Below are 103,864 nucleotides of genomic sequence, written 5' to 3'. Positions count from 1 at the left end.
CATTTGCCATAGGAGCGTTTTAATGAAAATCAGGGGGAAAAAAAACTTCTATTTTTGTTTGTTTTAAATTACTTTTCAATGAAATTAATGAATAACTAGCATCACTTTCTCAGAGCAAGAAGTGTAATATTATGTGTGATTTGTACTGGACTGGATTATAATTCATTGCATTTATCAGAAGCAGCCCTTAACACTAACAGTTCAGAGATAATAGCGTGTCATGCCATGGGTGTGCCTTGAGCCCTGTAAGAATGAAGGGTCATAAAGATTAAAGCTCTGATGAAGTTTTAGTAACAACTGGCTGATACCACAGTTTAGACATCATACATGGATTCTGTTTAAATAAGTGGATAATAAAATAAGCTATCCTTAAAGAAATTACGTTTTAATTGCAAAGACTGAGGCCTGACACCCCAGAGATATTGGACTTCATCTATTCACTCAAGAAAAAAAAAGGTGAGTAAAAGACCTTCAGGCAGATTTTTCTTCTGAGTAGCACAGTGAGTGTGGTGGGTCTGGCTGAGCTGGAATTTATTTCCCCATAGTAGCTCTCACAGTGCTGTGCTCTGCACTGGTAGCTAGAGGAGTGTTGATAACACATCCATGTTTTGGCTACTGCTGAGCCCAGCACTGTAACATTCAATGGCAGGCGAGCTCCTGGGAGGGGACACAAGTAGGCCAGCTGACCCACACTGACCAAGGGGATGTTCCATACCATATGATGTCAACCCAGATATAAAAGCTGAGGCAAGGAGCAGGACCGGAGGCACTCATTGTCTCTGATGGCTGCCTGCTGACAACCCTTACACGTGCTGGAGCCCTGCGTCTCAGAGAAATGGCCAACCATCGCTGCTTATGGGACGTAGAGATTAACTGCTGGCTCCTGCTTTGTGTGCACGCAGCTGCTTTTGCTTTCTCCTTCTTGCATCAATATAAACTGCCTTATCACAACCCACAATTTGTGTTGTTTCCTTTTCCCACCTTACTCTCTCCCCTGTCCGACTGGGAAGGGGAGGGATAGAGCAGCTGAGTGGGCACCTGGCGTTCAGCCAAGGTGAACCCACCACAGTGGGGCATGGAGATACTTTACTGCCTTTCCTCTCTTTGTGCCCTTCTTCTTTTCTCAGTTTCTGAGTATTCTCAGAAAGGACAGACATTCCTCAAGGGCTCACTGAATGTTGCATCTCCTGGGGATTTTCAAAGAAATGGGGGAGGCAGCAGAAGTATTCAAAGTGAATTGCACTTTTTGATTAGCAGGTCAGTTGTCTTGGCACACTTTGTCCATCCCCTTCACACACTCATTGTTCACTTTCAGCTGGGGTGATATCACACTTCTCAGTTGTGGTTCAGCTTGATTTGGTACTGGAAGTTAATATTTATTACAAAGCTTCATATATCTGGTTCAGTATTACATATGGTCCTTAAGGTTTGTTCATATGATGGGTGTCATCGTTTTTCCTCACAGGGTAAAGGTCATTATTCTCCCTCCTAGGGAAACTTTCTGTAGTGAAAGCTTCTTCATATCATTTTCCATTACAACATCTTTACACCTTATCGTAAGATGAAAAACAGAGGATCTCCTCAGTTTTCCCTGAAAAGCATTTGTAGTTTTGCAGTTCTGTGACAGTAGACATACTCTGAGAAAATGAAATTATTTTCTTTCCTTCTAGGGAACACACACACACACACACAGAGAAACCTTCCTGAGTATTTTCGTCTCATGGCCCAAACTAATAGCCATTCACAGCACACTTTCTTGTTTTCCAGCTCTTAAAATCTCACTGACACGAGCCTATTACTCTGGCTTCAGCCATTTTACACTGTGCTAAAACAGATGCTATTGCATCTCAAAACTTCTAGGGTTCAGCTAAAATTTCCCATGACCCTCTTAGTTTGGAAAAAAAAAATGGTTCTGGTGGTATTGGTGTTGAAGGTTTTGAGACTCTCAGGAACTTCAGAAACAACTGAATTGCTTTTTGCTGTTTATATGAGGGATCTGCCAAAATCAACTCGGAGTCTCTGGCTCCTTTACGTCACGGATTTCCAGTATTTGGAAAATTGCTATAGCTCTCAGCAAGAATATTAGAGAGCAATATATGCCTTATAGGATACTGCTACAACATGTTTAATAGAATCATAAAATCATTAAGGTTGGAAAAGACCTCCACGATCATCGAGTCCCACCTTTGACAGAACGCCACTGTATCAACTAAACCATAGCCCTGAGAGCCACATCCAGCCATTTCTTGAACACCTCCAGGAATGGTGACTCCACCACTTCCCTGGGCTGCCAATTCCAATGCTTAAGCAACCTTTCTGCGAAAAAATACTTCCTAATGACTAACATGAATCTCCCCTGGTGAAGCTTGAGGCTATATCCTCTTGTCCTGTTGCTTGTTACTTGGGAAAAGACACTAACCCCCACCTTTCAGGTAGTTGTAGAGAGTAATAAGGTCTCTCCTGAGCCTCGTCTGCTCCAGCTCCGTTAGCTGCTTCACACATGACTTATCCTCCAGACCCTTCCCCAGCTTTGTTGCCCTTCTCTGGACTCACTCTAGGACCTCAATGTTTTTATTGTAGTGAAGGGCCCAAAACTGAACACAGGATTTGAGGCGAGGCCTCCCCAGTGCCCAGTACAGAGGGACAGTCACTGCCCTGGTCCTGCTGGCCACACTATGGCTGATACAGGCCAGGTTGCCATTGGCCTTCTTGGCCACCCAGACACCCTGCTGGCTCATGTTCAGCCCCTGTCTACCAGCACCCCCAGGTTCTCTTCCACTGCACAGCTTTCCAGCCTCTCTTTCCCTGGCCTGTAGCACTGCCTGGGGTTATTGTGACCCAGGGGAAGGACTCAGCACCATGCTGAGTTGGAAGGGACTCACAAAGATCATCAAGTCCAACCCTTAGCCCTGCACAGGACCATCCCCAAGAGTCACACCATGTGCCTGACAATATCATCCAAACACTTCTTGAACTCTGGTGGGCTTGGTGCTGTGAACGCTTTCCTGGGGAGCCTGTTTCAGTACCCAACCACCCTCTGGGTGAGGAGCCTTTTTCTAATATCCAGCCTAAACCTCCCCTGACACAACTTCAGACCATTCCCTCAGGTGCTGTCCCTGGTCATCACAGAGATCACTGCTGCCCTCCTCTTCCTCTCACAAAGAAGTTGTAGACTGAAATGAGGTCTCCTCTCAGTCTTCTCCAGGCTGAACAGACCAAGTGACCTCAGCCACACCTCATACAGCGTCCCCTCAAGGCCCTTCACCATCTTTGTTGCCCTCGTTTGGCTGCCCCAGCGCAGAGCAGAGCAGGACAATCCCCTCCCTCGAACAGCTGGCAATGCTGTGCCCGATGCCCCCCCGGACATGGTTGGCCCTCCTGGCTGCCAGGGCACTGCTGACTCATATTCAATTTCCATCGATCAGGACCCCCAGGTCCCTTTCCATGGCACTGCTTTCCAGCATTTCATTCCCCAGTCTGTAGGTACATCCAGCACTGCCTCATCCCAGCTGCAGAATCCAGCACTTCCTCTGTTGAACTTCATATAGTTGGTGATTGTCCAGCCCTCTAATTTGTCAAGGTCTCTCTTCAGGGCCTCCCTGCCTTTGAGAGAGTCAACAGCTCCTCCCACTTTTGTGTTGTCTGGAAACCTTAGTCCCATGTCCGAGTCATTTATGAAGATGCTGAAGAGCACTAGGTCTAACATGGAGGCCTGCAGAATCACCTTGTCTGATAAATATTTTCAAGATACCAAATATTTTTAGGAGTTCATGTGGTTACTGGAGCTGTATCAAGGTTAATACTTTGGTAATTAGGCTAAACTTCCTGGGTTAGCACATCAGCTGCTTTAGAGACCCTGAAATTACATAAGCTGAATTAGCAAGCTCCCCTATATGGCCTTATTTTTGAGGATCACAGGTGAACGGAACACTTCCTCACTGGCTTCATTACATCCCATTAATATAATTTTGCCATTATAGGCCTAAGTTTTCCTCACCTAAAAAAATTACTGGTAAAAATATGTGTATATATTCTGTGCTAGGTAGGACACAGTTCAGTCAAAACAGCAAGAAATAAGTAAATGTGTGCCAGTATATCCAGAGTAGGAAGTGGTGCTGTGCATCAAGAGCAAGACTTGAGAGTAAGCTGAGGATATGATGCCTGCACTATACAAGAATCCTGTCTTCAAAATCAATTTCATATTTATTTCTCAGACGACAGACTCACGTTAAAGAATATGAATATTATTTCTGCTGGACTGCTCTTCAGATCAGAACACTGGCGTACTTGTTTTTGCCTGTAGTGAAAAGGAGCATTGAGCTACTTATGGCTGCTGGGTTTTCTCCCTAAGATTTTGACTTCTTTAATCCTGTTTAGTCACTCCAAAGTTCATATTCCTTGGTTAAGAGACCAAATGCATGCTGACCCCGTAGGACTTTCAAACATTTTACCATGGTCTGTGTTGAGTCTTTGTCATCTCTATTAGCCCTATTCTGTCAATTTTAAAAATTTTTTGTGTAAAGCAGGTTACTTGGTTTAAATTTTGAACTCTGGGATGGCTTACTCTTTATCACCATGTAAGAAAATCAGCTTCCCAAAGTGGATTTGAATAATTCTTGGAGAGTTTGAGATGTGCAGGGAGGTAAGGAAGCAACACTGTATTTTAAACCAAACTGCCTTTTTTTTCTGTGTTTGCAACCCATTTGCAAATTCCTTTGTGTATGCTTCTGGGTGGGTGAATTTTCAGCCACACTGACCCTACTACTTTACTTAATTAGCCTTAGTATTGAAGCCTTTCCCCACCTTATTTTCATCTCAACTTCATCTCAACTGGTTTTTCTGTAGCATTTGGAGATGATTGAACCAAAGTCGCACAAAGTATTAAAAATTTTTGGTTTGGACAGTAGCATAGCAAAGTGCTGTTTTGTCCTCTACTCTTTGCTTATATGATTCTTAAAATGTCATTTACGTATTTTTGGTCTTTTCCATTATAATTTCAAAACTGACTTATTACTAATGTCTAATCTACATCTTTACAGATAATTTTAACATTTCCTTTTTAGATTTGATTTATTTTTAGCAGCTTACTCTTTTTCCTTTCAGTGCAGCCCTTAATGTAATATTTTTGTTACAGACATCATGTGTCTGCCAAAAATAATAACTGATACTCAGTAGTCCTTCCCCCTAACATCTTCAGAGAAATTACACCAAAGAGTGATCTGGACCCATGCACCTTGGCCTTTTTGTGTAAATGATGTCCCCATTTAAGACTCCCTCCCAGAAATACAGAGAACTCCTAAGTTTGGCATACCACAGTAACTCTGATTCTGTGGTCAGCCCTTGCAAATAACAGATGTGGAAATACCTGAATGTTTTTCTGAGAACGCTGGCATTAATTGTGCAATTTTTTGTCACCTTAGAAAGCTAGGATAGCACTCATAGATTGTAAAAGTTGAGAGTAAAGTTTATTATTAACTATGTGTTCACCAAAATATCTTTTAAGAAAAAGTACTTGTTCAGTATCTTCACTTTATAACTATTATTTTTTCTTGAAAATGTAAAAACTATGGTGATCTTTACATAGTGGAACTGATCAAGCAACTTGCTTCTCACAGTCCTTACTCCGAATAAGAAAGTTTGTTTGGCCCTTGCCAACAAAATGGTTTGTTCTAATGTGGAAGTAATCCGTATTTGCATAGAAGCAAGCCTGAAACTTTGCAAACCAGCTCAGGCAGATATGGTGGTTTTGGCAAGTGTCCCTGTGATCACTGACAAGCAAACACAATGAGGTGCTATAAAACATCATTAAACTACAAACATATGTAGAGAAAAGGGTGTATATCCGAACCCATTTTATAGTGCAGAGATAAAGAGCACTAACCAAACTATTCTCTGAGTAATTTCATTATCATTGTACATGAATAATAATAAAGAATGAGTTTTGTGCAATATATGTATATTTCTGAAGTGAGTCAAAAAGGTGAAATATTGCACAATACAGAAACTCTTGTTTTCTATAATACGCAAAGTACAGTTCAGGATTATATGAGAGGATTGTTATCAAATGCCTTATAATAATTTAAAACAAAAGTATTCACCTAAGATAATATTGTTAAAGAATACAATAACTGTCACAGTACTTATTCTCCCAAGATTTATTCTTTGTAAATACGAAAAATATTGGTCTGACAAACAACAGCCTAAGAGACAACCTTTGCGTGTGAGAAATTATTCTTCAATATTGTGTCTGGATGAGAAAGAAACTTTCATATCCTTAGGGTATATTTATAATTAGAATGATGTAACTGAATCAAAGATATTGTTTCTTATGAAACTGAGACCTATTAGTCTGTGGAGGTTATTTTAGGGTGGGGGAGAGGGGGATTCTAGCTTTATTTCATTATTAAGAAACAATTTTTCTCTATCCTGGGGATTTTTGTTTGTTTGTTTGCTTTTATTGTCCTTTCCTTAGCACCCATTAATTACTATTCTTCTTCTTCCTTGTGGAAGTATAGATTTTCCTTCTTGGCCCCCAGTGGCACACACAAGCATACACTCACTGCAGATGGGAAGAGGAGCACCTAGGGCTGCTCTTCCTATCACTATTTGCTTACTGGTCACTAGATCACACTTGGTACTAAAGCTGATGTTTCTGCCTTCAATAGCTGCACCTTGAAGTGCCTTCGGGACTTCTGTGACACCACACAAAGGAGGCACAGGGACTGTTCTGAGAACCTCATAAGTCATTCCTGGCAATGACTGACCAAAGGCTCCAGAGTTCAGAAGAGACAGTGTCTCGGGAATTGCTCACAGTGAGTCCTTGTACGGGGTTATGCATTAGGATGGGTAACACACCTGTGTGTCCTAAAAAGTAAATTCATGAAAAAAATCAATGTAAGTTATAAAAAGACAGGTCTCTGATGCAATACTATCAAGTGGATTATAATATCCTGGTGGAGTTTCCTTTAACCACATGATGTCCATATAAAATGTTGACAGGCTTCTTCATTTTAACTTAGAGCTCAGTTTCAGAATGTTAAAAAGAAATAAGAAGCTGAGAGAACACATGTGCTCCTGAAACAATAGCTACAGTGTGTGTCACACCTAAAGGACCATGACCTAGATCCTGAAAAGGGTAAAGAAAGGAAGCATTTCTATTTCGGTATTCCAGGCAAACTGTCTTTTTCATTACACAGTGTTAATGCCAAGAACTTCAAATTATTCAGCAGAATTCATCACACAATGGAATACATCCCATATGAAAAGGTAGTGCCATAGATTTTGATATTTACCAGAACTGTGGGATGGACAAAAAGAATGTTTCTGAAATACTCTGATATACAGTATTCAAACAGTGATGACAAGGTTAAGTAGGCTGAGAGCTGCACAGCACTTTGCATTTCTGTCTGATTCTTAGCAAGTCAAAATCCTCACCTCCCTATTTTTACTGGCTTTGATTCACATTGTCTCCCTGGATATTGGCCTGGCACCTAAGCCAACGCAGGCAGCTATTTTGCATCATCACCATCACTGCTAACTTCAGATGAGCTGTGTGGCAAGGCTCCTGGACCCTGTTGCACTCCTGGGGAAATATGCTGCAGGAATTTCATTTGAAGGAGAAGATACAGACTCAGTGTCATTAAATGTGGAATGTAATACTTGAGGAAGACAGTCACTCTACGCTGTTAAATAAATACAAGTTTTACGACTATTCTACACGTGTCTGACTCCAAAACTCATAACAGGGACCCCCACCGCTCCAAAGCGATGTTGTCTCAGAGTACCCAGGGTCGGGGGGGGGGGGGGGGTGTCCCGGTCCCGGAGCCCTCCTTCCAGCGCAGCGTCGAGGAAAGAGCAGGCAGCCTCGGGCAGCGCCAGGCGGGGCGACCGCGGGAGTCTCTTCTAGGGAATGAAACTGGGGGAGTACCAAGGGAAGCAACTCGTCTGCAGAACCCGCAAGGGACCTCCGGCCAGCGCAGCGGGTGCGGGGCGAGCGGGCAGGGGACGGGGGGAGCAGCCTCCGGCCCCTCCTCGCCTGCGAAGTGCAGGGCGCGTGGAGGAGGAGGAGGAGGAGGAGCAAAAGCAGCAGGAGGAGGAGGAGGAGTATTTCGGGGCGGCTTGGAGCAGGTGGCGCTCAGTGGCGTGCTTGGAAGGGGCCAGTCCGGGACTGGCACTGGCCCGGCCTCGCACCGCACCGCGACATGGGCTCTGCGAGGGCGGCGCTGCCGCTGCTGCTCCTCGCGCTGGGTAGGTCTGTGTGTGTGTCTCCCCGCTCTGGGAAGGAAGGACGGAAGGCAGGCAGGCAGGAGGGAAAGTCTTCCCGCGGGCGAGAGGCGCCAGCCGCGCCCGGCACGGAGCGGGGGGCGGCCTCCGGCTGCGGCCGCCGCCCCTCAGAGAATGGCGGGGCCGGGGAGGGACGGGCTGGGGGCGCCTGGTGCGAGCGCCCCTGCGGCCCTTGGGAGAAGGCCGTGTGGGGTTGTGGCTGTGGCTGGGTGTGAGTGCGATGCACTGGCGGCGTTTTTAAAGCAGGTTAAACTCCCGGAGTGGCGTGGAGTTCACCTTCCCGTAAATGGAGTGTGTGTGTGCTGGAGTGTGTGTGTGCCGGAGGGAACGGGAACAGTCTGATTTGTGAATTTACGGTATATGGTGATTATACCTTTTTAAACGCGAAGACGATGATCTCGTTGTGAATGCTATTCCTAATTCGCAAGAGTCCTCTAGGTCTGTTACCACCCCTGTCGGGTAGATGTCGCTCCTTGGAAAAGGGCAGGGAAACTTGAACCATCTCCTCCTGCTCTTGACTTAATTATCATTACATATATTTTCCTGGGAACTATAAGTCATCATAATCACTTGCCATTAGCAAATTCCCAGGCACTTTCAGAGTTTTAATATTGCTATATACTCTCACAAACCCTTAATTAGCAAGTCACCGAAGAGGCAGCATGAAAATGAGTTTTCACTGATGAGGTGTTCAAACTTGTTCTTTCAGTAACTATAGAAACCTCTGCAGTGGAATGTGTGGCTGCAGGGTGTGAAATAAAAACGAAAAATATTAACCTGTGATGAGATATACACTGCACAAACAATATGGTAATTTTTTTAAAAAAGAAAAATTCTGAAAAGTACCAATTGGCAAAATTCACTCTGCACTTTTACCTCATCTATTCTTTATTCTCCTGATTATGCCCACTGCACACCAGGACCATTAACATTCCCTGTAATGTAAAAATGGGGTCGGGTCATAGGACTTGCAAAGGTTTGTAGAGTGGTGCTGAAAGCAGAAGGTAAGGACTAATTGTAAGAGGAGGATTCTCCTGGCATTGAGACTGACAGAGGGGGCATAGGTATATTTTGTTCAGGCCCTATCCATGATTTATCTTAATTTATACATCTGAAAGCTGTCATAATTTTGATTTCAGGTGTGTCATGACGTTTGATGTCAGTGAATACAATTACTGAGTTAATACTTACTCGGCCCTTTTTGATCTTGTAGAAGTAAGTTTCAGGATGGGAGCATTTTCCCAGGGTGTTTTTGGAGTCCTACTTATGGTGGTACTGTTGCAGATACCCCATAATAATTTTCAAATTGATTGAATCAGTTATATTAATTGGATCACATGAGGTGCTTCGTTGTGTCTCCAAATTCAAGTAAAATTAAGGTGATGGTTAGTAAAGTAGTGGGTTACTCTTTGTTGATGTGTACTTTTGTGTCTGTAAAGTCATTAAGACTTTTTAGAAGCTAGAAGAAGAAGAGATATGCAATAGAAACCACTGTTTTGATGATATGACTTTGCTACTAACCATATTAATTGTTGACCAGAAGGTGTATACCATACAGAAGTAGATTATGTTGAGAGGAATAAGTGAAGTATTTAATAGGATGACCTATGCAACAAAGCCTGAAGCTTTCTGTTGTTACACACTGCTTGTAGGTTTGCCAGGTCTAGTTCTTTAAATTTACATTTTAAGCATCCAGCTTTTTTCCTTACCCTGTTCTTGAAAGTCAGAGCCAAAACAGCCCAGCTGTCTCCAAGAGTGAAGCCAGTGGAAAATACAGTAGCTTTCTTGGGCTCAATTCTGGTAACATTTTCTTTGGAAAGCTCTAGTGCCTTCATGCTTCAGAGGAGATACTTGAAATTTGGCAGGAAGGTGGTATTTGCATTGTCTACCTAAATTTGGCCAAGCAACAAGTCTTTGGAAAACTGCATTTTTCTCGAAAGAAATGTATGTTTATCGACTTGATTCTAACAAAAATTGTGTTAGAATGCTTGTTATGCACCTTGGTCAGATATTTGTGTGAGATCTTACACCTGCAAACACAATAATTTTCTCTCTTGTCTTTTCATATTATTTGTTATTTTTACAGCAGTCTCCATTGTTGTTTGAGTCACTTTGCTTTCCAGTTTGCTTATGGATCCGCTGATTGTCTGTACTGTATGATCTTAACTGTTTCCTGGGCTTTGGATGAAACAGCTTGTTTTGCTTTTTAAGAAAATAATGCACTTCAGTGTCAATTATCAAGTGATAGTGTTGGAGGACCATACCTAGTGGAGGAAGTAAAATTTAGGGTGGCCTCACCTGTACTATCTCAGCAGTCCTTCACATTGAAGCCTATCATGCACCTTTCTCCAGCAACCCAGGACATCAATGATACAACTGTAACACGTTCTTAACATCTCCACACTGTGAAGTACACATCCCTTGAACTCTAATGCTGAAGTGAAAAATTGCAGCTGAATAAGGGTTATGCCTTTTGGGCCACAGGTTGTACCACTTGAGGGCTATGAGTTCCCTCTGTAGGACACAGGCAGCCTGAAGGACAAAACAGACCTTTTTAGCAATGGGCTGTAAAGCTGCATAGAGGGATAGAAAACCCTACTATCAAACTCTTTTTCTTCAGTGCTGGGATGAAAGTTGTGATAATGATATTTAATATGCAAAAGTTAGGAAGTGCCTGAAGTAAGTTAGCCACCTGTATTTGTCTCCCATATATCTATGCATCATGCTGTCACTGCCTATGGACAGAGGAAGATAGTATGAGCAGAGAAGGAGCTGGAACTCCAGCCTGGCTTAGTTTTGAAATTAGACAGTTGTCTAATGAATGAGAATGAAAGGTAGGATGAAGAGAAATAAATATTTTTTTTCTTGCAAAAATGGATTCTTTCTCTTCTTTTTTTTTTTTTTTTTCCACAAAAGCTGAATACAATTTCAGACGAGTCATTTAAATCAAATCTTTGACATGTGGTTGGAGCTTTTGTGTTCCTCTCTTCTTTCTCTTTGCTCAGCCAGGGGTTCTCAAAACTGAAGCTGCGTTTTCACGATCTGGTTAAGCTGACCTGAATGTGGAGCTGACGCTGCAAGGTCATTTCATCCACTCCTGATTGCATGTTCCCACCAGTTTCTCTGTGCTATCACTGTGGCTTGGTCTGGGGAAGAGGTCAGGCACTCATTTGCCTGAATAATTTTTTTCCCCTCTTTGAGCTAGGTCAGTTTTGGAGATGAGCTAAACTGATCCTGCTCCCTTGAACAATTTCTTTGTTAGTGCTGGCATAGGGGACAGTCAGAACTCCTTGCCAGAGGAGGGAGGAAAGCTGGAAAAGTCCCTTTCACTGAATGCTGTCACATCCACTGGCTTGAGCTGGTTGTGGAAGTGCATCTTGATGTGCAAAACTGAAGTGTATTCACAGCTGTGACTGAAGTAAATAGAAATTGTATTTTGAATGTGCTAAATATTCTGAAAAAAAATAGGTTTTAGCTGTATCACTAGATATCCAAAAGTGCTTAGTACTTTTCTTTTTTTTCAAATGGGGCTAAAGATGATCTCTCATTTCACTTGAGTGTTGAAATATAAATTTTCTGTCACCTTTAAATACTTCAATGCTTATAGTCAAGATATGTAGAGATAATCCATAAGGAAGCTGCAAATTCAGTAGGTTAAATTGTATATATAAAAAGTCCATGGCAATGTACAGAGCAGCACGGACCAAACTGATAACTGAATAGCAAACAAAAATTGCACATTTGGTGCAATAAATGAAGATAGAATTTGGGGTGAAAATGCACGCACACCAACTTAAAGCTTTACAATCTATCTTGATTTCTGCCTTTTTACCTCTTTGTGATCATCTTTTGATACCTTGCTGTTTTATTATCAAATTTGTGAGTAATGTTAATGTTAAAAATCATTCTATAATGTGGAGATGGTTTGAAAGCAGTACCCAAATGTGAACTCTTCTTAAAATAAAACTACCTCTAGTTTGTCTTTCTTTGGGAGGTAGTAGGTAGCAGGTAGTAGGAGCATTACTACGTATTATTTTTGGAGTTTTACCTTTCACAGCATTGCACACTGGAGCAAGGCTTAATTTGTATTGCATTACAGGACTTGTATTTTGTACAAATTATTTTAGAGAGCATACAGGGTATTACCATCACACACCTAAACACATTAACAGTTAATATTTATTTGTCCATAATTTGGGCAAAGTCAACACGAGGCCCTACCAACAAGTTTAACTGTGTGCTGCCTCACTCTGGAACAATTTATGAATTGTTCTTTGCTTTTTTGGTTCAGTGACACAAAACTTTCATTTAAGAAGTTAAAGAAGTAAAAGTACTGCTACTCTTTGTTTTTATTGTGCTTCCTACCCACTATATAAATATTATTCGTTGTGGTCTTTCTTCACTATTGTTAATTTTGAATGAATGGAAGTGGGTTTTGCATGTAGTTCATGCAGTGTATTTTCATGAGGGATAATAACTGGAACTGACAGTGTAATGACTTAATGTCTAAACGCTAAGGGTGAAAAAAGTACTTTCCTTTAGGATTAATGCAGGTAAAAGGGAAGTTTCTATATCTTCTGACAAGTAAAGCAAGTCATTTTCCCCAGCAGAAATTTTGGGCAGTCTGTATCCAGTGTTGTTATTTTCATTTAAAGGTTTCCTTTGTTAGGCTCTGTGCAGGCCAGTTCCCATTTCCATGGTGACCACACTGAAATGCAGACAGGACACAGGCTGGATTCTCATAGGCGTAGCCATGCACTTGCATACCAACACGTTATCTGCTTGGCTTAGAACATTTCCATTAGCAGTTTTAATGTTTAGGGCTTCTTTTTCACATAGTGATCACTGGCCCTACACTCTGATTACTACACAGTGTTAGGATTTCAGACCCTGTGCAGTGAGAGAGTTGATAAGCTTAATTTTTGTGTAAATAATTTGGCTGTACTGTTCCAGTTGAAATTAGTCAAGCATATCAGAGGACTGTCTGAGCCTTAGTTTTACAAACCTTTATGTGAAAGACTGACACATATCTGTTCCAAATAGCTATAGAAACATATGCCTTGTCAAGACACTGATAAAAGGATAATAAAAGTAAGCGAATGTGAATTACACAGGATAAATGAGACCTTCTATCTGTATTAGCTGAGTGTGAGTATGTATCCTTGTGAAGCAATATGCAATAATGTTCTTCCTGCTCATGCTGCACTCATTTTCTGGAGGTGGAGAACACTGAAGGCATGTAGTGGAGTCAGCATAAGCATTTACATCACCTCCAAATCAGGCTGTAATTTCTGAATTATGAAATAAACTCAGTATTCTGAGTGCTAGTGATTGTTATTTGAACAATTTGAACTTTGAATTAGTCCCGTATTAGCATTTCAGGAGTTTCAAAGCACTAAATTTTATTTTCTCCTGGAGATTTGTATGCTCTAAAAATATAATAAGACTTCCATATTATTCAGGACTTAAAAGAGTAATTATACAGGCAAAGAAGTAAGATAACACAGACTCTTTGAATGCAGGATAAGCAAAGACATTTTGTGTGCAGCTGAATGGCATCTGCATGCTTGAATGTCACACATGATGAATGTCATGGATTCTTTTGTCCCTTTCAAATTGCTGTTAGACAGGGTGAAGGGCTTGGAAGTTATGCACAACCCTAATGGGACTCTTGGCTTATTCCTGATTTATTTTGCCCTTTGCAACCTGCTTCCAAGTTTATCATTCTTCCCTTGTTTCATACAGTTGTTTACCTTTTTCCTTTTTTTTTTTTTGGTCACATGAATCTCCTTGGATAATATGGTTGGTTATTAATAAAGAACAGACAGTAAATAAATCTTGAGGAAAATTACTGCGAACAGGACACTTCTGAGATGGAGTGTATCCGAAGTAGAAATATCTAAGGAAATAATGGAGTTTGAGGATGTGGGGGTGGGGGGGTGATGAAAGACTGAATTAGGTTTTTGCCTGCCAGTTAATCTATCTGCCTGGCTGGCTATCTGTCTCAAACATAAGTGACCCTTAAGCCAGAGAGCTGACTGTGGTTGATGCTGTGTTAAGACTACAGCACAAAGCTGTGTGTAATGATAAGGCTGTGGATGACCAGGCTGCTTGACCCACTGGATTACCCAATAAATAATGACCTCAGCTGACTGCCAGATCAGTCTTTTTACCTGATTGAGGGATAGCTGATCTGTGCTAGACTCACGAGTTTAATGCAGCTATGGATGCTATTATGAGAAGTTATCAGCCCAACCCTTTTGGGGATATGCCTGTATTGTACTCTATGCTGCCCACAGGTAAACTGGCTGGATTAGCTGTCAGTGTGTCTAACTTTTCCACATGCACAGAAATCACTTCTCATAACTTCTCAGTTTCTTTGACTGTTGCTTTTAAGTTTCCCTTCAGCTAGTGTGAAAGCACACTACATAAGAAATTCTACTTCATTACGAATTTGCTAAAAGAACAAAACAGTAAATTACTTAATTTCAGGCCTAAATTTATTCTTGGCTGGTCCTGTTCTCTTAGGTAAATGTCTACATAGGTGTTGAAGTCAAGGAACCTGTGTCAAGAGTTTGTGTCCTGGTTTCTTAACAGCAACATTACAATAAGGAGAGTAAAACATTGAAGAATCCCCTTGAGGCACCTGTCCAAAGCAGAAGGAAGTGCAGCATTTTGTCCTGGGGCAACGAGTGCATCCTAGATAGTCACGAAATATCACTGCAGAGGAGGGTGTGTGACTCAAATGTCCCTGTACCTGTATCCTTATTTGAATTTTCTGTTTGAGTCGAGTGTTAATTGCTAACTGAAAAAATGACACAGTATTTTATTAAATAGCTTTTCAGTAATTCTACTTTCTTAACTGTAAATTCCAGTAAGATGATGAGAGCAGTGCTCTAATAATGAAGGTGAGAACAATTTAATCTGGTATTGCTACTGTGTAGTATAAAATTCAGTTGTCTTTATTTGCAGTACTTTAGATGCACATAGAACCAAATGGGTTTATAGATATTAACTCAGATTTAGCTGAAATTCCTTAAATGAGAATTTAGCTAACCTTTCCAAAGTGGAAAAAATATAAGTGATCTGACTCTTCATCTAACTATGCTGACCAGATAGAGTTCTGTTTAAACATGCCTGGAATACATATAGGCCAAATATAGAATAGCAGAAATGACTGAGAATGAACTCTTTTATTAAGATTGGCAAAACAATAAACAGAGAAAAAATCCAGCAACCCTACTTGCTTAGGAGTCCTTCAGTAGCTCTGCTAATATTAGTTACCCATTTAACTCTAGCCAAATATCCTTTTGTTTCACTGTCTCTTTTTTTTGTTTGTTTTGTTTTTGTTTTCTTGTCCAAACTGCCCAAAGCGAGTTCATCATATTAAACAGTTAAAAAGTACTTGAGTCTCTGGAGTTGTCTTTCTGAGAAGCTGACAGCTACAATAGACTTTGGTTCTGTGAAGACAAAAAGCAACTGTTCTGCTTTTGTGGAAGAAAGTATTATCTCCAGAAAAGTCTTCTTGAATGTTCGTGGGTCTTTCTCTCTGGCCCCAAAATGTACAATGGCTACATTTTATTAAAAAAAAGAAGATAGCTTCTGTCTGAAGTTACTCTGGCTAGAGGTAGCCTGTTACCTCTAGCTAGAGGTAACCTGACCACTGGCATCTAGATAGGCCAGAGTGTGGTGTGCAGGCCAAGGGCAGGGAGTTGGATGCTGCAACCCCAGTTCACCTGAAACATGGTCCCAGAGTGCAGAGTTAGACGCCTTGGGCTCAGCAGGGACATTTAGGTGCCTTTAAAGTGCACAAAAAGTGTTTGTTTGCATATCAGGAAGGCTCCTGCAGTTAAGCAGTGAATCAAGGGTGTTTGAACTCCATCCTTCTCAAGGACCTGTGTGAGGTGCCTCCTTTCCCTGAGGTCAGGGATGGGGAAGAATTTTGGGAGAGAGATGTCCAGTTTAGCTTTTTTTCCAAGAAGTAGCTGCTTGAGAAGTAATGGTAATAGTCACCTGGGAAGTGTGGGCTTAGTTATGTCATGAGGCATCTCTGTTATTCACATCATGGTGATGTAGATTCACCTCTCAAAGTTTTCCAGAAGTGTCTTTGCTACCAGGCAATAAAGCAGTCTGACAAGCATCCTTCTGATATTGAAACTAGGTCTCAGCTCATCCCAGGAAGCATATCCATGTTTTCAGGCAGACAGGCAAAGACACATCTTGCCTGTGGCCTAATGTCTCGAGCACTTATCTGGGAGTAGAGGAGTACTGAGTTGGCTCTTTTGGACTGACTGCCCATTTAATTCACATTTGGTGAATTGGTAGTGCATAAAAAGAAATTACTTAGCTATTTAGTTAAATAATTTAGTTGTTTCAAGTAGAAATAATTGAATTGAGAAGCATTCATTGCCTTTTGCCATTATATCAGAATGGGTTAACAGTAGGGTAGGATATCTTGCTCTGGGAGAGGGCTGCTTCTATATCTGATTCATATTCTAAACCTTTGTGCAACTTTGTGCTATGAAACCTAGGTGACAGGTAATTTTAAGTTCATTCTGGCCTAGGCAGCTCCTGAAGTATGGGCTTCCTGGATTGTTTTCCTGACTTTAATGAACCCAAATTCTGTCAAGTCATATGGTGCTACAACTGATCATTTCAGTGTGCATTAAGGTAGAATTTCAGGTGAGCGATTGGCACCACCTACCTAACATTCAGGATGCCCAGCCATGAGCTCCCATTACAATCAGAGGAGAGAAGCTGTCATTAATGCTGATACAGAACAAAAGTTCTGATAATTATAGCTCTTCCAAGTATTGTATTATATATCCTGTGGTGCTTTGGAGGTTTTCTTGTTGCAGGAAGCTGATGTGGCAAACATTTTACAGCTGAGGCTGTTCTTATTTCTGCAGCTCTCTGTGTACAGTGCAGAAAACTGAGCTCCCAACTATTTTCAGAAGCTGTGAGGGAGAAATGGAGTCTTAAACATGGTATCCTAAAAATGGCGTAATGGCAGGGTCAGGGGTCACTCTGGAACTGCTGCAGTCCTCATGCTATAGGCTGCCACACTGGAGTGACAGAGGGATCAATGGTGATGATGAATCTCTCAGCTTTTTTCTAATTTAGCCTTTCAGATCATGTTTAACAGTGATATAACATGAAATAATACACAATATAATATATTACAGTACGCTGAAATTTTCATGCAGTGTGAGTGTGATACGGAGAGGGAAGTACATGATACCTGTGGTTGCTTTCCCATCTTCCTGATACTTGTGCGAAAACATGCCTTTTTATCTGTATGCAAACATGTTTTCATAGCAAATGTGGCAAATAGGGTATACAGATAGCAGACACATTGTTTTCTCTGTGATGACATGCATTTCCTCTCTTACATTTGTAATGTGGCTCATTCTTCTCTGACTATATTTGGAAATATTCCTGGTTTAAAAAAGAGACAGCAGAACCACTGTTAATGTAAATATGAGGGAAGAGAATTTTCTGGAATGAAATGCCACTTGAGAAGTAATTTTTTTATCATAGGGAAGCATGCAAAGTTTTTTGTGTTTATCATCATTACATGTGAAGCCATTGACTTAACTGCATATATAATATGCATGTGTGGACAGCTTGCTAGCCTCACATACTTTTAATCTCTTTGTGGTATTGTTGAGAAAAAATTGTGGTTCTCTTAAGGACAGAGCTGAACAATCCTGTTTATACTATGATAAAAGGAAAATTGCATGTCCTGTTTAAAAGGTGCAGGTGAATTTTCTCTGAAATAAAATTTTTCCCATTGATAACATGAGCGGAAACATGCCAGGATAATAAATTTGAGTAGGTTTGAATACTTGCTGGCTTTATTAAAAACTCATAGGAAGTTGTCAGTCCTGCAGGAACTGCCCCTAAACTTTTACTTGGAATCAGTCCTTGTGTAGTAGGTTGCCTAGATTTCTTAACTCTAGGCTAAGAGGAGTTTATACCTCTCCTCACAAAGCCAAGAAGGGCAATATCTGGGCCACAAATAGGGAGCTATCAGGAGAAAGATAAGTCTTGCAGAGTAAGTAACAAAGTTATAGGTAAATTTAATTAGATATCTTACTCCGCAGCAGTATCAGAAGAATAAAATGGGCAGCATCTAGTTGTGTTATCCCAATCTTTCCAACTTTTCAGTCACAATTTGTGTGTTGTATCGTGTTTGTGTTGCTTTTATAGCAGGTTATTGATAACTCCTCAGTGCAGCTTCTTGCATTATGAACTGTTGTAATTGAAAGGCAGTGACTCAGGCTTTTACACACTCGGAGCTTTCAGACTGGAAGCTGACCTGTTTCCAGGAAGAAGCAGTCAGCCAACTAAGCCAAGAACACTTGTTGGAAAGGAGGAGAGGAAGAGGAATAGGAGGGAGGATTTGTTCCTAAATGAGGCATTGTTTTTCCTGTCTTCTCGGTACTGGGTTTTGTTATTTTGTTTGTGGGTTTTGGGGTTTTTTTGGTCTATAATTTATTTCTACTCTAAATGCTATAATTTCTGTTAATTATTAAGTAATTTGAGATATTGAAGCTGTTGTGAAGAAAAAGTTGGTCTCAAGATAAAAGAAAATAAAACAAATAGATGAAGTAGTAAAATGAAGACTTAGTTTTTTCAGGCTTCTGTAATAGTTCATAATAATGAAATAACAACAATGAAATTGAAGTGAGGATTATAAAGTACTTGGACATTCAGTACAAAAAGTACAGTGTCTTACCAGTCATATTCTTTGCTCCTTTTGATTCCTGTCAGAGGTTTACATTGTCTGTATTTAGAAGGTTGTTCTCGATAAGAAATCTGTTCAGTTTTAAATAAAAACAGATTAACTGGGATTATAAAACTGCTGTTTTAATACACCAGCTGAAGGTATCTAGATGCCATTGTGAGTGTCTGCTGATGTGGTTGTGCATACCAAAGAAAAAAATTATTACAAAAAATAGAGAAGTAAATATAAAGGAGAAAACTAATGAGAAAATATTTTGTTACATTGTCTGTACTGGGTAAAGGTTAATACACCTTTCCAGATTGAATTATAAGTGGTCTTTTATTTTTCCTGTTGGGTTGGATTCCACCTAACCATGACTGAGTATACTAAACATAGATGAAAAAGATGTTTTATGTTTATGTGCATTTGCAGAAAAGTCCCAAAAAATGCAACCAATACAGAATTGCTTGTTTTACATGAGAACTTGATGTCCTTACCTGTACATGCACACAATTCACATCCCAATACAGTAAAGCAGATTACACTGAAGACTACTACAGTAACAAAGGAAAAAAAAGAGTTATTTCTTTTTTTTGTGCAGATTTTACTCATTGCAGTGAAAATTGTTCAGTGACTTCTGAAAGCCACAGTGAAGAACATCCTTATTGCAAAAATAGATTAAAGTAACTGCATGCTGCTTGTTTTGTTCTTTATGTATTCACAGTCTTGTCAATAAAGCATTCAAAACACAGTGTATTATGAATGCTGTTCAAATTATGGATAGGTCTTTCTGTAAGAATACTTGACTAATTCTGGTTGGATTATTGCTCTGATAACATAGGTTCTGAATAGTAAGGGAGTAACTTCACTCTTGCATCAAAATGTTGTTGCTGTTTAGTAAAAAACAGCAAAGTAAGACTAAATATCTTTAATATGAAGCAAATACTACTTGACTGCCCTCTTTCATAACTCCAGTACTTTTCCTTTCTGCCTTCATTCCACCTTCTGACTAATATTTCAAGGACAGTAGGTCATTATAGTGTGAAGGGTATCTGTAGGTGTCTGTACTGCCTTACTAACTTTGGAACCTGTGAGCCAATTTCAGCAAACTTTTGCAAAGGGATGAAAAAATTAACCAGCTGGGCATCGGAGTGAGACAAAAGTGCTTTTAAAAGTTCCCTGACAACTAAGGAGATTCAGTGTGACCTTGCACAATAGAAAATACCAGAAAATCTACCCCAAAGAGAGCCCTTAGAAATATTTCAGTCATGGAAAAATCTTGAACTAGAGTGTCCATCCATTGTGAGATGAAGTCAGTGGAAAATAAGAGCTACGAGTTCTATCATCCCTCCCACCCGTTTCTTTTCTCTGCCCTCAGCAGGGTCTGACAGGCTTCAGAGCCCTGATGATGTGTGTTCTTTGGAGGTAGAAATCTTTGAGACTAAGGGGAAACTTTTCTTAGTGGAATTTGTAGTGGCTCTCTTAGAGCAGTATAACATAAGGGGCATAGTAAAGCCATCTTGAATGAATAGATACTTTAAAAAATGCTAGACTGAGCAATTAAGTCACTATTGTCTGTACACATCTTACTGGCTGCCAGTCTAAGAAACTACTTCAGGAAACAGTGGGGTTTTCTTGACTTTTTATTTTTCATGGATTAAAAAACCCATGCAAAAATGCATGTACTACTGTCATGGTTTCAGCATAATGCTGGGTCATGTCCTTGCTTTTCTTTATTGACTATATGCTTATCCCCTTCCACCCCTAAATCCTTCAGCATGCCTATGACTTTCACTTTGGGTTTCTCAGGGTCTGCTGTCCTGTTGGAGGTGGCACAAGGGCCAGTGGTTGTAGCTGTGGCTGTGCTATGGAGCAGAGGGAGCTGCCAGCAGTGCTCTCATGGCATCATTACTGGCATGAATGGTCATGCAGAAAGACAAATTATCACTTTACTGGGTTATATAACAAACTTTTTTCTGTGTTATTGCTAATAGTTGTTTAAGGAAGTGAATACCATACTGTTTAACGAAAAAAAAGGTGATGAAGTTTCCAACTGACAAGGTTAATACTAGATAAATTTATAACTAATACTTAATGTGTGGTGAATCCTTGTAGACTCAGCAGTCAAAGTCCATTGTCTCTTCTTTTTTCTTGATACTTTGATTGCTAGACCTGTTTGATGCAAGCTGTAAATAGCAACAGCAGTGAAAGCCTCTGTTTGACTGGATGTTTTAATGAGAGGTGAGACTTGGCATAACTGAGTAACTGAGTCTGTATGATTATGGTGTTCTGTGATATATTGCTATCTTAAACTGGAATTGCAAACTACCTTTGCAATGTAGTAAAAAGTGATTTAGGCTAAAAACAAAATGGCACATTTATTATGACACTTACCAAATACAGGCTAATAATATGTTCAGTATATTTTACTAGAATTTTATAAACTTATTTCACTAACCAAACAATCAAACACCTAAAAATGTGATTTCATATTTTCTCACCCAGCTGAAAATCTTTTTTTTTTTTAATATACTGGTTAATCTGAATAAGGGATTTCAATCCTAGAGGTATTATAATGATGACATTAAGCAGTTGGTTACCAGACATACGTTTTCTGCTTGGTCACTTTAAGCCGTGACTTTTGCTTACAAAATCAAAACAATTATGAACTGGGTGTACTTAATATGAGCTTTTACTTCAATAAAACTTGCTTCAGCTTGTACTACAAACAGAATAAAGCAAACAGAAGGCATTAGAGTTATCATTAGACTTGTCATGTATAGTTACAGAAGAATTCCCACATACTGAGGTTTAAAGATACCCAGTCATAACGTGTATTACTTTTCATCCTGCTAGGAGCAAGAACATCCTGGTGCAGAAGTATAAAACCAGCAATACTCCTACACTGCAGCTGCTGTGGCTTACACTGCAATAATGCATTTGCTGAATACGGGAACTCCCAGGGAAAAAATGCTATGCCAAGAGATCCTGGAGTTTATTAGAAAGCTTACAGTTTCTTTTAGCCCATTAGGATTTTTTTCTTACGTTTCCTATCTGAAGCTTGATGTTGGGGGGCCCAAGGGGGCCCAAGCCCCCTTCCCAGTCATTGGAGAGGAACTGCTGCTTTTGAAGTCTTCGGGGGAGCTTTCATAAGCTTTAGGCTTATGTCTGGCTTCCTTTGTTCCACACAGTCTGTTTACTTGACTGTAAATAAAGTGCCATTTACAGACAGAAGTTAGGAAATGAATTTTTACTTACCCAACTAATCTCTCATCATCACCACTAGGTCACAAAGTAGTAGTCTGTCACGAAAAGCTATTAAAATCCAGATAGTGAATTAGTTTTCTTTATTTCAAGATTCTTAAATTATCAAAATTCATTGCCTGAAGGCAGCAACAGATACGGAATCATTCCAGCCTAGAATATACAGTACTTAGAACCTAGATGCTTCAATGATTGGCACCCTTTTATTGCATAAGAGACCCTCTTATTTTGCACAGGAAACAGCTTTTTCTTTTTTTTTTTTTTCCCTGCAAATGCTTGAATTTCTTTTTCTGGGTACTGTATTTAGATACTTGTACAAAATGGATAAAAGATGTTCTCACAGTGCAAGCACTATATCAGACAGAGGAAAATGGCAGGAAAATGCCTAGTATATTAGTGCCACTATATACTTGCTAGGCCCAAACCAAGTAAGGTTTGTGTGGAGTAGATCTATAAAAACTGCTGATGATTATAAAAATGTGGAATTTACAATGTGATTGAAATATGCTGAAACTATGGCTCACTCGATAAATGTTCACGCTGAGTCAGAGTGTATTTGCCAGCATTTCTACTATGATTTTTGCAAAGAAGTCATGAATGAGAGGCAAAGCTGATCCATAAGAATATCGCAGGCAACAATGTGTCTTCAGAGGCTAGGTTTTCTGATTTCTTTTTTTTCTCTTTTGTTTTCACTGCTCTTGACTGGCTGCCTGTCCAGAAAGTGAACATGATAGAGGCAGTTCTGAAGAGACCTGTGATCTGGCAGACACTTGTCCATTATTCCTGGTGGACATTCTTGCTCTCAAAGTGTTCTGATACTACAGTAGTACAAATGATTAAAAAGAATAAAATCAAGCCCCAGTAGTAAATAGGAAGGATGGGTAAAACGGCTCAGTAAGTAGTAGGAATGGGAGGATAGGAAGAGAAAAAGAGCATTGCTTCTGTGAGCTGTGATGAAGCCCAGAGGAACCACAAGGAGCTTGGGACAGGTGATGTCCTTGCTTCTTGGAATCAGCCCCAATCCTGGAGAAAGCGGGACCACCAGAGTGGCCCTGGGAGGTCCAGGGATGGATGCTGCAGTGCAAGTACAGGGTGGGAGATAAACAGGCAACACGTAACCCAGCACATGTCGTGCTAACTGCATCTGACTTGCCACAGCACCCTAGGGGAATTGGAACTAGCATGGGACTTTCCTCAGGCTGTTGACTGTGACAGTTGGTCCCTGTAATTTTATCCAGTTCTGGAGGAGACTTTTGCCCTGGCTGTAGCATTTAACAAAACTCTCACCTTGGACATAATCAGAAGCGTTTTCCATGTAGTCGCACCAAAATTGGGCAATGCTCTCGGACAGCAGACATTCAGCAGTGTTACCATTTGGCTACTGGTGTCATTTGCTAATAACTGTGTAACAGAGTCCAGACAGGCGAGAGTTTTTCTCTAGATGTCATTGGATTTCGGGTCAAACTGGAACTGTTTATCCTTCTAGGATACTTCTGGCTCATTCAAAAGCCAGAGTTTATTTCAATGTCCACCGTATGGACCATATGGACCATGTGGAGAGTTCTTCTTCTGTACTTATATGGCAGAATGGCACTGCAGTATAGTCTCCTGTGGCCTCTTGAGAATTGGGTACTGCTAAATTGTGCTTGATTTCTGACTGAGGATAATATAATTTAACAACAGACAAAAAAATAAACCTAGCATATAACATCAGAAAAATATTTTGATAATAGTATATTATTAGATCAAAAAAGAATAACTGTCAGTAGCCAATTTCTATCTCAGCTCATCCTTTCCCTCTCCCTGAAACCCAGAAATAAATTACGATTATGTGAGGTTGTGTTTAGCATTAAGAGGCTTGCAAAATGCAGAGTGATAAGTCTGTACACATTCTCTTCCGCAGTCTTAAATAGCATGACTCAGGAAATATATTTATCTCTAAGGATGCTTCTCAAGGAACTATACTTTTAGCAAAGGGTGATTTCTTGGTTTCCAGAGGCTGGCTGCAGACAGTGGTTGTTTCAGATAACTAATATATGATTTCCTGTTTTGAGTTTGTGGTAAAAAAGTAGTAACAATGTGAGTTGTATTTAGTCTTCTGCTAGTGACGTTTGTGTTTTCTATTCTATGGGCAACGGTACAAAATACATTGACATTTTTTACAGGTCATGAACTTTGCTTGCAAACCTGTGGTTGTGATTTTAGTGTTTTCACTATGGTGTTATTATCATTACTACTGTTACAGCTAAGCTACTGTGGTGAGCTGTTTTATGCTGATGTAATCCCTGTTAACCTCTCTTCCAAAGCTACATCTTGGACCTGGAAGAGAGTGATACCAACAGTGATCTCTATTCCCATCAAAACTAGAAAAACAGAATTTGATCTTATATTTTTAAGATACCATTTCTCCCTAAAGCGTCCCTTTTATAAGGGATTATCAAAAAGGCTGCCACTTTACTACACAATGGTGCAGAGCAGATAAAACTCATTCTGCTTGGGCACACAGGAAGGGAGTTGAAAAATGAGGATGTTGTTTAACCTGTGAGCAACTCTGTGAACCTGCCTTACATGGGAACTTTGGAGAGTAACTGCACAGTGCAACCACAGGTCATTATTTCTTCGTCATTGCCATGTTTGGAGGGTTGTCAGGAGCCTGAAGGTGTTCCTTGACTGGGCTGTAGCTTGTTCCTGAGATCCCACTGTTGTCTTAGTCCTTCTACCTGCAAACTGGGGAAGGAGTTATCTACTCACAGCAGCATCTCTCAGGGGACTCTGACCTTTCTCCTGCAGCTTCTGAAGTGGACATTCCCCTAGATATCAATCTACAGTTCTTTATCAGAAAGAAATCAAGTCCTTTATGAATGAGGAGTGGGCCCCCATGTCCTACAAAATTGTGACACTTAGGACTTAGTCCTGAGCCCACATTGCTGATTCCCTCCAAAATGGCATGGAATACCATACCCTTATTCCTAGATGCACAAGTGTCCAAGGAAAAGCAATAGATATCATGACTACAGTAAAGTAGAGTTGCAGCATTGTGTCATGATTAATTAATGCTGTTCTATGTTGTATGTTTGTATTTCTAAGTTTTCTTTGGACAACTGTTCAGACTGTTTGGACTGAAAACAAAGGCTTCTGGCATGATAATGAAATGACTCAAAAATGTAAGTTTTCTGATGCAGCAGATAATCTCGTTTTTGTTCCAGTGCTGCAAACTAGAATACAAATAGTATTAGGTGTTACAATCAGGGCATTTTTTCTGAGCCTGGAGAACTGAGGTGAATGGAGTTACATCCAGCTGGCGGAAGTCACAGGTTGTGTTCCCCAGGGCTCAGAACAGTTTGGGGACCAGTTCTGCTTAATATCTCCATCAACAATCTGGACAAGGGAATCAAGTGCATCCGCAGTCAGTTTGCAAATGATGCCAGTTTGGGCAGGAGTGTTGATCTGCTGGAGGGCAGGAAGCCTCTGCAGAGGGATCTGGACAGGCTGAATCAATGGAGTGGTGCCATGGGTATGAGGTTCAACAAGGCCAAGTGCTGGGTCCTGCACCTGGATTACAACAACCCCAGGCAGCGCTACAGGCTGGGGAAGAGCAGCTGGAAGGCCGCCCAGTGGAAAAGGACTTCGGGGTGCTGGTCAACAGCGGCTGAACATGAGCTGGCATGTGCCCTGATGGCCAGGAAGGCCAGTGGCATCAGCAATAATGTGTCCGCCTGTACTGGGCACTGGTGAGGCCACACCTCAAATCCTTTGTTCAGTTTTGGGCCCCTCACTATGAGGAGGACATTGAGACTCCTGGAGGAGTCTCAGGGGTGGCCTTATCACTCTCTACAACTACCTGAAAGGAGGGTGCAGCCCCTAGGGGGTCGGTCTCTTCTCCCAAGTAACAAGTAATAGGATGAGAGGAAATGGCCTCAAATTGTGCAAGGGAAGGTTTAGGTGGATATTAGGAAAATTCCTTCTGAAAAAGGTTGTCAAGCATTGGAATATGCTACCCAGGGAAGTGGTGGAATCAAGATCCCTGGAGGTATGTAAAAGATATGTAGATTTGGCACTTGGGGACATGGGTTAGTGGTGGACTTTGCACTTCTAGGTTAAGGGTTGGACTTGATGATCTTAAGGGTTTATCCAAACTACGAGACTCTATGATTCTAATGTACCTCAACAGGCAGTTGATGTGTTTGCTGTGCCACAAGCTTAACTTATGCCTTAAGGGAAACGAGGATAACAGACCTCTGAATCATACATCTTGGCCCCCTCAGCTAAAACATTCCCATTAGTAATGCTGCAACTTTTGTTAAGGCAAACAGGGAATGAGTCATTCCTTGCCCAGGGTATTATAACACATGTAAAGAGTGCTAGACAGGCATAATGCATGGGCAGGGTACTGTAATGAAAAGGCAATTTTTTTCAAGCATGTGTCAAAGGCTATATTTATTTTCTTCTGTTGGGGGAGCTGGCACAGATGAAGAGCCTTTTTCACTCGGATCAAAATTCTTCTTTAATTGCTTCTGTAATAATCTTAATCTTTCTATTAACAGGCATTCTTCATAACTGCTGTGAAGCCTACAATGTTGGGCTCCTGGAAGCAAAAATATTTTCTGGTCCACCAAGAGAGCAGTTTGGATATACAGTTCAACAGTTTATAAATGAACAAGGCAAATGGTAAGCAGTTTGAACAGCTTGTTTTACGTCCAGCTGAAAGGTTAAGGAAAAAACATTGCAACTCTTAACGTTTCTTCTACAACTCCCGCTAATTCCTTTTTATATGAATCTTTTTACAAAAAAATACTTAATGTTATTAAAACAAAAGTTTAGATATTCTAGAGACATATATGTGTGATGATTCAGGCTTTTTTCCTCAACACTATGCAATCTGAGGTGTTCTTTCTGTTAATCTTTTGTTTTTATCTCCAATATATCAGTTTTCTCAGGCTTACAATTTCTGTAGAATTTTAACTCTCATTTCATTCTTTCCTGTACCAGTAACATCTTTATTACATTTTATATATATGTGGGATATTTTTTCCACTTTAATATTGTTGAGGTTAAAACAAATTATTAGGGCTGGGGAGTTGTAATTATTAATATTAAATTAAGTTAAATCTATATAATTTTGTGTCTGATACAGTATTAACTGTTTGCTTGTCAAGGGATGGTATATTTGGACGTTTGTAATAACGCAATCCTAGCAAAGGCCTTGTGTCTGCTACATCTCTTCAGCCATAAAATTTGACCTGAAATCCACTTTTGCCACAACATTGGGCTTAATGAGCAATTAGTAAAATATTTTGCTAGCAATGTTGGTTTCAAAAAGAACTTTAACATATTAACAAGGAGTAAGCATATTTAGTGGAAGACACATTGTTTCGTCTTCTGCAGTCTCAGCAGCCGCAAAAGCTTAAGGTGTCTGTCATGGTAAGGACTATATCTATAAACGTAGTTGAGAACCACTGAACTCTTATGTGGTTAGTTGTGCATACGTGGTTTTAAGTCTACAGTAGAAAGCCACACAAGATAATGTATATTGTCATAAGCTGAGACACTTTAAACATGTCATCCTTCATAGACTGAAACTGTGTCAGAACCCAAGTAGCCACAAACTGGTACCTTTGCTTAAGTGACAGTAGATGGATACCCAGTAACTGAACTTTATTCAGTAAAAAGAAATTAAGATGTCAAAATCTGAAATCCATGGCAATGCACATGAAAATGTATTTTACAGTTGAAGTTTGGAAAAGCCCATACTGAGCCAGCTGAGACATTTGTGCATAGCACTGCTCAGGGGCACTGTGCAGTTCAATTGACTGCACATGCAAATGTGTCTGACATCTCACTGATGTTGCTGTGTTTACTGCCACTGACCAGGAGACAAAGTAAGAGGAGAGCAGAGCTGTATCCTCTGAATTAAAAGCTTGGCTTTTCCTCTCTCTCTGTCGAGTAGCCTTCCAGCCTATCCCCACCCCCCATCTGATGCTGTGGTGGCTTCTCACTGTGTTTCTGCCTGCTTTAATTATGTTTAGTCACCCATAGATCAGAGATCTCTTTTTTTGAAAAAAAACCTTCTGTATAAAGGCATTGGAGGAGAACAAAAATGCCTGCCTAAAGTGAATTGAATGCTTTTGCCTCATACATGGAGAAATTGTCTTGTGTTTTATACTTCTTGTGAGTTTTTCTACAAGCTTGTGGCAGAAGTAATAAGTGCCTGACTCACCTAAGCTATTTATGTTTTAGATTTCCCTCTTTTATTTTTACTTCAGATATAAAACCTACTGCACTACCACTTTCTTGGATAATGTGTGCTGAAGTTTGGGGAAATAAAGTAACTTCAGTTTAACTTTTCCTATCTTACAGAATCATAGAATCACTTAGGTTGGAAAAGACCTTTACGATCATTGAGTTCAACCAGTCTTCTCCTAAGTATATGAATATTTTGAATCTGGTAAACTTTTGTGTATATAGGCACATCATATTAGTTATTTTACTGCATGGTGTCTGACCCAGCTTCAAAAGTCAGGGAGATTTTATCAGCTCATGGTGAAGTAACTAGGACTTGTTAGAGACTCTTCAGTGAAGAAAAGCTCTTTTCAGTCTCTCTCTCAGTCACTAGAGAAGCTTAAAAAAAAAGTGAGTCATATTTTACTCTCTTGTTCTCTTAATTTCTAGGCTATTTTCTTTTGCTTGTGACACTACATTTTCTTTCCTGTGTGCATTGTTTAAAAAAACCCACAACACAAAGAACACCACCAACTAACCAAAAAAACCCCAAACCAAACAGAAAACTGTTTGTTTTCTCCTATAAGCAATGCAGAGGCTGCAGTCCATGCACAGAGTGCTTGTTGACATGGCTGAACTGTGAGCAAGATAAACACTCTAAGCTTGCATAAGATCCTGGTGATACTCTCTGTCAGAGGGGAACATTTATCATCATATGCTTTTTCTGAAGAGATCATGATTGTGCAGCAAGAATGTGAAATACTTGAAAACTCTGTCCAGGCACAGTAAGTAGGGCTGCTCATCATATCAAATGCTGCTGGGGTACCATGTCTGCACAAGGTGCTATGTAAAAATACAGCTTTAAAAATCCTCCTGTACTCTCTCAAAGAGTAGAAAAGAGAGATAAAGATATACAGCAGATGCTAGTTATATTATTCAGCTGTATTTTTGGGAGTTATATCTCCTGAGGCAGTAAAAGCTATAGAAAATGAAAAAGAGAAGAATTTTTGCAGAACTGCATACAGCAGTATGATTTCACTTTTGCTTGGAGGTAACTTCAGAGAGAAGAAGGCAGACAGTCCAAACAGAAGCACAGGACTATTGAAGGGGCTGGTACACGTTGGGACGCTGTGACACAAACCAACAAGGCAGCCTTTTTTTGTAGAGTCAGATGATCCAGGATGATTGGGCACCAATCTGCTGTGCACTGATGGGCATTGATGGCATGTGATGCTCATAAAATAAGGACAGACTTGCAAGTCAAGCACAGCTCAAGCTTTTCACAGTGTCTGGTGGGAATTTCAAAAGAGGAGCTCTATAATGAACTGAGGGAAAACTGTGAGTACCAAAGAAACTCATCAATTAGAAAAGTTGAAGCAGTCCACCACACAAGTAATTAGCCATCACAGAAATATCATTCAGTTTACGCTCTGGTTCTCCCTGTTGTGAGGTCATCTGTATTTGAATCTTAAATTAAGACCAAAATCTCTGTTATTTTGAAACATAATTTTTTTAGAAAACCAGACTGTACCCTGTCAGTTCCTCTTGAATGGGCATGCCCTGAGCAGAAGCTGACAGTACATTCTTAAAAGATAACAGTACTTACTCCACGCTGAGAGTTGGATTTATGTCTGTCTCAGGTGAGGAAGACTGAATAGCTGTATATAGCTGTTAAAATGCTTTTTCCTAGCCATATGTGTCTTCAGACATATGCTCAGCTGTGCCTGTGTGCTCAGAATTTGGAATTTATCTTTTTTAATTTTGTTTTTGAATTTATGTTATGGGATTTTTCTGTTTTAAAATATTTTGTTTCATCCCATACATCAGTAATGACACCTTAATGTGTAGAGCACTTACTGATGTATCACATAATTATTACACTACAACACAGTTTTAAAAATCATTGCATACTGCTCACTGGCTATCAAATACAGCAGCCAATTCCTGAGATGCTGTGTTGCGTCTTCAGACCAATAAGATGTTTTGCCAAGAAGACATGTTTCTGCAGCAACTTCTGTTGAAATCAGTACATTTTCAAAGCCTTCTGATTTTAATAAGGAGGGCCATGTCTTTTGAGAAGGGTAATTTTTTTAACAGAAAGCTGCCATTGTTACAGCTCCAATTTATCTGTGCCAGCACCACTTCTAAAGCTGAGTTCTTTACCTCGCTTCTGCTTTCCCCAACTGCATGCACTGCAGTTTGCCCTTTTCCTGCTTGGAGAAGTTCTGGTTGCTGTTTTCTAGACTTTCAAGTTTATTAGTCAGACTTTCTTGTCATAGCTCGCTGTTGGTTTTGAAGCTTTGAGTCTTGTTCAAAGGATCGAAAGTTTTAGACAGTGAGAAGTGTTTTAGGGAGAGAAGCATTTTTTGTTCTTCATATCTACTCGTTGCTTCCTGTAATTGTAGGAAAAAGGGCAAGATGATTTAAGAGATCCTTTCTACCTTTTTTTCCTATTGGCCATTTCTGTGTTCAGGGGAAAAAAAAATCCGCAATGAAGAGCAAATGCATGAAAAGTAAAAAAAAAAAAAAAACACAAAAACGGGAAAATATAAAACATGCTCTGACAACAGCTGAGAATTCAGCCCTTCACTATGAATTCTGATTTTGCTTTCTCCTACATCACACATTGCTGATTACTAGCTTTGTCATGGTGTAATTTCCCAGAAATAATTCCTGTTGCACTTTGATCTGCCACTCCTGCAGCTTGTGTGGTAGGGCATAGCTGCTGAACTTTATTTGACTTCCTGTAGTTCCATTGTTTTGTATACAGTGTTGGAGACTGATTAAGGAGATGAATAATAAAATCAGTGGCAATATTACATTATATTCACTATAGTATTGTGTAAAGACAGTCTGCAAGGACACATAAGGAAGTTTTGTAAAAATAAATATTTAACTCATAAAAAGACCCTTAATTGATACATTACACATGACACAGTTTATTTGGAAACAAGCATTTTTAAGTTTTTTAGTACTCATTTCTTGCATTCTTTCCTAATACATTCTGTTTCACTTTGTCTTATGTGCAACCTGTTTTATCACAGTAAAAAATATTTTGGTAGTTAGCAGGATGCTAGCCACATACTGTCTTCACTTCTGATGTTTCAGAAAGATACACATGCATTTTCCCAGAGCAGTATTGCATAATTCTCTGCTGTAATGATTTATGTTCATTTTCAAAGGCAAGTGGGACTTCCTGATTTCTAATGTAGATTAAGGTGTGTATTGGTGACAGGTTAGTCTAGTTAAGTCAAATAGCGGAAGGGGTTTAATAGCTCTGTTTGTTTCTGAAAATAGTAATAGTCAGTTCTAAGTGTTGCATTCTGTGTATGGAGTGGCATTTTTTGGCTTACAACATAGGTGGACATTGAGATTCATAGACCCTGCAAATCTACAAGAAATACAGCGAAATAAGTTAGTAAAATAACTTCCAATGAACGATGAGGAAAACAAGCTATAGTAAAGACAAAATTAGGTCTGCTTTGGGCACAGTTGGCATAGACTTAAATTTGGGTTTAAAATTAGAAAAGTTCATCTTGTTTGTCTTACATTTTCCTCTTTGTACCATGGAACAACTACAAGGTTAGTTTCAGGGCTAGTAAAAGTAAAATTCTCATATGAATATTAAGTTCTAGAAGGGGATTGGGTATAAAGAGGGATGGTTCCTTGGTGTAAACAGAAGTCTGAGTTGAAGTTAATGTTGAAGTTGGGGAAAATGGGAGCCAAATAAAGCTCATGGTATGAGCACAAGTGTGCATGTTGAAAGGGAGAGAACTACTTTTAGCAAACTGTGGATGATGATTGTCTCTAGTTTATGCCAATAGCAAGGGTGAGGGTTGGAGTAGGGCTTGGAGTTAGACCTGGAGTTAAGCTTGGATTTGGGACAAGCAGTGGTCTAGCATGCTTCTCTTCCTCTTCTCCTCTTGTACTCTCTCTGTTTATGAGTGAAACCACATGCTTTGGGCTCTCAGGATAACCTGTGGCTGCAGAGCAATGCCAGCGCAGTGCAGAGATTTACAGTGAGTTTCATGACCAGATGTGGTGGTTGCAGGGGCTATTTCCAAGACATAAAGTCATTCTTTGAACAGTAGCTGTCATCCTGCAAGGACTCTGAAATACGTTTGCCTTCTGGGAAACTTAGGAAAAACATGCAAGTATTTATAAATGTACACAGTGCAACGTCCAGCTGGACAGTTAATGCTGAAAAGCTCATCTAGTTTCAGATATTGCACATGCAGCATTGCTATCCATTTAAAACTGTTTCCTGTTTCCATGAAAACTCCTAGCCCTCCCTTTCTCCAATTCTATAACGATATCTAACTCTGTAGTACCTAACAAGGCAGGAGAGCACAACACCTGTCAATCACTATGGACATCTCCATAGTGTGACCCTCTGTGTCACTGCAGGTGTTTTCAGGTTATATTTTTGGTTGGCACATGACCAGTGGAGTAGTTTCTCATGAACTCTTGTTGGTTATTTGGTCCAGTGCTGTGATGCTTCTGGTTTCCAGTGTGCAGAAATGCTCAAACAGACTCAGAAAATAACAAGATCAGAGGCTTCTTGCAGCTAATGTAACGTAGCTTGTTTTTATATAGAAAGGTATTTATATGAACCTGAGTTGCATGTTTAGAGATGCTAAAAGTACACAAAATCTTGTTCCTGCAGCCTGCATAAATCACCATTTTTGAACAAGATAATTGAGAAGTTATGCATTTTTAAAATATTCAGACACACAAGACATAGAATCTGAAATTGAACCCCCATTGGTAAACAGAATAATGTTATGTGTGCTCTAAAGTTTGTGTTTAATTGAGGTGAAATAAAGTAAAAAAAAAAAAAAGGAAATGCAGTTAGCAGTATTTTCTTTGAGAAAGCTGAAAATGTCTCAAACTCTTTCTTGTGCATCTAAAATGATGTATTTTTGTCATAGCCATTGTATTCAAACTAGCTATAAAATTGCAGCAGTAAAATCAGATGATCCCTGGATAGGTAATATGATATATAGCAATAGCTTTGAAATATAATAGTTTCAGAAAATTTGGAGGTTTTTTATAGTGCAAGGTATATTTGAATTAACTATCTATAAAATTTTAGAGTACAATGATTTTGCTTTAAGCAACATATTGACCAACTGAAAAAGATGATTTCTAATGAAACTCCATATTCTAATGAAATCCATATTCTACGAGGGCATTGCTTGTCCTTTTGCTGTCCCCAAAATGAATTAATTACTACCATGGATTGTTCTGTTTGAAAAGCAAAATCATATTGTTGCTGGAGCAAATAACCAGTCCCTGCTTTTCAGTCATCTGTTTAGTTTTTTATATCCCTTGAGATCATCTTCAGTCTTTCAGTGAGTTGTGTTGAAAAATAGATGTTCTTAAGCAGTATTGCCAGGAGGTGAAATAACAGTTTTGTGAAGGCTTTCACTTATAAATAGAGGAGTCCGAGGAGCAGATATTGGAGGGGAAACCTTATGGCAGATGAAGAAATGAGTCAGAGAACAAGAATCACTTTGTGTTGCAGGCACAAATTATCAAAAGTCTTAAAGTTCTTGTTCAGGATTACAGACTTCATGCAGCAGATGGTTACTACCTGCAGTATTTTCTTTATGATTCAGTGTTATCAAGGCGTGGTAGTGTTCAAGTTCGGACAAAAGTTTTTGACTGTTGCCAAGCAGATCCTGTAGAAAATGTTTCTTATCAGTTAAAAGAATAACTTAAAAGGAATCAGTTAATGATTAACTGATAGAACAATAAGTAATTCGTCTCTCAATCCCCAGCATATATAATTTAAAATTTTTATGCATCTTGCTGTATTTCTTCTGACCTATGACATATTGACACATTAAAAAACAGTACACGTTTGAGGCAGATGGATCCCCAAAAGCTCTCTCCCCTTCTTCTCCACCAAAGCTGCCCTTGGTGAATCCAGTGTATTGACATGCAAGTAAAGCTTTTGCACAGTTCTGGAGAAGACTCCTACTCCTGAATGCCCTAGGTGCTGTGTCTTGTGAAAGCATCTTTATTCTTATGATGCTGCTGAATTTTCCAGTATCATTAAGGACCTAATGAAGTTGACCTCAGAGCCTGGCAAGGTTACGGAGCAGATCATCCTCAGTGCAATCACACAGCACCTACAGGATGGACAAGGGGTCAGACCCAGCCAGCACGGGTTTAGGAAGGGCAGGTTCTGTCTGACCAACCTGATCTCCTTCTATGATCAGGTGACCCGCCTGGTGGATGAGGGAAGGCTGTGGATGTGGTCTGTCTGGACTACAGCAAAGCCTTTGACACCGTCTCCCACAGCATTCTCCTGGAAAAGCTGTCAGCCCACGGCTTGGACAGGGGCACTCTGTGCTGGGTTAGGAACCGGCTGGAGGGCCGGGCCCAGAGAGTGGTGGTGAACGGTGCTGCATCCAGTTGGCAGCTGGTCAGTCACTAGTGGTGTCCCCCACTAGTGGGTCCAGTTCTGTTCAGTATCTTTATTGATGATCTGGATGAGGGGATTGAGTCCACCATCAGCAAATTTGCAGGTGACACTAAGTTGGGGGGGAGTGTCAATCAGCTGGAAGGCAGGAGGACTCTGCAGAGGGACCTGGATAGGTTGGAGAGTTGGGCTGATTCCAACGGGATGAGGTTCAACAAGGCCAAGTGCCGGGTCCTGCACTTTGGCCACAACAACCCCTTGCAGAGCTACAGGCTGGGCACAGAGTGACTGGAGAGCAGCCAGACAGAGGGAGCTGGGAGTTTGGATTGACAGGAAGCTGAACATGAGCCAGCACTGTGCCCAGGTGGCCAGGAAGGCCAATGGCATCCTGGCCTGGATCAGGAACAGTGTGGCCAGCAGGACCAGGGAAGTGATTCTTGCCCTGCACTCAGCACTGGTGAGGCCACACCTGGAGTGCTGTGTCCAGTTCTGGGCCCCTCAGTTCAGGAAGGATATTGAGGTGCTGGAGCAGGTCCAGAGAAGAGCAACGAGGCTGGTGAGGGACTGGAACACAAGTCCTATGAGAAGAGGCTGAGGAGCTGGGGTTGTTTATCCTGGAGAAGAGGAGCTCAGGGGAGACCTCATCACTCTCTACAACTCCCTGAAAGGAGGTTGTAGCCAGGTGGGGGTTGGTCTCTTCTCCCAGGCAACCAGCAGTAAGACAAGAGGGCACGGTCTTAAGCTCTGCTGGGGGAGGTTTAGGTTGGATATTAGGAAGAACTTCTTTACAGAGAGAGTAATCAGGCATTGGAATGGGCTGCCCAGGGAAATGCTGGATTCTCCATCCTTGGAGGTTTTTAAGATGAGACTGGATGTGGAACTTAGTGCCATGGTCTAGTAACAATGGGTGGTGTTGGATCAAGGGTTGGATTTATGATCTCGGAGGTCCTTTCCAGCCCAGCTGATTCTATGATTCTGTTACTTTAGGTTGTTGGTTGGTTCACCCTGGAGTGGCTATCCTACTAACAGAACTGGAGATATTTATGCATGTCCTGTTGATACGTCCAAAACCACATGTAAAAAATTGAATTTACAAGGTAAGTTGTAACCAGTAATGTCTTGCTGCAATTTTTCAGTTTTCAATTATTTTTGTATGATGACACTCTACCTTATTAAAACTTTTCTTAACTAGCTCTCTGCATAATCTCAATCTCTGTGGGGTGTGCTGCAAGCACACAGTGCCAGCTGCTGATAAAACCGGTGTCTGTCTGAGGAAAAACTGGTGCCTGCAACTTGAGTCGGGCCAGGGTGTGGGCATCTGGCCTGTGGTGCCAGCTGCTGGAGGCACTGGGGTCTAAGTGTCACTCACTGGGGTCTTGAACCTCCAGATGTGGAGCAGGAATGCTGTAGGTCCCTAAGCCAGCTGAACCAGGGCTCTGTGTCATTGAAGGGCTCCTTGCTGGCATCTGGGGTGGGCTGATGGGAGGATGAGTGTCTCTGTCTTCCCCAGACCAGATATGGGGATGTGTGTCTGCAAACTAAGTATAAAATGGCTTTCACGTTTGGATACAGTGAAAATACAGGACAGCAGAGCAGGCTGAGATGCCTACTTTATGTTTCTTTGTGATGCAGAGTATTTCTGCCCTCCACCCCCCTTCCAGGTTTTTGTCTAAAGCCTGATAACTGGATCAGAATGTCCTGAGGAATGTAACAGTAGCTGCTCAGCTGCAGCTACTCAGCCAGCCAAAAATAGGCAATAGATAGTGCGTTTCTTTCTCTCTTTTGCCTTCAACTTCCATGAGGGTAGATACTCTTAAATGGCCATATTTGATTCATCTCTATAGTTAATGGCTAGCAATTTTTTTACAAAGGTTGGTTTTTGTTTCTTTTGTCTCAGAATTGTATGCAGCCACCTGGAAAAGGCATCTTCAATTCTGAGAAATCAAGTTTTTGTAAAGGAATTCTAACTTACTAAATTGCTTCTACATCTTATTTATTATTCTGTCATTACATAATCTCATTTTATTTCAGCTTTAATAAATATTCCAAATGTGACTGAAATAAAGGAAGACATGAACCTGGGCTTGACTCTGATACAGAACTCAAAAACAGGAGGATTTTTGGTATGTATCAAGATTGTATTCAGTATACGCAGAAATGCCTGAGGTGAATGAAGAAACCAGAGTTCTCTACGTTTTTTATAAGTCCAAGCTAAATATATTTTATTATGTACCATAGATTAGTACATCTTTTGCATATTTTAAAATATTCCATACTGCTGTCATTATCAGCAAAATTGTGAAATCTCTCCTGTGTAATTTATCTGAACATCCTGTGGAAGGGCTTATAATTAAAGACTCAGTAATTTAAATTGGACGATATAGGCAGGAATATTTCCATCATTATATCCTTTAAGGGAATCTTTTATAGTTCTAATTGTGTTTCAAAAGACTGTATGTGATCTCTCCTCCACCATATGCACTTGCACAGGGACTGTCCTCCTGAGGTGTTAGGATTTCTAGTCCCATGGATTTAAGAAGTGTTTCATTTGGTTAGTGAGCTGGAGGAGGATGCATTTTCTGTGTGTATATGCTGCAAACAACTGTCCTTGGAGCCTGTGAAACAGATTTCTTAATTGAAAGGAAGCGAATGCCTGTTTAATGTGCTTTTTTTATAATCTTAATCATAAGCATGAAACCTGTTGCTGTATAGGTTTATTTCAGTTTGATGTGTACATGGTAGCCATGTGCAGTAAATAAGTGGAACAATAAATTACAGGTAAAAGAGCTTTGAGGCTCTCTTTAAGCTTTGTATTTTTCAGTTGTATTTTCCTAGTAATCACAAAAGTATTCAAATATTTATTATATTCATTAACACATAGTCCAGTTCACTGAAGTACTTAAAAGCAGGCCTAATTCCAACGCCCTTGCAGTTAGTAAAGTTATTCCTAACTTCAAAATACAGCAAGAGTGCTTTTCTTGATTTTTGGTTTGAGAAGGTACTGATTTAAAAAAGTCTTATTCTGTGTCTTGAATAATACTTTTAATTACCGTTAATGCTGTCCCATGAATACCCAGTTTTAATCAGTATCAGTAACTGCAGTGTTTTAAAATGTCTCATGTAGGAAAGGTTCTATTTGCTAATAATATTTGAACTTCTCTCAGTCAAAAATAATTTCCTGATCTATGTGTTACTGATGGACCGTCCTTAAATTGCATGAAGGAAAAATGAAAAAAAAGATTGACTGGTAAGACATGAACAGCCATGTCTTTGGCAACAGGAGTTCTTTTTGACATATGGAGAATGGGATACTGAGGACAGGTGCTTATCTGTGACTCAGCCTCAACATGTATCAGAAGCCCACAATTGTGGCAAGTATTGGGGCTACATGGGTAGAATGCCTGCTCATACTTGCACACTGCTGCCAGCCAGGACTTTGCTCTGGGTCTCTGTCTGTGGCAGCTGGCCTTTGTGATGGGCTCTTTGGGCTGTGCTTAGGGCTTCTTCCTCCCAGCTCACTGTTCTCCTTCCTCCTGTGGCTGCTCCCCTCTCAGCCTCCATCCACTTGCTGCTTGCCCAGGCCCTGGGCTGCTTGCCTGGGGCATGACGCAGCCTGTAGAGTCTGTGCCGTAGCTGGTTCATCTGTTTGATGCCATGTGAATGCTTCCCACAGGTATCCTAAGTACAGGGCAGTCATTTCCCACACGCTCATTACATTTTTCTGAGGCATGCTTGGTCCTGTTGGAGGCATGCTTAAGAATTTCACTGACGGTTAACAACGTTTTTTTGGAGTTCTCATTTAAGTTTCTATCTGTTTGTTTTTGGGGCAGTGCCGCACCTTAGTTGAAAGAAACAGCTCCCATCTACTTGCATGTAAAATCTCCCTTCTGTATTTGACACCTCACAATCGCTCTCCTTTGTCCTTTGCTTTGTTAAACAAACATAGAGTTTTTTGGCTGAAATGTGCTTTTTAAAATATACTTCTCTCAAACAGGAGTGACCAGATCTAATCTGTATTCCACATGAGTCTTTCCAGGGCATTATATAGCGTATTCAGTATTTCCCCAGCTCAACAGCAAGCGCTTCTTGTCACACATCATTAAGGCATATTTGCTTTGCATGCTGGCTCTGTGCATGTGGTCACCCTGCAAATCAGCCACTGTCTGCTTCTCTCTCTTCCATTCGATGACCTTCCAGTTTATGTCCATATTTCTTAATGTAAGTCCTGAAGGGCAAGTCTGTGCCCCTTTCTAATATTCCACCTTTCAAGTTCTTAAGTCCTTGATATGCAATCTCGCAGTTTTCCCCTGCGTTAATGATACATCTTAAATTTCTGACTGCAACGATGCTAGAACATTAGTTTTTCCCATTTTAAGTGAAGATCAGCAAAGATTATTAGAACATTTTTGCTTTTTCTTCCAATAGTGACATCACAGTTCTGACTTACCACCAATACAGAAGAAAATTAGAAAATGGTCAAATGAGATTGATCTCAAAAGAAATTTAAAGGCCAGTAGCTCTCCTCCAGCTTTGTAGTTACCAATACAGATGATTTATTTTGTACCTTTTACCTCTCAAAAATCTGTCTTTCCCAGTAAAAACTAATCATGCCTCATGTGGCAGCTAAAAAGAGCACTTAACGCAAGATCTGATAATGTAGATATACTTCCTTTCTCTCGTCTAGAAAATCTGCTGTCTGGTCAAATATCTTGGGATAGTGGGATGTGTGACAGGCTAGTCATACATAGGATAGTGTAGTCTGACTATATTTTCCATTTACTTTTGACCTTAATTACCTTACCTTCCACTCCACTCCCCCTCCCCTGCAATATTCTCGAGAAAAGGGTGATACTGCTGTTATCCTTCTCTTCTCTTCCTAAATAGAGGTGGTACATCCTCTGTTTACTAGACTCTCCTGACTAGGGCAACCAGAGAGTATATGTAAAGAAGCTATCATTTCTTACAGAACTGTTGAACAGAGGTTATGTAGAGGTGTTTGGTTTTGTGTGGTTTTTTTTTTTTCCTGGGTTCCTAATATTATTTTCTTTTAGAAGGAAATATACCCCTCCCCATACCCATGTACAGCTGCCTCCCCATCCTCATGACAAAATACTGTCTTAATATTTTTTTTGTCCAGGTGCTTTCGTACCTACTCTTCTGATATCAGAGCTGTGGTTTTCATGCGGCCAGCTCAGTTCTTGTTACAGAGATGGTTTTCATCAGGAAAGCGGGATTATTTTCCACGAAAGGCAATGAAACATGTAGCCAAGGGGCGTGAGAGGCCGGGGGTCAAACTATTTCTTTTAGTGTGGCAGAAGAGGGGGCAGCGCTCACTGTGAGGCTGCAGTCCCACTGGAGATGATGTAGTTTAACTGGTAAATATTTTGGCAAAGCGAGTTTCCCTCAGGAACGCGGCTCCCCTGCGGCGCAGCCGTGAGGGCCGAGCTCTCTCTCGGCCGCGCTGTCGGAGTCACCGCCAGCCCCGTGCCCGGGGCGCTGCCGCCACCTGGCGGCCACGGGCGGCGCTGCAGCGCGGCCTGGCGGGCGGGAGGGCCCGGGCTGGCAGCGAGGGAGAAGGGAAACTGCGGCCGGCCTGCGGGACTGGGGTCATCCCGGGTAGGAAATCCTCCCCGTGAGAAAGCCTGTGAAAGCGGCTACTCTGACTGAAGGGATTTGGCCTGGTAACCCAAGAGGGCTCCCCTAATCCTATATGCTTCTAGTCCTCCTTGTTGTGGGTTTGTACCTATATGCCTGTAGTCCTGCTTGTTGTGAGTTTGTATGTAGATACGGTGAGACAAATACTTTGTTATTTTTATAGTTTCTTTTTTTTTGTTGTTGTTGTTATTTTTAAGACTTGTGGTCCCTTGTGGGCACAGCAGTGTGGAAGACAATACTATGCAACAGGAGTTTGTTCTGAAATCAGTCCAAGTTTCCAGATCCTAAGAAGCTTTTCTCCTGCTGTTCAAAGTAAGGCAACGTGTGCAAAACGGAATCAATTAAAACAAAACAAAACAAAAAAATAAAATTAAAAAAAAAAAAAAAAAAACGAAAAAAACCCACCAAGAAACCAACAAAAAAAAACCAACCAAAAACCCATATCAAATTAAGTTAAGCTACGTTGTGTTGGGGACGGTTGATTTTGATTTCTTAAAAAATGTATGTGCCAAAAGCAAAGTCCTGTGATAGATACATAAGGACTGAAAAATCATGACCCAATGCGGATATGAATATGGTCTTGCTCCTCTGTATTCAGAGGCATTGCACCAGTCCAGGCTGCAAACCTGCATACACTTCTTCTGAGTCCTCGTTCTGGCAAAGCCTTCTGATCTGAAGTGTTGCCTGTGTGAGACCTAAATAAAGAAATAAACCTTTGGATTTAGCTGAAGGGTATATTGAGACTGCAAGTGCATTTAATGTACACTTTTTGTTTTTGTTTTAGGGTGTTCCTCTGTTATAGATGTGGTCGTGGTTTGTGATGAGTCAAACAGCATTTATCCCTGGGATGCAGTGAGGGCATTTTTGAAAAAATTTGTACAAGGCTTAGACATAGGCCTTAACAAGACCCAGGTAAGTCAAAGACATATTTGAGAAAGACAAAAAAAAAAAAAAAAAAAAAACCACCAAAAAACACAAAACAAAACAAAACCAACCAATTTTAAAAGAAACCAAATGTGATTTAGTGTAACTACGGTACCTCCCCCAAAGCTGCAGATTATGCAGTTATCCTATTCAGTGCTGGGGATTTTATCTCACAGCTAGCCTATTTCAAAAGGGATTAGTAATTTAATTCGAAATATAAACCAACTGAAATAGAAATCTAGGTTATACGTACGTGAATCAGATCTCTTTCATTCATTTGGTGTAGAAGTAGTTAGAATATAGTCTGTTGGGACGTGGTTAAAGTAGAACAGGTTTTTAATGGGCTTTCATACAACTCTTACTTTCCAACTGCTGCATCTTTAAAAAAGGAGTTTTTCCTTCTGAGTTACTAACTGATTTTCGAGTTCTGTTTTCCTTTTACTTTGGTGATGGTAAGGAAAATTTTATTGCCTTCTGTCTTTACAGTTGTCCATTTTCCATAAACAGCTCTGGGAATAAAGACTGGGGCACTGGAAATCTCTCTCCCAAAGGCTGCCTTCTTCCTTGGGCTACTTTGGAAATGAGGTGCTTAAAAGCTAGGCTTCCTTCTTTATGAATCTCACCTTTAGCACCTTCTCTTTTTTTTTTAAACCCTATATTAAAAATAAATAGGGTTTGCAATGCTGCAAAGTAACCAATCTTTAGGACTTCTTTAGAAGAGATCAGAGTGAGGTGCTGTCAGCTTGTAGAATTTTTGCTATTTTCTTATTTTTCCCAGAGCTCCTCATATTTACTATCCATAAGCTCTTTCAGAAGTAACCAAGCAAACATTTAATGTCTGCTGTTTCGTATTTTTGCATTAGGATATTGTAGTCCATAATAAATGATATAAGGTGCAAGAGCATTTTAGTTTTCTTTGTTTTCCACATGTTAATATTAATTGGTGTTGAAAGAAAACAATAACCTCATGTGCATCTGCAGGGCTTTAATTCCAACCTGATATAAGTAAGCATCATGGTTCTATGTAACTAATTGTAATTCATGATAATCTGACATAATTTTTTTATTGCATAGGTGGGTTTAATTCAGTATGCTAATGATCCCCGTGTAGTCTTCAACTTGAATACGTATCAAACAAAGGATGAGGTTGTTAAAGCAATGGAGAGAACATCTCAGAAGGGAGGAGATCTCACTAATACTTTCAAAGCCATTGACAATGCAAGGTGGGACACATTGATGATTACTGTGCAACTATTGTAACTTACCTTAAACAGCAAGGAGAACATCCCGAATTTCATTCCCACCAGGAGACAATTTGCTCAGGGCCTCTGAGTAGGTTCCCAGTGGCAGGCAGAATCCTGGCCATTGCAGAATGGTACAGGAATATGTAAACTAGACTTGCTGAAAAGCATGTTGTTAAACATTGGGTTAAACATTACACTAACGTAATTCTGGTACCCAGCAGAGTTGCTTTTTCTGTCACACGTGTTTAAACATGACAGCGCATCAAACACAGTGGACAAGGTTTTAGAAAAGATACAAAACCATTGAAAGAAGTAAAAGTTTATCCAGGGTTTCAGTTGGGCCTGTGAGATTGGTGTTTGTAGGTCAGGCTTTGGTTGATTGCAGAGAAAATAAAACCTCTTCTCTGTTGTCCGTTTGTCAGTGCAGCACCAGCAGCATGAAAAGTAGGAAAAGCTTAAAACAATATTCTATGACTCTGAATACATATACAAACCAGGTCTGTTTCTCAACAGGAAGATGCTGTTTTTAAGCTGAATCAAGGACAGAACTCTAGACCAAAATGCATGCTGAATCAAATGGCCTTGAAATTTTTTTTTAAGAGCAGACTCAGCCATCAATGGAGTAAATATTTGCAGTAGTATTGAGGAGCCTATAATTACTTCTCCTCCACTTTTTTCTGAACTTGGTGATGCCAGTTTCTGGTGTCATAAAACTTAAGTAGTTCTAACAAAATCCACTTTTTGTTTAGAAATATTTGTACAAAAAAAAAATTTGGTTTTCAGGGAATTTACATTTCTATCAGAATTACTATCCAGTTCTTCCAGTCCTACTATTTTTATCTTCTAATCCTTTGTACATTTCTTAGGGCTCTTTGAGCAGTTGTTTGTGAAGAAGTTATCAGGAGCATAACTGAAAATTCTTATTGCAGATTGTTAATTCACAAAGAAAAATCCACTACAGAAGCACCTTGTTCTAAACCAGTGATGGACATATTCATTACAGTATATGTACTGAATTCCATCCATTATAGACTGACATGTATGTTTTATAACAGACAATATGCCTTCTCACCTGAATCGGGAGGACGTCCAGAAGCCACAAAAGTAATGGTTGTTGTGACAGACGGTGAATCACATGATGGCTCCAACTTGAAAACAGTGATAGGTAAATGCAATGAAGACAATATAACCAGATTTGGCATTGCTGTAAGTAATACTAAAATTATATAATATTGCAGTTTTTAAAGATTGTTTTGTTGTGCATGTATGAAAAGAGCATGTTCTGTGCATAAGCACTATATAATACATGCATTGTTGCACTGGTGAGACTGAAATGCAATCAGATTAATCCTTATAAACTAGTGAAATACTAGTCTTCTTTACTGGCTGAAAGAGCAAGACTAGTGTTTCCTGAGCAACTTAAATAATTTTCTCTTTTGCCACGTTTTATATATTATTCCTGTCTGAATGCTCCCTTGCATAGGAATACAGTCTGATAAGCAATTCAGTAATATGAATGAAGATGGTTCTTTTTTTTAATATGTAGAATATTTGCTCAAATAATACAGAAGGAAATGGGGTAACAGTATGATTTTTTTCACTCTTCTCATTTTGCTGTTTGTTTGTTTGTTTTTTTACCCAAGGTTTTGGGATACTTAATCAGGCATGAACTTGATACTAAAAACTTAATTAAAGAAATCAAGGGAATTGCTAGTCATCCAACAGACAAATATTTCTTCAATGTGTCATCTGAGGCTGCACTGCTGGAAGAAGCAGGAACACTTGGAGAGCGCATTTTTAGTATAGAAGGTAAAATACTCAATGTCTCTGAAAAATTAGATCATATTCTCCCAGCTGACAACCTAAGAATTTTATTTAGCTTCAGCTTAGAGTAGGATTGTGAAAATGAGAGGCAGCTAGAGCTGCAGGCTACTCCCTGCTCACCAGGAAGGCTCTGATTTGCACAGGTGTTCTCCCAGCTACTTCACCCCTAATAAGCCCGAGCTTCAAGTTAGTTTTTGCAGTTTGCGGAAAACATTTCCCCGTTCATGAAAATTTCTGTCAATTCATCATGGGCTTCAGGCATGGGGGTTTGTCTATATGTGTCCAAATGTATTTGGAACTATTACCATCATCTTTATGCTTGTCAGCTGCACCTCTGTGAATGCTAAGCAACTGTAAATTTAAAAAACAAATCAGAAGACTTGCTTACTGATTTAGGAACTGAAAAGCTACAGTAGTACAATCTATGTGATGCCTACCAGGCTCAATCCCTAGCATCACTCATGCTTTTGTGTACTGTTTGGAGGAAGGAGTTGCAGAGGTGACTTGAAGACACTTTGTCACCCCCAAAGCCAGCTTTTAAATTTTAATTTAAATTCAGACCTTGCTCCTTAATGAGCTGCAGCCTTCCTGTACTCAGGATGGAACTTCCTTTCTCTGTCACCCGATCTATTCTTTACTGGTCCCATGGCTGCTAGTCAAAGTAAGAGGATACGTTGAGCTCCTTATCTTGTTTTTCCTGAGTACCTGAATTGAATTCCCATCCATCTACTTTAGGAAATATTCCCAGATGTCACAGTATCTTTCAAGACAATTACAACAGTTTTTATAAATCCTATATGACAATAAACATTCATATTCTGTTTGAAACTTGTCATTTAAGTCATTTAAGCTGCTAATTTCAGTGTATTATTAATGCTTCCTAGGAAACACAAAAAGAGATTAGCCACAGTGACAAGACTGCGCAAGCCAATTCAGACTATCTTTATCATCATCTTCTGCCTTTTTTGGGAAGGGATTTATAGCATTATGGTTCCATTTTATCAATTTCCCGTTAAATCCTCCAAATTTTCTATAGTTTATCAGCTCTGATTTTCATTGTTTGTAAATGCTTTAGCAGAATTGGTGGATATGTACAGTCTGTATACAGCTAAACTCACAGGCAGTAAGATTGGGTCTTGTGTGGCTCTAAAGGGCTAACCACATGTGGATATCTGTTTTACCAGGTACGGATCAAGGTGATACTTTCCAAATGGAAATGTCACAGGTGGGCTTCAGTGCATATTACTCACAAAAAAAGGTATGTGAATATAATTATTTAATGATACAAGTAGATATAATTATGTAGACATGAGTGCAACAAAATAAGAGTAATAAAGCACATTGTCTAATTTTAAGATCTTTTTTACAATCAGGTGAATGTCAAATTATTCTTTTAATTTTTCCTGTACTTGAATGCCACTAATAGATGGTGTATATCTCTAAAATGAAAAAATATATATTAATATGTGACACTGAATAACAGTTTCTTTCATTTAATGATTTTGTAGTGTGTTAATACAATGATTTCCATGATTTCTGAGTTCATGTAGCAGGGAAAAATCAATTGTTCCGTGTTTGTATCTTGGAGTTGAATAACTCAGAAGAATTGAAACTATATTGTGAGGTATATTTCTTGGAAGTCACCAAAATATAAATAAATCAAGTGTGAAAATAATTTATTAATTATAAAATTAATAATATTTCTTTAAATCGTATTTCATTTAGAAATTAGAAAGAACATAAATCGGATATATTTAATGCTAATAAATTTTAAGATTATCTTGACCAAATAGGTCCTCTTTGTAAAACTCAAGTGTGGTTCAGTAAGCTTTCAAGTGAAAACACGAGAAGGTTGTTTCTTTTTTATAGCCCTTAAAGATGAATGAAATAATTTTTACAAGTATTTACACAAATTAAAGTTTTAAATTATGAAGCACTTGATGCTAGGAAATAAGAAACATTAGGACATTCCTTCAGGAAAATTACACATCCAGTTTTATTGTAGTTTTCTATAACAGTATCTCATTTCAGTGAAGAATTTTAATAATTTGAATAAACTAAACTGTGGTTTTTTTCTATGTACAAGTCTAAGACTAAGTATTTTTGTATGAAGTATTCTGTATAATAAGCCATGTTAATTTGGAGTTTAGGTTTAACTGTTCTCTCAAGAACATCTCCTCATATAAAGAATGAAAGTCTGTATCTATTTCTTGTATCTGTCCTGTATCAGCTATCCTGTATCTGTCAGCTTTTGTGTGCTGTCATTGGCACTTTTGTTGTCAAAAGGGGGGCTTTAGCTTTTTCTCACAGATTTGTTTGCATGTTCTTCAATCTTCTGAGGATCATGAGTGCATAAAAGCATTGCCTTAGCAAGCCCAACCCCAGGGTGGACAGACTTAGGAAATTGTGTTTAAATAAACCCATTTTATCTTGAGTTGCAGTGCCATGGGAACTAGAGTGGTCACTTATCCTCTTGCAGGAGAGGGGTGATAATCCCTCTTAATAGGGCAGTGAAGTCCTGCATGTAAGTGGTAACTATAAGCAGCTCCAGTCAACTGCCTGCAGTCTTTGGATTGTACATCACTGCTTTAAACACAGTGATATAGAAAATTATCTATGATAACTTAAGCTTTGCTCACACTTTTTCTAAATCATTTTTCTAAAAAATGTTGACTTTTATTTTTAAAGGATGTTCTGCTGCTGGGTGCTGTTGGGGCCTATGACTGGAGTGGAACAGTAGTACAGGAATCTTCAGACAGAGTCACCACCTTTCCAAGCCATGTGTTTGAGAAGATTCTACAGGACAGAAACCATAGCTCATATCTAGGTAAGGGGCTGAAATACAAATTCGGAAATTTATCGAAGCTTAATTAAAATAGAAAAGTACTTGGAAAATTCTCCTCTAGCCATATCCCTGTTATGAACTGATTTGAGAATATGAAAAGAATTTCCAGTTGAAAAATATTTAATTTACTGGACAACAGTTCATTGAATGATGTCTTTATTGTGTTATTAAATTCTACTCATATCAGTGTGGTAAACTGAAAAGAAATCAGACTGTGTCACTGGTGTGGTTTAACCCCAGTCAGCAGCTAAGCACCACACAGCCACTCATTCTCTGCCCTTGGTGGAATGGGGGATAGAGTCAGAACAGTAGAAGTGAGTGAACTTGTGGGTTGAGATAGAGATGTAACAGTGACTTGGGAAGACAAACACCAACACTCTGAACATACCCCCTTCTTCCTCCTTCCCATGCTGAGCTCGATGCTATATGGGATAGGATATCCCTTGGGTGAGCTGGGGTCAGCTGTCCTGGCGGTGTGCCCTCTCAGCTAAAACATCTCTCTGTTCTCAACATTATTTCCAGCGTATATCCAAACCACAGCCCCATACCAGCTGCTGTGAAAAAAATTAACTATATCCCAACCAAAACCACCACAGTCACAGAGGCATAATAAATCATAGGATTTGAAAAAACTGCCTAGTGAATCATTATGGGTCCTTTCTGTTATATTTGTATGTTCTTCCCCAGTTCCATGTGGATAAGAAGCTGATTGACTTGCTGTTGTTTCATATGTGCTTGCTATTTTCTTGGCCTTTCCCAGTTCAGTTCATAATTTTAGAAATATTGCTACCATTTAATAGAGGTCTTATGTATAATTCCCATATGTATTCTTTGACACATTTTTGTGACCCAGTAAAGCCAGTCAGTTTGTATTCTCAGTTCACTGAAATGTTTTCTGCAAACCTTCAACATGCCTGCTCTGATGATTTATCCCTGAATATGCTACTACATTAAACACGTGTGACTTCCTTGAAGTTATTAAATAAGATGCTATTTTTGCAACTAACATACTCTTTTTTCACCTATGACTCAGCATTACTTGAATCCAAAACAATGAATAAATCTAAACCCAACCTAATGAGCTTTTTTTCACGTGTGACCTCTTCAGACTTTCTCTTACTTCCTTTTTATAATAGTTTTTAAAAGGTCAGGTCACTTCCTTTGTCTACATGGCAGTTTTAGAGTATTTACTTCAGTCTTTTTTGGAGAAAACAATGTTGTTGCCTTTTCTGTCTTTTCATTTCCCTTCCACCTTCTGTCCCCCGCTAGGAGCTCTCCATACCAGCTCTCTCTCACCAGCTTGGGGGAGCACAAGTTTAAGAGGTGCTACCACATGACAGCTTGCTAGATTGGTCCCTGTTCTGTACTGCACTCTTTCACTTCAAATGGTTGCATGCTATATTAGTCAGGAATGTGTGTCCTTAAATTGCAGAATAAAATCGTGTTTCATTGTTGCTCATTGAACTTCTAGTCACAAAGGATGTTCTCACCCTAGAAAAACAGTGTCTGAACAAAAATATGATGTAGACTGGTATATGTAAAGATCAAGGCATAATCCTTTTAGATTTTGTTCCTCGTATTGTCCTGCAGCTTACTAGAGATCTACATTTTCTGTACAATCACTGGCATTTTGTTATTCAGTTTGACTATGGATTTATACAGAACGATTTTGTTTTCTACTGTTAAAAATAAATTTGCTCTAATTAAACCACAGAAATGTGAGGTATGTACTAATGCTAGATTTATTGTGCTAATACATGTTTAAAATATTTTCAGGTATTAAATGATGTTTCCTGAAAGCAAATAATGTTAGAATAATGGTAATGAGGATTAAAATGTTAAAAGAAGTTCAATCAACCCTTCAGCTGACAAGCTATTAATATAGCCTGTTCTATTCAGCTAAAGCACTGGGCTGTGGTTTGGTAAGCTGTGGAAAAATGCACTGCAAGCTTTGCAGAAGCTAGGTGTTCCTCCCTAGTTTTTGAAGGCTGGCCCAAATGTTCATCTCATGTTTCTCTTTACTTCTTTTTTTCCAAAGATACTCTTTGTGCTTTTTTTTCCTATCTCCTTCACAAGCGTGACATTTCTGTGGTCTGTGTTTTACTGAATAGGCTAAAACACTCTGTTTTGCAAACCTGTTTCAACTTGATCTGTATGTCATTGTTCTGTCCAGAATTATATTGCAAATTTTATGCATATGTGACTGTGTAACTTCCCATCTTGAAAGCATCATTCTCTGTGATTAACATACCAGACTGACTCATCTTCTGACCTTTATGGATAACCAACTGATGAATTGTAATTAATGGTCTCTCACACGTGTTAAATGTTGGCTTCTACCCCAGGTTATTCTGTTGCTGTTCTCTCAACTATGAGCTCCATCTATTTTGTTGCTGGTGCACCAAGATCCAACTACACTGGCAGAGTGGTGGTTTATGATGTTGACAGTGATGGTAACATTGCAATTGTGCAGTCACAGAGAGGCGAGCAGGCAAGTATATTTTGGTCATGAATGCAGACTTTTAGGCATCTCTTTTTATTGACCCAGCAGTAAATTGTAGTTTGTTTTGAAAATTCCACTTTTATGCAAAGCATTTAGAATCCGTTTTTCTCTGCCACTAGACTATTTCAACAAGGTCAACTGTAACTCTTAAAGAGTATTTTAGGAAGGCAACCAGTTAGTGGTAAAAGATAATGTACAAAGCTAAATAATGTATCATTCTGTCAACAATTCTAATTGGGATATAGATACTCAGTGAACTCCACTCTGCCTGAGAAGTTGTGAAGTAGACATCATCAAAAGAGAGATCTGAAAACTCAATCTCTTTTTGTCTATTTGGAGAAGAGCAGTGAGTTTGGTTTCATCTGTAAGACAAGTGTGAGAGTAGATCAAAGCTTGGGTAGGTTCATGTGCACAGATATAAAAAATATACCTCCCATAGCTTACTCTCTGTTGGCATTTGTATTACCTAGTGGTAAAGCCATAGCAGCAGCTAGTGGATAGAAACAGTGGACACATGGTAAAGATAAGATTCTTCAAACACTGGACTATGTTATATAGTAATTTCATTCATCAACAGGCAGTTTTATTAAGTCATATTGGAATATTACTGGATGTAAATTTTCTGAGTCAGATGCTAAGACATGTTTTACAAAGTCCACATACAATCCTGACCCATTTATTACTGATTTCAGATTGGCTCCTACTTTGGCAGTGTGGTGTGTTCAGTGGACGTCAACAGGGATTCTGTGACAGATGTGCTGCTTGTGGGTGCACCAATGTTTATGAATGACCTGAAGAAAGAAGAAGGAAGAGTTTACATGTTCTCTGTCACAAAGGTAACAATGGCTCAAGCTGGCATTGCCTAGGGCTAACTTCTTTCAAAGCAGACTGCCACATGCATGCTAAGAGGCCATTGGCCTCTTCAGTACCTCTAAGTCACTTTCAGTGAATTTTTTCAAAGTGTTAGAAATATTTCAAGTGATATTTTTTCTAATAAGACACAGAGCATGTGCTTTTCCTGGAATGTGGCATAAGGGCAGGGGTGAATGGTTCAAAGCCTAACTCTTTAGAAGGCCATGGGTGGAGGCCTTCCCAGTGCCACCTCACCTGTTGTGCTTTTCAGTAGCAGCTGCAGGCTTTCCCCAGAACTGCTTGTGCATGTAATCTGGGAATTAGCCTGATGGAACAGGCCATGATGCTGAGAACACAGCTGCGCTGGGCAGGACATGTCTCCAGGATGAAGGACCATCGCTTCCCTAAGATCTTGCTTTATGGTGAACTTGCCTCCAGCTACCACAAGAGAGGAGCCCCAAAGAGAAGATACAAGGACTCTCTGAAACAACATCTCAGCCTTGGCCATATTGATCACCATAACTGGTCTACTCTGGCCTCAAATCGGGAGGTCTGGAGACACACCATCTATAACACTGCTGTTGCCTTTGAGAACGCACACAGGATCACTCTCAAGGAGAAAAGACAATGCAGAAAGAATTGTGTCTTGCAGAATATACCACCTAAGGAGTCTTTCTGCTGTGCCTTTTGCAACCGGACGTGCTTGTCTCGTATTGGTCTTTTTCGCCACCAGCGCGCTTGTAACGAACGTGGGTAGAGCCCTTCCCAAATCTTCGTTCGCGAAGTCTAGCCACGATGAGCCTGATGGAACAGACCAAAGTGGAGCCAATAAGCAAGGCAGTAGCTAGGCACTGTTAGTGGTCAGGGGCCTGCTCTCAGTGTCTCCCTGGTCCTGGTGTCAGGCATTGTGATAGGTGCTTTACACTTATATAGCATGGAGTTGGCCATATCTCAAAAAAACCCATCTCAAGGCTTTTGCTAATTAATTTGCCATTTGATTTTGGTAAATGTGTTCAACACCTGACAGTAGTCCCAAAGCAGTTCTAAGAAATGCTCTTCTACCAGTTTTCTGCATTGTTTTGTAGACTCTGATATTGGATGGTTATTATTACTCTTGTTGTCTCCTGTTCAGTGAAGCTGTGTTATTTGTCTCGTGCCTGACTGACGGTGCTTTTTATTCAGACCCGTAGTAGGTGTTTTCAGAATATCTGTATTAAACATCCTGAGCCCTCTGCCACTTTTGAACAGTCTTTCAATCACTGGATATCTGGATATGCAAAGTAAATTAATATCTGCCATCCATCAGAGAAAACAGACCATGGCCTCTTTACTAGGTAGATTTCAATCAAATAGAGAGGGAGGACCATTCTCTTCAGCAGCATCTCACAGTCAGACCATCGTGAAGCAACAAGAAACTACTCTAGGGCAATTTCAAGGTAGATGCAGGAGCTGAAGGTGGTACTACTGGTAGCTGACAATGGTCTTTGTGACTGTGGTATCAGACATGAAATATGGAAGAAAAGAAAAATGAAAGGGTTTTTTTTCCTTGTCTTTTGAAAGCCAAATAAATTGGAAGACTATCTTACAACTTTTAGTTGTTGTCAAATGTTCAGTTTAAAATTATTTGGAAGTTAAGAATAATGACGGATTTTTTAAATTTTTTTTTTGAAGAATGTGGTTTTTGCAAGTTGTCCATGTTGTGCGAGTAATACTTTTCTAGTCATGTTTAATAAATAACTTGGCTGATATTTCTAAAATTTTAAGCACAGTGAAATAACTGATGTTAAAGGTGAAAACATTGTTGCCAGAGTTGCATTTAATCTAGTGTAAATGGAATTATTTAACTATAAAGATCTCCAATCTTTCTTTCTTCACTGGCATTGGAGAGGTCAGGAGTTTACCATTTGGACACATGTTTTTTGCATTAGTTTAGTAAGGAAATTCCATTTCTGTTTCAAAGAATTATGTCCAGTTACATAATTTCCATTCCCTCTGCATAAAAACTGGTAATCCAAAACTGGAAACTGTATTTTTCAATGTATTGTGAAACTTTCAGAACAGTCAGATGAGGACAGTGAGAGCATTTAAGCTTCATACATATGGTTATATTTGCTGCTAGTACTTTGCATAGCATGCTTTGATTTTGCTGTGTAATTCTTGCCAGGACTTTGAGACATAATGCAAACTGAATGGGCAATACAATGGGGAAGGAATTCAGTGTTGAGCTGTCCAAGGGAAATGTACTGGAAAACAGAAATAAAAAAACAATGCACATAGATACTGCTCCTATGTCTGATCTGGTGCAATGATAGCTGTGTTTTTCCTTTTTCTTCTTTTTCAATTTTTAAAGAGAATTTTGGATCAACAAGAACTCTTGGAAGGTCCACAGGGGTCAGAAAATGCACGCTTCGGATCAGCAATTGCAGTGCTTGCAGACATTGATTTGGATGGCTTTAATGATGTTGTAATAGGTGCTCCACTGGAAAACCAAAACTCTGGAGCAATTTATATTTACAATGGATTTCAAAAGACTATACGTACCAAATATTCTCAGGTAAATAATTTTGCATAATAATCAGTGCCTTTAGATCTGCTAGAGGAAAAAGGAAGATTTTTCTATGGTTTAACTGCGTAGTGTTTCATCCTCTTAAAGGAGTACTGTTATTCTCATGGCTTATTTCAAGTTTTGTGCCTCTCCTTCCTTCAGCTGTCAGCATACTCAGGTTGATGTTGTCATGCTTATAACTGAACCATATAGACGAAAAGCATTTGCAAGATACTCTAAAACTCTTACCATTTTTGATATCTGAGTCTGAAGTTAGCTGATTTCCTATTTGTTTTTGATACCCATTATTCACATTTTTAGGGTTGATGTACAGCAATGAAGATTAGATAGATCCCAGCTCCCAGGGAAAGTCTTTCAATGATCTATGTGTCTGCTATAATGGTAATAGTACTATCACTTTCCATGCAGACTTTCTGGTTGCAGAAAGTATTTTTTAGAAGTCCTCTTAAGCTTCACATTCTTAGAGTTGCTCAGTGTAGATGGAAGAAGTTTCCAGTAAGTACTATCTGGCATACAGCAGTCAGTATACTGCTCCCAAGACAGAAAAATCTAGTCCATTGTCTGCTCCAACAGAGGAGGAAGAAGTGCTAAAAAGCATCTGAGGAAATATCCACAATGCATTTTGTTTAAACAATACATTGTATATACAGGGAGTATCAGTGAAAATCTGTTGCTTAGGCTGCTATCTACTGACTTAAGCATGCTTTGGCAAACTCAGTAACCAAACTCTCTTTCCTAGAAAATTTTAGGATCGGATTCTGCTTTTGGACAACAGCTCCAATTCTTTGGAAGATCAGTAGATGGCCATAGAGACTTAGATGACGATGACATAAGTGATGTATCGGTTGGTGCTGATGGAAATGTGGTTCTGCTATGGTTGGTAAACTCTTTTTAGAAAGGAAATGATTAATTATTCAGATACAAGTTGAACATTTAGTTAATTAAACAGGAAAATAAGCAAATGAAAAAGCTCTTTTATCCCATGTCTGCAGAACTAACACACTCACTGCCTCATCTCTGCTATCTTACCTAGCTCAAAAAAGAGCATTAGACCAAATCTCTTTTAAGCATTTATCATCAAAGCATCGAAAGCAAAGGCAGCACAGGGGGCAGACTCAGGGCATATGGGAGGAAGCCAGGTGGTAGAGCCTGCTGTGGGGACCTGACCAGGAATGGGAGAGCCAGGACACATCCCTACCCACTGCTCCTGTGCAGACATGTGGTCCAGAGGGAAGGAGCAGCAACAGGGAATAGGGCTTTCTTGCGAGTAATGGTAACAGCAGGTTGAGTACTTCAACAGCCACAGTATAATTTTGATAGCTGAGCCTGAGACAGGTAAAACCACCTCCCACACAACCTGCATGACCTTTACTGACTGGTAGGCTGATATGGGGAAAAGAGTTGTCTTTCAGGGTAAGGACAGAGAGCAGTAATAGAGAGTTGACCCTTATTTCTGTGAGAACCCATTTTTATGGGCACGTGGCCTTTGCCACTGCAATCTGAGTACTTTCACAAAATAAAATAGAAAGGTTTCACAAAACCCAAATCGTCTGCCTCCCTAAGTACTGAGAAGCTAAATTCAAATGGAGTTTCTGTTCCTGTCTGCTGCCTGTCTTCTCGCCTGAGGCTCCCCATTGTAAGAAAGCCATCACTGAATTGCTACTTCTTTCATAATGAAATAAGATAATTAAAAATGAATGGTCAGTTTAGACCTTTGACCACTGCTGCTGCTGCTCTGGGAATTTCATTGAAGAAAGTTATGGTCCTTGGAGTACCAGCATTTTTTTAGATTTGATTAATGAAGATGCTCATTCTTCTTTCACTCTGGCATTTGGGCTGATTAATGAGTTTCACTTTTGATTAAAGTGTTTATTTTTGCACGTAGGGTTCCTTTGAAACTGCTCTTCAAAATCTTGATTAATGAAATAAAAGTTGTTTTTTGAAAACTAAGATTATTAAATTAATTGAAGAATTATCCTTTTTCACTTCCCCAGAGGAGCTCAGTAACTTCCCTAAAGGAACAGAATGTTACTTATTTGGGAAACAGGAATACCTTATGGTATTCTCTGATACCATAAGGGATTGAATAGAACTTTAAGATAAAGACATTGATTATCCCTTAATTTGACATGGTAAATTATTTATTATCATTCCTGAAAGCTACTCTATAAAAAAATTCAAGTATATGCAAAGAAAAATAATTTTACCAGTGCCATTAAAAGAAGTTTACATTGGGAACAAAAAAATCAATGCTAGCATTTACAGATAGTAATAGACAGTACTCTTGAAAACTCCATGTAACCCTTTAAAATATTTTTCAGGTCAAGAAGCATTGCAAATGTGTCCATAATTGCCTCATTTAAACCTGAGAAAATCAGTCTGCTGAACAAGAATACAGAAGTAACTGTCAAAATATGTTTTCACGCTACATTTAGACCTGCTAAGAGAAATAATCAAGTGGGTAAGAGTATTTCAGACTTGTCTTATATTAATTTTCTCAGAAGTCCATTATTCAAATGAGTAGTGAAAAGTCTAAAGATATATTAGATTGAATGTCAAGAATGGCAAAATCAGTATAAAACTTAAGTGCCTGAGCAAGTGTTGTGAAGACCTACTTTCATCACTGGCTCCATAATCTTTCAAGAGTGGGGAATTACCAATAAAAAGGAGAGCTGTATCCTTGCTGTTCAACAATCCCCAGAAAATGTCATTAGTGAGAAGCAGGGTTTTTTCAATCTACTGGTTTCAACAGCAAACTGCAGACGTTTTTACTCTCTTCAGAAAAAAAAATATTTTCCGTTAAGTCAGTGCAGTTGTCAGTGTGGGGAAGCTCTTGTTTTCAGAGGACAGGGAATATTTCTGAGACCAGCAGTGGCCTCTCATGAAGCTATTAAATTAAACCTCACAGATAACACCAGTTGGACTGCTTCAGGGCTATGTATAGTGCCTTTAGGAACTCAGGATTGCAAACTATAAAATAACAATGAACTTCAAACAGCATATTAGTCATAACATGAAGAGAAGATGGCAGAAATTATCATGTGATTGAGGAGAAAAGGCAGATTCTTTATAGTCTTCTCAAAGTTCAGTGATATTATTGCAAGGCCCCTTTATCTAGAGTAATCCTGGCCCTGCTGACTGGCTTGTTGCCTGAGCTGTAGGCTCAGACATCTGTAGTGGAGACTGGATTGATTGCCATTTAATGTGCTCTCTGTGGATCAGAACTTATATCAGGATCTAAACCTGATTGATTGCTTTGGAAAACACAAGAGAAAGTGTTTTCATTTTGAGACTGGTCTGCGTTTAGCAAGCTATGAAAAAAGTGAAATATTTAGAGTGGTTTAAGAAGCCTGGTCACTGTAATATTGATCATAGTAATGAGATCACAGGCAATTGTACTCAGCAAAAAATGTACTGTTATTCTTCTTGTAGCTATAAAGTACAATGCAACATTGGATGCAGATCTCCAGTCCTCCAGAGTGACTTCTAGAGGGTTTTTCAAAGAAAATAATGAAAGGTCTATGCAGAGGGATCTTGTGGTACATCATGAAGAGAATTGTGTTCATGAAGTCTTCAATGTACAGGTAAGTGCAATTGCAAGCAATCTTGCATAACAAAAGTGATCAGAGGAAGACATTGATTAATTTTTTGTCTGCAAGGTGAATTTCATGCATGGTGTACACAATTATTAATGTTTCCCAAATTGCCCCAACTGAAAAATACTTAGTAAGATTATGATTTCGTAAAAACTAATAAGTGTGAAATTCAGTACAGATTTTTAGGATAGATTAAGAACTCTTACTCACCTCTGTCGTAACACACAGCCCATAGTCCGTAATTTCAACAATATTTCAGGAAGACTTCTAGTGCATTTTAGCCCAAGGCATACACAAGGAATAAAACAAAAATAAGTAGGTCTGCATCTTTTTCTAGAACCAAAGATCAAACACAGTCCTGAGAGTTGCTTAAGCCTCACTGCATGATGCTAGGTCAGGTAGGGGACTTCAATTCCTGCTTTGCTTTGCAATACAAGTACCTTTGACTTGTTGATCACATTTAGTGCCCTGTGAAGCCATGAGCCACAGGGCTAGAAGATTATTCGTCCAGTACTAAGAAAAAGAGGAAACATGCAGTATATGGTGTTTTAGTGTCACTTAGGCCCAGCTGCTCTCTGTGATGGTAAGGCAGAGTGGAATAGGAGTTTGACTTCTGCAGCCAGATGAGAATGAATGATGGCTTTTGAGCACTAGCTCCTACAGCTGCAGATAATATGCATGTTCTTTAGCCCCAGAAGTGACTGTGATGTATAGAGTCATGGAAGTGGCTCTGAAAATTGTTGGAATAGAGGAACCCACACTGGGCAATTTCACAAAGTTATTTTCATCAAGAAATAAAGCTTTAAACTGTTGTTTCTTCTTGTTTAGGGAAGTATTTTACTACACATTCTCAATTTACAGTAGAATTGCCAGTTTTACCCTGTTTTCTGTGCTGACAGCTATCATCTGAACCATGTGTTTTACAGGAACCTTCGGATGCAGTGAACTCACTTAGTTTGCGCATTGACATTGGTGTTGCAAATCCTGCCTCCAGCCCTGTCCTTGATATATCTTCTCCTGCATCTGTGGCCTATAGTGTAAGTATGCAGACTTACTGTTGAGAAATGCATTACTATATATATCCATAATGTGTGGCCCCCCAGAAACACCAAAGAGGTACATGCAAGTGAAAACTTTTATTCTAGTTTAAGTCACATTTGGAGGTGTCCCTGATTCCTTTTATACCTTTGCCTGCGTTACATGAGCTTGATCACACACACAGACATCAGCCACCTTTGCATAACATGCATGTTGGTTCAGCTGTGTCAGTGTTGATGTAAACTTTTAGTTGATGGCAAAGATTAATTCTTTTAAGCCAGTTTATCCTACAATAAGAGTACAAAACAGAGAGTTGGGACTAATTTGACTACATCACCTTCATTGTGGGTTATCAATAACCTGTCTGTACCATTCTACTGGATCAGTTGACATGTAACATGACATTACTCAGTGTTAACTTGTTCATGTGTCAAGAATTTTTAATGTTGTTCAGAGCTGTTTTCTTATTTGCACACCAAGAATGTGCTTCACTTCAAAGGTGTTTGTCCTCTAGTGTCTGCAGGTAATGTTAAAAGTTGAGCCCTGTCATTAAGGAAATGCTTTTGTTTTTCCTAGATTCCTTTTGTTAAAGACTGTGGTGAAGATGAACTTTGTATCTGTGATCTTGATCTGAGTGTCCAGCGGAAGGCAGAGGATGGGTAAGAGCTGAATCAGTGGAATTGTTAGGGTGCAGTATTAGGTTTTCACCAGTCAGTTTGTCTGTAGGCTTTGGATCAATTTCTAGATGAAAGTGCCTTTCTAGTTCAACATCTACTTAGAAATAGCAGGGATAAAAATGGCATTTGTATCTAAATCTAAACAAGGAAAAAGAAGTAAGATAGGAACACAAATATAGAACTAAGACTCTTGTCAGCTTAGACCAGCCCAAGTATTGGTACCTTAGAGATGAGGATGCAGTGAGTATTCAGAAGAATTGGGTCTGACTGGCTGCTTTTGGGAAAGGGAGCACAATGGGAGAGCAGCGAGGATCCTGCAGTGGGCTATGCAGGACAGCACATATTCCAAGTCCATATGTACAGTACACAGAGACAGGGTTACCTCTTCCTGGAGCTGCTGTCCATGTCTGCTGCCCACTTTGCCCACCTTCTCACCAGGGTAGAGCCCTTGAAAATTCAGAAAAGTGACTTTGACTGTACAAAGTCAAGGTCTTGCACTTTGAGAAGACACTAACTTCATTTGGTTATAGGGAACAGCATCACAGAATTTCTTATGCCGGTGGGTTTAGAAAGGAGAGCATTTAACTGCATAGCATGTAGGAAGTGTCTTGCTGTGCTTGTTATTTGTTGTTGGCTATAGGCAACACATTTTTCTCATCCACAGCTGTTCTAGTATCTCTGTTTACAACAGTGGACTTTATTTTCCAACAGCAAACAGTTTGTCGTTAGCAGCAAAAACAGAAGACTAACGTTCAACGTGAAATTGAGAAATAAAAAGGAAAATGCATATAACACCAGAATCCAGGCTACATTTTCAGACAACTTGTTTTTTGCTTCGTCGTCTTTACCGGTGCGTGATACCCAACCTCACTGTTTCCCTTATTGCCCCTGATTTTTGAAGTTCTCAGAGAAATTTTTTATTTTCTTTCTAGTAGTGCCTATGCCAGGAAAGAACATTTGTGAAAACCTCTCTCCCAGATTTATTTTCTTGGATACCAAAATTATTCCCTTAGCATATCAGTTTCTTTAGGTCAAGGAGAAATACTGCCAACTCAGGATAAAAGTTGGCAATTTGTTGAGTTTGACCTCACCTCAATATTTCAGTCATCTTTTCCTCAGTCTAGGCCTTGGCACCCACATCTTCTGCATAACTCTCAGCAACATGCCTGATGCAGTTGCTGTGCCACAGGGAATTTGTATTTGATAAATCAGTCATGCAGCATCCTTATGATGCTTCCTTAAAAGTACAGACTTTGGATTTAGAAATAGTGTTACTGCCACGGCCATGTGTTCCAGCTAGACAGTTAATCAGACTGATATGATTGCTAAACCAGAAGGTCTTTTTCTAACAATTTTGCCTTAGAAAAGGGGAAAGAGAGGAATTATACATACTATTTTGGGGAATGCAGTATATCTATAATCACAATTGTTGCTCCCAAACAATTCGCGAAGGATGAAACGCAGACTTCAGTGCTTGGCTTATGTGGTCAGGCTGCTACTGGAGAGGTGCATGGTAATCCTAGGGGTGAAATCCAGAGCAATCCCTATACTGATGGGAGAGGAGGGATAGCGTTCATCACTGCCCAAGAGCAGCATTATTCTGACCAATGAACTGGCAGAAGTACTACACACAGTGCTGAGGGTGCTCCTCTACCTCCCCATCCTGTTGTGCAGCAAAATTGCTCATGCCACTTCTGCCAAAAGACCACACTGGAGCTAGGATTTTCTTTTGCTTTAAAAGCCTATTCGCTTAAAAATACTTCAGCCTGCAAGCTTTGACCAAAAATGTGTCTGCTTCAAAGCAGGAAGAAAAGCATAAGCTGCGTATGTGTGGGTCTTGTTTTGGGTTTTGTTTTCAGGGTTTTTTTTGTAGTACAATTCATGAACGGTAAATGTCTGCTAGAAATGCTTTTTTACAGAAGACTGTACATTTTAATGAATTCTTTTTAAAGGGTTGATAACTGACTATGGTCTATAAGTTTTATATAAGAATGATGACATGCCAGATATTCTGCAAAGTAGTAAACAAACATTTATTGTAGATTTTCCTACAGCAAGTATGATAGAATTGCCCTTTGCACACTAACTTCTACACTGAAGGTACTTAACTAGCTCTCGGGTTGTGTAAATATGTCTGCAAAACTTCTGTAAAAATTCTGCAAAAAAGTGCTGTAGAGGTTAATGCTGGAGGTGACCTGTACACTCTAGCCTGTATTCCTTCTTCCAAACCCAGCGCAAACTTCTAACAAGATCATTACAGCTCACAAGGAATTGCATGGGACTGGTCCTTGTCCCACCTTTCTCCTGCCTTTTTCCTGGCTCTGTATGCCCCAACCATTTGCTGCATCTCGAGGAATTACTGCCATAACACCTATTTTCATTACTCTTCAGTATAATAGCTGTGCTGTTGAAGATACAGACTAGGAACTGCCTCTCTGCTTTATCCAAACCTAATAATAAGATGATGTTTGTGCCTGTTTTCTCTGCAGAGTGACGGGACTGAAGTCTCGTGTCAAACAGGAACAGCACAAAGTACAGTCGTTTGCCAAACAAGCTATCCTGTGTTCAGAACAGGACAACAGGTATAGGTAGCATGTTTACATAACCCTGAATGATATCCAAAACCTTTTTTATTGTTGTTTTCCCCTAAATCTGCATTTACTGCTGATGAAGATTTCTTAGATTTGACAACAGGGGCATTAAAAGAAGCAAACTAAGGGTTAAACTTTTGTGACTCCCTGTCAGATTAAAGAAGAAAAAGGCTCTCAAAGCACATTTGTTACAACCCACAGCTTTCAAATGCTGCTGCAGCAAGGTAGCTTTTGGAGGGTAAAGGCTGGAGGCAGCGAAGCATGGAGCATCATGTGCAGGCTCCTGAGAACTGAGTGCAGTTCCTCTCAAACCACTCCTACAGCGTGAACCTGGGGTAACTCCCTCACCTGCTCTGTGAATCTCATCTCTCCAAGAAAGCAGTATTGCTCTGAGAGATGGGTGACCCACACAGCCCTAGGATAGATTGTATATCTTTTTTTTCATATATACCATAAACCTCTATGGTTTTATGAAACTCATGGTTTTATGGAATCTCTTATTACTCAAGGGCAGAACAGAAACAGGGTTCTAGCCTCTAAACCAATAAACTGGAGCAACAAGAAACTTGCTAGAAAGAATAGAAACATGATATTCTGTGGTGGGGAATGCAGAATTATATAAAAAAATTTGCATATAAAAAGTTAAGTTTATTCTGAATTTTTAATGGAATTGGTCAAAGTGGACCTGCTGGAACAAACGGAAGAAAAGAGTGAACACGAGCTTGTGTCAGTGCTAGAGTTTAAAAGCATTTAATGGAACACTTTTTGTTGCAGATTGTAGCAAGTTGTACACAATTTTAAAATGCAAATAGTTCATGTTTATGTAAGATGCCAACTTGTAGGGGAACACAAGAACAAATCAACTCTGGAGTAGTAAGAAATTACTGAAATATTACAGAGAATTCAGATACAGAGGAGTTCTAGATTGTTGCACATATGAATAATTATGGCGCTATTGGGAATGCCTTTGGATGTTACACCATCAACTCAGTATGTGTTCCTTGTCTCTTCCATAGGTATCCTTTGATATTAGCTTTGATTTTAACCTTAAAAATCTTCAGAATGTGGCAGACATAAGCTTTCGTGCATTGAGGTAAAGTATATAATCATATGAAAGCAAGTTAGGTATTAATACTTTATTTGTATAAAACAGTATTATAACACTTAAATGTCTTTTGATGAACAGCGAAAGTAAGGAACAGCAAGAATCGGACAACCAGGTCACCTTATCAATTTCTTTGCGATATGATGCAGAAATTCACTTCACAAGGTATGCTGAATGACATAAAGAGTAACTGTCATTTTGTCAGGGTACTTGAATACAGTAACAGTCTTGCAAAGCCAGTGAAAATATACTGAAAATTTTGGGCTTTTGTTTTGGAAGTCATAAGAAATTCTGACTTCATCAGTAGTAGTAGATTTGTATGTCCTTCCAACAACATGTAAAAAATTATGGAAGTTCGGGATCCATGTTTACCTCTGGATAATTGTTACAGATGCTCACATGAATGGAATTGGTATAAAAGCCAAACAGTGCTTCTGGTTTTGATAATATAAATAATATAAATAGTATTTACTGTATAATAAGATTGGGCCTCTAGGCTCAAATGTAATGACATTGGATCAAACCAGGAGTTAAAGTGATCAAAACTAAACAGAAGAACAACAGCAAAAGGAAAAATGTGCTCCAATCCAAACTTTTAGCAAAGGAGAGGAAGAAAAAAAGAAAAAAAACTATGGACAACTCTGCTGAACCAAGGCCAAAAATATAAACTTTTCAGCAGTTTGAGATAACGATTTGAACTAAAATCTGAAGTGTATGTGGCAGTTCTCCCTTGCTACAGCTGCACTGGCATCGGGAGCCGTACACCTTGTTTTCCCATGCACCCTACCAGACTCTGTGCTCACATGTACCCCTTCCCTGCCTGGTGCCAGCCCTTTCCCCTCCCTGCAGAAGGCAAGTTGGGGCCGTTGCAAGAGGGATCATTCACCCTGGGAAGGGCGATGTTTAAGGAGAGGCAGCTGAATGGGCAGGGGGAGAGAGACCAACAAAAATCCCTTTAAGACTGATCTTTATATTGTGCCCTTGAAACCTCTTGGGCCTTGGAAAGCCCTCGTGATTGGGGATGCACTCAAGCAGTAATTAGTCTGTTCCAAAAAAGAATCATTTCAGTTACAGTCTAAATTACGTTAGAACTGAAACAAAAATACACTGTATTTTGTATCATATCAAAGTAGGATATTTACTTTTCATCAAAGAAGATATTTATTTATCTTTCCCAAGTACTGAATTTCTAGGATAAACTACATGCAGTTACATTTGATGCACTTGGTCACCAATTTTTGGTGGAAAAAATGCTTCTGCATCCCAAAGGATTCCAAAACTAGTAAATACAAACTGATAGAAAATAAAGAGTAGTTATTCAAAGAATGACAGAAATTTGACAAAGAGAAAGTTGCTTAAAAATGCACAGTGACAATGGATTCAGGAAACTAATATTCAAAGATCACGATAGCTATGAGAACTGTTGGCTGCTGTGTAGGATGACCCGAGCTGGAATAGGAACTACAGCATAGAAGATAAGTGTTATAACTTGGTTTGCAGAAGCAGTTTTGGAATATTGGAGGCTAGCTGACTTGGTGCACCAGTTCTAGAGTCATGCAGAATTTTGGAGATTATTTCAATTGCAGAAAAGCATTTGAGTCAGCAGTGCAAGTTATTTCAACTCCCTGAGAAAGGTGCATGAGAGCATATCAGAAGCAGGATGTTTGTTAATAAAGGTAGCAGAGGCACAGAGACAGCAGGATCATCTGTATAGGGACTAGCATAGCAACTTAGGCAGCTTCTTAGGAAATTCAGATGATGTAAACTTGAATAAGCAAGTTTAATTACCTGAGAAATATGAACTAAAAATGCAGTGCTTCAGAAGAGGCAAGGAATGGAGTCTATAAAATGAAAAAATGGGGGGTTGAATTCAGGTGCATCTCCCGAGTATGAGAAAATGCAATTTCATGTGCAAGTAAAGGCATGAAGGAATCCCTACTGCCAGAAAAGGATTAGTTATTTTGGAGATAATCAGTCTAAAAGAACTAAATGAAATACATATTAAGCCCTAGTATAATTTACACTCTTTGGCTTAGGAAGTATTTACCTGGAACTAATTAAAGGCAGATATTATAGCTGAGGAGCAATACCTGAAAATACAAAGGTTGAGAAAAAATTGTTGTTTTGCTGAAGTGAAGCCTTTTTATGGATAATCTCCAGAGTTTCTAGGAGAAGATGTAGGAATAAGTCTTATCACTGACTCCTGCAAGAACAAAGACGTTAACACTGTGCATCTTAGAAAGACTGAAGTCTTTAGTAACAAGGAAGCAGAAAATGTGTCATGTGGGTTTTCCTTGGAGTCCCTGTGAGGAGGTCCTTCAAGTTAAGGGCTGTGGGAGGAAGTATGGAGAATCAAAAAGGATCCACAGTGTCACATGGAGGACCATAACTGATCAGGAAGCACCTCACTGAGACTGCATGCATGTTAATTTGGGACTGTAGGTGCAGATGTTACCCAGATTAAACATGGAGAGCAGCACTGATAAAGAGGAGAGATTTGCAGCTTGTGTTACAGGAAGAGTTGATGTAAGAGTTGTATTAGTCCCTAATTCATGTTAACTCACCTGCCAGCTTGCTTTTCAACTGCTCAAATTTGACTGCCTCCTAAGAAAAGGTAATAATGAAGAGCAGATGCAATTCTGGGATGATTCAGCAGAGGAGCTGCTCACAGGTAGCAGGCATGTGGATGTGATGCACTGCACAGGGATGCTTTCATTGTCTTTGAGCATGGTTCCAACTGGCTGAGCTCCCTGAGCACCAACAGGCCCTCGCACCATGTCCTTCTGTCACACACATGTAATCCCCATGCTTTGGTGGGCTGAAACCACCCTCATGTTACTTCGGCATATCCAGTAACATATGTTTTCAAAGCAGCTGCCAAATTGAAATGTATTGTTTTTTGTTTGTTAACTAGGCTTGCCAACATCAACTTTTATGAAGTATACTCTGGTCATAACATTCCTTCCGTTGTGAATAATTTTGAAGATATTGGCCCCACATTCAACTTCTCAGTTAAGGTTAGTAAACGTATTTGGTTCTGGTTCGAGAAGTTGCCTTAGCTCCCTCTGTAGACTGCTCCCAAAACCTAGTTAAAAAACACTCCTGATTTTGAGGCTTTTGAATAGATCGAATAAGAAAAAAGATTGTAAATAGATGGGGAATAAATGCTTGGAGTCTTCATAAGGTTAAGGATGACATTTGCAATTACTGCACAAGTAGAATGGGGGAGGGATTGGTCTAAGTTTACATACTTAAAAGATGGTTAATGCTTAACTTTAGGCCAACTTAGACTGTTTTTTCAGTCTTCTGCCAATTTGATATAGGAAAACAAGTCTTTGCAGGCTGGAACTTTGAAACTTGAAGTTTGGCAAGGGTTAAGTACTCAAACCAGTTGCAAGAACTAACCAAATCACAGTACTTATTACATAACTCAGAAAAAACTTAGATCCAAGTATGCAACGTGGAAGAAACTTAAATTATGTTCCATTTACATTCCTGTAACTGCTGCTCCAAAGGGCTAAATAGGCCTATTGGCTGTGGTAGAATATTTGCTTTCAAAACATATTCCATGCAGTTAATATGAGCTGTGCTAAGGAAACAGGAACCTGAAGCTATACTGTACACTTTCTGCTTTACTATTCACATAATTTAGCTACTATTGTAGTGTCATAGTACAAAAAATATTGGTGCAAAAGGAGTCCAGTTCTTCCATACTCATCCATGACTTCTGATTTTCTTGCTGTATGAAATAATTTATTCATATGTAATCATAGCTATCTGAATTAACTCTGAGTTATTTGCTTTGCAGATAACAACAGGAAGTATTCCAGTAAAGATGGCATCTGTAAAAATCTATCTTCCAGAACTGACCAGTAAAGACAACCCACTGATGTACCTAACTACGGTCACTACAGATCAGGTGTAGAACCGAACTGTGCTTTGGGGGCTAACCAGTACTATAAACATAATTATCTCCCTTCACAGAATCCATGCCCTTTCTCCTTGTCCCTTCCTCATAGAGGAGGACCACAATGTGATCAGTATACTAGCCTATTACTTGGCAGAGGTGGTTACATCCCCAGCTGAGTTTTTGAGTGATTCTGGATCTTTTCAGTTTGGTCTTTCTCCAAGTTCCTGAAAAAGTTATCCTAAAAATGGAATTTTTAGATCAGGATGAACCCTTCAGGTCTATCTAAAGGAAAAAAAAAAAAGAAAATCACCTTAAAAGCCATTTAATTCTGACCAGAACTACATACAGTCTCTCTTAAGTTTCCTAAAGAATTCAGTGTTACATAATTCAGTTCAAACCTTTCACAGCCGCCATCTCATCCCAGAAGTGTATATTGTTAAGATGACTATAAAGTTCTGAGTATGATGTTATCCAGTCTCATTCCTGCCGTCTTTCCTAGGCCAGAGGTGTTACTTGTGAAGCACAGATAAATCCACTGCAAATAGGGAAAAGACCTTACTCTCCATCTTTCACAAAAGAGAACTTCAGAACTTCCAAAGAACTGGTGAGTAAGACTCTGGCCTGCAGTAAGCAGGACAGGGACGCAGAGCTGATCCTCATGAGCCCATTGCTGTACTTGTGAGGAAAGCTGTGATGGGGTGGCATTCCACATTTACAGTGCAGGAGTTCAGCCTTTGGATGTTTTCACACATACATCTGCTTTAGATAGAAGAAAAAGTGCACGTTCTTCACAGCCTGCAAGCACTTAATTTGTAGGCAGAGAATGGCAAAGGGAAAAAAAGTCTGGATGTTAAAAGAATATTTTTTAAAATGTGTTTTTAATGCATGTTCTTGCCTCTTCTTGCTTTTTCCCCTGGAAGAACTGTAAGAATGTGAAGTGCAGTGCCATCACATGCAAACTGGAAGACATCATGCTGAAGGGAGAGTACTTTGTGAACGTGTCCACCCAAATCTGGAATGGAACCTTTGCTGCTGTGAGTATCACCTGCATCTTTATGAGGGATGTGCTTCAAAGTATTTCTGAACTCCTAATAATATTCAAAGTTCAGTAAAGATACCCTGCAATCTAGAATGACCTTCCTTTACTTTCCATTGCTCTAGGTGTTTTTCCAGATTGAAAACTTGAACCTAAAAGTAAAGTAGTGAGGCTGCATAATGGAGCTGGTAAAACTTCAGTCCAGCACACAATCTAAGAAAGTGCTATGATAATGCAACCTTAATAGCTGAAAAAACCATTTCCTACATCTGTTAAATTCATTCAGGGTAACTGCAGTTTCCATAAAACTCATCCTAGGAGAGAAGAGTACAATATCATCATAGCCTGTCAAATAATGGTGCTTTGAGCTACTGAACATCACAGCCTACATAGTGATCATTTTAAGTCACATCAAAATTCATTGTTAGTGCTGCCAGTTTTATTTGTTATAGAAATTGTGGAAAACTTTTTAATTGATTTTGTAGATGACAAAGAAACAGTCCAAGAGACCTGCAGGATGCTTAAAAATATCTATCAATAATATCTTGGCTTTCCCATTTTAAATCACCATGTGTCCTCTAGGATATAACTCATTCTGAGTTAACAGACTTTTGAAGTTATACCATGTTTGTTTCTTAGCTAGGCAACCAACCAAACAGTCTTGGAGTCCTGGGTTTGCCTAAAGCATCAGGAACATGATGAAGTCCCCTTAGTTTGTCTGGCAAGTCCTGTGGCAGGTATTGATATTTAACAGCAGGGCTGTTGTCAGCATTCAACTCTTGAAAGGAAAAGGTCAGGTTGATATTGTAAAGTGCATTATGCAAGTGTGCAACAAAAAGAGTCTGTCTTTAAAGTTTGTATTTTTTAAATCATCTGCGTCAAGACTATTTGTTAGTGCTGTCAGGTACAGAGAGGGGGGAGATCTGAACAGAAGGTTGTACCCTCACAAGAAAGTGAGTGGAAATAATTTGTTTACTACTGGCTGATGGGAAGGAAAAATCTTATGCCACAGTTTTCCTTGCATTTCCCATTTTGTAATTTTTTTTTAATAGTCAAAGTTCACTTCAAATAATCTTGAAAGCACTCACTCAATAATGCACATCATCAGCCTTTTTATTTAGTGGCAATGAGCCATTGTCCAAGAAGGGCATAGTGAGCTTGCCAGTACCTACTAAGCAAAGAAAAGATGTGTTTAGGAATTGAGGTTCCTTGAGTAGCACTAAGGTGGGTTTCTAGACTTTTAGGTGTGCAGAACAGACCACTTGGGCAGATGGCCACAGTGCAGAGGTGCAATAACTTATGGGGCAGGGACAGTCAATTCGGTGTGTGTGAGCTGCTGCAGACCCACGATTGCCCGTGTTTCCTGTGTCAAGCCCGTGGTACCTGCCCGTGCCACAGAGGAATGGCTGAGGAGGCAAGTGCTCCTGTGCTCCCACGAACCTGAGGCCATTCCTGGTGCTATAGGAGAAGAGCAGCAGTGAGCTGTCAGTGTCTCCTTTCCTCCCAGTACATCCACGGAGGGAAGTGGGGTCTGGCACAAGGTCCCTTTTCATATGGGAACTGGCTTAAGCTTTTTGTCGTCTTCTCTGTTTAAGCTGAGAGAGCCATGTCAGGATTTGAGAAGTGAAGAGAAACACACAGTGATAGGAAAAAAATAAATGGAGAAAAACAGAAGCATTGGATAGAGGTGAGGGGGGGAAGTAAAAGAACATCCAGTTTCCATTTCTTTCAAAGGCCAGAGATTTATTTCCATCTGTCTTTTGTTGCTGTCTCTCTTTCTCACTGTTATTTTTCCTCATCTCTTCCCTGCTAGCAGCAGTGACAGCTTTGAAATAACTATAAAAAGGGTTATATAAACAATTCCTTCTGTTTTTCTTGAACTGTATGTTAAAGAAAGAAAAAAAAAACAGTTCCCCGGTGTCATTGCTAAGTGTGGATTACTGATATATTATTACTTTGATATATGTGTTAGCTAGGGACAAATAAAAAGAGCATTTTAATATTCTTATTACTATGTTTTTTTTCTGGTTCTGAAGTTTTCATTTCAAAACAAGAGAATCATCTTAGGATGTCTACATTCTAAATGATTTGCCTTATAACAGAGCTTTACAGTTGTTTTAATCTTTTCTTTCAGTTAACTTTCCAAACTTTACAACTCTCTGTAGAAGCAAAAATTGATACACATAACCCTGAGTTATTTATAATTGGAGAGAATACCCTAACTGTAAGTGACAGATAAGTATATTTTTTTCAACTTCTCTATCTTTTACTGTATTAAAGTGATAATTTTAATTTTCAGTATCTTTTAGGAGTACACAGCAATTTGATTGTGTAGAACTAATGTATATTTCTGATTATATAAAACCTCCCTTAAGTTACTAAAATGTTTTCATTTCAGCCAACTGCTATATAAACCAGACCTAGTTAAAATCTGCAAGTCTCAAATAGATTGTAGAGCCATCAGAAAAAGTCAGTTAGAAACTTCTGAAATCCATATAGCTTCCTGTTTATGAAAGGATCAAAATTTGGACTTCTTTCTGCAATGGACTTAATTGTTGTAGATAAATAAGCTCTGAAAAACATGTTTGCAAATGTGATTTATAGTGTTGCTTACTTCTGTAAGCATATATGGTTTGATGTTTCTAGACAAATGTTTGGCACAGGTCTCCAGAAAATATACATAATTTCATTTGTAAAATAGTGTAGAATATTTTTAGCATTTGGAATGGCTGTCATATGGACAATGTGGACACAGTTAATCTCAAGAGAAGTCTCCAAGCCACTGCTTTATTAGTACAGAATTCTTTTCTCAGGTTTTCCATCTACTACATACAAACATAGAAAACACTTAAAGAATACAGTAGCACTGTGGTACTGTTGTAATAAGAAAGGATACCTTATTCTCCTGGTCTGTCTTGAGAGGACATTTGCATTTGCAGTACTATGTTAAGATTTCTTTTTACAGGATTTAGTAGCCTGTTTTATCCATAAAAATAATCAAGGCCATCGAAGACCAAAGTACAAATTAGTAAATGAGTCAACTATCTGTGAGAATGTGTAGCATAGACCATTCAAAGACAAGGGAGGATTCAGTTAAATATGTACAAAGGCAATTAGTGATTGATCTGTCTCACTGTGGTGATAAGACCATAATCCAGTACCATTTCTAGTCATTGGTTTCTCATAGATCACACCATATCTTGTGAAGAACCTCTAAATAAACTTGTAATCAGGAAAACCTCCAGTGCCTGAAGAGCAAAGGAAATATGTATGGAAATATGTTCTGTAAATAATGCCCTGTTTTTGCAGAAAAATTACATACCAGTATTTTAAGTGTTCTGAGTGTTTCGGCTTTGTGGCATGGTGTCATTTCCTTTAGGAGATGAAACTCATTCATACATAATGCAAATATTTCAGGTAATTGCACAGGCTTTTTAGGTACCTCATAAACTAATTATTTTTCCACACCTGGAGCATGATACTACCAAATTTACATTACCAGCAGTTCTGTTGGCCATTTCAGGAGAACTAGAATTTAATTATTTGAATGACAGTTGACAAATAAAAGTTAATTCATCAGCCAGCCATTGATACATATGCAGCTGGGACTTTTACAACTCTGAGACAGTGGCTGAACAGGCCCTGAAAGTTATCCACAGGTTCCTAAGAAACACCATGGCTTTTGACAAGGCTTGCAGCCTGATCCTTACTCAAAAGCCTCTTGCTCTGTGAGAAGTCTTGATAAACGTGCCAAGATTGTGGAGGTACGTTCTCTCTAGGGCACACAGTTTGACACTTCAGTCATGGAGTCACTACCCAGCACTGTATATACCTCTCGTCAGGCCAACAGAGGTACCCAGTCTGCCCTTCACACTGCCTTGGGAACAACACAGTGCAGAAGGAATCTTATTTCCCTACTGACCTTGTTAATTTAGATGGGCATGCTAGAATTCATCTAACTTAATATCTACATTAGTCATCCACATTACAGTTAGCCATTCTATAAACCCTAATCCATAGAAAAAATAGGTATTTCTGAAATGAAATCCATCTTATCTTATAAATGATCCTGAAAATAAGTAGAGTGAATTAGGCCCTAAGAGAGCCTATCCTCCTTTAGAAGTCAAGTAACCACACTGTAGGCATAACAGTAGATGAGGTAGATCCCAGTCATGGTGTCTTATTGACCACACTTTAATTTCAGGCAAGGTAATTTTTTCTTAGGCATCAATTTTCCTTTCCAACAGTGCCACTTCACTGTTAATCTGCTGGAGAAATCATTACTAGGCAAACTGCACATACATATGAAATTGGCTTTTTAGATTGGATGAGCTGGGTTGTTGTTTAGCCAAATGAATGAATGTTGCCTTATGATGCTATATGGGGAAGCTGCTTAGGTATTTTTGCATAAAAGCTTTCAGATTTTTTCCAAGTTGGAAAGAACTGCCAGCTGGAGGACAGGACATGAACCTGCTAGAATCATCATTACGGACATTTGGTTAGCACATACACAAAGCCAGCCTCAGTGAAATGAATACACATAGCCACACCTAGCACAACACTGGAGCCTTCTAGCAGAAATTGCTTAAATCACTGAGATGTCATTCCAGTGCAAGTTTCCCAGAAAGCTTAAGATTAAATTACACCAGACAAATGCACCGGACAAGCAACCCAGGGAAAGTAAACCAGTGTGACTTATTTTATCATGTTTCAGGAAGGAAAAAAACCTTCAGCTAAATGCATGTCATTCCAAGATTAAATCCAAAGATTTGGCAGTTCATAAATATTACAGCAATGTCTCCCTGAGCAGCTATGTTATATGTAATTATATAGTTGGTTATAATACGTAATCCAGCTAGATAGGGTATCACCTCAAAAGTAACTTCCAGACACCGTATGCTCTTCTGGGACCTCTCTGGTATTGCTTTGTGGTAGTCCAGTGTAGGTGTGCTACAAGTGCTCCTGTTCAACCCATACATCTTACAGTAGATTCTTTCAGTTGACTCAGAAGAACACAGATTAACATGAGATCTACCAAGTTGTTAGTGGTTTCACAGGAGGTGGGAAGAACATGGAGAGGTGGTACCTGCCCAGCAAGAGGGTTGAAGTTTCAGCAGATGCAGCGAGCGCATGATGGTGTCCGACCTCAGTGATTAGTATTGCCTCCTACATGTGCCCACCACAGTGCTTGGTGAAAAGTAGTTCTTCTCCAGCTGACACAACAGAGGTCTGTTTTTGAGCAGATGGTGCTGTACACCAGGCTATTCCCCACTTTCATGTAGATATGTCTGGTTTATGCAGTGATGGTGTGTCTGTGCACTATGGGGACAACTCTGAAAGGCCTCCTGTTAATGGAGAGGCAGAAAGCTGGCAGGAGGAGGTTGTTCTCTGCCTGTTACGTATCACTAGGAATGATGAGGGCTCCTAATCCTTACCTGGCACTGCTGTTGGCCATGGTGGCGCAGCCAGGCACCCACAGACACTAGTGAACTGGCTGTAATTGCTTGATGTGTTCTAGTCATTGACCCCGGAATGTGTGAGTCCAGCCATTCTTGATCTTTGGTTTACAAATCCTACTTCATATGCAGTTAACATTAATCCTTAATGCACAATCTCTCTGTTTTCAGATCCCAGTTACAATAATGAAGCCAGATGAGAAAGCTGAGATACCAGTAGGTGTTGTGATTGGCAGTATATTGGCGGGACTCCTCTTGCTGTTAGTGTTGGTTGCCGTTTTGTGGAAAGTAAGTTTATATTCTTAAAAACAGAAAGGTATAAATACATTGGGCTATTTTCTCTGGAATCTCTCTGGTGTGGAACTAAACTGCATATGCAGTTTGGTGGCATGAATAATACTGCATTGGCATTACACCCTTGATGTATTTTAGAATGGTTTGTGAAATGAGTTCTTATAGAAACTGGCAACATGAAGATGATAAATGAGTTGCCAGTTGTTCAAAACAAGGGCTGTGGTATTTACTTTTTTCCTTTTGACACTGTCTGCCTCCTTCCATAATACCCTAGCTGAGCTCTGAATGCCCATGATATTCCCAGTGGACAAGGCTGGGGATTAGAAGCAAGGAGGGAGAGGATGTATCTAAACAGACAAAAGAACAGAGAAAAAGCAAGGGCAAAAAGTCATTTACAAAGGATACCTAGATAAAGGGGAGTTCTGTGTGCATTGGTGTTTGAAGGGCTCCTTGACACACCAAGGCAGCATGGAGAGTCAGGGAGACAAATGGCTAATCAGCACTGCTGTTCTGGTATTTAGTTGCACCAGGCAGGAGTTTAGGGCCCAGATCTTTCATTTTAGAAGCAAGAATTTTCTACAAATCAAACTCAGTAGTTTGTGCATGCACACGTGCACTTCTACCATCACAGTATTTAGCTTAGTTAAGAAATGAACTATCAACTACTGACTGCAGTGTGCTGTTATTTTAATACTTCTCACAGCTTGGCTTCTTCAAGAGACAATATGAGAAAATGACACAGGATATAGAAGATGTCGATGAAATTGCAGAACTCACAAAGGACAAAGACTGAAGAAGATAAGTTATATGGATAAAGAGGAGATCTGAGCCACCAACAGTAGTTGCGATCCAGTCGGTTCTTCAGCTGGAGTGCCTTAAAGCTTAGTAACATTTAAGCATTTTTAATGAAAGTGTGTTTATAGATGAAAATATTTTACAGATTCTACTCTATTATAAGAGTAACTGCAGGACAGTTTGGTTTTTTCAAAAATGATTTATAGTGTCTTTTCTAGTCAATTTTTGCCTTTCAAACAAACTCAGCCCTTAGAACTGGCAGGTCCGGAGTATACAGTAACATACTGTGCCAGCAGCCCTTCCCTTGATCCACTGCAGAGTAAAACAGAACAATTTATTTCAGATTATTGTGGAACAGCATCAGTTCGTAATTCAGTTGACAAGTACCATATGTGTAAAGGACATTTTTTATTAACTTGATGATGAATGTGTGGTGAATGCTGCTTCCAGACTGGGAGAAGAAGACTTATTTTTTCATTGACTAGCTCCATCCTTATTGTTTTAGAAAAATATTTTCCACCAGCAAACCTTTGTCTTAACTAATCTACAAACTGGGAACTGTGTATGAATATGTCTGTCTGGGTGCTACAGGACAACTGGTTGGGCAAAGTGCTCCAAAAGTTCACCATATTTCTTGCACTAAGGTCACAACTAAATTACTGAAGGATATTGTTTTGGGGAAATATTGCCAAATGGTATGTATAACTGCCTTCTGCATACTTTCTGTCTGAGAAGAAAATATGAATTTCATAATCACTTACAGCATGTTCTTTGCAATGTTATTACTGGTTTTCAGATTTCATCTTGAGAAGCTCTACCACTTCTATTAGGCTGGGCTTTATGCTCTCAGTCCCTCTGACACCAGTTTGGCTTTTGACAGAAATAAGGAAGACAGTCAAGATCTTGCCTTTGATTCTGTACTGAAAGATTTTGCAAGACTAGGAGCAAAAAGTTAACTAAAGGGGATAGATGACTGAGGAATTAAGCATGTTACAAAAGGGGATAATGAAGATCTAAGGTCTGTAAAATGTTTACTGCACTTAACTTCTTTAGCATCTCAGTGCCCTCCAGGAGACCAAAGTTCAGTACAACCTCCTTACCTGTCACATTTGGTCCCACCTGTTCATGTCTTGCTGAAGTTAACTTATGTTTTATACAGCAAAGTACTGTAGTGCTCTGGTAGGAGCTCTAAGCACAATACTTGGGTGACTTTGTGTTGGTTACACACCTCAAGTTTATCACATGCTGTTATGCTGCCTGGTTATAATGAAAGCTCAGTCTGTCTTAGAAAGGCCCATGCTGTAAGACTGGAAACAGTCAGAGGAATTGACCTTTTGGCTGTCTTTCTCTCTCATGGCTGGCAGTTACACTTTTAATTGCTTGTGAGAGATTTGTTTTCCTTGTGTATGCTGCCATGCAAGTGAGATGTGTTTCCAACTCGAGATGATTTACTTGAACAAGAGTAAAACATTCAAATGTGCCTGATCTGACCTGAAGTCATGTTTTCTTTTCCCCAAGGATAGACTGTAATTATGCTTAGGCACCTTTCAGTTATTTTCTGAGGGACTAGGCTTGAGCACATTTGAAAGTTTTACTCGGTCTTTTTTAATCAGTAATCAGTCAGAAGCCAACCATCTCTTTGGCAAACAAGAAAGAGATGCTTCATTTGCAGCAACAGCTGGATTGTGCTCAGTGTAGTTTTATATGTGTTTTGGGTTTATTTTGTATCTATGAAATGTTACATTTTGTGGTATTTTTTTTTTAACATTCTGAAAAACTATCCAGATTCTGATCTCGATTGTCAGACAAGATTCTTGCCATCAGCTGAGTCTGTGACCAAAACAATTATTTAAAAAGTAAAAAAAAAGAAAAAAATTAGCAATTACATAAATCTAAAGAATATGCTCCTGACTTATAAAGCTTGAGGGCAAATGCTCAGAAAGTAAAGAAAAAAATTTGTCTGCCTCAGTTCTTGTGTAAACTTGTGCAGAAGAAAACAAACTCTACACCTGTACATGTGGGAAGCTCCTACATAATCAGGGTCAGGCACTTCAGGGCAGAGGGGGAATTTCACAATGCATCAGATAGCAGAATGTTTCATTTCTGGTGCTGCCTGCAAGGGAAATTCAGGCATTCAGTCAGATTTCCTTCTTCCGCCTTTGGTAGGAGGTACAGGTCAATATCTGACATGCAACTTCTTTGGGGATTTAACAGTTTATCAACCGGCTAGCAATGATTTAATTCACTAGTCTTCACTGGGTTTTATTCTGACCCGGACAACAGGATCTTCCCCCCAGCCTGGACACAATAGTTTTTTTCCAAAAAAAAAGGGGAGGCATAGCAATGGGTAAGGTTTTTGTATCCTAACCACTTCAAGTTACTAGTTTACTTTCTTTTTATAATTAATACTTCAGTGGCTAATTCAGTTTTTGTAATGGTGAGTCTATTGCACTTTTAAGTTGGCACAGCCGCAAATAATACTGGAAATATTATGTATATCTTGTATTGTGCGTGCAAGGGTTTTTTTTTTTTAAGTTTACTTTTTTAAAACAGCATGTTTTAAATATTCTGAAATTTTGAGCTTCAGCATGTGCTTGCAACAAGAAAAGTCAGCGATACGTTCAGCAAACTCAAGTTACGTCTGATTCTGGTCTTGAAATCTAGCTGCTGATTTCTTGAAGTACTAGAATCAAATCCAAAATCAGAGTTGGTTTCATATGAGCCTATGTATAAATTTGAGATATACAAGAGAGTTTATAATAATGTTGACTTCTAAAAGCTAGCATGTAAGCTCTATGGGAGCAGGGACTGTATCACTGTGGTGCCTCTCTGAGGGCCTAACAGCATTACTCCAATAAAACCAAGACTGCTGCTGAACACAGACTCATTTATTTTTAAATAGCACCCTAAAGCGAAGCAATGCTACTCAAAAAAGCACTGCATAAAATGGAGCGGAGTGTGTCTTTGTTCCAGTAGCACACAGTGAGAATCCTAAAGGGGATGACTCTGCTAGGTATACAGAGAAGCTGCACTTGAAGTCTTGTAGATCATAATCAGGAGTATAACACTATCAGTAAACTATATTGTAGTGTAAGTCAGCTCAAATTAGTGTAAAATATTTGAAAAGCTCTAGTAGAATAGATGGTGTTAAAACATTACCACAGACAGACCTTCCTATAAACAGGAGGTTATCATCACTGGCATCTAAAATTGTATCACATACTGGTAGGCTTTGCACTTTTTGCTGTTTACAGAACTGGTCAGCAGTAGCATGTCATGCCTGGCTCTGGCCACTCCCCACCATACACTGGAAGAGCTGAATTCAACATTTCAGCAGACACAATGTGGCAAAGGAAGAGAACTTGGCTATTAATAGAAAGAAGATAGTACTGTCAGTAAGTACCACCTGAAAACTACCCTCTTTCACAGAGCTTTTTATTTCCACTTTCAACTCCTCCGTACTTTTAACAACAGTACACAGACATTCAGGTAGGCTACCAACTTTAACACTTCCATAATACAATACCAGACAAACCTGATCTCAAGGCACAAAACTCTGTACTTCAAGTTTCAGTGTTTTTCAGAATTAAAAGCCAGATTCCTTAAATACTGGCTTATGTATGTGCTGGTTTTGACTGAGGTAGAGCAAGTTTTCTTGGCAGTAGCTGGTATGAGGCTGTGTTTTGCATTTGTGCTGGAAACAGTACTGATAACACAGAGATGTTTTAGCTATCACTGAGCAGTGCTGACACAGGGCCAAGGCCTATTCTGCTCCTCATCCCACCCACAGGAGGCTGGGGCTGCACAAGAAGTTGAGAGGGGACACGGGGATATCCCATCCCATTCCATATGGTGTCATGCTCAGCATATAAAGCTGGGGGAAGGAGAAGGAGGGGGTGTGTGTTCAGAATGATGGCATTTGTCTTCCCAAGCCATGGTTACACATGGTAGAGCTCTGCTTTCATGGGGATGGCTGAACTTGTCTGCCGATGGGAAGTGGTGAATCAATTCCTTGTTTTGCTTTACTTGCATGAGCGGTTTTTACTTTCCCTATTAAACTGTCTTTATCTCAACCCACAAGATTTCTTCTCTTTTACTCTTTCTGTTCTCTACCCCATCCCATGAGGAGCAGAGTGAGCGAGTGGCTGGGTGGGGTTGGGTTGCTGACTGGGGGTAAAGCACAAGGTATTTTACACTTTACATCCAAAACTGGGTTACAACAAAAGCTTGCAAGTTACAGACTAAAGAAAATGAAGGTATGAAAATGCATCTTGAAATATATAGCTAACTGCCTCAACGTTTAATTGCCTTTAAAGGTAATTAAGTGTACATTTTCATTGCCTCAGAAAACTTGGGTCCTATCTTTTAAGTTACCTTTCTGTTCTCATTTATGGTGAATTATTTGTATGTGATCACAGGCTTTGGTATGCTAGCAGTTTTTAAAATGTATAGGCCACTTAAAATAGTTGAAATGGAACATTTAAAAGAGAACTGCTATAAAGATACATCAGGATACTAATCTTTGTAACACTTGATAAGATCAATTTTATGATTTGTTTGTTTTTCAGAAAACAGGCCTAGGGTAATCAAAGAAATTGGTCATTTATAGTCATCAGCCTATTCTGAACTCTTCCACCACTTCCACAGGACACTTAATGGAAGGGCTCAAGACTGAGTTTCAGAGCATTTTAGGGGGCAAAGGGCAGCACTGTCTGCTTTCACAGACAATTTGTTAATAATTAGGTTTAACAGTTCTTTCCTTTTAATGTTTTTGAAGGAGCAAATGAATGTGAAGCTACAAATTACTTTAACAGCTGTGGGAAAAGTGAGCTGAAAGGACCAAAAAATCTAGTTTAAAGTTGAACAATCTAAAGGCTTCATTCCTGAGTGCAACAATGGCACTTTCATGAATGACAGCCAAAGCAAGGGCCTGTACTTCCCAGCACAGCCAGCACCTGTGCAGGGCAGGACCTGCTCTACCCACTGAGCCATCTCTCGGCTGCCATCTCCTGGGTAGGCGCCTTATAACACAGCCCCCTTCCCCCACCCGCCTATTTCATGGCAATCCATCTCTTACTGTTTTCATCTTATGCATGAGGCCAAGCTTCTCCTGAGAACAGAGCAGAATGATCAAAAACAGGAAAGGAAACTCCTAAAATTAAGGAATGCTGGTATATGGATATTCGGCCACACAAAGGGATGGATCAGTATATTCAAATGTTGCCAGCCAAGACTAAGGCATCTTCTGAGGAGAAATTCATGCTCTGAAGACATGCACTTCCCTTCCACAGACAGCCCTCATCTGTCAAATTTCTACAAGAATCACATGATGACCCACCGGTCTGCAGCATTTGCTCCTGGGAACATCTCTCTGCACCAGAGCCACAAATGTGACACACCTGGTAGAGCCACAAAGGGGTGGGATTACCCTCCCCTACAGACAAGGCAGAGAAACGCTTGGACTCGTTTCAGAAAGCTGTATATTTCCTTGTATATTTATCTGCAGCTGCCTATCATCCCACTCAGTGGACCTCCCCAGAAGACAAAGTAGCCTTCACCCAGCAGTGTAGTCCTGCATGTATGGATACTGGGACATGTGCAGAGCCACATCTTTCCCTAACACACACTGTGACACAGCTGGGATTCATCCCCTGGCCTGGAAATTTGGAAACACTTCTGGGTCACTCCAGATATAGCCTGAGGCAGCTACCTTAGAACACAATGATCTGCCTTAGCAGAAAGGGTAGCCCTACAGAGGGAGACAGAACACAGAGTTTGGAGTATGGACTTAAATTTCAGCAAGATACATTTTACCTCTAATTATGCACAACATCCCTCCTAGAGGCATTTCCATTTCGCTTTGAGATGCCAGCTGAAGAACCCAAAGTTACACAAGATCGATACATCATTGTTCCAGAACAAAGCAGTACTTGCCTCATGCACAGCTAGGGACACAAAATGACATTTCATTGTTTTTACCAAGGCAGCATACACACATTGTAACACTCAGCTGTGACTCAGTACAACATCTCTTCCATTCATTGTTCCTGGTCACTGTGGGGAAGTACACAATTATTCTCTTTTTTTCTGCACCCTCCTTCACAGCTGCATTGCTGATGGGGGAAGGTGCACTTAAGGTCACCCTGGAGAAATCTTCCAGGACACTGCAGCACTAGAGAGGCACTAGGGCAACACAAGAATTGCCCCTGATCGTGGGGTCCTAAGTAGAACTTAACTATTTTTCTTTATCTGAGCACAGCACCAGTATGCAAGCACTACATAGGTTTTACTTCATTCATAAACCATCCACTAAAAGACAAGCTAAACATTTATTTTTGTGAAATTAATACACTAATTAGTTGCATGGTAATGGCAAACATGAACGTGGAAAAATGAACACCAAAAATGGAAAAGGTCATGTATGTATTTCTCTTCTAAAGAGAAAAAGAATTATTTGACAGAGGAAGTGATCTGTGCTCAAGATTCAGTACAATTGCCAGTAAAAACGACATTCAAACAGCAGAGGGCTTCTCTCCAACCTCCAAAACAAAGGAAAACTCGAACTTGCTTAGCTCTGCCTAGATTATAGGGCCCACATGGTTTGTAGGATGTGTATATGTAAGCATGCAAGGAGTAGCTGCTGTCCGGCAGAGGATGGACTCACTTCCACCGAGGAAAGTGCATCAATAAGTTAATAAGCACAGTTTAACCACATTTCTGCCTGAAGCTGTATGTTTCATTATGGTTTACTTAATTTAGATATATTAACTAAGTATTAAAACTGATTGAAATCCCCAAGGAAAAAAAGATCATCACCTGCTTTCCTCATTTTACTTTGTACAACTAGCAGCTGCTGTAGATTTTTACTGCAGACACAATGAAATGGATTACAGAGCTGAGGCTTCAGCAGTCTGTGATATAATTGTCATAGAATGCTTTGGGTTGGAAGGGAACCTTACAGATCATCCAGTTCCAACCCTCCTCCCATGGGCAGAGACATCTTCCACTAGAGCAGGTTATTCAGAGCCCCATCTGACCTGGCTTTGAACGCTTCCAGCCATGGGGCATCCACAACTTCTCTGCCTCACCAGGTTCCCAGTAAAGAATTTCTTCCTTATATCTAAAGTTACCCTCACTTCAGCTTAGGGCCCCTTGTCCTATCACTACATGCCCTTGTGAAAAGTCCCACTCCAACCTTCTTTTAAGCCCCCTTTTGATACTGGAAGGTGCTGTAATTACAGTCTCCCTGGAGCCTTCTCCAAACTGAACAACTCCAGTTCTCAGCCAGTCTTTGTAGAAGAGGTGCTCCAATCCTCTGATCAACTTAGTGGCCCTCCTCTGGATGCATTCCAACAGGTCCACATCCTTCTTTTGTTGGGGATTCCAGAACTGGATGCAGTAATCCATGTGGTATCTCATCAGAGCAGAGTAGAGGGGCAGAATAACTCCTGTGACCTGATGACCACCCTGCTTTGGATGCAGCTCAGGACACAGTTGGCTTTCTAGGCTGCAAGTGCACAGTGCCAGGTCATATTGAGCCAAGAATCACCTTCAAAAGTAATTATGTCTAGACATCATTAAGTAGTTACAGGTTGGCATGTTATTGCTAATGCAAGTTTGTTGCTGGTAGAGTATTAGATCTAACTTTGAATAAAAGTCTGTCCATATTTTCTTTAATACAATAGACTTGCAGTATCAGCTGCACAGTACAAATGTTTCTGTGAGACACAGCTACTGGAACATAACCATTACTAAAAAGTTAATAAGTCTAGGGCATAGTTTGTATTTTCTTTGTCTGGACCAAAATATTTCATCTACTTCAAGTAGCTTTCATGTTACAAGAATATCAAAATAGCATAAAGCTTGCAAACTGATTCTACAGTCATAAAATTAAACCTGTCTGGACTTTTTTAAGATTAAAAAAAATGCAATTGTCCTGCGGTGACCTCCCATGCAGATAGAGAACACAGACTACCAACATCAAAACATTAGAGCATTATATATCACAGAGCAGTCTAAATACCTTGCTACCAAAAATTTTAGGGAAGATTGTTTTAAAAACTGCCTCCATGTTAGAATGCGCAAAAGGGTGCTTTCAAAGGATAGTCAAGAACGCTTTAAAACCCCAATTAATACTCATTCATATCACTCAGTCCAAATTAAATTATTCAGATTGAAACATCTATTATAACTGTTTAGAAACACATAGATTCTCTGAAAAACAATTCAAAGGTAAATATGCTCATTTGGAAGAGTAACACTTTATTTTTAAAAGAGTACAGTTATTTTTCTGAATTTGCCCAAAAGCATTCCTTGTTTTCTTTCCAAGAATATTCATCCTCATAAATCTCCTGCAAATATAAACAAAGAATGGGCAATATTGTGAGACTCTGCTACATACAGCCACAAGCCAGGTCAAATAACTCAACAGCCACCCCGCTATTATTTACTGATCACAACAGGACTACACAGTACTTGGCTGGCAAGCAGAAAAGAGGGCAGCACCCTTAGAATATACTAACTTAGCTGAACCTCGAGCTGATACCCATTAAATTTAAAAGGGCCCATCTATACTGAAGTTCAACAAAGAAATCTAGAAGATATGATGTAAAAGCTGTAGAGTACACAGCACTCATGTAGTACCTACTGTATCATCATTTTAAGAAGAGTATTTATGTGTAGCAGAATGTCAATATTAAAAAAAATATATTACATCAATACACCAAATACAGTAGTATTGGAGCTGATGGACAGACTGGACTACCCAGCAGCAGTCCAATCCTATACAGAAAATTCATCAGGGCTCTGAGATTACACCCTGATTACTTGTCTCCTGAAAGAGGTGTCAGAAAAGTAGAGTACTCAAGAGAACATCACTGTTAACCACATGGCAAGTTCTGCCTGGGAGAGAAGGCAGAGGTAATGCTCATTACTTGCATGCAACACTGTGGTTACACAATGAATCTCTTTCTGGACCTGGGCTAATTTCTCCACTGTTGTGTGCCCATACCAACTCTGGGATCTGTGTTCATCCCTTCACTGTGGGCTATTGCTTAATGCTCTGTGCTTTCTCAAGGCCACAGGGATGAGGGGAAAAGACAGAGATAAGAAATGCTCCTTTTACTTGCGAACTGCAAAGCTGATTCAAAGTTCTTCCACAAGCCTGTGAGGAACTGAGTTTTGCAACTCAAAAGAGGAGAACTCAGGCCTCTTTCACTTTGACCCCAGGCTGGCTTCAAAAAGAGAAGGAGCTGGATGGTAGAGGTACAGAACAGCCTTTCAGATGTTCTACCTGCCATATATGGGCTTGGCTGCATTAGAGGAACCTCACTGCTGCCAGACACTGACAAGCCATGAGGAGCAACTGCCTCCTGGAGCATTTCTTAGATAGCCCAGATGTCTAAGACTAGCATAGGTCTAAATTCAATTTTTGTTTTGTCTGAAAACCCTCTCACACTGAAGCAAATTGCGGGAGGGGGGCTGAAACTTGGAAAGACCCCAAACATACCTTTTTCCATATTGGTACGGATGCTTTTAGGGTATTGATGCAGTACATTACAGCTTCAAGGGATTCTGCTCTGTGTGGAGAGGAGACTGCAATAATTACACTTGCTTCAGTTATTGGAACCACACTAGGGAGAGAAGAGGAACAACAGCAGTTTTAGCTAACACTCAACATCAAGAGCACCCAAAAGTTGTGGCCATGTCACGTCAGTGTTCTGGCCACATGCTCTCCTGACTCATTCATACTGAGCAAGTGTCAAACCACGTCCAAAAGATTATACACTTTTTAAAAGAAAGAAAACCACAACCAAAATCAGTACCAGATGTTAAAATTCCACACTTGAGAATAAATAAATCCACCAGACATAGGCTTTTTTCATCTATTCTTTCTTTTTTTTTAAATTAAGCCTATGGAGTTAAGAGGGGAAAATTGTTAATTTGCAACAATACATAGGAAACTCACTGAAAGTTGGCTAAATAATAAACAATAACAAGTTAGAACAGTTAGTTCTTATCTGGAAACCTAAAAAATCATCTCAATTTGCACAAGAATTTGTGAAAGAAGAAATTAAGTGCCTCATACTATGCAGATTTTGCAATGAAACTTAATTTTTGGTGAACTCTGATTTTAAATTCTGACGTTTACTATTCAATGTGTTGTTTTCCAAACTTAACAGAAGAAGCACAAGGTTTTGTTTTGCTCCTCACAACAGTAGTATTCCCAAAAGCTACTTCCCAGTTCTCCCTCTACTGTAGGACTCCTCCAGCAAATAGTTCACAAGAAGAAATCTCAGCTTAAATGCTTTGAGCTGCCCTCAAGAGAGCCACTCTCTTTGCTGGCTATAGAGGAAATCTCAGGAAACTACCCTTCAGACCTACTATCTTACCCTTTGCAATCACCTCCAGTGTTCCTTCAGACTCTGCAAGTCCTACTAATTTCAGTGAGAAACCTGATAAATAGGGAAGGCTCAAGAGAATGTCAGATACTAGCATTCCATGTTTGAACATAAGGGAATATGCTTATCCAAGACTCAAAACCAGGAGGTTCTCCTGCAAGCATGTCTGGCAATTACTGTGTCTCTTCACTCCCCATAGCCCAAGCTTGCAGATTTTTTTATAGCATAAATTGACTTAAATCTGACAAGGACCTTCTGCAGCATCTCCATAGAAGAGAGAATAAAAAGAGAGTGCTGAAAACTTCATATCTTTTAGAAATAAAGACAAAACAAACCAACCCCTTCTCCAGAGTGAAATTACAATCCCTTCTCCCCACTTTTAAAACATCAAACCAGCCTCAAGGATCCTGCAAGGCTAAATGGGGACTCCAGCAAACACTACCAATAGACACTGCATTACAGTTTCTAAATACTCCTGCAGGTCCACGCACCAGACAAGGATTAATATTCCACTTACAGAAGGATGTGGTCTGGACATACATACCCAAGTCTATGGTGCACTGCGATATGTTTGACTGAAGGCCATTTCTGTCTTACATCTCTGCAGATTTTCTTTATTTCAGTCTCTGCCATTGAAGTATATGCTTCATATTCTAAGTGAATCACTTTTTTCCCTTCAAAATTATTTCTTGTAGTACCTAAATAAAAATGATTTATCAACCAAATAAAGGGTACTTAAATAATAAATAAATAATAAATAAATTACTAAATATATACTGTATATTTATAACATATACTATATACATATTACATAAAAACATATAATGTATTAATACTGAGTAAAACCCAGGATCTCTTGCTATGGTCAAGGTCAGCACTGCGCAAATATAAACAATCTCCCCTAAATATGGCTGCATAAAGAGATTATTTGAACAAGATAAATCTTTACTATAAAAGGAATAATTTAGTTTACACATTATGCAAGTCCAGAGTCCATAATGCTCAAGGCTGGGACATCTTCTGTGGTAACTGCTAAGGTGCTATTATTATTGCATTTGCCCATGCAATTTTTAAATGCTCAGTATTTAGAAGCCCAGTAGCACTAAAGTTTAAGGACAAAGGGGTTTCAGATGTGTGTCATGCACATTAAGCACAGGATAGAGTATCAGCCTTACCTTTACCAGCTCATGGGTAAAACAGTACTTCACTTTCAACTAAGACCTTAGTTGTGAGACCTCACATACAGGTGTGGGCATGTGTTTGCATAGCCACAATATTCTATTCCCACCTTGAACAAGCTCTGTCCAAGAGGATAGAGAAAACACCTCCCAAGCAGTTCTATACTCCAGAGCTGTCGCTCCATTCAGTCCTAGGATGGCTATACCAACCTGAAAGCTTCTCACCCACTTAATCCCAGTGCAACTGTTTAACTGCTGCCATAGTCTTGCTCTAATAATTCAGAACATGTTTTCTAAACATCCTGGGTTCAGACCAGGAATTGATTTATTTGAGAAGCACAAGTCTGGGATGTGGACAATCTACATTCTATTTATTAGACCATTAATACACCCAAATATCCAGCTCATAAATATTAAACTTACCAATGAACAGAGACACTGCCCCACAGTATGGTGAAATGACCAGCTCTGACACTTCATCTACAGAGAGCTTTGCAGACTTGAGCTTGATAAAATCTTTTGGCACATCTTCAGTTTCATCCATATCTCACTAAAAAGGTTGAAACCAAACAGACTCTGTTGTTGTTTCTGAAGATACTAGCATCAGCCAACTGCTTTTTATCTAATTTATGCAAACAACATGCACCATCTATTTCCCTGAGAGACCAGTCTACACATCAAATTCACTTCTCATCAGTCTCACAGAGAGAATATGAACTGCAAATATCGAGCAATGACCTGGTTTTTAATGTATACATATTCCTTTCTGACAGAAAAGTCTGGTACAATGGGACAAAACTTTAATTAGTCTGAGGCCATGGTTTAATAATACAATCAACCAGCATGGACCACTGTATAGTGCTGGTAAATCTTCAGTGATATTGCAGCCCCTCCTACTTTTCTTATCCTGAAATCAAACAGTTTAAAAACAGAGATTTCTGATAAACACAGATTAGATTTCTAATCCTAAAGTTGAATATGCTCTCCAGGACATTCAGGACCTCACAGTATTCATCCGTTTCAGTCACAACAGAGACGCTTTTAACTTTTCTGAGTAGAAACCAGTCATCAGATCACCTAAGAATGAGAACAATGAGAAGTATTTTAAGCAGCAATGGAACAAGCTGCAGTAAACACAAGGACTGCCACTTGAAAGCAGGTAAAGAAATTAAGCTATTCTAAGCACACCTGCTCCTTTAACAGCAAAAAATAAACAAAATTTTTAAGCAGCAGTTATTTTGCTGTATTATCTTTTCTGTTAAAAAGCAGCAGAAGGTTGTTCATTATTATCTTATTTAGGCAAGCAAAGTATCTACTGGTAGCCAGAAACAACAAGGAAGGAGTAACAAGACCTAAAACTCAAATTCAAAACAATGCCCGACCTCTCTGGCAATTGTCTTCCATTTACTGAATATGTGTTAATCATTTACTGGTGCACTGCCTTGTAGTGGCTTGCACTGGCATAACTGTATTCTCCAGATGGAAATACACATTAGGCTCTCTCAAAACAGTACTGGGGTGGAAGGAGAGAATAGCAATCACATCTGTGGACCTAAACAAAAAAGGATTGTTGGAACATCATACAGAATTCAGATTATATTGGCACACAATTATGCTCTATAGCATAGAAACTAAGCAAGATACCTACCCAACAGAATCTGGGCAGGTTCAGCCTCCACTGATCGGTGGGATGATGGCAACCTCGTCTCCAGGCTGAAGGACCAGGAGCTGATCTCCAAGAAGCACGTATTCCTGCCGAACAGCAAAAACCACTTGATCCTGGATGACAGCAAGCCTGAGGGGGATTGGCAGGAGCACAAATAGAGTGTTTACATTTAACCACGGATTTCATTAAACAACCAACTGGTGCACAGTCTAGGGTAACTGAGGTAAAAACCACTGAGACTTACGCAACTTTGCTTCCTAGACACTGTCAAAAAAACAACAAACACCCATCTCCTAATCTTTGGTTTTCTTGTAGTGGCTAAGGAGAAACAAACTCAGTATAATTTCAAAAGTCAGGAATTCGATTTGTCATAGGCCTGTATCAGAATGAACCAATGTATATCAGACCCACTGCAGCAGCTTATAATAAAGAAGTAACTCAAGAGGTAGCAACCATACAATTCGGGATTAGAAGTAAATATTGCCCTGATACAGTCTCGAAGGACTGGAGCAATTTTCTTACACACCAAGAAGCATTCTGGGTGCTGCTCATGAGATCTCATGAAGATTCAGTGGTCAAAGAGATGCTCTTGTTGTGTGTGCTCAGACTTCATGAAGCTTTGGGTCTTTTGAACTTACAGGTCTGAAATCTGCTGTTGGTAAGGAGTGGCCACAGAAGTAAGAGGGCAGATGTGATGTGTCTTCTGGCAGACCTTCTAAATATTTTTTGATTTCACATCTTTGAGATGTTGCTGTGAGAGTCCACAGCTCTGGATATCGTGACACAAGGAGTCACTTTCACGGCTAAGTGTAATTACACAGCAAGCATGAGGGCAGTGGCAGTAAGACACCAGGAAAAAGAATGCCAGTATTTTACGTTATATGGTGCAGGTATGATAACTGTTATTGTTTGGACTACAAAATCTGGCACAGCCAGCAGAGCTGTACTGCATAGAAACAAGTAGACACACCAAAAGAGTACAAGTAAAAATCATCTTATTTCCTACCAGCCAGATAGACCAAAGTAGGCAAGGCACAGACTAAGCAAAACACAGTAGCTCTGACTCAGAGGGCAAACTGAAGAAAGAGACTGCATGAAAGTCACTGAAGAACTTGGCATACCCAGGAAATTGAAGTGCCCATTAGAAGGATGGGTTCTAATTAGTGTCACAATTAGTGTCACTTGTAAGCAAAGTCACTGGGGAAAACGGGTGGAACAGAGGAGCACTGTTAAGTATGCTAAAGCTGGAGTTTGAATATCCATTAGCAATGTGAATAGAAGTCTGTGGTCAATGCCCTAAAATTACATTTTTTCCATAAAAGCAAGGAACAGAAGCATTTTTCACGAAGGCCGCTGTGAAGTAACTGCAAATGCAAGATGTACTGCCCCAAGTCATCACTCATAAAAGGACAAAGTTGACAAACTATGGAACACCAACCAACGGTGCTGCTGATACCTCTGACAGAGAGGAACAGGCTGCAAAGTAAAATAAGCACATGCCCTGCACTGTCTCCTCTCCCAAAACACATTTAACCCCAGTTCTCTGTGAGGAAAAGGCCCCTGGTCTAGCATTTTGTTAGAGCTTCTCACCTGGAAACAAACACCTTTGCTAAATAGTTCATTGTTTTCATAGCCTTTGAGAGTAATCGACTAAAGAAGAGTTGTGCCTTGACATCTAATTCCAGAGTTATGGAAATTCCAGTGCATTCAGCACTAAATCCTGAGGACCTCAACCTGTTAAACCTTACTTTTTTTTACCCCCTTCTACCCTTTCAAAATGGTGTTGCATCTTTGTCTATCAGACTCATTCTTGTCAGAACTGAGCACCTTTCCTCAGCCCTAACATGAGGCAACTTTTCTGCTGACACCCCTAAGGAGCACCAGTGCTGCAGAAGCTCTTACAGCACAAACACAGAGCTCTCTCAAGACCAGACTCCCTGTGAAATGCAACCAACAGCAGTATCTTTCAAAACAGAGAAGGTTGAAAGTGGCTGAATCTACTTCCTGTGTCAGGCAGGGTTGAGTGGCTAGAAGCCTGTGCAGGCTTCAGTTCCCTTCCTGATCTTTCTTCCAGAGTGTGCCATAAGATCAGACCAAGGGCTAACTGTACAGTTAAAGATAATTACAGAATCAGTTAGGTTGGAAAAGACCTCTGAGATCATCAAGTCCAACTTTTGACCTAACACCACCATGTCAATTACACCATGGCACTGAGTGCCATGTCCAGTCTTTCCTTAAACACATCCAGGGATGGCAGCCCACTCCAATATCTAATCCCCCCTTTTGTGAATAATTTCTTCCTAATGTCCAACCTAAATCATTGAAAACACCTGCGCACTACCATTTATTTCTTATTTATTGTCCTGGCTGTGCTTGATCCCTCCTTGAGACATCTCACCTTCTCCACAGGTTAATAACATAGTTCAGCTTTCAGCTTACTGTACCACACCTCTCCTGGACAATGGGACCCGTGTACCACTCAGGCTCCACTTTGGGGTACATCTACTTTTGGGACCTGGGCTTTCCTTGTATATACATAAAGCTACAGCCTTTCCAACTGTGCGAAACACGAAAAGCTTGGTGCAGGTTACCAGAAGAAGGTAACATCACTGGTTTTGCACTGTCGAAGTACTGCTACACATTCCAACTACACTCTAAACGCCGAATTTGTATTTACCAAAAAAAAAAGAAAATAAAAGATATCCAACCACGGGTTTTGTGCACCTCATTGGTAACTTGCTGGGTACCTGGGGTGGGCCTTGACGATCTCCTCCCAGAGCTGCAGAGAGGTGATCTGCCGTGGCACCGTGAGGGTCTCGCTGCGCAGCCCCGCCAGCTCCGCGCTCCGGGCGAAATACAGCACCGAGACCTGCTCGGGGAACAGACAGGGCTCAGAGCGCGGGGCCTCCCCCCAAAAAACCACCAACACACGACCGGAACCAGAGCGCCGGGAAAAGCTTTCCCAGGCTCTTCTCGGTGCCGACCTCCTGCCCCGGCCGTCCGGAGAGCGGGGACAGGCGGGGGGCAAGGGAAGGCGGGGGGCAAGGGAAGGCGGGGGGGCGGTGAGTGCCCACGGACCCGCGCCCCGCTCCCCCGCCCAGGCCTCTCCCGTCCGGCGCCGCTGCCCGCCGGGCCGAGGGGCCGCGGGAGCCCCGCCGCCCTTCCCGGCTCCGGCCAGGCCGCCGCTCGCCGGGGGCTCCAGCAGGTCGCACCTACCTGGCAGCGCATGGAGCCGCCGTCCCAGGCCCACTGCCCTCCGCCGCGAGCCTTCGGCGGCGCCTGCGCCGGGCCCGGCCCGCCCCCTGCGGCCCGTCCGGGAGCGCCAAGGCCCAGCTCCTGTCGGCAAGGCTCGGCTGCGCTCGGCCCGGCTTCGTGGTCGGATCCTGGCCTGCGCGGGAGGCTGGCGGAGATGGGGGACGGGGGGTGGTGAGAGGTCGCGGCTTGGCCCCAGATTCAGGTTGCGGTTTTGGGGACAGCACTTTACGAGCCGGATTTTCGGATGGAGTCGGACCCCCCGCGCGCATCGGGATTCCGATTTGATTGCAGATATTGCGCGTCCACGGCCTTGCACGTGTTAAACACCCACTAAACGCACATGACAGGTGTATAGCGCGTGTGAAAGCCGTGGATCCGTCATAGTGCTGGCACGGGATTTCAGGGTTAGGGCCTGTTCCAGCTGGCGATTCCCTGGGCGTCCCGGGGCACAACTGCACCTCTGCCTTCAGAGACGGTGTGGTGCTGATAACATCAAGATCCTGGGTTCGATCCCCGTAGGGGCCATTGGCTTAAGAGTAGGACTCAAGGATCCTTGTGGGTCCTTTTCATCTCCGAATATTCTGTGATTCTGTGGAAGGACAGATGCTGGATGACTGCTGGCTCTCACCAGGAAGGGACAGTGGCATGCTGCCGAGACACACACGGCAGTTGGTCCACCAGTAGGTGGCCAGAGTTGTTTCTCTAGTGTTTGTCTAGTGACACCTCTAACCTCACAACGATAATGGAGGAGTGTCGCTGATAATGTCGGAACGGCCAAAGCGACACGAAAAAAGGTTCCAGCAAAGTTTATTCCAAGGAAAAAGCAGGGACAGCCACCCAGGGCTGCTGCGCAGCCCCTTAAGTACAGTTTTTGAACACACGTAATGCACACGGATAGGACAGTTCAAACTTTCACACCAGAATTCTTACAGCTAATAGGTGCATTTTCTAAACTCTACTTTCTCACCACAACTTTGCTCTTTCTCAAAACAGCCCAGTTCTTTCCCACAACAGTCCCGAACACCTGCTCTTATTTTTCTCTCATGTTGATGTTCTTCCCAACCACTCTCGTTCAAAACAGGTCCTTGTTCTCATGAGACAGTGCTCCTGTTCTCATGAGACAGTGTTCTCTGTTCCCACAGGACAGCTTCTTCAGGATGCATCAGTATGTTGTCAGGATCAGGGCCTCCATTTTCAGTCCTCTCTTTCAGTCCATCTCAGGGGTATACTTTGATCTGGTCAACATCTATTGCTTCGTCAGTATGTGCCAAGGTGCTGACAGACCCGCTGTCACCCCTGACAATTCCCCCTTTTTTGTATTTCTGCGACAAAGATGGCCTTAGTCTGCTGCAGGGCCCTTTGCAACAGGCTGATCAAGCAAGGCATCAGTATCGACAACCCCTGATTCAAAGCTAAGAAGAAATGCAGCATTTCCCAACGAGGATGGATAACAACACTTCACCAAGAAAAAAGAGAGTTCATCTACCATCTAGAATAAGGACTCACTATGGTCTGACATTCATGTAACACATTCCTTTAAAATCTTGACACTCATGTAAAGTATTTTTAAGTCTACACACATATATCTACACAGTTTCTCTCTCTCATACAATCTTTTTCCAGTCATTCATTGGTGGCCACCTCAGTCACACTTCACTCACACATAGCTGGAATTTCAATTATACTTTTACATTTTAATTACACACTTTACATTTTAAGTAGTTATTGGCTGTGTACTTCTCAGTTTGTCATCTTTGGCAGTCACGTCCAACAACTGTACCTGGCCTGAAAAGGAATACATACAAGGAATATAAGGCCTAACAAATTTAAATGAGATCTACTCCGATTTAGCATCTGTTTATGCACCTGCATGGTTTCTTTCCCCCCTTTTTATATTTTAAAATGTTCATTTGATGTGTAAAATGTTTTCTTGACCACAATTTGTCCTATAAGTGAATTAGGAATCTCTGCATAACTGTTTTAGCTCTGGAAAACCAGCAAATTACAACATTACTTGTCCTTACAGTTTTTTAAAACTTCCTAAATTGTGCAGAATTAAACCAATGTCTGAGTTACATGAGTAATGAGTGATTGGCAGCAACACATGATTTCTGTCTATAGTCGGTACCTAGAAAAATGAATAGATAAATCACTATTACAGTCTGCTAATACATCTTGAAATTCAGTGTCTTCTGTGAGAATCAGTCCAAGTTGTCTCCGATGTCTGGGATGTAGTTAACTCTCAGCTCTTGTTCATCTGCTTCTTTTAGTTGTTCTTCACCTTTAATAAAAAACTCACAAATTTGTTATTAATAGTTCAGTCAGTTTTAAGTGGATATCATGGGTAATTTTGCAGTTTTTCTTTGAAGCTGAAGGCCTAGTGATGACTCTGTGCAGTATAATTCTCTCTATAGGAGATAGGTTCTATGGCTTGGTTTTATGAATTTTTTCCTGGAGCATTCTTCAATCCTGCTTCTCAAAGAACATTGGTTAGAACAATCACATTTAGTTTTTACTCATCTTTTTAGGTCTCTAACTTCTGTATTTCCTTTTACTTTGCTTTTATCATTTTGAGCAGCATTTTATCATGTTGTACTGCAGAAAAATTCTCTCCTATTGTAAAGGAAAACACTGAATTTTAGGAAGGTCACTGTAACTTCAATAAAAGCAAATAGCAGCTTTCATTATGAAGAAACAATTGGCTGTTCAAAATCTTAACATATGGAAATCTTTCAGAGGATGGGATTACTGATTTTTATAAGGTCTTAGTTGCATAATTGAATTAAATATAGTTTTGTATCTTTTACTTTCCTATTATCAAGCCACACATGGCTTGTGATTTGAACAGGATTCACAAATTCATAGGGCAGATTCCTGCCTCTCTGAATATAAAAAATGAAACTGGAGAACAGTCATGTCCTTTTAAAACTTAAGCAGTCTCATCCAGCCTCTGAAACGATATGATCAGCTAGGATTTATAAGCAGCTAATTCTGAATTTTTGCTGATATTTATATATTTTTCTGGGATATGTGTGAAAACTTTAAGCATCTTATTTAAACAAAATAGGTGTAACAGTTTAACTTACATCGATGTATTTAAGAAGTTAACACTCTTAAAGTAGCTCTCAACTTTAGCAATTTACATAAAGCCACAGTAAAACTCACTCAGGCTGCTTTAAACTAGGGTTTTGCTCATAAGAGTATACCAGGGGATCCAGAATGCACACCTTGCAAAGCAGCAACAGTTCTGGTTTAAGCTTGTCACCTATAACAGGGACACACCTCTGCTGCTTAGCGCAAGAGACCAGGACAGATGCAGTTTAAACTTGAAACACTGCCTGTTGTTAGGCAGTTTCCTGTATTATATCTTTAGATTTTATCTCTCTTTCCACAAAGGTGGAAACTTCCAGCTAGAAACAGTTTATTTATTTTTCCCTTTTTGCTCTGGCAAAAACTGCCCCTGTCAAATAAGATATTTTTGAGCTAGGTATTCCACCAAAAAAATCTACCTTAAAGCTTCCTCAACAATCTCAAAAAAACTATCTGTAAAATACAGAAGTAACAAAAGAATGTTTACAGAGCTGTTTGAGCAGGGGGGAAGAGGGAAGGTAGAGCTGAGCCTAGAGCTCTGCCGGAGAATCACTCCCCCCACACACACTGGAATTTTCTTATCACAGACAGTTGTCAGCAGTTACTTTAAAAACTCTATTTCTCCATTACATTTATGCTTGCATTCTAAAACAATTTTGGTTATTTTAATGAACAACTTCAGAAAACAGTTAGTGAGACTATGTTATGAAATTGTAAGACAATTTCTTTCTCCAATCAGAAGGTTACAAAGTTGCAATTTCTACAAAGCAGGATATTTTGATTCTCCTCCCAACTCTGAGGGAGTGAATAAAGTTTCTGCTTAGTTACCAAGCAACAGACCATCTCTATCATGTGAAATACACTCTGTTTCTTTCCCTGGCAAGGCTGAATCTTTTCAAGGGAAGGCTTTTTACTTTTCTTTTTCCTTTTTCTCCTGGCAAAGAACTTTGTTTCTTCACATACACACACACAGTAACAATAATATTGTGAGCTCACAAAACCACATTCAACAAACACTACAGTTAACACAAGAATTAACAGAAATATCAGAAGGCAGTCTTTTGCCCCCCCTTTTCTTTCCACCCCCCGGTAGGGATCGTCGTCTTCAGGCTTCCATGACACCAAACTTGATTTGTTGCATATTTTTCTGTGTTTTATCTTACACACATTGTGAGACTGAAACAACCAATTAGTACATGAACAAAAAATAGGTAACTCAGGCTGCGAAGAAGCAAGAAAAGGAGGTAGATGCTGACTTTTGAGTTTGAAGGCTTACACAGGGATGGGCTTTGCTATCTTGTTTTCTGCCCAGCCCCCGTTGTTCTAATTTATCTCTGTCCCTCTCCATTCACTTATAAATCTTGACTTGGATTTCTTTTCTTAGTTGTTTTCTCGGTGGAGTTATCTGGTGGAAAAACTGCTTTTTCTGCAGCAGTGGCAATGGAGGGGGGGAGGTCCTGATTTCTTTTCTGTCTCCGGGAGTGAATTATTAAATTTTTCTGCATTTTTTGCTTGGAGGTGTAGTTCAAGGACAATTTGTTACATCAGCAACCTGCTTATCTTTCTGGGCAACTGCGTTTCAGAGTTTTAGTTCTTATATGAATTATTGCATAGATTGTTGCCTCCCGTATGCTTCTAAATCTTTCAAAGTCTCACGGAGCAAGTGTTAGGCAAACACACGAAATGCAACTTAACGTAGTAACTTCAAAGCCTTATTTTCAGTACTATAACAGCACGTCGTAAATAAAATTCAGCAACCTTGACATTCTTTCGGTTAAGGAGGGATTTCCACGTAGATAGAACTACACTTTCCTCCTTGGTTATGTGCTGTCCCATTGTTAAAATATAGTCCCCGGTGGCACCCCTGTTAGCTTACCTAATGAGGGTCAAAAAGTTCAGGTCCGGACCATTTCGCGGGAACCCCCCGCTCTCAAGCTACACCGGGCTCCGTTCCCCCTGTGCTTCGCCCCACAGGTCCAATCTCCCTCTAGGAGAGAAAATCCTCTGCTCTTTCCCCTCTAGGAGGAAGTCACGGCAGCTCCACAATTGGAGATAAATCCGTCTTCAACGTTGCGATCACGTCGGCGTCGCCAGATGTCGCTGATAATGTCGGAACGGCCAAAGCGACACGAAAAAAGGTTCCAGCAAAGTTTATTCCAAGGAAAAAGCAGGGACAGCCACCCAGGGCTGCTGCGCAGCCCCTTAAGTACAGTTTTTGAACACACGTAATGCACACGGATAGGACAGTTCAAACTTTCACACCAGAATTCTTACAGCTAATAGGTGCATTTTCTAAACTCTACTTTCTCACCACAACTTTGCTCTTTCTCAAAACAGCCCAGTTCTTTCCCACAACAGTCCCGAACACCTGCTCTTATTTTTCTCTCATGTTGATGTTCTTCCCAACCACTCTCGTTCAAAACAGGTCCTTGTTCTCATGAGACAGTGCTCCTGTTCTCATGAGACAGTGTTCTCTGTTCCCACAGGACAGCTTCTTCAGGATGCATCAGTATGTTGTCAGGATCAGGGCCTCCATTTTCAGTCCTCTCTTTCAGTCCATCTCAGGGGTATACTTTGATCTGGTCAACATCTATTGCTTCGTCAGTATGTGCCAAGGTGCTGACAGACCCGCTGTCACCCCTGACAGAGGAGCTCATCCAGTCAGGGGGAATTCTGCAGTCATTATCAGTGACACAGGGTTTGTGGTTGGTAATTGTTATTTGGGCTGGTGGTCATGGAATCATAGAAGAGTTAAAGTTTGAAAAGACCTCTTAAGATTACATGGAGTCCAACAGTTAACTCATCACCACTGTGTTCACCACTGGTCCGTATCCCTGGGTGCCACATTCACACATTTTCTGAACCCTTGCAGGGACGATGATTCTACCACTTCACCGAACAGACTGTTCCAATGCCTGACTGCTCTTTTAGTGAAGAAATTCTTCCTTATGTCTAAACCTCCCCTGGCACAATTTGGGGCCATTTCCTCTTGTCCTGTCGCTTGTTAGCTGGGAGAACAGACTAATCCCCACCTGGCTACAATCTCCTTTCAGGTGGTTGTAGAGAACAATAAGATCACCCCTGAGCCTCCTTTTCTCCAGGCTAAATACCCCTAACTCCCTCAGCTACTCCCCATATGACTTGTGCTCCTGTCTGTTCACCAGCTTCATTGTCCTTCTCTGGACATGACCATCCATCCTTGCTGGATGCAACACAGTAAAAAAAAAAAAAAAAAGCCCTCAAATAACTACAGAAGATGGCTGAGAAAGGAAACAGGTCTTTCTGTGTAATAATTTTTGCCTCTGAGGTACAAATGCAATGAAAGTAAAAGCGATAACGTTTTCCAAAAAATGTGGGATAGAAATACAGTTGTTTCTGTGGAACATGTATATTGTACCAGTTCATATATTGTGTCTTAATTTTCTGCTGTGCTGAACAAATAAGTTACTTTTTAAAACTGTATTCTTTTATGAATTATTAACTACTGTTACAAATTGAACTTTCCTGAAGACAGCATGTGTCAAGTGAATAAAATAATTGCTTTCTTTTTTCTCTGGGCTGTGTAATTTTGGATCTATATATCTTAAATGAAATAGATCACTTTGACATGGTATGTATGACCCAGCCAGTAGCTAGCAAATGGCTGGCACATTTTTCCCATGGAAGAGATGTACTACAGGTGTTTACAGTGAAGTGGAGGAATGCTGGGCTCAGCTGCAGAAAATTAGCCTGTCAGCCCAGAAAACAGTGAGCTTTGAAGTATTTATCTGTACATTTAGGGTTGAGTTTGGAGTTAGGACAACTATGGAATAAGGAGAGAAGAGTTAATTTCTGAATTTTCTCTCTTTGAGCTCCACCAAATGTCTCAACTAAGCCAATTCTTGAGTATTTTTCAAAAGATAGATCAGACTTCAGCCCTGCATTGTATGATTTAGTTAAAGGCAGAATTTGTACCTAGAAGCACAGGAATAGAGTAGTGTTTGTGACTCTTATAATCTATTAACTACGTTTTAAAACAGATAAGAAGTATTTAAAAGTTCTTAAGCAAAAACAGGAATTAAGCTGAGGTGTAATAAAAAATGCCTAAAACAAAGTTTTCCCTAAATACCTCTTTATTCTGGAGGTCTTATCTTCCAGGAACATCAGCTCAGCAAGAGGTGGGACAACTACACTTCTTGATTTGAATGAATGAGTTTTATTATTATTATTGAGTCTATTATTTTGAATTAAATCTTGTCCTAAACAATGGGGCCTTTGCTGTAGCTGTAAGGTGTGTATGTATCCTTCCACACCAATATGTTTATTAGCCTCTCAGAGTGTATTCCTTTCAGATGTCTTTAATTTCAAAAGCTGTGGTGAAGTTGTCCAAAACAGTGTCCTATTCCGCTTTCCAACTTTTCTTTGTTATAATAATGTTTAATACTGGAAAAGTGCAAATCTTACTGTATGTGTGGAGTTCCCTTACACTACCCAAACTGGCAGTTGCTTAAGAAAGGTTCAGTTCTAGTAATACTAGATAATGGTAAGGAGCTGTTATTCCTATTAATTTCTTTCTTACTTACCAGCAGCAGACTTTGAACTTTGAGGTGTAGTTGGAGTATACCCAGACACTAAGCTTACAGTCTAAGGCACTGATTCTGCCTCTGATGTTGAATGGAGAGAACCACAGCAAAGTCAGCAAAACTGAAGGGGGTGCAGTAGTCTGCTAGTCCTGAGCTACTTTTCTAATAACTTATTACAAAAATTGGTATAAAATATGACTGGATGCACTGGAAAAACCAAAGAGGAATGAACTGAAGACATGTTGTTAATCTTTAATTCTTTTTACCAATGATTTACCTAATGTCACCGCAGGAAAGAAAAAGTCTCTCCAGGACTGCACAGGATTGTGATTGTCTAATTTCTAGCAGATTTTCTGTTTCCTTTTGTTTTCATTTTAGACCTTTTGTCAGGACTGTTTGGTATAAATCATGAGTTACTGCTCTGAAGTTCAGATTTATACTTGGGAAACCTTCAGAGAATGTTTTTTACTCCAGTTTTGCTGATGTAAAGAATTTAGGTCATGTTGATGCTAACCTGAGTGCATCTTGTTATACATACGAGATGTAGATATTGATGCATAATACTGGATTTAGAAAAAACAGAGACAATTTCTTAATTTCAAGCTTCCTGAAATACTCAGGAAAAATAAAAATTATCATTCATGACCTGGACTAAGCCTTCATTACCTGTTGCACCCTTCATTTGTCTTGGGCAACCAGCCAAGTCTGAAATCAGTTTAACAGGAACCTCCAGCTACTGACCTCATTTGGAAAAAAAAACACCACAAAACGAAAACCGAAACAAAACCCAAAACCCAGAACTGTTTGGAATAATCTACAAGGATCCAAGATTCAGGCAGGTATATGAAATAGCTCAGTCAATATGAATTTGAGCCATTCCACTGAATTCAGGTCTGAATTTGCCCTCATACATGTCAACACTGGTAATAATCTGGAAGATATCTCCTTCCTATTTTGGGAGGAAGGAGGGCTGTTCCTTAAGTTTCCATGGTGGAGCAATGGAGAGAAAAACGTGAAAATATGAATCTGTCTGAGGCACTATGACCTCTAGGATTCCTGTGTGTGAGGTATATGTGGCCATTTGACCAATGTATTTAACATTCCCCTTGGCACTCTTTGAAATTGTCTATTATAAAACAGATGGTGCAGTAGTTACTTTTTCAAGGGCTAGAAGAGCATGACTACATCTGGAATTAATCTTTAGCTCCCTAAACCAATAGATCACCAAGTTTTAAGAGGGCCTTCTAATATAATTGCATTGCACAAGTACAGAGAAAGAATACACGGCTTTAAGGCAAAGTATAAGCAGTCCAGAACTATAATTCATAGACGCACAACTCTTTCTGTTCAACTGTCTCATTTTGGGCAAGTATTTTCTACAAGAATTCTTTTTATTTTCATTGAGCAACAGCAGTAAGTTAAATATGTAACTTCTCAAATGAGATTTTTTAAAATCCATAAATTTTCAGGGTTTCTATAAAGTATTTTTCTTTTTCTGTTGGCAACTACAGTATTCCTAAAGAGATGACCTCTTTCATTTTCATGCTGTCCTTTTCCCAAAAGGATAACTAAAAGTTGTATTAAAATAGCATGCACACTAGCATCATTCAAATAAAGTTAGTGATAGAGTTTTGGATGATTATTAAGTATTATAACACATGCTCTGAAGAATGATGGGAAAAGGGCACTAGGACATTCAGTGTTGATACTAAGGTAAAAACTATCTGCAAACTTCAATGCCAAGGGAAAGTGCAAGTTTTAACCCACAGAACCTCATATTTGAAAGTGCCTTGTGCTAAACTGCCTGGCTAATATTTGATCTAAATTATCTAAATATTTAAAATATCGAATGTGTTATCTGTCATGGAAAAAAGGTTGTATTTTTTAAAATGCCTTACTTCCTGCGAAGGTCCTGAATTTGTATAACCAAGTGATTGTAAGGGCAAGGAATTCTGAATGCTATCAAATCTACAGGTCAGATATCTAGTATTATGTTTAGAAAGATAAAATGTCTCTCATCTGTAGTATTTCAATTGGCTTGTATGCTTTTCTGTCTTCTTTTGTAAGGCACCTGAAACAGGGAGACATGAAACGCTCGTGTTAGTTTATATTCCCAGATTAAATTGTTGGCACTCTAATTATCATACTCTGTAAGTATGATAAACACTGCACAAAGTAAGAAGCATTTCACAATATTGATTTGCTGAAGCCAATGGAATTCCTGAAGAATTACTCAGATCTCTGGGTGGCTGATGAAAATGAAATCAACCTCTACCCACCAGTTCAGAACTTGTCATACCAGATTACAGATTGCAGCTACCTTGCCTTGCTGTTCTTTGTAATCATTGTAGCTGCATTACGCAGCTTGAAATTGGAAGTTTTCCTGAAGTTTTTACTTATTTCAGATGACTATTTCATATTACTATCTTTATTTCAGGTCAGTATCTTTACCTGCCCCTGGGGGCACACACAGCACAATTGTGACAGGATATTATGCAAATAGAGGTCTATCTTATGCTTAGATTCTGGTTATATGACATGGTTATTCTTTTGATATCTGTTAAAGTATTCTAGAGGGTTTGCCTTCAATCTTCTCCTTACACTTAAGATGCAAATATTATATAGCTGATTCTGTAGAGTGCTGGGCAACCTGATTAATTCTACACTTAGAGATTAACGTTTTTGAGAAATAGAGTCAACAATGCATACATGTGTATAAGCACTCCCAAGGAACAGTGACACCAGAGACAGCAGAAGTGTACCTGCACTGACCATGGCAGGGGGTGGGCTGCAGCTTGCATCGTCCTCTGTTCTCATACCTGCCTACATGCCATCTAGGTAGGATCCCTATTGACAGTCTGCAGATGTTCATCATCATGCGGTTGGTATATAAAACTGAATTAGTATTCTTATTGAAAGTGTTGTAGACTTTTCATTCACTTGTTTTGCACACTTCCAGAAAAGCATGGCTAGATCTTGACTGGTGTTTTCCACTGCAGCTAGTCAAAAATGAACTGTTTCCACCAGCCTGTGTGCCCTGTGCATATTCAACTCTTCTCTGTGCTGGCTGACAACTGGAATACTTTCTTTGTAAATAAGAAAGGCATTTTGTCAAGAAAGATTATGTTCTGTTGAATTTTTTCAAAACCCTGGAAAAAGATTGTGTGATTAGTTATGAAAGTCACTAGATAACTTTTACTGTTTAATATGAATCCATAGGGGTTTTTGGAAGTAGAGAGATTGTGGTTGTGCAGATGAATTCAATTTTGTACTTCTAATTTACATTAAGAACTATGCTGTAACCTGGATCCAAGTAGAAAATTCTACTTACACCTAAGTAATATAGTATTGCCTACACTACAAGTGAATAAGGAAAGACCCTTAAATAAGCTGTCCAAATTCTGTGTGCAAATCTGAGATGCTAAAGTTCTCTGGCTTTGTTTTGACTAAAAGTTTCATTTTCTGTTATATATAATGGCACACTAATCCACATGAGGGCACCAGCTGACATCTTATTCTCAGACCAATGTGTAATCTGCTTCTGAAATGAACATGTCAATCAATGGTCACTCCATCCTTACAGAGGTAAAGATTGAACTGTTAAATGTTACAATTCTCAAACTTTGGGTTTTTTCAGTGCTTAGGTCAGCAATATTTTCACTGTCCCTAAACTCTACATGCAACAGAAATCTTGAAATATACTTTGATCGCATAGAGATGTGGGGCTGTTAAGTTTTTAAAAGAAATAAAATAAAAATGATTTTTAACCTGGCTATATAATGGCTTCTGAAGGAATATTCATTAAAATTGGTGAACTTTACTATTTCTTAACTTTGAAAAGAGGACAAAAATCCAAAGGTTTTAGCCTCATGTTTGTTAAGCCCACAAAAATTTGCGGTCAACACCAATTCCATTTGTAGACAAGAGTACAATCAGGTTATTTTTAATATTTTTAATATTATATATAATAAAAGTTAAACAATCTTTAAATAAAAAAGCAAAGTGTAATCGATGCTGGACTCTGGGTTAGGCTGAGAATTCCAGACCAAGATTGTCCCCTTCCTTTCCCTGCTGAACATTAAGAACATTAACCAACATACAGTACAGGAACAACCTCATTTCCTCTCCCAGCTCCTAAAGTGTCAGGGAATCAAAACTGCAAAGGCCTGAGGTTTTCTTCAGGGACCAGAAGACTGAATAGTGTAAGGAGGATGTAACAACCTTATCTACATCAGAGGGTTACCTGAGCAGACTGCAGGGTTATTTGACAGAAGTGACTGCACAACGTTAAGGAGATGTAAAGGTTATCTTTCTTTGAAACCAACTGGATAGCATTTTGAAGGAAAGAAAAACTTGTCAGGAACTTCCAAAATGCTTCAGAGGATATTGACAAAAGCATTTTAGTCCAGTGAGGCTAGTCTTCCTAGACTCCAAGCAGTGGAAACCCATAGGCTTTTCCAAAGAATGATTCAGAGGAACCAAACTAGCTTCTGTTGTTGTGGACAAAGTCTGTTTCTCTGTTGACTGTTGGGATGGACTGGAGAAATTGGGTTCTTGGTGCTAATCTTGGTCTTAAAGAATATGCTCCTCTGCTGACAGAGAAACAAAATACCATTTTTTAAAGATTAGGTATCTCATGGTGGAGTGTAGTCTGCTAGAGTGGAGAAAGCCGAAGAAATTCTTCTCTAAGCAGAAAGCCACAGGGTTGTTAAAAACAGAAAAGGTATTAAGTTCTGTTCTCAGTCCTTATTGCAACACATATACATAGACAGAAGCATGTTCTGTAACATGAGAAGTAACTTGGGCACTGGAACAAATGCTAAAAAATTGAGATGTGAAGCTACTGAAAATAAAATTTCCATGTCCTTAGAGAAGATGACAAAGCTAATGATGCATACATAATAGAGAACCTGAGACTTCAGCATACACACTGAGACAATAGGAATAATGCAGAAAATGTAGCTTTGTTGGTGAGTAAAACCCTGAGAGGTTTTTTTTTTTTTTACTCCTAAACACTATAGGAGTGTTCATACCTGAGGGGAATTGTAGAGCTGATAACACTGCTGGATTCTTGGTTTGTGTCAGTCACAGCCCCTTGAGTCTAGGTGGTACGGACAACTCAGAGAAGTTTTCAAAGTCATTGCAGGAAGTACAAGAACTAACATAAGGATGAAAAATAAAATACTATAAACTAAAGCTGTACCACAGAGCTAGAATAGCAGTGATTTTTGTAGGAAAATTCTGAGTTGAGATATGTCAGAAGGGATGGGAGTCATTTGATGTACTTTTAGCTGTCCAAGAGTTATTTAATGAGCCTTAAATTGTTGCCTACCTACCTCCTATAGTTAATGAAGAGGTAGAGACATCTTCATGTTCATGTCTTTTACACTAATCTAACTTTGATACTTAGCCTGGTAGGATATCTGCTGTCTAGAGGCAACTGTACAGTTTCACTGACTGTAGAAGGATCATCTGGAACTAGATTAGACACATAACTTTAATACAGCCAAAGTGAAATAGTCCCATCAATTTCTAAGTGGTGTGCATTTGCAACTTGTATCTGAGTAATGATCTCTTCTGCATGGAATCATAGAATTGTTAAGGTTGCAAGAGACCTCTCAAATCATCGAGTCCAACTGTTAACCTAATAGTGACATTTTCACCACTAAGCCATGTCCCCAAGTGCCACATCCAGACATTAGATGGCTAACCTTATCTCCTTTTCTTGCAAGGTGGCCTGCTTGTGGATGAGGGAAAGGCTGTAGAGGTTAGTCAAGCAGGACTGTCTGCTACATGGCTTATAATTTTAAATAAGAAACTTTTAATAGTTGAACTCTGTCTCTTATGTGGTATGTGGAGACCCAGGTGCTAAAAGTG

At 39.9% G+C, this 103,864-nt stretch overlaps 3 protein-coding genes and 2 long non-coding RNA genes across 6 annotated transcripts; 1 reads left to right on the top strand and 4 right to left on the bottom strand.

Moving 5' to 3' along the window:
• The first annotated feature begins 7,918 nt into the window (after positions 1–7,918).
• Positions 7,919–76,728, top strand: ITGA2 (integrin subunit alpha 2). 2 transcript variants are annotated; one of them, XM_051804728.1, is made up of 30 exons: positions 7,919–8,247; positions 26,821–26,944; positions 35,913–36,022; positions 36,957–37,048; positions 40,778–40,892; positions 41,365–41,492; positions 42,579–42,727; positions 43,804–43,954; positions 44,392–44,557; positions 45,757–45,830; positions 47,261–47,399; positions 49,763–49,908; positions 50,613–50,756; positions 53,123–53,326; positions 54,078–54,214; positions 55,660–55,799; positions 56,771–56,922; positions 57,861–57,971; positions 58,549–58,631; positions 59,361–59,499; positions 61,139–61,231; positions 62,257–62,333; positions 62,427–62,510; positions 65,260–65,362; positions 66,154–66,264; positions 66,755–66,859; positions 67,176–67,289; positions 69,426–69,515; positions 72,919–73,035; positions 73,745–76,728. In XM_051804728.1, the coding sequence occupies exons 1-30, from the start codon at positions 8,202–8,204 to the stop codon at positions 73,832–73,834; spliced, it is 3,534 nt and encodes a 1,177-aa protein (XP_051660688.1). In that variant the 5' UTR covers positions 7,919–8,201; the 3' UTR covers positions 73,835–76,728. The 2 variants fall into 2 exon arrangements, with proteins under 2 accessions (XP_051660688.1, XP_051660687.1); XM_051804727.1 differs by lacking the exon at positions 7,919–8,247 and having other exon boundaries at positions 26,363–26,944; positions 73,745–76,727.
• Positions 40,910–49,793, bottom strand: LOC127478736 (uncharacterized). The gene is made up of 4 exons (XR_007907301.1): positions 49,669–49,793; positions 43,821–43,896; positions 42,770–42,862; positions 40,910–41,275 (listed from the first exon to the last, which is right to left on the bottom strand). It is a non-coding gene; the product is annotated as an uncharacterized LOC127478736 (long non-coding RNA).
• A 5,350-nt stretch (positions 76,729–82,078) lies between the features above and the next one.
• Positions 82,079–85,958, bottom strand: LOC127478730 (molybdopterin synthase catalytic subunit). Its single transcript, XM_051804832.1, has 4 exons — positions 85,838–85,958; positions 84,781–84,934; positions 83,345–83,468; positions 82,079–82,187 (listed from the first exon to the last, which is right to left on the bottom strand). Exons 1-4 carry the CDS (start codon positions 85,956–85,958, stop codon positions 82,119–82,121), a joined length of 468 nt encoding a protein of 155 aa, XP_051660792.1. The 3' UTR covers positions 82,079–82,118.
• Positions 85,959–87,071: 1,113 nt separating this feature from the next.
• Positions 87,072–90,400, bottom strand: LOC127478733 (molybdopterin synthase sulfur carrier subunit-like). Its single transcript, XM_051804836.1, has 3 exons — positions 90,297–90,400; positions 89,828–89,949; positions 87,072–87,209 (listed from the first exon to the last, which is right to left on the bottom strand). The coding sequence occupies exons 1-3, from the start codon at positions 90,306–90,308 to the stop codon at positions 87,083–87,085; spliced, it is 261 nt and encodes an 86-aa protein (XP_051660796.1). The 5' UTR covers positions 90,309–90,400; the 3' UTR covers positions 87,072–87,082.
• Positions 90,401–91,505: 1,105 nt separating this feature from the next.
• LOC127478743 (uncharacterized) lies at positions 91,506–96,320 on the bottom strand. Its single transcript, XR_007907307.1, has 2 exons — positions 95,302–96,320; positions 91,506–92,948 (listed from the first exon to the last, which is right to left on the bottom strand). It is a non-coding gene; the product is annotated as an uncharacterized LOC127478743 (long non-coding RNA).
• Positions 96,321–103,864: the final 7,544 nt, after the last annotated feature.

This window comes from Manacus candei, unplaced genomic scaffold (assembly GCF_025592945.1).
Source record: "Manacus candei isolate 608988 ecotype Guabito, Panama unplaced genomic scaffold, ASM2559294v1 h1tg000061l, whole genome shotgun sequence".
In the NCBI taxonomy this organism is placed as follows: Eukaryota; Metazoa; Chordata; class Aves; order Passeriformes; family Pipridae; genus Manacus; species Manacus candei.
This window is presented reverse-complemented; position numbering and strand designations above follow the sequence as displayed.

What these genes read in the sequence shown, in the direction of transcription:
- LOC127478730 (XM_051804832.1), bottom strand. Translation starts at nt 85,958, where the DNA reads ATGGATGAAACTGAAGATGTGCCAAAAGATTTTATCAAGCTCAAGTCT. An exon ending in GGCAGTGTCTCTGTTCATTG is followed by an intron (nt 84,935 to 85,837) that starts GTAAGTTTAATA and finishes ATTTTTATTTAG; the next exon opens with GTACTACAAGAAATAATTTT. An exon ending in CCGTACCAATATGGAAAAAG is followed by an intron (nt 82,188 to 83,344) that starts GTATGTTTGGGG and finishes TTATATTTGCAG; the next exon opens with GAGATTTATGAGGATGAATA.
- ITGA2 (XM_051804727.1), top strand. Translation starts at nt 26,745, where the DNA reads ATGAAGAGCCTTTTTCACTCGGATCAAAATTCTTCTTTAATTGCTTCT. An exon ending in CAAAAACAGGAGGATTTTTG is followed by an intron (nt 37,049 to 40,777) that starts GTATGTATCAAG and finishes GTTATTTTTAAG; the next exon opens with ACTTGTGGTCCCTTGTGGGC. An exon ending in TAACCAGATTTGGCATTGCT is followed by an intron (nt 43,955 to 44,391) that starts GTAAGTAATACT and finishes TTTTTACCCAAG; the next exon opens with GTTTTGGGATACTTAATCAG.
- LOC127478733 (XM_051804836.1), bottom strand. An exon ending in ATCGTCAAGGCCCACCCCAG is followed by an intron (nt 87,210 to 89,827) that starts GTACCCAGCAAG and finishes AATCCCCCTCAG; the next exon opens with GCTTGCTGTCATCCAGGATC.